The sequence below is a fragment of the Dromaius novaehollandiae genome, chromosome 1 (assembly GCF_036370855.1).
Source record: "Dromaius novaehollandiae isolate bDroNov1 chromosome 1, bDroNov1.hap1, whole genome shotgun sequence".
NCBI lineage: Eukaryota > Metazoa > Chordata > Aves > Casuariiformes > Dromaiidae > Dromaius > Dromaius novaehollandiae.
Window position 1 is genome coordinate 44,567,306 of NC_088098.1, and position 144,179 is coordinate 44,711,484.

At 37.7% G+C, this 144,179-nt stretch overlaps 1 protein-coding gene and 2 long non-coding RNA genes across 5 annotated transcripts in view; 2 read left to right on the top strand and 1 right to left on the bottom strand.

Annotated features, from left to right (window-relative positions):
* Positions 1–1,061: 1,061 nt before the first annotated feature.
* Positions 1,062–8,645, top strand: LOC135328491 (uncharacterized). Its single transcript, XR_010389420.1, has 3 exons — positions 1,062–1,174; positions 2,808–3,017; positions 8,320–8,645. It is a non-coding gene; the product is annotated as an uncharacterized LOC135328491 (long non-coding RNA).
* Positions 8,646–13,959: 5,314 nt separating this feature from the next.
* Positions 13,960–72,144, bottom strand: KITLG (KIT ligand). 3 transcript variants are annotated; one of them, XM_026109546.2, is made up of 10 exons: positions 71,616–72,141; positions 46,433–46,546; positions 36,226–36,288; positions 31,277–31,456; positions 29,157–29,319; positions 28,189–28,284; positions 21,254–21,363; positions 20,672–20,748; positions 19,229–19,312; positions 13,960–17,979 (listed from the first exon to the last, which is right to left on the bottom strand). In XM_026109546.2, the coding sequence occupies exons 1-9, from the start codon at positions 71,628–71,630 to the stop codon at positions 19,273–19,275; spliced, it is 858 nt and encodes a 285-aa protein (XP_025965331.1). In that variant the 5' UTR covers positions 71,631–72,141; the 3' UTR covers positions 13,960–17,979; positions 19,229–19,272. The 3 variants fall into 3 exon arrangements, with proteins under 3 accessions (XP_025965331.1, XP_025965329.1, XP_025965332.1); XM_026109544.2 differs by having other exon boundaries at positions 13,960–17,982; XM_026109547.2 differs by lacking the exon at positions 28,189–28,284 and having other exon boundaries at positions 13,960–17,982; positions 71,616–72,144.
* Positions 72,145–132,582: 60,438 nt separating this feature from the next.
* The window catches only part of LOC135328494 (uncharacterized), a 16,696-nt gene continuing 5,099 nt past the window's right edge, over positions 132,583–144,179 (top strand). Inside the window, exons 1-2 of the long non-coding RNA XR_010389421.1 lie at positions 132,583–132,629; positions 143,792–143,854. This is a non-coding gene — a long non-coding RNA (uncharacterized LOC135328494). The remainder of the gene's footprint in view (positions 132,630–143,791; positions 143,855–144,179) is intronic.

Sequence of the window (144,179 nt, forward strand, 5' to 3'; positions counted from 1 at the left end):
GTGCTTGTTGTGACTTCTAGCAATAGGTGATGTATACATATTTTTTATTTAAACAAAAATTCAGTGATTCCTAGCCCCAAAAGTGCCAGCCCTTAAGTGACATCTAACTTACATAATTACAAATAAATTGAAATATGAATAAAGGGAGTTAAAGTACTCAAAATCTCTAATCCCTGCCTTGTGTGCTTTTAGAAGGTATTGAGAGGAACAGTATTTGTGGTTTTCACTGGGTGTTTATGATGCTCGGTAATTGAGTGTAGCTTTGGACATCTAAAGAAATCTCCAATGTGTTCTTGCAGTCAAGTTTGGCAGTTGGGATGTGAGGAATTTCTCACCCTTTAACCCAGATATGGTCATTTACTGTGTCTGTATCTATAGAGATGCTGTATCTACATAGGTGCTTCTAGATCACTTCAGTACAAAGAAGAACAGGTTAATTAAATCTTTTGTGAGATAACATTGTACCTGAAAATGTTACTGAAATTCCATTCCTCACAACTAGCTAGTGGTCTTTATATATGTTTACATTATTAAAGCCCAAATTTGGGCTCTGCCACTTTCTTTCAATTAGGATGAAGAAATGATTACATGAAACAGCTATGGTTTTAGTAAAATCTTTATTCACAGTATAATATTCACAGTGTCTTTCTCACTGGACCAGAGAAATAAAAACCAGCAAGCAAGCATGTTTTCTTGCTCAGAAATCCTCAGGTATGCCACCTGAGACCTCCTTGCAGAAAAAGCTCTGGCTTCTTTTCTTCCTCTTTCTAAAGTCATGCTTTAACTCACCATCTCCAAAACCTGCAGCTGGTGCTGATATTCTCAACCCTACACTTCCTTATAAATTAGATTTAGGGAAACTTCAAGATTATGTCCTTGAACAGTAGCCCCTTTTGTCTGCAGCTTATTTTATTCTGGGCTAACTGTGCAGTCATGATGGAATACCAAACTAGATAGAGACTTATGAAAATATTCATCTGAACATTAGTGTCTAATATCTCAGTACTTTGGTATTTCCTTCAAAATTAGCTGTGGTTTTACTATCAAAAGTTCTTAGCTGGCCTTTTGTTGAGCCTGGTGATATGTGCCTGGGAAACTCACTGGCTGTATGACTCGTTCATCTTGGCTAAAGACTCATGTCCTTTTGTAGCTGTTTGATCCCTTCTGCAAAGAGGTATGTTGCAAAATAATGTAGATTTAGAAATGCTCTTCTGAATCTTGCTAGCGTAGGAAAACAGATCAGAACATACATTTTGGTATGGGCTACCATGGTAGCTGTCCTAGAGTTGTAGAGTGGCTTTCTATATAGACACTCTCTTCCAGAATATCCTCCAATAGTTTCCACTGAGGAGGCAGGAGAATCACAACTATATGGAATATATGGAATTGCTGTTATATAAAAGATCATTATCTGATGTTTATTCTATGAAAATATCTGATGTTTATTCTACGAAAATTACAGTATATAAGATGTGCATTTTCTCTCTCTCTCTTTTTTTTTTCTTTCATTAAAGATCAGTGAGCTCATACAGTTTGAGTCCATCTTGCTACTTGGAATCAATAAGTTATTTCACTTAGCTTCTCCTTTTTCTTCCATCTCTCCTATCACACAATTTGCTTTCAATTGTCATGTATTCTTTTTTCATTGTTCAGTCACTAAGAGGAATGGAAACCCAGCTCCACAGGAATTAAACTCAAATATTGCATGAATAATATCTGAGTAGTTTTAAATGAGGCAGAACATATATTTTTCTTGGAAAGAAGAAAGGTTAACCTTTTCTATGCTTTCTACACTGAAATGGATCACAAAAGAATGCTTGTGCTCTGAGAAAATTAATGTAATATCTGGAAAAACCGACAGGTTCTCCAGGCTCAGGGTTCTGAATCACGGCATGTCCACTCACTGGTCATAAAAGCAGCAAAACACTTTGCCACAAAGCCACGTTAAGTGACCCTATTAAAAGATTTAAGAACCTTTGTTTTTCAGTCTCCTCAGTAAATCATAAAAAGCTTTTTTATGTCTCAGTGCCTATGCAAAAATAAAAACCCCACAGAAAACTGACCTCAGGGTAGAACAGACTGTGTATTGGCTCTGAGCCTTCCAGCCATTCTTCTGAAAGGTGAAGCCATGGTATTTATATAGTGCATGATATTCCAACATAATTCCTATTTAACTGGTAGAATATAATTGCTGACTGTATTTCAATACCCTACATTTAATGAAGGGTACAAGACCACAAAGTAAGGGGCAGGGAGCAACAGGTTCTGAAGAAATGACAGAATGTGGGTATTGTACCATTCAAAAAGCGTGAGCATTGCTCTCTTATATTTTTCCTACACCTTATTCCATTTCCAAATGCCTTACTGCATTGTGTTTTTCATTTGATCTTCTTTCCATCACATAGAGGTGCTTTCTCCTTATCCTGGCCGTATAACTCAGATGTTAATCCTAACACTGTCACTTTCCACACCAAAAAATATTCTAACCTTCTTTGAAGGATCTAACTTTGACATTAAAGCTGCTAAACGCTGGCTGAGGTGGGACTGGACGACCTCCCAGCATTCTTGCCAACCTAATGTCCTGATCCGGTGGTTTTGCTTCTGATGCTGTGATTTAAGCCTGGAGAAGGGGGCATATACTTGTCACTTGTCCTGCTTTGGTGGCTGAACTGCACCGTTTATGGGTGGGCTGCTGGCTCTACTTTCTTTTTTTTTTTTTAACATGTAGTAACACATGCCTGAGAAAATAGGTGTTCACTTGCATCCCTGCCAATACTTTCTCTTTCTGCTTTCCTAATGTGCTACAGGAAAAAAATCAAAAGCAAAATAACCCACATCCACCAACCATTCTGCAGTGGATCTGCCAACAATGGAGAACTTGTTCCTGAAAACCCCGTCCATGAGACACTCAGCTCTGCTTTTTCTCTCCTTCAGCTGAGAGCGGCCTGTGGTGTCCAGCCATTGCAAGCTGGCATCTGCACAAGAATGTCTCATGGCACTGTGCATGTTCAGAGGAGGTAAGTTCCAGGGCGCTCTGCTGTGCTTGTGTGACTGGGCGCATGCGTGCTGAGGGAGGAGGAGAGGAGCAGGCCACTTGCAAAGGGCAAGCTGGCACTTAACTAACACGTTCTGAATTTTGAACACAGGGAGTTATGCACTATGTGGGTATAGCTTTAAGCTTAAGTTTGATTTCAGCACAGGTTAGCAGCTCACAGACTGCAGATTAATGATGGACACTAATAAGCACCTCCCTCCTTCCTGTGTTGTATATCAACCCTGCATTTGCTTGCCCTGTATCTGCTCTATTGTACAGGAGCTAACAACAGCTTTCCAAAAATCATGGGAGCTTGATTTTTTTCCCCCAGGAAAAAAAGTAAAAAAATAAAGAAGTCAGTAAGGTGTGCACTGAATCAGACTGCAGTCCTAAGAGACTAAAGTTTTTTGCTGCCAAATACTGTCTCATTTGCCTTCAGAACTGTCTGCATTAATGAGTACCTCCAACTGAGGGTTATTTACATAAAGTATTGTTCTCATGTCACCGCTACAGATAGCAGCTCCTTGCTAGGTGAGAGAGGAAAAGCAAAGCGAGAGAGCAGGCTGCAACTGAGTTCAGAGAAAGCTCCATTGAACGCAGTGGTGGGAAGGAGAAAATATTCCTCTGGTGATGCCCGCTCCTGCACATGGGCTAATACAATGTCAGTGGGGATGCTGTTACACAGGTCCAGCACAGTTAGGTCTTCACAGTGAAGGTGTGGACCTGTGCTTTACTAGTTCCCTTCGTCTGATCTGCTTGTTTGTTTCTTGGCCTTTCCTACCATACACGGCCCTATGGGAAGAAGAGGTGATATAAACTCTTGCAGAGAAGTAATAGGAGCGCGGAAACCACAGATCTGCTTCATGCCCAGGCTTGGAAAACATTTCTGCTCACCCTTTCGAGGAGAAGTGCGGTGTCTAGCCCATATGGCTGGCAGTGAAAAACTTCATATGGCTACTGAGGTCACCTGCCTGTCTGCCACATCTGCTATTGCCACACTGCTCCTGCCCCTGTCTTGAACCAGCGTGGGGTGGTGACAGAACCAGTGTTTCAGACTTGCAAGCAGATAAGCAAATACAAAATAATCAGTCTGAAAGCTTATATCCCCCCCCAAACTTAAGTGGTTTTCTGGGAAAAGAAGATCGTTCAAATACACGATGATACTTAGATGTGATTTAAATGCTGCTCAAAAGGAGGTTCTCTTGTGCTTTTGGCTGGTGATAGAGATTGACTAGAGAGATTTTCTTTGAAAAGCAATCCTTAACATATGCAACTATTAGTAATATAAGCTCTATCTTTAAAGATAGTTCTAACATAGCTTGAATAGGCTACTGTTCCAAATTGTGTTTGAATCCGATGCTATCACTGGTATCAAATCAATCTTGGTCTAAACACAAGAGAAACTCAGTGTAAAGCCTTTGAGTATATCTAAAAACAAAGATTTCATTGCAGTTCTCTACTGCTGAAATGCTTACTCAGCTCATTCAAAGATGACTCAGGGAGATCTTTGGTTTTTACCCTAAAATGTAAATTTGATGACTTAAAGTAACTCTAATGACTGGAGACCAAAATTTAATAGCATTTTTACTTAAATGAACAGATATTTAGAGACATAATTATAACATATATATAATTATACATGTAATTATAATAAATATATTTTTATATATTATATATTATATATTATATATTATATTTTATAATTATATATATAACATATAATGTGCATTTATTGAAGATGATGTCATAATAACTACTAATATTTTGAGAAACTCTGGTAATACCTTCAAATTATGTAAATATACTAAAAAGCTGAGTGAATAATTATTTCTTAGACAGCGTACATTTTTCAGCTTTGTGGAACCCATTTGACCAGTGGGTTTTGACACTTTTCCAATGCCAGCATTCACATTGCACCAGAAGTACAGTTGGGCTGGTGGTGACCTGTTTATCTAGGGAAATTAACTTCTGCACAAGCAAGGTTTAAATTAAAGCAGGAAATTATTCCTCATTAACTTGATTATGCAGTTAATTTGTACATAATGTTGGACATCTGAATTGAAAATGAGACTGTTGGTACCAAATGAACTTAATTCCTTTTCAAAATGAGTTAACAAATTTGGAAGTAGATGATATTATTTCAGATAAAGAAGGTCCACTCCTGGATTTTATCAGGAATAGCTAATCTGGAACAACTCCAGAGAGGTAAGCTTTTATATTCCTTCAGAGGCAAAGTTGAAATTTCCATCTTAAGGAAAATGCTGCACTATTTAAAAAGCTACCTAGGGTTTAGAAGTCAGACACAATTACTACTTTTCAGAAAAATCTAAGAAGGAAGAAGTGCTGTGAACATTTTTGTTCAATATGTGTGATGGGTTCTCAACAAAAAAACTCAGTAGCACATCAGATAGTCAGTGTTTGGTGAAGCTGCAGAATGGCTGCTGATGGTCACAGTGTCTTCCCAGCTGGAAAAAAATCTCAAATGGCTGTGTATAATTTTGTCAAAATGCACTCAAAGCAGAGAGCCTCTCAATATATAACATAATTTTATTGATGGTAGCTGCTGCATGCTGCACTTGCTTGTTGACTTAGTTTCAGGATTTTCTCATTTGCAAAGATCTCAGCTTGTTTTCTTCTGGATCACTACTAGCTCTAGGACAGTTATTTCGGTATTTTGGATAATAGTACTTTAAACCATAAAAATAAACAGGAGCATCTACTGCTGTGTATTTCCACAGATGATACAGTGCACAGAAAGAACTCTTGCCCCGAAAGTGCATAAGCAACATAAGATGAGAGCTTACTCATCTCTGTGTTGTATTGGAGAAAAGCGAAATCTTTGGGGGAGTTTGATATAATGCTCAATGCATATTGATTGTCAGGAGAAGTAAGAAGTCCATCCTATTTCAAATAGCAGCCACTCTGAGCATGTACTGCTCATTTATAGACTACTCCTTTAGATGCATGTGAATACGCTGGCGAGTCCAGAGGATAGCGGCAAGTGGACCTTGCTGTAAGCATGGTCTGTGGAGAAAGATTGGAGGAAGTAGGGTTGCTTAGTCTAGAAAAGACTGAAAAGAGGTATGCTCATAGTTTTCAAGGATGTAGGAGGCTTCTGTAGAAAGGAAGGGAATAGTCTGTTCAGGACTTTTTCAGGAAAATAAGTAACACAATGCAGTAAGGGAGCTCTAAGTAAGACATTAAAGGACAGGTTTTTAAGACTAAAGATAGATATTCACTGGAATAGATATAGGGAGACCATGGGATCTGTGTTACTAACAGATTTAAAAAAACTTACTTCAGCACCGATGAAGACACAACTGACTTTGTGCTGGGCAGAAGGATGGACTATTTTTCTAGCTTGTTTTTTTTCTAAGATACTAAAATAAGAAACTGTGTAATTTTAAAGCCTTTCAAACTAGTAGAAATTTCCTATAAAATATTTCAGATAGTACTTCTAGAGACATGGGAGAGGAGATGCTACAGACAGTTATAATTTGACAGAAGAAAACAGGTGATCCCTCACAAGCTGAAATGTCCATCTTTTATTACAACTAATTTTATTCGTCTTTTTTATCTTTGCTATACTACCTACTTAATATAAAGAGGTTTATTTAGACTCATTTTTAGCATGTTAAACCTGAATTCGATCCACATAACATTAAAAACCAGGTCCTTCCAAAAACTAGTTAACAGTTTTGGCTGAAAACTCTTAAGTATCTTTGTAAAGCTTCTATTTGAAAAAAACATTCTGGTTTATTATTCCTAGAGGTGTGCAGAAAGGGTCAAATATGGAGATAAACAAGCAGAAGTCTCATGGCTTACATTTAAGAGAAAAAGATTGCAAAAGATCGTGAGGTTTCAAACTTAAAAAAGAAAAAGCAGAATACAATATTCCTTGGAATAAACAAAGTAGATACTATGTTTGGTTGAACTCTTAATGGGAAATTTGTGCAGATACTAAACAGTTTAGTATACGGTAAAGTAAATACTCCCAATAGCATGATAAAACATAACATTGTTTTCCTAGGGCAAAAAACTTGAGGCTGTGTCCTCAGGGTTACAGTGGTCAGTAAATGCGGTACAGCAGTTTTGCAGCAAATAAACCAACTGACTCCAACTTTTTTCAGGCAGAGGAGCAACTTCTTAGGAAAAAACTTCAAAACCTCTCTTCCATATCTGTTTCCAGCTGCAGCAGCCAGTGAATTTGGTTATATTTGCCCCACTGGTGTTCTAAGGTCTTGGCTGTCATTAAGAAAAGAATGCCTGTAATTACAGAAAAACAAATAGTGCTTGAAATAACTGGAAATTAGGCAAGAAGGGAGGGTTCTATCCTAGCAGTTATCATAAATCTAGTTTCTAGGGAATAACTTCAGAACTGCAGCTTATGCTTTGATGTTTCTGGAGACCATATGGTATGACTAAGTATCAGCTTTTGTGTTGTCTCAGTCAATGTACTTGCTCTTTGGGTAGGTGATCTGCCAGCTCTCCCTGTTGGCGCATTTGCTTGTCTGGTCTTAATAACAGACTGTGGTCAGATGATTGCCACAGGCTATTATGTGCTTTTTCACATATTCAGGTGTCCATCGACAGCCCGTTGCTTGAGGTTGCCTACTTCACTCCTGAGAGGGCAGAACGTATGGTGAGAGAGGTCCTCATCCCTTGTAGTGCTGTATCACCTACCTGAACTTCATTTAATAAATAACAAAATTTTCTAAAGTGTTCAAAGCTGGTCTGGTTGATTTTGCACTGAAATGGATGAGGAATACTCACCGGAGCTGTTCTGCTAGCTCTGCTCTGAGAGCAGCAACCTCAGGCAGAGGCATTGTAATAAACGGTGGGAAACTGTAGTGCTTGTAACCTCTAGAGACTTTTCTGCAGTTATTTTTTTTACTAGAACCATAGCTTTGGTTGATTTCCAGAAGTGCTAAGTTCCAAAACATATGTTGAAACAGAAAGAATATGACTTGTAACAGGACTGGAAATAATTCATGAAGAATCAGTCATAGATGAAGTTCTGTTCAGAAACATATTTGGTAGCTTTAAAAGCAAGTTAAATATCTTACTGTTAAAGCAGAGAAACGTTTAAGGCCAGGAAAAAGGTGGTGATCTGATTAGGTGTTAAATTGTTATACGGGATAGCCTGTGCTCTTTAAAGTAAAGCCTGTGTTTTCTTGTTTTTGCTGCTCCCTCCTCAAACATATTTCTCAGTTTCCAAGAATAAGCAACATCTTATCAAGTAGACGACATGTTCTGATATCTCAAATTCTCTATTTATTTGCCAGAATCACCTGATGGCTGCTTCCATCTCCTGCAGTTGAACTCTGTCCTTATTTGAGCACTGTTATCATTATGTAGAACTGCACGAGAAGAAACTGAAGTCAGAAAATCTTGAAGTGGAACTGAGATTCATTTTTTTAAGTAGTGATAATTAATAATGTTCTGCATAGTAAATTTGCTTTCATTTGTCTTTGTGTTCAGATTAGATGCCTTTTTACAATGAACAACGTCCTTCATAAACTGGCAGATTAAATTCAGGAAACTTTGGATGAAATTCTGTGGCTTACATCATGCAAGAATTTCTTCTAATTAAATAGCTGATGTGAATTAATCCATTGCTACTTTCTTTCCTTCTTTTATGCCTATTTTACCCTTCCAAAGAAGTTACAGAATTCCGGGACCTGGAAATAAATATTATTTAATTACCTCATTCAGAAAACTAGATGCATCTAAAAAAGAAATGACCCAAACCCTCCAAAACCTGGTCTCTTTAGTGCAGAGTTGCTGTATGACATGACTTTCATTGTTTTTTTGATATTGCTTTCTTATATTCATGGGTTGTTTACTGTCACTATCTCCAGAGCTAGATAGAGCTAATAGAATTTAGAAAACTGTAGTTTTTGTGAAGTTTGTCTAGCTTTTCATTGATCTACAGTTTCTCAGTCTTATTTTCTAAAGTGCAGAAAGGTCAAATTTTGCAATTTACTTTTAAGCTGCACGCATGATATTTAGATGTAGCATTTACAAAACCATCACAAAATTTGAAAACAATCTTGGGCTGCATTTCAGTCAGGCTGACTTTCTGTGTTGTCACTTATCCATATAGTTTCTTCAAAAATTATTATTCTTATTATTTTTAATATGCCTCTGCCTGCTCTGGCTACAAATATTCGGAACTGTTTTTTCCTCTTAGGAGCTACAGTGCCCCCCAAATACAGGTTAATTTAGGGGGTCAGTTCAACCACCAAGAGAGGCAGGTGGGTTGAAAGGTTTATAGGGCTCTATACAGCAAGATTCAGGGTGCTGAGGGCCTCCTGCCTCTGCACGTAGGTGGCTGCCGGGAAGCCTCGGCAGGGCGCTGCAAGGCGCTGCGCATTGCGGAGCAGCTGCCTTCATCTGCTCGGGAACCAGAAACCTGCCTTCCCATCCCGATGCAGAAGGGGAATGAGGAAGAGTCCTCCTTTTGGTTAATAGCTTAATCATTAAACCAGCTGCCCAGAAAGGAGGAAATCAGAAGTCGAAGCCCTTCTCAAACCTCCTGCTCACCACACTGGGAGCAAGGCCGTGCTCCTGTTGAATTGGGACTGCCGTGCAAAATAAAGCGCAAGTCTCCTGGGAGACCAGAGTGAAAGAAAACTAAAGCTGCCAACGCCGTACGCCTGCACAGCAGCTTTGCCACTCCGGGAGGCTCAGAGACAGCGGCTGCTGGCTGCCCTCCGAGGCCTCGTGCTTCCCTGTCGGCGTCTGGCATCTCCCAGCTGCTGCATGGCCGCGAGAGGTGCACGCTGTCTGTCCTCAGAGCTGTCTGTCCTCGGTGACAGACACGGAGGTGAGGGGTGAGAAGAGAGAGGCATGGATTGCGGGTGGACAAGGAGAGGCAGGAAGGGAAAACCCAGCAAAACGAGCTCAGGTTATATTTAGCTTGACCACCAGCAAGAAGTTCCCGCTAGGAGAGGTTAAACTTCAGTCAGCTCCTTTAGACAGTTTTGTCAACAAGCAGCACATGAGAACAGATCGCACAGACAAGCAGCTGATTAACTTGACCAGCTATTGCTAGATTAAATCTGAAGGCCAGACATTTTTAGGGTAAAGCAGGGTTGACATATCTGCACAATGTAATTTTTTTTCTCTGGCAAAACACTCACAGCATGTTTGTGTGCTCACAACCCATGGGCATAGAGCAGTGCAGTACGCCATGCAATCAGAGTAACAGCGTCCCAGTCATAGCTGTATCATGTCCAAGATGGATTTGGTCTGGTGATCTCAGCCTTCATTCAACTTACAAATATAACAACTTTGCGATTAAGCCAATTGGGACAATTTCAGAAGTCTGAGCTTTAGCTAAGCAACTTAAAGTGTTTCCTTCCCAAATACTAAATCAAATATTTACTGCCTACATAAAAAACTATTAATGGTGAGGCTGCTAAGCTCAACTGGGCTACACAAGGCTTAATTGCAGAACATGAGTCAACAGGAAAGCAGGAGGAGGCAAGGTGTGGTGGTTGCAGGAGGGATGGGATAGCTGCAGGACATAAAGACATATGAAGAGGTTTGAGGTGCAAGACAGGAGACCTGAGGCTCTGGGGAGCCCTCGCTGTGGTCCAGGCTAGTATGCAAAGAGTCATGCAACCCAGAGCCAGATTTTGAAGCCCAGTGAAAAAAATCTTGGTGGCCTGTATGGAGATACAGACACAGGGTTTGCCTCCAGGGTTTGGTAGTTGCCCATGTGTCTGTCACGGGGAGTCACTGAGCAGGTGAGGTGATGATGCTAAACTGCAGATGGCTGAGGATGACAGCACAGGGTGGGGAGCCAAGTGAACCTTTTGATCAGTGTATGGGACCTGGCAATCTTGAGGATCATTCTTGCCAAGTATGGGAATTTGTGAAGAGATTCAGTCATTCCTTTTGGCTAAATGGCTGAAGTTCACAGCAGTTATCCTTAAAGTCTGCTAAATCCAAATGCCTCCTTAATATTTCTCCCGTGTCCCACACACATGCACACACTACATTAGAGGAACATTAGTATGCTTGTTTGAGCTTTGTTGTGTATCAGCAGTTCTGTTTGAAATGCAGTAAGTACTCAATTATAGCAAGTAATAGCATTATTTATTCACAAAACTGTCTGATGTGAAGGTGTGAAGCACGTAGAACAAAATCAAGAAAACATAGGTCTTTCAGGATTGCCTTCAATTAGATTCTCCTGGAACAATATGAAGAAAGAATTAATAACAAACTGCCAAGCAGTACAGCAATTTCTGTGGTGTACTTTCTACCCAGCTTCTGGCAAAGAAGTAATTGCCCCAAAGAAGTCATTGCGTTATTCTCAGGGATGTGATTCAAGAGATTCAGATGCTATGTCTCTGCCTTCACTGATGCTATTAATTGGTTTAGAGGCACATCCTCACTTTGTCATTTCTAAAGGTGAAGGCTGTTCCGTGTTTTGTTAATGATGACAGCATTGCCGAGAAAAAGAAAGGTCTAAAATATTTAACTTTAAGAACATGACAGATTAAATAACCTGTAGGGTCCTAATAATCATCAATCACAATGTAGGAGATGACAAGGTGAAATTTCTAACATGACATTTTGTCACTTGAGGTAGTCACTTAAACTGACAAAAGCTATACATTCCACTCTGCAGCTTCTTTGCTCTAATTGGGCCAATTTTACTATCATGCTATTATCCTGCACAGAAGAACTGGTGACAAACAAAGGGGCTTTTGTGATCTCAGTGGAATATTTTTCCATGAGCTCAAGAAAATATCTTCTTTGCCAGAAAAGAAAGAAAATTGTCCCTGTATTTTGTGACTGGCCAGAAGCCCAAGTGTCACAACTATCTGGAAAAAGTCTAATTTGTATTTTTAGTTCCTGCTTCCTTATTGTGGGATCTTGCAGCAAGGGCCACAAGTCAGGGGAACTATAATTGTGTTTGGGATTTCTCCTGTTACGTGTTCAAATAACTTTCCTCAGGATATGACAGAGGAAAAAGAGGGCTAAACTTCCATTCCCTGACTCCTTGTATTTTTGGCAGTCTGCTTTAAATTAGCCTATTTTTCTACTATGCAGCAGCAAATAATAATTCCTTTTAAGGATATAGCAACCTGAAACTTGGTTGTTTTAGCACATGCCTCGCTGTAGTTATTGGGCGACTTAACCTCTTTTAGAAAAGTTTGAACTTTGGAAGAACATTTAACACAAACAGCTACATGAAAAAGTCAGAAACTGACTCTATGAGTTGCTAATGTAATGTGAAATCCTGAAACAACCCATCTCATTAAAACCAAAAAAATCTTATGTGTCACCATTCAGAAACTTTGGGCAAAAATACGTTTAGTAATGCACATTTGTTAACATAGAATAAAATTACATTGGAGTCACTGGGCACATATCCAGCTGATTTAAATTACTGTAATTTCACAGAAGTGTGAAGCTGCTCAAACTATTGCTATCAAGAAACAGTAGGTTATAAAAATAAGCATTGTTTTTCTGATTGATGGAAATAGGAAAATGTCATTATCAATGCTCTCCATGTTTCGGACTGAGATTTCTTTTGTTTTCATCCACTGAATAAAGTGTTTTTACTCCTTGTTTTGGAGACACTGAAATTGGAAAACTGAGGGCAAATACTTCTCTCAATTCTTTAACACATTTTAGGCTTCAGAGTTCAGATTAAGTATTTGGCAGGTGGGAAGAGTTACTCAGCATTACTTGAGGCACAAAGTCAAAAACTAAGTTCACAAAAAAATGTTATGATGGTGTCTCTTTAGCTAAGGATTTTGGTCTCTTTTCTCAGTTTTTAACCCTCTTACCCTCTCCCCTCTCTGTGTATGTTACAATTACCATGCTCCTAGCCTTACTGAGAGCTGATTGTGACTGTTTTGCTATCTGAGAGCTCTCACATCCCATTCCCACACACCCTGCTGCTACTTTTGCCTTTCCTAACTTCTAAGTCAACTCTGCTTCCCTGTTCTTACATCAGTTCTGATTTCTGCTGAAGGGTGCTCATTTCCAATCTTTGCAGCTACTTCGTGCTCACTCAGCCCTAGCTGATCCGAGTGCCTGGCTTGCCTCCAGCCCAGCCACTCCGCCAGCGCCGCCTGGGCTCGTGACTCCTGCCTCAGCACCGATGCAGAGCCCGGCTGCCCTTTGCTCACTCCGCGTCTCCTTCAGGCCCACCAGCTTTGGACCTCACGCCTTGTCCATGCCAGCAACTGTGACTCTTCATCTTGTTCATACCATCAGTTCTGTCCTCCCCAAATCCTGTGTCCTTGCCTCCCAGGCTCTCCGCTCCTCATCCATCTGTGCTATTTGCAAAGCCCACTGCGTTTGCTTCCCACAGCTTTGTGGCCCTTTCATCTAGTGCTCTTCACCTTCCTCCCAGGTGGGCTGAAAGCAGGGAAAGCAGGAGCTGCTTCCTGAAAAGTCACAGTAAACTACTGAAACCTGGAAGGCAGGATGCCCTCCTTAACAGATAAACTCTGGTCTCGGCTGAAACCCTATTATTTGGTGCCAGCCAACAACTGGCACCTACTGCAAAAGAAGTGCATCGATAACGTTCAGACTTTTTAGTGGTAAATTAAAATAAGATCCTAGCATTTGGCTGATAGCAAGAATGGGATGAGAAAGAATGACTAAAGCATGGCCCAAACAAGTTTAAGTTCATTAAGGAGCTACAAGAAACTTGTAATTCAGAAGTTGGAATAATTCTTATAATCACAAATACACTTTGGATCAGCACTGGTGTCTGATAATGGAGACATACTTTCATGGCACAAAACTTTAAAATGTATGATTAAGAAATTAAATGTACTATGAGGGAATCTGCATGTAGAAGCATACATTTTGGCAGAAAACTCTTCAAGGAAATGACAGGACTTAAAAAAGGTCATAAACAGGACTAACATAAAGCAACATACTCATTATCGGGCAGTGCATAATATCTTTATTTAGAACAATAAAGTATATGTATATAATGTAAATTCCAAATTTGAACTGGTATAAAAAAGGATCAGGGAAAACATCTATCTTTAAGAGGACACATATATACATACACATCACATTTTATAAACTTTCTTGATTACCTTCAGTCAGAATGTAACTATGTAAGACTGTGCTGACATTTACATCGAAATATATGAATTTGCCCATGATGCAACCAGCAAAAGTCTGTGTCTCTATCACTAAAGAGTCTGAAGTTTCCGCGTTCCATCAATTTGATAACATAATAGTAACATGCCACCATTACTGTAGATCTGTATTTAATAGATAGTTGAATCAAATTCCTGAATTGAAGAATGTTGGTTAATTCTTAAATGTAAATCTAACTCAAAATATCTGTATTTTATATATGGTTAGCTTTTCAATTTAATAGTTGTAGTGTGTGTACTGAACAGTTTCAGCATATTACAAAGAGACAGCAACAGAGAAAACAGAGCTGGCGAAGATAAGAATCCAAAAAAATATGCAGGTTGTACACGTACTCCACAGTATAGCACGTTAGTTGTTTATAAGCTTATTTATAAAATGACCTTGTGATGAAATAAGTACCATTAATTTATTCAAGTAAACACACATCTAAAATAGCACATTGAGTTACTCAGTATATCACTATCTGCTTTTTATTCTCACAAGGCCACTATTAATTGCATGCAAAGTTCAACTACTCCAAAGGAAACTTAAAAATGTTAGTTTCTCACAAAACCACAGATTTCTGAACCCCAAGTATGGTTGGCTTTCATAGAAACAAAATGCCTCACTTGCTTTCCCCAATTTTATTTTAAGAGAAAGGATATTTATTTTCTAACTGAGATGATGCATGGGCTATGTCTCCTCAAACTGCAGATTTAAAAACCAATCATTCTTCAGAAATCAAATAGCTTAAAACTGGATAAAGAAGCAATTAAGGGACTATTCCTGCTACCACTGCTCATACAGAAAAGTAACTTATTCTATTTCCATTGATTCAAAGGTTTCTCACAAGCCAGTAGTCTTTCAAAATTTCACTATGTCTGAAGTAAGGGCCTCCGCAGTGGGTAGACAAACTGGGCACAGAAACCTTTCAAATAATTTCATAATTACATTTCTAAGTGCCGTGCAATCTATTGTATTCAGAAATGTCTAAAAGCGTCCTTCTGCTTTGCAATATTATGTTCAAATCAAAAGGGGGTGGGAACACAGGAAAACCATGAGCTGTCACAACAGTTCTGCTAAGCTGATGATGTGTGGTATTGCTTCATTTGGTGCATATTCAAAATAAGAACAATGTTTGTGATGCGAGGTAAGAACACTTATACATGAATTTTCCTTCTGTTCCCATGTACCCTTAAATTTGCTGGGCTCTGTGGCAGAGATGAAAGTACATGACATTATTTGAAAACGATATAGTCACAGTTTTAGACTGCTGCTCTTGGAACACGAGCATTTTGTGGCAGTCTATCTGTGGTGAGTATATTTCAATTTACAGTATCTTCTCTTTTCTCATCAAACAGTACACTGTATACTAAGGAGTTTAAAACACCATGCATTTCGAATGTCAAAGTATAATTTGAGGCACACCAATGTGCAAGGCTATTGTATATTTGATTTTCTGGAAAATACATATTTAGCAAAACTAACATTCTTATGAACAAAGAATATTAATAAATACTAGATGTTTTGTTTAACTGAATCTATGAAAAATACTGCAAGATTTCAAATGCATAAAACTGATCTGAGAACGTATCATATAGCAAGGTGAAATACTTAATGTTTTTGTAAAATGTGTAAGGATAATTGCTTCCATTTACTGTGGATACACTTCCTCTCTGTCAAAACCTGCAGGCAGTTATTCTCCACATTACCAGTAAGGTGCACATTTCCCATCAAATACTGGATCATGCTGACATTTCTTTCAGGGTAACTCTTAAATAGGGTTGAAACATAAAGTCTGCAGGTCTAGAGAGTAAAGAACTATACATTGTCATATAAGACTGAGCTGCAGATGGAGAATTCTGTTGTTAGATTTTTGCAGAGCTGAAACTTGCAATGCACTTGCTTTTTAGAAGGGCTGAGAATCTTTTCATTTCTCATTAAGCAGTGAGTTCCTCAGCATCTTCTGAATAAAAGTGAAAGCCAAATTATCACACTAAACATCTTTTGATATAGTCTAAGAGAAGCTCCTCAGATGCTGCAAACCCCAGAGCTCTGCTAACATTAATGGAACGTACACTGGCTGAACAGGACTTGAGGACTCTTTATGACACTCCAGCAGTGCAAAATGGCCTTAGTATAAATGAAAATTAGATCCACATGATCAGATCATGGTCTCAGTGAAGTTAAAAAAGTTTTGCTATTGATTTCAGTGGGGCTAAAATTCCAGGCAAAGCGGCTATACTCACACAGAAATTCCACCATCAAACTTAGTAAGGTTTTGAGGAGTTTTCTTTTTGGTAGTGTGAAAGACAGATCAGTTTTACCAGTAATACACATACATATATATGTATGTCATACTCTTTTGACATTTGGTTCCCAGAAAATTTTGTAGATGATTAAAACATCCACAAGAATTCTTAAAAAATTAAGTAATTATATACTTTAAAGATAAATTCAACTTTATGAAAAACATTAAAAGAGTTTTTTTATTTTAAGTTACTTAAATTAAAACTCTTACTGACCTATTTACTGGCTGTTAAGACAGTTTGTCATTTGAGGTGAGCGACCTCTACATTCTGAAGTACAAACCCCTAAGATAGATAAATGATTCATATCTATTATCTGGAAAGAGACAGGACAAAAAGATGCACAAGTGCACTTGCAATTTCTACCATGGTATATCTGGGGTTTACTTGAAAATGCATGTCTGTACATCAGTCCTGTACATATTCCATGTATGCAATAACAGCAATAGATGCAGAAGACAAGTGGGAAATAAAGCCTTTCTCTTACGTTTCAAGAGAATTAACCTTAAGAGTGGAGAATGCCAGGATATTAAAGCTTATTAATCATTCAAAACACAACGCAAACATTAATTATAGCTGATGTAAGTAAAAGCTAAATACACCCTCTGGATCTTTCAAATTTTCTATGCTATATATGTAAAGACAAGATATCAATGGCATGCATCTTCAGAATTTAAAATGCATTTCATGGGTTTGCCTTTATTCTGATGTTTGAACGCAATTCAGACTCTTTACTCTCCCTTCCCTTTCTGTGGCTGGAGATCTCACCAGTGTTCACATATCCAGCAGTTAGTCCTAATTCTTGAAAGCTCCACGCTGTACTACCACCTCCTGTTTACTTTTTCTTCATCCAGTATTGCTTCTCCTGAACAGAGACCATCAACCCTGATGAATTCTTGAAGCTTTTTGGGGTGGGCATACAGCCACCGGGCACCTGACAGAGACCATGTCACCGTACACAAGACCCTTGCCAGACATAAACCCAGTTCCTTATAAGTAAAAGGCTAGTACACTGGTCCATGGCTTGACTTTACTTTCAAGTTGTATGTACAAAATTGAAGAGTATGTTATCTGTATCCATTTCTGCATTTTCTGTCAGTTCAGAGAACTCCATTCGAAGACACCAAGGTAAGGTAGAGGACACAATTTAAATTAAGGATGCAAACATATTTATGACTTTCAATGATTACACATGGAGGCATTTGAAAGATGCTTTTTGTTCAGGACTTTGTCAGAATCATCTGCAAGTATTAATGTAAATAAAAATCCCCAAATGCCACACAAGGTAGATATTCACATAAAATAGAGTCTTGCTCAGTGCACACTTTTCTTAACGTTGTTCAATTCAGTGTTGGTTTCACAGTAACAAACATAAATTGTCCTCATTTCTATATCATGTCTATGGAGTCATGGGCAGCAACAACAGATGCAGACTCAGTCTGTCACTCCAGAAGGAATACGAATGTGCTTAAAGCTGCTTCATTTATGAAGCGAACATGGAACTGTTACCTGCTTGGAGAGAAAGAGGGAAATCATAATTCTGCTGATTAGTTTTCCTCTCTTCATTACTGAACGGTACAGCTTTTAAAAAGACAAAGACATTTTTTTCTTATAATTTTGGAAATAAATATATTCAGTATCACTTGCACAGACATTCCTTTATTCAGAAACAAAAAACATTATTGTGAGACCCCCTTTCAATTTCATGCCACTTCTCAACCCTGGTCTGAAATGCACTTGCCTGCAGAAGCCCACTGATGTCATCTAGCTTATGGTGAAGAGCCTATACTCATGCAGTTTTACCAAACTGTTATATCTGTGCATTTTTGGTACCTGGCAGTCTTTGGCAACAAGCTTCCTTATACAGTCATCTGGACAAGCCAGCAACAAATTTAAGTGAAACTGCTCGTCCAACACAGTGATGACTTCCTTCTTAGTGAGCAGCTGCCTTCTCAGTTAAAATAAAGTATTTGGGAGACACCAAAATGATCACCATAAACACTCTGAAAGACACCTGAAAGTGATCCCTACAGGATAAACTGTAAAACCTAGACTGCCTGTTATACTCTTAAATTTGCTCTTCTGGCTCCGGAGATAAAAGGAAGCATCCAGCACTGCCTGAATCTTCCAGACATTCATCAAAGATTCCCTAGGTGAAATACAGCTTTACTCCTGTTGCAAGAAGTCCCTTGTCAGGGAAGAGCGCCCTTCTGTACAGACTCACTGGGAATGAGAAAGTTCACTCACATTAGTGGCTCACTCGTATATACAAAAGCAAGAATGATGAATCTGATAAGGCTGTGAAGGCTGCAAGCTGTGCTGAGTAAACAACAATTAACAGAAGGTCAGCTCATCCTTTTGTAAATATTGTGGTCCTGTGGGAAGCTTTCTACTTGGCCTGTTCTCCTATACTCACCTGTTATTTTTAGAATCTTTTTTTTAAAGTCATACTGCTTTGAAACAGATATAGGACAACAGCTGAAGAATTCTCAGTATTGGCTGTCACTCCAAAAAGGAGAAGCAAGAGTTGTCCTGCATTTTGGAATATTTCACTTTGTAACATTCAGGTTAAAATTCCAATGCCTAAATTCATGACACAGGATTAATTACATCAGTAGCTAAAGATCTTAGGTGCAATCTAAGTCCACTGACAGCAAGTTTTATTTCTTTTTTCCCAAAATGGACTCCAAATCACTATACATTTCAGCAGACAAAAGTTATGAAGCCTGTGGTAGTACTCTCAAGCATAAGAACTTACCAGTACATGAAACAGTAACAGTGTTGAGGGAGAAAAAGTAACAGCTACACTTGTAGATGGTCTTTTTCTTTTTGCTGCAACATACTGAAATAAAAAAATAAGTATTTTACTACCAGGATGCTAACATTTTGAGGAAATAGAACAGAATGTTTTAGCAGTTAGTTACAATAAAAAAATATAAAGCATTCCTCATATAAAGCAATGTTTTATACTTCCTTTGAAGCTAGAAGGATGATGCCTGTCCAGTTTCATAGGTTTTAAAACTAAAGCAGGATGAGTTATTTGCAATCTTCCTTTTTATGAATTGCACATGAAGAAAATGTATTTTTTGAATGTATTATTCTAGAAAGTTTGAACACAGGAAATTTCAGCCCATACATCCAAAACTGCTAAGCTTGGGAACTTGCCAGTTCAGAACCTAGTCTATTCGTGTCTTCAATAGTGGGCAACATGAGACACTTCACATAAAAATATGACAAGCCTACAGTATAAGGTGTGTATCTCTGACATATGCATTAGACCTTCCCCTAATTCTTCATAGTTAAAAATTGATTAAAGACCCTGAAAAATGAGATTAAATATTACTCCCAAAACATTTTCGCATGAGTTGTTCTAACTTAGAATATTCTTAGTCCTTTTCTGAATTTTGCAAACTTCTTGGTCTAAGTCACGTCCTAATGCAACTTTGAATGTCTTCAACTATTATTTCTGAGGTGTATTTGATCAACTGAGTTATACAGAATTATTTCTGCTTAACATCAGACAAAACAATGTTTAAATACAAAGAAAGCAGCGAATCATTTCAAGATGACCTTATGACATTACTAGGGTTTGACTGTATTCTCATCAGCTTTCTGTGAATATTAAAATAAACTGGAAAGAATAGATCCTTATATGCATATATCCAGGGAAGTGTCAAAAAGTGAAAGAACTTCAAAAATGTTCATGTAAAACAAATTTAAAAGGACTTGGGAGCACAGCCAAGAGGCTTATTTCTGTTTATTCATGTAATATTAACCCAGCTTCGTACCATATGGCAAATGACAAAAATCACTTCTTTTGATTGCTTCTCCTATAGGTCTCAGCAATCCTGGGTTGGCTTCTTTTCTCTGCTGTAAGATACTCCTTTGAAACTACTGCTTTTCAGCACTACTCCTTTCACTGATTTGTGGAAGCGAGGACAGATAAGGAAAAGGTAATGTCCCCTTAATAAAACATTGTATATGGAAATCTCCTCCACACCAACTCTTATATTTAGAATAGGAGCTTCTTTAAGGAACAAGCTGTAAGCACATATTCTGTCTCTATGGCAAAACCCTGCATAATGTGTTTGGGTATTTTCTGTGTTTGTCTTTTTGAAAGCATAAGAGTGAGACTTTCAGAAAGCAACCCTCAAAGATAAACTTACATTTTTATATATGTGTGTAAAGTGAAATAAAATACCTTATCTCATTTTCCTCTCGACAGTCATTACACTGTGTAGTTTCATCACTTTCTGCTCTGGATTTGGGATGTGTTTTCTATGAAGAAAATGAATTAAATATAAATATTCTAAAGCTTTCTTTTTAAAACTCCAAAAACAATTGGTGTATATTTCAGTTTTGTTTCAAATTTTCATTATCAAAATCACCTTGCAAAATATAGGCCAAATCCAGCCCTCTAATACGCATCTCTTGCTGGTATATTTTACAGTTAAAGCCTTTGCACTGTAGACAAAGCCACAATGGGTAAAAGCAACAGAATCTGCTTCTCAAGATATGATAGGAGACCTGGGAAATTAGGGGAATCGTGTGTTTTTAATTTCCAGTTAGCAATTATATAGCTAGCATACTAATAGGACAGGATTTACAGTTTGGTGGTTTCAACAGTATGACAATAGAGATTCACATTTACGTGTCACACAGTTCAGTGAAGGTCAAAAGAGGTGTTGTTTTCAAATGCACAACTTTTCTGTTCTCCCTGCCTCCACAGGTATGAAATTTAGTATGTATCACTATGTAAACAATTAAATGTAGTATTTCTTACCTTCCAGCATATGGCTCCCAAAATAAAGCCAATAAGAAGAGACAGCAGTGATGCCAGTGCTATGCTGATCCCTTGCAGGCTGGAGCTGCCAATGAAGCCAAGTGCTTCTTCTGTAATTACAGATGTTCTCGTTAGTGAAGACAGATTTATGGCAGAAAACTATCTTCAGGGCAGCACTCTTAGCAAGAGCATGTTCATGCACCACCTACATAAGAGCATCTTAAATAGCAGAACAGATATTTCAAAGTGCTGTATACATGAGGTGCACTTCATGACAAAAATCTCACAGGAATTTTTTGGGGGCCTTTGCACCGCAAGGATGTTCTTTGCATTTCTGAATGAACTGGTTTGCATAGTGTCAATACGAATTCTTTGTCATCTGTAGAGCATTTTCTCTTTCCCTCTCTCCAGTGTGTTGCATTTATCGATTTTGAAAGGTCTTATTGTATATAAAAAAGTAGTTCTTCAGAAGAGTATATATCCGTCACTTCTAAGTAGCCACTTCATGTATTTGCTTAAGATCCATAAGGCACATACCACTGATTTTAAATAGATACTTTGCCTTGACACTCAGGCTAATAAACCACCTACACAAGGCCCCTCAAGAGAGGCTAATTTAACAAAATAAGCCTGACTCCACTTCTAACGCCTGCCTGGAAAGGTCCTGCTGACTTCAGTGAGATCAAACCCTTGTAAGTTGAAGTCTGGTTGTGTGTTATTTTGTTGCTACCATTTCTTGATAGCTTTTTACATTTCATACAGAAGGGCCCAAATCCTACTCTTTTATGTACGCAAGCTATTCCATTCCCTTCACAGGGAGCTGTATGCATGCTGAGAGTAAAATTTGGCCTTCCAGTTATTTAATTAAGGGCAGGATGTGAAAAATCCTACGGAGTCACCCTAGGACCCACCTTCTGAAATGCAAAGTGAGCCACGGGAGACTGCTAGTATAGACACCATCCACCTAGTTTCAGTTTGTTTTGAGATTTGGTGACTGCAACTCAAATAGAGGTTGTATTGCCAGATTACAGTAGAAAAACCCTCAAGCTATAAGCATCAGAAAAATGTAGGTGATTGGATACAGAATAAGAAAATGGACTCTGATAGCACTGGAAACTGTTGTGCAAGTGATTCATGCAAAGAGCAAAAAACAAAGCAGGCATGGTATGATAAACTGGGTCAATCAACGTGTGTATAGTATATTATTAAAAAGCCACTAAGAAAAAACTTTTGTTTAAAAAAGAGCTTTCTCATTCTTAACTAGCAACTCATTTTTATCTCTGAGATTATCTGGTTGTCATGCTACCAGCTTACACACAAAAGTTCTTTTTATATCCAAAATTAAGCTGCGTTTCTAGAGTCAGTGTAGGCAGAACTAAAAAAAAAAAAAAAGCTCCGTATTTTAAATAACATACTGTTTACAATTCTAGATTCTGACTATAGTGCCTTGAATTTTATTTGCATCCGGTACACTTCTCAGATTACAAGGAAACATCGGTCAAGCAGAACGGATGCTAGCTTACTGTGAAAGAAACCTGACTGTCTACTGAGTAGGGGAAGACAATAAACAAAGTTTTACAGAGAAGAACATAAACCGAATAGAGGCTATTGATTAGTCTGTTTTTGTCTGCTCTGACATTAAAACCAAAAGCAGAAATGAACTGGAGGGGTGTAACCTTTATCAAACTGCCTGTTTGAAATTAGGCATAGGGAAGGTTTGTTTGAAGAACTGAACTTCAAGAAATCTGAGCCAAACCGAAGTGGTGTAGAACGAGTCTGAACACTTTAAACAAAAAGTGCCTAACATTACTTTATCTGAATCATATTTGCAGTGTATTCCCAGAAGAAAATTTCTATATTGCTTGCTTGTAGTCAAGAAAAATGCAAGACTGCTTTGCCTTAATCACATTAGTCACGTTTCCCAATGCAAGCTTGCTCAGTTATACAGCTGGATTATGTAAGTCCTCTTAACTATAGGGATCATCATATTTTCTGAGTTCTGCCCTGCAAACTTTAGGAAAAAAGGAAAAGTGGAAAAAAAAAAGAGGAAAAACTCTTCAGGTTGCATAGGCCATAAAAATCATTTGATAACATGTTATTGCACAGTGAGCAACCTCAGAAACCCTCAGCCTACTCTGCAGTGCCAGGCAGCATGTAATGGCAAGCACACTGATTTTTATGTGAACTTCTAGAAAAATATCACACAAAGCATTCAGAAAGATCAGTGGAAGTCAGGAACCCTCATTTTTACAATTTCTAACAAACTAAAGAGTCTCAGACAACTGAAGAGCTTCCTTTACAATGAGATATCTAAAAAAATCTGATTTCTGCTATCTTCAACTGTAGATGCTTTCTTTAGCATCTATGGAAATCTGAAAGAAAAACACAGTTATTTCTCCACGTGGGGACCTGGAAACCAGAGACAGAACCTAAATACAGTCAAAAAATGAAAAAAAACCCACCACCCAAAGTTACCTTAGAAAGCAAACAACAATAGATTTTTTTTTTAATCTGATTGTATTTGGGTTAATTTGAAAGTTAATTTGAAAGAAAACCACCAACCCAAAACTATCTTAAAAAGCAAATGACAACATATTATTTAGATTCACTTTCAAGTCCAGAAGTGTCTTGAAAGATCTGGAGAGAATTAAATGAGTCATGGCAGGTTTTATCATGTGCCTTTTATTTATAGTAACATCTAAAACAGAATAGGCTAGAGAATTTTCAGTCTGGAGAACCTCCCAGGGATCTGTGTCCTACCAAAGAAAAGAGAATTAAGAAAAGCAAGCTGGTTGTCAATAGGCTTTTATTTATTCCAGAGGGATTCTGTCCTACACTGGAAACTTTAGAGCTCCACACAGTTTCCTACTCCCAATGATGGTAAAGGCAGAGTAGGAGAAGGACTAGGAGGAATCAGATATATTGGTAAGTTTGTGAACTTCTTGAGCAATGCCACAGGAACTGTTGGCTTTGCAGTTAATGTTATTTATTTGAAATAGAGGTTATCTCATGGTGCGAAAGGGGAGAGAAGCAGGCCAGCACAAAGCTCCCATTTTGCACCTTATGGAAGAATCCCTTAGGAAGTGAGTTCATCTGCAGTAGAATTATCTATAGTCTTCATGGACATGGGGATGTTAAACTGGGAATACAATCTATTCACACTGAAAGCCTCTCAGTTATACAATGAAGTTATTGAGCTGATCTCCACCTTGAACCACGTGTGTAGGTTTAGTAAGCAATTATGATTCAAACCACAGGCTAGATTTTATTGCCGTATATGTCTCAAAGGAATTTTCAGTTTTCCTCACTCAGTTCCAGCACAATTACCACAAGATTTTGTCTATACAAACGCAGAAGAGCTCTCACCTGTTCGTTAGTGTTTTTCATTAACTATAAAAGTGTTACAAAGGCACAGAATGTAACACCAATTGGATTAAGCCATGGCTTAATATTTTCAAATTGCTGTGCAATTACGGAATAAAACTCAGGTATTCTTTGCTAAATTATAAAAGTCAATGTTCTTCCTAAAACACTTACAGAGATCTCTGTTTACAGAACATACACATTCTCGCTCTGTTCAGTACTGAAGAATAAAGCTACATTATCACGAGGAAATTACAGGCAGAAATGGAAGAAAGCAATACTGAACTTTTGATGAAAATATAAATACTACTGCACTAAGGTGAGTGAGAAGTGTTAGTAATGGCTAGCATGTTCAAGTTTTAAACAGGGCAACATGAGATTCATTCATCAGGAAGAAAAAGACTACCATTTATTCAGTTTGGTTCAACCACAGAAAGAAGAGATCGTCACGACTCAACGCCTCTCATCCTGACACTTGTTCTTTACATAGGAACCATCTCATTTGAATTCTCTAGATGAGACATAGCATAAAGATTCCAGAGAAGTACCAACAGGACTTGCACCTAAACAGTTACTTGGAATTTAAATTGGACTAGACTAATGCAGCCCAGAGAAGAAAAAAAAATAACAGACTAAAGAAATTGGGTGGGGGTTGGTGGAGAAATAATTATATAGGTGCAAAGCTGGAGTGTGAACATGCCACAGATCTACAATCAATATTAAAAGGATGAAAACAGCACTGCAGCCATTTCCCCCCTCCAAAAAAAAAAAAAAAAAAGAAAAAAAAAGAAAAAAAAAGAAAGAATGAGATCAGCTGTTTAATTTTACATGCAGTTTGGGAAAGATTTTTGATGTAGATTTTGTCAGAGTTCTGCTCTATTACAGTAATTCAGTTTCATCATTGAGTAATAATGATGCACTGAACTCATGAGATATGGCTGTTGAAATAAATGTAGTTTCAAAAGGAAAAAATTTAATATAGCTAATTTACATGATATACAATTCCTATGATAGCTATTATTTCACAAATGATTTTATTAGATGATACAGTTCAGGTTTTACTAAGTGCAATTTAGCATTAAGAGCAGTTCAAGTCATCTGACTCTACAGAGACTTTATTCATGAATTCAATATTTATTATTCCTCTGGAAGAATGTGGTTGTAAACAGTGAATGCTTCTAAACAGTCTAGAAACCATTAATTTTAAATAGCTTGTTTTAAAACTGCTTACTAGTAAAGACAGTCATATTTTTGAAATAAAATTATTCTAGTAGTTTGTGTGTTGAAAGTTTTTTTTCTGATTTTCAGGTTACCCCTCTTTTCCAAATGTTTTCCTTCTGAAATCTGAATGTAGTGGTGTTGTTCTGAGACCAGTACCGAAGCGGGCCGATAGGGTCCCCCTATGCTGGAGACTCTTCATGCAGAAAGCAATAAGGATGATTCATTGTTGTTCCTTCACAATAAGGCATGGATTAACACCAAAAGAAAACTCTCAGCAATAAAGCCAAGGCAAACCTGCAACCAGTACTGAAGACCATTCTCAGGGAGTAAGAGAGAAATGCCAATAAAGATGTCACATGTCCCATCTCCCAAAACTCCAAATAAACTAGTAAAATGTAACCAGCCAGCATCCAATGTCCAAGTTAATGTATTTTAAGCTGATTATGCGTTCAAACTGTTCCCAGCCCCAGACATTCAGTCCTCATGTCATTTCTACATAAGGCTGTTAACTGGGATCCAATTTTCCAATAAATTGCTTAAGAGAGCGATAATCACTTAAAACACACCTGTACAGCATATGGTCAGACAAGCAATTTCTCTGACTTACTGCATTATTTTAATTAGGCTTTCTTCCTACTTGATTATTAGTTGTAGTTGTAAGACAAGATTAATAAACCTGCTTCTGTCCTCCCATTCCCAGTATACTGGCACAGGTGCCAATTTAGAGGTTGGAGCCCTGGCCTCCGCTGCGCTGCCTGGTGTCCCTCCCGGTTACTATCCTGGGTCAAACTCCCTTCATTTGAACTGCTCTTGTAATCTAGCTATCTTTTTCTTTTGGCTCCTTGCTGCATTCCCATAGCTTCAGCCTGCACTTGAATATTCTTCCTCTAGTAGCTGCAGTAAAAATTATCACACGTTCAGACCTGAGAGAGACAGGCACGCATGCACTCTTTAGCCCCCTCCTGGTGCCTCATAACTGGCTGTGGGCTCATCAGGTTATTCACAGCCAATTCTGTGACCTCTTGGCTAGGAATTCATGCCAGTGAGATTTGTCTTTTGCAGAGAGGAAGGCTGGCAGCCAAGAGTCGAAGATGGATTTCATTCCAGACTTATAGTCAGAGGATTTTGGGGAGCCATGACTTAAAACCTCTTAATTAGAGAGCAATCAGAAAGGGCTTCAGATCTGACAATGGTTGTGAGTAAGCTAACAGGGAGGGTGCATGGTGGTAGAAACACAGAGAATAACTAGTGGATAACAGGTATCACATCCTGCTTTCCCACAGGAAGGAGCAGAAGAAGAAACCTGGTATCTGTCTCACTGTCAGGAGCCTCTGTCATGCCCTTATGTCAGGTACAACAGGCTGCCTCCGTGCCTATGTTTTCCTAAGCAGAAGGAGTACCAACCACACATTTAAATATCACACATTTAGCTAATGTGTGAAAAAAGTACATTGTCATTCTGATGCATCTGGGAAAAAGGAACAAGGAAAGGAACAAGGAAAAGGAACAAGCGAAGCAGTAATATTATAAGCTTTAAGCACCATTTAGCACTAAGGGAAAGCCTCTTTTACTCAGAAGGAAAGCTGCAGTGAATATTTGCCTACAAGACCCAGATACTTTGTTATTCCTCTTCAATCAATCAGATTCCTATGTCCCTTCTGACCTCATGGCAGGTAACACTGTGGCTCTAATAGCAAGAACTCCAGGCTGTCTTATTTGCCAGTGGCCAGTCATGTAATACACTGATCAAGAGAGATGAGAAACATGGAGATGGCCAAGCCAAACAGAAGATTATAGCCTGCCAAAAGGGTAGTAACTACGTCCTAGACCTCAACTGAAAACACACTGACTGAGGAGCTAGCTCTACTGCTACTACAGGGAGCTATAGTCTTCAAGTTTGGAGTCAAACTTGGGATCAAGACTAGTCTCAAAATACAATGTACAGACAACCTATCCACCGATGTGACCATTCTGGGCCCCGTTCAGGATAGCTATAACGTCAGTTTGCAATGGCTTCCCTTCAGAGTTAAAATGAGTGTCTGGGATAGCCAAGTTCTCTGAGATTACTAGGGAGACCTCACGGCAGCAGTGAGGCAGAATGAAGAGATTTGACCTCTCCAAGTTGCAGAGAGCCATCATACCGTTGTAAATATATGGCATCTCTAAATTTTGATTAGATAAGTTCATTACATTTTGGTATAACAGCTGAGAAACACATGGTATACCATAAGGCATAAGTAATTTCCCATTAATTTGCACAATTAAGACATTCTTTTCCTCTTAGCTCTCAAAATAATCAGCTACCAGAACAAAATGGAGACACGTATATTAATTCAATGACTTGTACTTACTGTTACTGCTAGTGTTGCTGCCAATGCTGTCATTCCTAAGGGAGCTGGCAGCAACAGGAGGAAACAAAAATGTTTTTGTGACAGCGACTCTGGAATCTAAATAGAAAATGAGTGTGTCAGCATTATGTAACTTAAAATACAGTTCCCTCTATATAAGATGCTGGGCTATAGGGCTATCCTGATCTGGCTGCAGGGCTGCTTTAAAAGAGGATTAAGCCAAATTGAAAAAAGGCAATCTGATTAATAGACAGATGTGTCACACACTGAGCTGCTACTGAATACCTACTCTGGAAGAGCAATTACTTTACACAAGTTCTTAGGCTATGGCATTGATCTGCTTCTAGTTATTACTGGTGTAACTGAAACTGAATACGTTGCCCTAATTAAAACAGCTAGTAGTTGTCCCTAGAGAGAGTAAAAGAAAGCACAAAACCTCCATTCACTAGAAGGATGAGAATGAACCACAGGAGCCTGACCTGAGCTTGTTAAATTTTTAAAATCAAGTAAACACTGTCCTTTTCAGGAGGAGTGGGACAAATGCAGAGGTGACTTGACGCTGCTGCAATTTACAACTTCTCCTAGTTCCGTACCCTTTAGGTAGTGCAATCTTAGGCTCCTTTACTGCCTTATAAAAATTAAATAAACCATCAACAGAAGATCGGATGAAGAACAAGCACAGTGTTAAAAGACAATCCAGGATATATTTGGGATGAAAAGAACCAGAGCAGAGTATTGTGAAGTTATTTTGGGTTATATTAAGGAATGATGTCACTAGGAATGATGGTACTAGTTTTACTGCCAGATAAAACTCTACTTAGAACAGAAATAAAAGTTTTGGTGTTGGTAGTCATTTTAACTGGCAATAAAAAGGAGATACAGCATTGGATTCTTAGTATCTCTGAAATCAAAGGAAAATCATCCATTTATATCTACTTAGTCTTTGTTCACAAAAACAAAAGCCATCTTACCATTCTCTGGTGTTTCTACTGTTGAAGGCAGAATGCAGTCATTCTGATCCAATGTGTCTGCAAATTCCTTATAGACCTCAATGGTACTATTAAAGTGACTAAAAAAATCCTCAGGAATGAAGCGACCTTCTTTATAAAGATGACCATTTTCTTTTATAAAATCCTAGGGTAAAATACAGAATTCAACTTGAAAGAAGGTCAAGAGAGGTGCTCATTTCAGCATATCAACAGATGATAAAAACATCCAAAGATGACATAAATAAGTTCAAATTTTTAACCTGCAGAAGACCAACTTTACTGTATGCTGTCTTAATAAAACACACAAACACTCTGAGCTGAGGATTTCAAAATAACTTTGCAAATAGAAATGAGTTATTAATCGATCATTGTAAAATTGCCACAGAAATACATAGCTAAGAAATGAAAAGTAGTGTCCCATCCTGTGCTCCCTAATTAAAAAAATTACCTTCATTTCATGCTATTTTGTAAGGTTATCCATGGTCCTTTTGATGTGAACACAGGAACACAACACAATCAGGGCGATTATCATAAGAGTACAGGGAAGAGAATACAATAGCTAGGATATAGTACTACAGAGAAGTGGGCTGAGATCCCTGATAATGTACCTAAAAATAACAGCAGGGCTATAAACAAGGAAGCCCAATCAATCACTGTGAGGTCTAATGGACAGTATGTTACGCCAAACTAAACAGAAAGATTGAGGTCCATGTTAAGATCATTGATGTTTTTTTTCTGTTTCCTTTTTACCTGACTGTGGCATTTCATAATTTCCTTTTTACCTGACTGTGGCTAATGTTTCTTATGCCAGATGTTCAGATTTGGTCCGGCATTACTTTTTACTCCCAGCAAGGAAGACATTGGTAAGCACATGGGTTAAAAGCGTACCAAGAAAACCTTCCTAGAGCTTGGTTCCAAAATTATTTTCTTTTTAATGTTGCAAGTAGTAGATCTAAGTTCATTCTTCTGTGAGGACAAACATAGATAGTTGTTTCTCTGAATTACAGGATATTTCCTTCTTTCTTCATTCTCTGTCTTAAAAATTAAATCTCTCTTTTGCAAAGACAACCCAGTTTAGTATCAGTGCCTTGACTCATCAGGACAAGAATAAAAAAAAGCATATAAACTGAAGATTGAACAGGATTAATTTGAAATGAAAAGCTAGGGAATACCTAATTACAGAATCATATCTCATGCTAATATATACCAAGGTTACTGCTTATGCTACACCAAATGACATTGGATCTTTCTGTGCATTTATTTCATTCTGCATGAAAAAGGGAACAGTTAAAACAGCTCTGTAAACAACCCACAACTGACTGAGCAAAAACAAATGCCTACGGAGGATGAAATCCCAGGTCTATAGAACATGGTGAATTTTCTTTTTTTTTTCAGTGGGACAAAATCTTCAGCTAAAGAACTCGTACTTAATTACTGAGAGATTGGTTATAGCTGGGTAAGGGATTAGAAAGTTAATTTTTTCCATCATATTGTCACACAAGAGAATCAGACATCTCTAGAGTGAGATTTCCGCAATCCTTCCAGCTGCTGCTGGCATTAGGAAACACAAGGAACTGGGGCGAACGACATCTTCTAGTCTATGCTGTGTCTTTGCATACAAAAGTCCATTAAACCATGGTGAAGTTTTCTGAGGCTCACACACAGTGATACATATTAGGGGTATATTAATAGCTTCAACCACATCATATTTAAATTTACATCAGGATCACTAGCAAGATTACTAACTTAAGCTGCATGCACAAGGAAGATTTCTGTTTGTTTGAAACAGGCCAGATTGAATGAATGATTAAGGATGACAGTTACATTTTTGACTACTGAAATAACTCTATACAGGTCATTGGATATACTGTAAATCCTTGTAAGATATTTTCCTTCAAAACAGGAGATACAGAGTAGCTAACATTATCACAGTGTATTCGTGCATCTCTAAACAAAGTAGGATTTCAAAAGCACGGAACAGAAATGGAAAACAGCTGTAATGAAGCCTTGGACGTTTTTAGATTAATACCAACCACTATGCTAGAGAAAGTTGAAAAACAAATATCCAGCTTAAAAGTAGAAACTCTGTATTAGGAGATTACCTTATTTTTATCAAAAGCTAGACATGCCATAAGATCATTAATTATCCTTGTGAGATTATTGATGATTGAATAGTTGCTTAAAACATCAGACATATCTGAAATATCTGAAAATTTCTGGAGAAGATTATGTAGACTCCTTGAAAATTCAGGCACCATCAAATGCAACCAACAGTGATTAGGCTGTCAGGGGATAAAAATAACAGAAAGGTAGATTAAATATCACACTTATGCAAAAACTGGTTAAGCAACTCAATATGCAAAAGTAGATTAGACTGTTCTTTCCAATTTGGATTATCTTGAGTTTGTCTAAATTAAAATTCATCTTCTCCAGTGTGGCCAACTTTCTCTTCAGTCCTTTTGGTATAATCTCTGTTCACTCTGATACTGACATATTTATGTTTGTCTGTTAAACACCATCCCTTCACTAAATTGTTAATGAATGTTAAGCATCAGTCTGTCGAGCACTTGAACCTTGGGATATACTACTATAAACCCTCTTCCACGCTTTCATTAACTCTGTTGGTTTGTTTCTTTTTAAATAATTAGTACTTTAACAATTGTTCTCTAGACTTGCTTTAAACCACTCTCAATTTTCATTTTATTATTACCTTATATAACTCAATTAACCCACAAGATCCTTGATTTAAATCTGTTCTGAAAAATGATTCTGTAAATGTATTGCTGTAGAAATCCACGTGTGCTTTTATCCATCTCTGAGCAAATTAGCTCAGTTAACTGTTTCTCTCCAGTATTTTCACCAAATGCCATTTCTGAACATAGTCTCTACGTCTAAAAGTTCTTCTTTTCATGATTTTTCCCTGATAAAAGGATTCTACACACCATGTCAAGATATCCGCCACATCTGTGCTATTGGAATAGTGTTCAAACCCTTTCATTGACACCTGTACAACTATATTGCAGTTAAAGTTTGTACAGCTGTTCATGGGACTGAAACCTGGTCATTCATTTGCTGCCTTAAGTCATTAACTTACTTTACTTAGATTTACGTAACAGTAGTCAAGTAAATAAAAAGGCCACCAAACCCCACTCTCCCCAGAAAAACTTAACTTATTATGGTAAGCACTACAGGTCGTGTGCTATGCATTTTTTATATACCATTCTAACATGCACACAGAAATCCCTTCCCAATAAATATTGCATTTTTAACAGTAAATGTTACGGGAAAAATGAAGGAGCAAGGAAGATCAGCATTGTAATAGTACATTAAGTGAAACATTAGAATTTATTCCAAATATGAAGCCACTTTTTCAACTGTTTTCAACCGTCTTTGGGATCACTAAAACCTCACATCTTTCAAGATCTTGGCTCAGCAACCCCTGAGGAAGATGCATCCTCAGTGCTTCATAGCATTGAGAATTACAGCATCCATGGAATCCATCAACTTCATATTCCACAGAACACTGGAAATATTTGGAGTTGTATCTGCTTATTGACTTAATCTCATTTTACTCAGTTTATGCAATAAATTCTTTATTCAAAAAAGTTATTCTCTACTATCTATATCATCACCTGGGGATGAATTAGTTTCTCAGTGACACGGCTGCTGTTCTGCCCTGATGTGTAAACCTCTTCGATGAAGAAGAAACATTCACACTTCACAAGACTTTTTGGCTTCCAGGATTAGAGAACTTAATGTAAATACATTGTTTAGCTCCACTTTAACTTTTACTTTTGTGTATAACCCTCTCACACACCCACTAACAAATGGAAATTTAGTATCATCTCCTTTGTTAACTATTTCAATAATAACTTAAAAAAGAATACAACTAAATGTGAAATGGATGACATTTGGCTTGCTTCTCTGCTCCCCTTTTTTTCCTGAAACACAACAACAGGAGGGGACAGGCAGAAGAAAATATATCAGGGAAAGCTTACTGAAATGCACTCCATTCTAGCAACAAATGCTGTACCATGTCACATTGCTCTGATGACAGACAATGAATCTTCTGCTTTGCTGCAGGGACACCAACACAGAGCCTCAGCACTTCTCTGAATTGCAAACCTGGAAACCCTTTTTCTCCAAGGTTTTGAAGGTATGCATTCTACTATGGCGCAGATTAGCAAAAGCTTGCTGTTTCTAGCGTGCAAGAGGAGCATTTGGTGATTCCAGCAGGGATTCTATTTTGCTGCTCCTGCGATTTAGCACGTGTGGGAGTCTCCTCTGACTGAACTGTTCTGACCTACAAAGCTGATCATATTAGCTTTAAGTTTCCTTTTCAGCAAAGTCAAGCTGTGAGCTTTCTTGCTTTCTCAATACCTACCAAACATAGGGATGAAACTGTGTTAAAACTGGCAAATGTGATATTGTTTGCCAAGGAGAAATGAAAGTTTATCTCTGCTCTGTGCACATTTTGGGGAAGTTTTGACTGAGATTTACATCCTCAGGTGCTTACAAACCTGACTTCTCTGTCTTCCCAGGTAATCCTCACCTAACCTTTTCTTTCCATGTCTATCTAAAAGTTTACAGTTTATTTCCCCATTAGAGCGCAGCCTGTGCTGCTGTCATCTTTGCCTTTTAACCTCCAGGTTAACCTACACAGTTCACTCTGAATCTACTTTTAAAGCCACTCAGATGCCTCAAGCTAGTGCATAATGCAACAACCCTTCTGTTTAATGGATTGAATCCGTCTGTTCCTGTTACATATACTACACTGGCTTTCCATCTGCTTGGGATTCACTCTGCCTTCCTACCTTTAGTCACCTTGCCACCTTGGGTACATTTCCCACTTTATGCACACCCTGAAGATTGAAGTCCCTTGAAAAAATCTGCAGAGTACTGTTTTGATCCTTTTAGAACTGAACAAAGGGCATTCGCCTTATGCAAAGCCATAGGTTTCTTAGCTTGCAGGGATTTTTTAGAACCAAGAGCAAAACCTATTTATTCAGCCAGCCTTTGCTGTGATATACATAACACAACCTGAAATCCACAGAGAGGAATTTAGCAAAGTGGGATATGGATACTGCTGGAATACTTCCTCTTGTGAAGGCATGTGGCCAAGAGCTGCACCTTCCATCACCACTACTGAATGTAGTGTACAAGCAAAGCAAATTTGGAAATCCCTGCTCTCAGCTTCTCTTCTTCCTATTTAATTCTTGGCTGCCCATTGTAAATGTAAACTGAATCAAAATTTCTGGATAAGATGCAGCAAGATGGCATGGCATTTAAACTATAGAAAAAGAAACTATACTGGAAGCCAAAACTGAACCGTGGAGCAAGGTAAGAGTTAAGTAGTGGGAACTATCTTGAGTACATTGCTCAGGCAGGCTCCCTGGCCTTCTTTATTTGAAGTGTAAACATTCCCCAAGAGAGCAGCAGAGACATCGGTCCTGACAAAGTCCTACCCTCCCCTGCCAGTGTGCCTCACTGATCGGGAAGGCCGAGGGAGCACGATTCAGGCAACAGCTGTACTCCATGGATGTGATTATCCTTGAGAGAGAAATCACATATGGATTCAAAATCACTGAATTTCAAAAAGCATTGCAGACAGAAGGCAAAGGCAGCCTGTTTTAATTTCTTTTTTGGGGATAATGGCTATTTTTAGAGATTTAAAATTTTCATTAGTTTTATTTATGTTTAGTACAGACTAGAGCACAGATCTAATACAGACTTCCACAGCATTGGTTCTGAGCTTTGCTGCCTAAGGAATCAAGTTTAAACTGGATTCTCTAACTTCCACTAAGTTTTAGTAAAAGCTTCTACCTTCCAAAAAAACTCATAAGAACACAATTAGATTTACTGCAATACTTCGAAACCTCATATTTCAGTACCATTCACTAGCCCACAACTTCCTTTTCCTCCAGCAATCTTCTTACTTCGTGTTCATTCAGGACTGATAGAATGTTGCTTCTGGCATGATTCTCCAATATCAAGAGGGAATATTGCTAGAATTGCTAGAATGTTGTAGGACAGGATGTATTTTTATATGTATACTAACGTAATTTTGATTTTCATAATGACAACTTTATACAGATATAAACATAACTTTTTACATCTACTGGATGATTTCTAACTATTGACATATGTGTACAACGATTCAGTTTATATTCTTAAGCCAGGCACACCACCATTCACTTGTATTGATAAGCCAGTACTTTTTCTTTCCTTAGATCAATGCCAGTATAGTATTCAGCATAATTTCTACTTTCACCTTTTTTCTTCTCTTCTCTTTTTGTTGCAGCATATACAATAACCAAGAAAGCATTTGCAACACATCAGTCTTAAAAACATTTTAAAAAAATTAAAGACAATTTCAAATATACTTAGCAGACTAAGCAATAAGATAATATGAAGAAGTTTTTAATACAAAATGTTAGAAAATTTTAAAGAAAACACAGGGCTTATTTAAAAGCATGACTATGAATGAACTGTGGGATTACACAGAAAAAATAATACAGAGCTTGTTTGAATGAAATAAAACCATATCCCAACTTTCTACCAGTTTGATTAGTTACCGATACTATCGGTTGCTGAACTTGGGTTTCCCTTCATTGGCTTCTGCACATACATTGTCACTTAAAGTCATTTCCACAAGCTTTAACTACAAAGACATTCTACAGTATATCTAAAGTACAATTAGAAAGAAACTACTTGTTCAAGTAAGCAACAATTTTCAGCTGTCGTGATGAAACAATACCATAGTTTGACTTTTTCCAGAGAAAATGATAAAAAATATGAAGAAACTTTTTTCCAAGAATCCTATAAATAACAAGATTTTAAGTGACTGCAGGAATCTCTATATATTTCCATCTTTTAAATTAATTCTTGGAATGCCTATTTCATATAATCATACAAATAATAATCGTAAGAATAAAATAATTATTCTTTAACTGTAAGTTCATAAGCCATAGAACAAGGTACAAAATATTATGACCGCCACTGGCTCCAGTGGGCTGTTTTATCGGAATTAATTTAAAGCGGTTGTACATACCAGGCTATCCATCTTCGGGACATATTTAAGGGTTATCATATAATCATTTGGGAGATTTCCAACCTACAATAAATATATAATAAAAATGGTGTTACTGACTACTCAAATTAAGACTTAATTTCCATCACTGTATTCAACATATAATCTATCAAATATTCAACACAGATTTTAGGTAATCTATCGGTTGCAAAAGCTTATATACTCAATTTCATGTGGAAGTTATAGTGCATCTTATTTGCTCAAAAGTTAAGCATCTTGCTATATCCACTAACATTCCCAGAACCAAGCTGATGTTATTCAAAGCCACCATCTCTCACCAGAACTAAAGTCACTAGAGTGGTGAAAGGGAAGTGATGCTCTGAGGTTATTTATTACTGCAGAATTGTCACTGCATTTCCATCTCTTAATGGAATGTCTTGAAGTGTTTGGAACATTTACATAACAATTTTTATATCACCTGTACCTCTCCAAACAGGCCTACCTCACTAAACATTTTTCCTTCAAATAACTTTTTTAGGTAAGCATTTGAACCTAAATAAATACTTACCTGCCCAGTGCTCACTAATGTACCAGGTCAGAAAAACACTTAAGCACAACTTTAACTTTGAAGCTGTGCTTCAGACTAATGATGAGCAACGTAATTATCTCACAGCCCGAGGCAAAGGAGAGCTACCAAACATGTAAGCTCAGTGTGGCTCTACAGATGTGGGTGAGTATGGGATGAGCTGAAATGAGGACGAGGAGTGGAGGAAGAGGCCTTGCTGAATTATACAATGCAGTCTCCTACAGATGGGATCCAACACTCCAGTGAGATGTGACTGATCACTGGGCAATGTGATGCAAGGGCAGATGAGGACAAGCAGAGAGACCACTACCAAGATCCACAATCTCTTGAAGTACTTTTTTTGAAAGTTTGACTACTACTATGATGCTTCGTGATATAGCAAATCTTTTTTGTGTATCTGTGAACGGAAAGATTCAATTGATATTTCTCATCCTTTTTTGAAACCCATTTTGTTGAAAGATGATAAGAACATACTGTCATGGCCTCGAATCTATACTTTGTTCAACAAAGCATTTCTACTTATTTGGGTTAAGGATCATTTTGTTGTGGGTGCTTTTGATTCTGTTGCTATAGCAACCAGCACAGTGGGGTTTTTTTCTGTGCAGTTTTTAGGTAGTATTTTGTTTGACACAACAGAATGTTTTACTTGTTAATTAAAATTCAGTTTCAATTAAAAATTAAAACAGCAGTTTCAAAATGTTAAGGTTCTAGAACTGTTCAAAGACAATACTTATGCACAATAAGTCACTAGTGAATTCCGAACATTTTTGTATTTACGATGTAGGCTGAGCCATGATCTTTCAGTTCAACAACCTCCAGCTTTCTCCTTACAGCATTAAACAGCAAGTTTTATGTAAGTGATCCTGACAAATCCTGTTCTATAGATCATGTAATTTTCTTTTTTACTTTTGTACCTATACATACCCCAGGCAGAGGTTGCAAAAGTGCCACTAAATCCTCTGTATCAATTTCTATTTGCCTGCACCTGCTTTTGGGGGTTCTGATTCAAGATATTATAAATACTGAAAATTATTGCAATACATTTGTTCTTTCTTTTGAGCATCCTGAAGTTGACTTTTATTTCCTTTTGAAGCTGGCTGATTTATTCTGAACTCCTATATACAGTTTTTCATAAATTTTTCCTTTTTCAAAAAACACCCTGTCATCACAGCACATTAATAGGTAATCCAGTTTCTTTTCCAGCTTCCTTTGCGTGCCTAGCGAGGTAAGATTAGCAGCACTTCAAGTCGCAAAGATAGATAGTGAAGGTGTTACTGCAGGTGCAAAGTTTCCCATACTTACTCTAGAGGGATTCAGTACTTAGCAATGTCAGCAAAAGCACATTTCTTTAAGAAAGGTCACTGGAAGATTAAATTTGTTCCAAATCAATGAACGCTACAAGAATTGAGATGCATTATGTATACAATCTACTTTACTGGCATCAGTGCCTGTCAAGCACTTTTCATGCACAGTTAAAAAAATATAAGTGCCTAAGAGCTCTTACAGCTCTCAAACAAAGCTGGAGATTACAGCTCAGTCTCAGATATTTTTCTCCTTGATAGCCTGCGACTCAGAAAAGATATTATTGAATTTACTATTAAAAATGAAGATCACTGAGGTGGTCAAACCCAAAGTATATGTGCTGCCTCATGAAGAAACAACTTGTTAAAGTTTTATTGATTAAACTCCACATGACAGATGTTCCACTGATGGTAAATGATGCAGCTCAGTCCAAATGATGAAGCTGTACTTGTGTCGCAGCTGGACTTACCAATTCACTGATAGAAAATAGGGTTGAGTCACAGAATCACAAAATTATAAAAAGGCTGAGGTTGGAATGGGCCTCTGAAGATCATCTAGTCCAACCCCCCCGCTCAAGCAGCATCACCTACAGCACGTTGCCCAGGATTGTTTCCAGATGGCTTTTGACTATCTCCAAGGATGGAGATTCCACACCCTCTCTGGATGCTGTCACCTTCACAGTAAAGAAGCTTTTCCTCATATTCAGGTGGAAATTCTTGTGTTTCACTTTGTGCCCATTGCCCCTTGTCTTCTCACTAGGTGCCACTGAAAAGAGCCTACACTCTCCCTTCAGATACTTGTACACATTGGTAAGATTCCCCCCTCAGTCTTCTCCTCTCCAGGCTGAACAGTTGCAGCTTTCTCAGCCTTTCCTCATATGACAGATACTCCCATAATCCCACAATCATCTTAGTAGCCTTTTGCTGGACTTGCTTCAGTAGCTCCATGTCTCTCTTGTATTGAGAAGCCCAGAACTGGACACAGTACTCCAGATGTGGCCTCACCAGGGCTGAGTGGAGGGGGAGGATTACCTACCTCCCTTGACCTGCTAGCAATATTCTTCCTAACTCAGCTCAGGATACCATTGGCCTGCTTTGCCACAAGGGCACATTGCTGACTCATGGTCACCTTGTTGTCCACCAGGACTCTCAGGTCCTTCTCCGCAGAGCTGCTTTCCAGCAGGTCAGCTCCCAGCCTGTACTGGTGCATGGGGTTATTCCTCCCTGGGTGCAGGACTCTGCACTTGCCTTTATTGAACTTCATGAGGTTCCCCTCTGCCCATCTCTTCAGCCTGTCGAGGTCTCTGAGGTACCAGTGAGAAATGTGTTTGTATTAAATCTGTACATTTTGTCTTGCTTGCCCTGGAATGAATCTTGAAATTTTGCTGAAGGTTAACCACCAAGACTACAATCTAAAACTAATCACTTCCTTTTTAATGCTGAATTATCCTCATGGAGTAATGTTAGTGGGGCCAAAAAGAGGGACAAGCATGGCTGTGTTGATTTTTCCAGTTGAGCACAAAGGCAAAGACAGATTCTGTATTAACGGCTTTGTGTGAGGTGGCTGATGACTGCAACTCAAAAAGGAGCTGCAAGAGGCAGAGGACAAGAAAGCTCTGACCTGCCTGAGCAATGGTGGCTTAAAAGTGAACTTTCCTTGAAGACAAGAGTATTCCTCGAGTACAGGAAGGGCTCTTTGATTCTTGTACTCAACTTCATAAGCACAGTGACAAATTTTGGGGCAACAAAACCCCTGGCTGCATGACCTTCCTTACAGAGACCATCAGCTGATGATCTTGGAAAGCAATTTATAGAATGAACCACGCATTGCAATTAAAATGCCATAAAAAGTTATCTGATTTAGTGCATGTGTGTAGTTGTAGAAATCCTAACAGGCTCTGAGAATATCTTATTCTTTCAAGAGGTGAAGAACATGGAATCTAGACTTACGCCTTTAAACTCTTATAAAACCAACATTAATGGCTATATTCCCCATCGTAACGAAATCTAAGACTGTGGAATGCAAGATTCCTTTTGACATAAAGAAGCCTGAATATTTAATATAGTTCTGCTAACATTGCATAACCCAAATATACTTTTTAAAATATGCTCATGATCACATAGATGGGGAGACGAAAAAGGGATGAATTCCCACAGAAACAGTTGTAAGTGATGTAGATTCTACAAACTACCCTTTCATCACAATAGCAGAACAGAACAGACACAACCTATCTCTGCAGTCAAGTGCTTTGATATGAGGGGCTACTCATCTTGGAAATTCTCTTTATTGTGAACTGTTTTACTTTTCTGAAAATTTTAAGGATACAGACATAGATATCAACATTTTTTATACTCGGATCAAAGATAAAGTAAGTCTTTAAAGTAAAAATTAACCGTTTACCATTGTCAGTGATTTCTTTTTTATTCTGAGTTGTATGATGGGAAAAATGTACTTTCCTTTTGGCTACCATTTCTACCTCCTGTTTCTTTCTTCCTCACTCTCTTTTCCTACTCTCGAATGCTTCTACAGCTCCCCTCTTTGCATCTTTGGCTTTTCTGTTCCTGCAGGAAAAGTCCATCATCTCTGCAATCTACTCTATCTCATCTGCTAATGAAGCAGTTAATAAAACCTGCATCATTTGGCTGAAGACAACATGCTAACGAGTTCCGTTCACACTTCTCACAGCCATAGTGGCAGCTTATTCACAGGATAACAACACTGGATCATTTTTTATAACCTCTTCACACATTAGAATTAGACCCATTTAAAAATAAATATCAAAAGTTGTGGAGAGTGTAAAGTACACATTTACAGAAAAGATGCAATGTGAAGGTAAGGCATTTGAAATATGTTCAAATGATTGGCCTAGCTGGTAAATGCTGACTATTGCTTGGACTTCCAATAATCAAAAGAAACATTGTTTTAAAGAAGTAGATCACAGAAGACAGAAGTAAGTACCTTAAATTTTGTTAACAGAATAAACTGAAATATGCAGGTACATTCCATATGTGCTGCATAGCTCAGTGACAATTCTACTTGCTTTCAGGTTTGATACTGATATTTAACAAACATATATACTGTACACTCAAAAAATCTTAATTGTTATGCTAAATTGGAGTCACAATTGTAGCAACGCAGTGCCATAGCCTTCTGTTGACTTACTATGCTGAAAAGAACAATGGGCACAGGCTTTATTGACAGGTGCTGCAATTACAGTTTCATAATATGGAACATTTGTTCATCAAGCAGCATGTTTCCCTCCAGACATCTTCATTAAAAAAAAGAAGCAGGAGTGCAAGTGATTAGCAATGCAGAATGAATACTCTCTAAACACTTTTAAAGTGCTCTTTTAAAGTTCTCCCTATTAAAAGAAAACTGTTTGCTGAATTGTTCTTCTCTTCTTAAAAGCATTTTATATAGGATGCTTTCTTCATGTTGCAAAATTAGATTATAAAGACTTCAAATAAATTTAATCTTAAGGAAAACACTACCAGTCATTTTTGTGTGAACAGATATCAGTCTGTTCTGGTCTTAAGTTGATTAGGGCTCAGTAATCTCACTTTTATTGAATCTGCTCTTTCTGACTCTAGTTTCTGGTAAGAGTCTCTAGACACTAGTGACATTAGTGAAAATCCATATTAACACCACCAAAAACAAGTTACAACATACATCTGTCCTCAGTTTATTACTCAAAGTAACACTGATTAAGCAAATGATCCACATCTTTTGGCATTGCACAGAGTGTCTTATTTATTCTGCACTAGCACAGGCTTAGTAGATATGCCTGGTTTATGTTCACAGAAAACATTGGTTGCAGCATGTCCATCTCAAATTCCTAGAATACGACATAGTTTAACAGCAGCAGCCATGTTCAAGGCATTTTCTATCTGTGAACTATGTGTCTATTTTTTGCAGAACCAACTCTTTTGTTAACTAAATCACTATTATTACTCCTAAATATTTACATTATGTTAGTATTTCTTCAGGACTAGGTCACCTTGTGTTGGGCTCTACACAATCATTAATGGAGTCAATCCTAGCCCTACAAAGCTTACAATAATTAAAATAAAACCCCAGAAACACATAAATGAAGAGTAAGTTGAATCAAGTTACAAACAAAAGAGTTTCGCAGGGAACTGTGGCGCTGTTTTCTCAGCTGTATGTGAAAGGCAGTAGAGGTAGAGAAGAGCAGAGTAAGAAAAGAAAAAAGAGGGACATGAATTTATGCTGTAAAAATCTTAGCATGAGATATAAAGAGGATGAGAATCTGTCTGGAGTTTATCAGGGAGTATCTCTCCTGTAGCACAGGAACAGCATAACAGAAACCAAGGAAATATTTAGGAGAAACTAGGACAAGAAGGCAATGTCAGAATGTCTTAAGACAGTTCAGAGGCAGTGTTATTACAGACTTCGAAGACAAAACCAAGAAGCCTGTCATTGATAAATAGGCAAAGGAGGAGCAGCTTGAAGGAAGTAGGTGGAAGTTCATAGGGTCAGAGCAGTAAAATGAATAAACAGAAGAACAGAATTACAGAAATTGAGGCCAGAAAAACGCATGTCAGTGGACTGGATTTAAACCCACAATGGATTTGGAAGAAAGCTGAATTTGCATGGACAGATAGCTTAAAAAAAAATCCATTTTTCCTGTTACGATAGGAAAAACAAATGGCAAGCTTTTAGAAATGGACCTAATGAGGGTCTGTGAAGTGGCAAGAGCCAAAATGGACACTTTTATTACAGACCTGAATGACTGGGGAGACATGGTGATATTTCTTTACAGTGAGGGCCAGAGAAGAGTAACATTCTGGGCAGAGAAAGATGAAGAGCTCATAATTCTCCTTAGCTGAGGATTCGGGCCATACTGAATCTAATCTGATGTCTGAGCATTTGTGATGAGATATGAGGAAGAGAGGCCAAGATCCCAAACTAAATGATGGAACTCGTGTATTTACTGCTGAACTGGTAAGTTTATCACATTCAGATCCTGAATTATACTGATGGCTGTGTATAAAGTATCTAAAGAACATGCCACTGTGGCCAAGAATAAAGTCTTTAAGACAACTGTCACACAACTCTCAGCAAGTGTGATAAAAGTCTAAAGAAAGCTTTCGTATAACAACATCACAATAACTATGGGCAAGAATATAGCATTAGTGTCTGTGAAAATCTCAGGACTACAATTTATTCTCAATGTGAGAAGGGAGAAGATTTATTAAAGACATTGTGTCCCACTGGCACAAGCTCTTTGGATTGGTGGAGAAATAAGACCTATAAATACCAATAAGACCAATAAGGAAACCAGCTATCTATGGGCTGCAATGACTAATTCTGAAGATTCAAATCTTCAGAATATCATTCCTTATTTCAGTATAATTTGTTTCAAAAAGCAGAAGTGGTATACAAATATTTATAGCAATTTATGAGAGTTTTAGGCTTTGTCTGACCAAAATTTTTAATCAACGTCATGTCAGTCTATATTGTATAACCTTAGGATATACCCTATATATCATGACAAATTATAAATGTAAAACCACTAAAAGTTAAAAGTCTGTTTGCAAATATATTGCTATCTCTCCATTTTGAAAACAATGTTTCCTTTTAATTAATCCAGATATACTGATATGGTAAAATACAATGCTATGAAGAAATTAGATGTTATCTTTGAATGGTATGGTGCAGGTATTAGAAGAAGTACAGACACTTAACTATACCAAAACTAAACAGCTCTGCTGATAATGTCCAGGCAGTACCTGAGCAAGGTCTTTTTTAAGTAGTTCAGGAACCTCTACACCATACTGCATTGGTTTATGCAGGTATTTCCTAAAGACTTATGTGGGCAAGGGGGAAGAAAACTATCACTTATAAATATAGGTAGAAATAGTGACCTATTGCTTTCAGTGGCAAAACTTTCATAATGCACCCATGATCTTACATCAGGAATTTGAAAGCAAATTCCTACTGAATCAATACAGTTTTCACAGCATTGTAAAAAAAACTGTACTTTTTAGTGAAGTAATGTGAACAGTCAGTACTCACAGTGAACTTCTCCCTACTTTTAGGCAAACTGTCACTTAACGATAGTTTGTCTTAAAATTATAGTACTTTAAACTTTACTATCTATAGCTTTTTCATTCTCGGTGTCAAGTTGTCATGGTGTAGCATTTTCAAAAGGGAACGATCAACTTGTAATTCAGTCAGTTTAATTAAAAACAAGAGTTCTTGTACTTTAAGATACTACACTTATTTCCATGTTATCCTTTCTGTTCTCAGGTGAATGAAAAATCTATGCAAATATTAACACACATATACAAAACAGGGAAACAGACTTTCTGCAAAACACTCTCAAATGCACAATCCAAAACAAAGAATCCAAGCGTCTGGTTTTCAGTCTTTGTATTCTGTGCATCTGTGTCACTTCTCTAAATCAAAATATCTTCAAACCTGTTAGCTAATTTCACTCAAATTTTGCATTGGGTGGAGAGATCTGTAAGGTATACTTGTTCCTGTAAGTTTTGCAGCAATTTCCTTCAGGAGAAAGATCACAATAGCATCCTCACTGAAGCAATGACAGGATGAGCTCAGCCCTACCCTGTTCTGCTCAATCTTGGCAGCAGCAGCAGTGCAATGCAAGCTTGCCAGTCAGCAAAGTTTTTCTTTCAGGCTAAGCAGCACACACACCAAACCAGTCACCAAACTCCTTCCTGCCCAGCCAGCAGGCAAGACAAAATGGGATATGAGTCTGGAAGGAAATGAAAACATTGTTCAGGTACGCATCATGCCTAGGGACCATATAAGAGAGCTAGCGATGCTGTACGTGGAACAAGAACCGGGCATGTGGAAGAGGGTAGGGATATGGAGACAGAGGGCTGCAGGTGTATGCACAAGAACTGCAGTTACTGGACCAGACTGGAGGAAGATGTAGGAATGTAGGAACACTACACGGAAATTCATAATCAAATGAAAGACCAATCTGATTTTGTTAATGTTAAGTTTCTTTCATAATTTACCTCAAAAGGAAAGGGTGATTGTTCAAGCTGCATGCAAATTTTTGTCACCAGTATTTATACATTCTTAAGGTTTCAACTGTGTTAAAGAGAAAATTAAAACATTTGTTCTGAGAATACATAATTGATAAAAAGTTAGTGCTGACCTTGTCCCAAATAATCTCACAAACCCTCACAGGAGTTCTGTTATTTTAAAGTCATGCTTTCAACAGTTTTAAATCAAAGCTTAATACTCTTTTAAGAGATGGATGTAATATTATCTTGAATAAACATATCAGTATTTCAGAATTATGCCTAAAGGAACTTATGTGAAGCACTAAGCATTTCAGAAGGACTATAGGAACACCCCTCCCTTTCCAGAGAAATACACTGTGTTCCAATGCATATAAGAATACCCAAAGAAAACAAGTTAAGAACATCTTAAGATGCACTGCCATCAAATGCAACTGACTCCAAATTAAGTGACTGGTAATATTAATTCTGGTCTTGCAACTGTTTCTCCATAACAAAGCCATAATTTTCAGCTGAAGAGAATATGGAGGTATGTTTAAGTGTTCAGTATTTATTATTTGTTAAAACCTTTGGTGTTAGATCCTGCACTACTGAGAGTAAGAATAACCAGACAGTTCAGTGGAGTTAAACACCAAGTGACTTCAAACAATGAGATACAGTTGTTCAAAGGAATGCAATGTTCAGCTCAGTAACACTCAAAATGTACTTGCATTAATTTAGTTCTTATAAAAAGCTGCCAGTCCTTCAGACTAAACTTCTAGGTACAACAAAACAAGTAGAGAGAGAAACACAGAATATTCTATGTAACCCACTCACATCTAAAGACTGTAAGAGCTGTTCAATCATTATAGCCATGATTGCCAACAAACATACCTAATATTAAATTATTTTTATATATGGCATGAATTTCCTGTAAACCCTGGGTAAAGACTTATTGTTCTTTTTAGTTGTGTTTGCCACCGGTCTGCTCCACACACACCAATAACACAAAAATAGTAATTTGTCATCTGGATGGGAAACAGTATTCTGTTCCCAGAGAATGTTTGAGGAAATCAAGACTTTTGACAATTTTCAGGGAAGTCTGGAGGGAGGGAACCACACAACTCCACACACACCACCGTGGTCAAGAAAGTCATCTCTTCCAAGAACTCTCAAAGTTATTCTCCAGTCTCTGCAATAAGGGTTTGATTTTGACATATTTTGATTTTTTTAATATTCTCTTGGTTTTAACATATATTTGCTTACTTTCCTTAAAAATATAAGTGCCATTAACCGCTGATCATTGTTCAGCATAAAAAATATAAGTAAATTTAAAGCTACTTACCAATTTTGCAATGTCATTCACATCATCTGTCACCGGATTCCCGCAGGAACTCTGGGCTTTGACAAGAGGATTAAGTAGGAGTAGTTGAAGACAAAAGCAAGTGATAATCCAAGTCTGTGTTTATAAAAAACAAACAAACAAACAAAAACTAGTAAGCAATCACCCCAAAAGAAGTACAAGAGACTGTAGTAATGTTTTTCATACGTGAAGTCTAGATGTAACAATACTCTTTCATCAGCACGCTTTTACTGCCATAGTATAATCTTCACATCAGGCATCCACGGAAATGCACTCTCTCTGGAAGAAAGCACCTTTAGAGTAATAATGAAGAACCTGGTATTGAGTCATCAGATCATTTGTGCAGAATCTTGCTGCACTTAATTGTCTAAGTACATTTCTTCCAAGTTTAGAGGCACCAAGCAAGAGAAAGAATCAAACTTCACAATATTGTTCATTATCACCACACAGCTAACTAAACACTCACCACTCATCTGGTAAGGTAGCCGATAAATCTCTGTTTCTGATGTTATAATGGATGATAAGGAACAGAGTGATACCAGACCACAGCAAGAGAAAAAGGAGAAAGTTCATAATCACAGCCATTACAGTTGGGTACTTCAACTGTAAGCAGAACCACAACTTTGCCAAAACACTGAGATCTCAAGCATTGATACAGTACATTTTCTCTAAGTGACATGCCTTGGCCTATCAGAAGCAGTAGCTTGGCTTTCACACTTCATTCCCTTCCCAAGTTCAATTATGAACAGCGATGCAACGTACTGACATAGGCTTCTGAGATTCAGCAGAAAAAATGCCAGATAACTCGTTCAGATGCACTTAGGCATCTCCTCCGCTATGCTGCCTGAACTCCCTTGCTCTCTGTCCCCTGAGCCCTGCTACTTTTCCACAGAGCCATGGGCCAAGTTTAAGCTGATATCTTTACTTCCAGAATGCTAAAACATTGAAGCTATGGATAATCAAGAGCTGCATCGGATTCTGAAGCTCCTTGTGCCAGCTGAATGAAGTTATCAGCAAGAGACGATGATGGCGTACATTTACTGCAAGAATGGAATTTGCCTGTGCAGGCTCCTGAGTCTTTGTGAGGGCAGGCCTAGGATTAGGACTTGCTTTTGCAGGAACTAAGATGCATCCCAAGCCTTTCTGTTCTCTGAGGCAAGGAGACAGCTCACTTCTTGGCTTCAAATGGTAAATAGCCCTTCAATTTAAAATCAAACCAAATCAAACAACATACATGAAGCTCTCTAGGAAAGTGGAGGAAGAAAATCACAGATTCAAAAGAAGACCTGTTTATTTATCTAGAGGTGCTAAGAAAGCATGATAATAAAGATCATTTGGGAACTATCTAAACATGACAGAACAGTGACAGGCATTTTTACCTGCTAAAAGATGCCTGAATCTCCTTTTTATATCTTGCATCTCTTGTATTTTATATATATTTTATATTTCAAGCAAAACTAGCCATTTGCTTTTTTTTAGAATATGGCTTCCTGACTGATTTAGGCCAAACTTCAGTGTGGGCTGCTGCTGGAAAAGACCATCTACCCTCTTGCCCCTCACCTCTCTTGCACTGACCTTGGTGAGATGGTTTAGCTAGCTGTAACAGGCAGTCAGTCAATCTACTTTTATTTTTGTTTTTCTGTGCTATTTTTCAAGCAGATGTGCTCTCTGAATTACAAAAACGAAGAAGCACCCATACAGGGAGAGAGGAGAAATAGCCAGTTAAGGATGGCAACAGCCCCTTTTAGTGGAGCTGGCACTTATCTCGGCCTAAACCGTTTACGAAACCACACTTTCAGACCCAAAAGAATCATGACGGTGGACAGACTTATGTGCAAATATGTTGAAAATATTCTAAGCAAAAAAAACATTCAGTATGCAGCATGTCTTTTGAGAATGCCTCTTGCTTCATAACTAGCATCTAGAAATACTTTTAATCTAATGTCTATACAAATAATTCTTGACAAAATATACTTGAAGTAGTGTGAAGTACCTAATGATGAAAACAAACCGTATCTTATGCCATACAAGGTTTTGCAGTTACACATATATAAACATTGCAAGTTCTCAGGAGACGCAATGAGGCCATCAGCCTCAGAGTCACACTGCAGAAAAGAGAGGCAACGGCCCATGGTCTGTTCCCTGCTTTCTTATAGAGATGTTAGTAGGGAGAACAAGAATGTGGGGACCTGAGATCTCTTAATGTATCTCCTGTTGGACAATTTGGCCAACCTCTGTCTGTTTGTACTTTCGCTTCCATGTTTTGTATATAGCAGGGATTGCTGGTCTTCTCTGAAAAGACCCTTGAGAGCTCCTGGTAAAATTAGTGTATGAAAGCTCAAAGCTGGTGTTAAAACTAGCTCTAACTTTTCAGAAAAAAAATCTCCCTCTCTTCACACAAACTGCAGAGTCAAAGAAGAAGCTGAAGGAGACCTCAGTTAAGAAATGGTATTGCCCCACTGGGATGTTTGGAGAGTAGGATTTGGAACAAAATTATTATAAAAAAGGCAGGAAATTCATGACATCCAGCTTAAAAATTGACTAACTATATTGCTTCCCAGTAAAAAAAGATTACAATTTTGCTTTCAGAGTTAAACAACACACTAACCATTACACTTGCTAAGGTTCAGGGCTGTTTCTCCTATGTGTTATTTGGAGAAAGAGGATTTAATTACTGATTTCTTTATTCAACTGCCCAACATCCTGTAACATACAAAGGAAGATGGGGTTTGTTCAGTAACTCGTGTCAGTGTCATAGGACAAAATTTGACCTAAAACATGTCTAATAGTCAAGAAAGTAACAGAACACTTTCACTGGAAAGACTTTCTGCCACATCAATTGAGTAATATCAATAAAAGCAGCAGCATATACTAGATAAAATGAGAATTTTGATGCATCTTGTTCATGCTTCTCAAAGTAATCTAAAAATACTCCGCATAGATTGTTTAAAATCACTACTCATATTATAATTATGCAAATCAATCAGAATACAAGCCTTTTTGTCCTATGTAAATAATAGAATTTGAAAGCATAGTTATTTTAATAATGGCTTTGTAATGCTTTGTAAATTTTGAGATGATTTGAGATTTTTCTTGCCTATTTGTTCCTCATGTCATCCAACAGGAATTGAAAACCCGCAAAATGCTGCTAGTTTCAACATGTCTATTATCCAAAATCTTGCAATTATTTGCACTTTGCAAACAAAAATATTTATATTGCACATGCCTACCAGCACATTGTATTTAAGGACTGTATAGATCAAAGAGCTAAGCTATTTTTGTGCTATTCACTAATGACCAAACCTGCTGTTTGAGCAAAACTTGAATAGACTGAATTAAATCAAGGATGGAATAAAAGGGAAGCTTAAACAACAGCTTTATAAACAGAGGTTCCAGTTTTGCACTTTACTAAGCATAAATGAAAGTTACCCACCCAGCACTCATAACAGATCTCCATATATAATTGCTTTTAAGCTAAAATGGGATTTTCAAAGCTGGCCACAAGATTTAATCACACATCATCTACTAACATTAAATTTAAGATATATGGCAGACAGGAGGCACCTATACAATAAAGGGCCTCTTCCTATTTTTGGCTCAAAAATTAGAACCACTCAATTGTTTTTATATCCTGAAATCTCTTAAATTCTTAATATTTAGGTTGCTTTTGTGAAAAGGGAAAAACTTTAACAATTATACTAAAAAGGATAATTTGTATTAAAGATTTAAATTAATCACTTCTGATCATTTTACAAGTGATTTCTGTTATTGCCTATATGCCACAAACAATCTACTTCAACTAAGAGCTTTCATAGGCTTAGCTACAGATCCAAAGTGCTGAAGGCCATCCTTTTAGCAGCTGTAAATCAAGGGACGTTCATTTATGATTCAGAATGTTGACAAAGGCTGGTGAAAGACTGCTCCAGCATCTTTTTCACAGTGTGATATGAAAGGTACACAGGTATGCTTGTTAATGTTCAGCTAACTCCTTAAGTGGAAAGCAGCAAGGGGAATACCACACTGCTAAATAAACAGTGTTGGAAAGTCTGGACATTTCCAAACCTCTAGTTTGTACTGATAACAACTATAATCATAACCATGGAGAAATCATTAACAATAAATGCAAACAATAAAATCCAAGCACAGGGAGAGATAGTAGCTACACAGATAAACAGTCTCCTCATTATACAATTTCTTGCATTCATATCATGTTAGCCATGGACATTTTAACTACACTTCTTGAGCGTAGTTAACTTTAACTACACAAATAAGTCACAGCTGCAGTAGGGTTAGCTGACAACCTGGAACAGAATTCACCCCGGGCCAGGCATCCCAAGATTATTTTTTATTTCTCCTAATGCTGCAACAGGAATATCTCTCAATATTAGCTCCTCAGGCAATGTCTACATACTACTTTGCTGAGGAACAGCTTGTGAACTTCTGCCATGGATAACATTGGTTGGTCAGCCATGGATAACCAATTTAATTTTCATAATTCTGTAATAAAAGCCCAAGAGAAAATGAAAATAGCAAGAAAAGATCTTTCTTGCCTTTTTTCTACCACTGACTATCATCCAGAAGCATATAAGCACAACAGTTATTTCATGTGCCTACTAAGCTACTTAGTTACAGAAGCTAAGACAGAGATGATTAAAGTCATTGAAGAATTGTCTTTAATCAATTAAGAAATTTACAGTCAGCCTGGAAAAGTCTTGAAGTGAAATGTGAACATTTATATAGCATGTAATCCACTTCCCATTCTCATGGTATTCGGCAATACCTTCCTCCATGCCAATGGGTGATAGCACTAACTTTGGCACTCTAAAGGGGTGTCCCTAAATATTGCTTAAATGCTAAATATTGCTTAAACCCCAAAAGAATGTGGTAGGAGTGAAAAAAAAGTCACTCACCCATGCCTGCCTAGCTCTGGAGGAACTGAATTATTTTGGCAACTACATTTTGAACAGGAAAGTTCCCTACATGTTTTCTGGTACCCAGGAGACAACCTCAGTGTAGTTAGAGGAAACACTGCACGAACTCTGAATAATGCATAGTTGAAGCATTAAGTCCACCGTGCATTCATCACTGCCCTTCAAAAGCATGGTAGTAGTCTTATTCAAAATATTAGCCTACTGCCCAGGCTGCTCACCAACAAGTGACAGACCTAGGCTAAACTTCCTCTCACCAAGGTAATTTCAACTCATAGGAGCTGGGATCTGTTCCTACGGTAATTATCTCACAATTACACTAGGAGGTAATTCCCCACCCATGTCAGCTTCCCAGTCAGAAAGGGTAAAATGGCAGCATTCCTGCTTCTTATTCTAAAGAATACATTTGCATTTTATACTGGTAATCTATTACTAGAAAAAAGAAACGTTCATTACACAGGCATCAGAACGGTTATGTGTATGCTAGTCTTGCACATGCTTCTCCATCTGGGTACCCTAACTTTTGGGAAGCTCACCAGACGACATGTGGGTTTTCTTGAACAACCTTTTGGCAGTCCATTGACCAAAAAAAGAGTCTAACTTCAGCTAAATGAACCATCCTGCTGGGGTGAAATACCTAAGCATCCCTCGATCACACCCTAAATGCTTTGTTAGGATTACAAAAAACAGATGCATGTTTTCCTAGTGACCGATATTATTTTTGATTTTTTTAACAATGATGTGTAGTAGGGAAAATGATGATAAAAGTAATCGCAATTCATCAGGATGCAGTGTGCTTTTTTTGGATTCTGATTTAAACACAGAGACTACAGAAATACTGGTTACTCTTTTCAGTTTAAGTCTTGGAGTGTCTTAGGCATGAAATATTTAAACAGGTATTTAGTTATTTATAAAATGCAGAATACACTTTTATCTAATTCTGTATACAATATCTAAAACACATAACAACAACATATTCATAGGGTAAACGGGAAAGAATTTAATGGGTTATTGTTACAAACATAAGCAGGAAAAGGTACCATTGTGCCCTACATTCAAATATGAGTTTAATAGGCTACCTGCTTTCATAGCTGTTTTAGCTTTATGTAACACACTTCCTTTGATTTTCCATAAATTTGTCAACCATAAAACCTCTTCACCCTGACCTTTCCATGCTCACTTATATTCCAGTGGATGGTTTCTGGAATGCCTAATGGCAACTGACAGAACAGTATTTTTCAGGTAATTATCCATTTGGTGGCAGAAGCTGCAGTGGAGCTTGCTGGAGCCCACTCGCTACATGTAATAGGGAAAAGAACATTGCTGTATCCTGATGGTTACAGACCTTGTTCCTCTACACTGTTAATAAATCAGAAATAACTACTGAAGTCAGTGGATAAAAACAGTCCCAAACCTGTTGAACGTTAATAAAGAACTACTTTTTTCACTGGGTAGTACCTTCAGCTGGAAGGAAAGACCATTCTCTAGGTCTGCAAAGTTATGCCCATCTTCTTCTTGAGACAGATGTATTTAAGATACATGGTCTCACTGTGCTGGGAAAAAAATGAATTGCACTATTCTTCCCCGCTGCCCGCATCTTAGGAAAACTATGAAGCTCATTAGACTTCATGCCAACTTCATTTCATGCCCTCTCAGTGGAATTGCCATGCTTTTCCCTCCTTTCCAGTTCTCCCTGACAGATGCAGAAGCAGCCAGTTGCTCCAGCCAATATGTTATTGCTGCACTTAGCAAGGCACTGTCCTGCTGTGGTCTGTTTGTGTGTCTCAAGTGCAACTAAGATGGATGCCATAAGCAGGAGGAAGTGTAGCTTGATATAGAAATTGCCTTGCAAATCAAGACAAACCAGGTATTTTATAATTACATTCAGTAGACTACAAAACAGTGTTTTTAATGTGTAAATTAATGTATTTATTTGCCATCCCTGCAAAGATACTAATGTAAAAGATTTGGCTGCCCTCTTTAAAAAATATTACTTGTTCCGTAACAAATTTTGTCCACTCTTCAATCTTGCCTGACGGTCATGGATTCAGGCAGTTTCCTTCTCTCCTCAATTCATCCTGGATGACAGCCAGTTAGTTTAGTTCCCAAACACTAGCAAGTGAAATTACCAAGAGACAGGTAATTATAGAGGGATGTTGTCTCTGGAGCCTATGTTAACAGCGCCCACTTAAATATTTACTGATGTTCATCCATCAGATGGCATTCTAGTTCTGCCAAGAACTAAGATTTCTATGGAGAAGAAAAGTTTAAACTGGAAGAAAGGCTAAAGATAAAAACATATTTTGAAAGAAATCTTCCTGTTAAGTCATAAGAGCTACAGAATCCTTCAGAGGTCCAGCAGCTAACACAGCCTTTCTAGGCTATAGGTATTGGCAAGAGGGCTTTTTTTTTTTTAGACTTTCTGAAGTTCCATTACAATCATCTAGGAATTGATTTTACATTTTTCTATCCCACTGAAATGTGATAAAGACCATCATTTATTTGTTTAATTAAGGGAGACACTGAGATCCAAAATACCTACAAAATCTAAATAGGAACAGACAGAAGACCAGACTTCAGCTGACTCAACAAAACCTCCCACAAACTCCAAAGGGGAAGGTTTTTTTTTTTCTTTTTTCCCCTGGGAACTTAAAAAAGACTCTTCTAGCATTAAGCCAAAGGCACTTTTAAGTAATCTAAAAAGGAAGGCAAAGCAATATACAAGATTAGCTTAACAGGGAAGACAAGATTCTCACACTACATGGAAGCAGACGATTTGACTTCCTCAGGGAATGAAAGACATTATCTTAAGTATGATTTGTAGTAAAAGATTTCATATGTTTGTGCTTGTTTGCCAAGTTTGTGCAAAAAATCCACCATCTTCAACATTGTTTTGAATTATGATTTTTTCCATCTTTGAAAATATATTCAGAGCCATCTTTTCTAATCTTAGACCTTCAGGCACCAGTAAAGCAAATGGAAGAAAAGTTCTTACAGAAATTCAGTATTAGATCTTTAATTCTTACCATGTGCTAGAAAGTAGATGGAATATGTGTTGGGAGAACCATTGCACTGACAAAATAAAAAAATTAAGATCAGCAGAAACATTAACTATTTTGATGCTTGGCATACAGTAAAACTTACATAAATGATGATATATCTCTCTCCTCCCTAGTATTACCTTAGTAGTATGAAGCAAAAGAGCTTAAGTATATTCTTAATCTTTTTCATGTCTTACATAAATTTTGTGAGATATAAATTGTACTATAAATCTGAACAGTTTTCAGATCGTGGTTGAGCTTGTGGTAAGAGAACAGCAGGAAGAAGAATATTGTTACAAAATCACAAGGTTGTACACTTTGTTTCTCTTTTTTTCATTCCTTTTATATTTTCTTGTATAAGTAGAGGATGATTTTTGATATATAAATCACAGACCTGTCATCAGCCTGGCCTTAAACCAAAGACATGTCCTCAGAAAGACACCACTGTTTCTGAACTCGGATTTTCTTCTATTCCATCCCTGATAGGTCCTATATCTTTGTAGGGATATACATTCCCAACTGATTTCTCTGACATGCTCAATAAGAAATTTAGGCAGACACCTCATTACCAAAGTGTAACTGCTCAACACAGACTAAAACTGTGAGCCAATGCAGTCACGTAACTAAACTGTATTACATCTTTACAATTACAGATGTATATATATGTGATTATAGATGTATCGTAGGTGTGATTAAAGAACGCGGTTTGGATCTCTCAAATCTGCCAACACCAAGATAAGCTTTGAAAACACCAAAAAATGAAATTCTGTCACATCAACGTTGTACTGTGTATACAGGATCATGAGACCAGTAGTTTCCTGAGTGACTGGCAGTTTTCACAGCTACTGTCTACATTAGTGGTCTTCAAGGTGAGAGACAGTGATTGCATAAATGATGAGATTTGCATCATGCTAAATATCATGGAGTTGAGCTCCAGCAGCTTTCTTTTCAGGCCCTCTGCCCTAGTGATGATCTCATGAGCAACATCAGGCAAAACGGACAATCTGTGGTGCAACCAGAAAGGCTCTGCTATCATCTACTGCCATGGCAAATGATATTTATTAGTAACCTGAATTCCAACTTTAAAAAACAGGAATAGGTCTAGGCAGTCCTCCTCAACAGGCAATCAAGAAACTCGTGCTCCTAGAGCATAAGTCTCTTGACCTACTTTATTTGCCCAACCCCACTGCAAGTGGGCTTCACTGTGGGCTTCAGGTAATTCCTGAGTTAGGTTAGCTCCAGGCACATTGCTGCTGTATCCCACTCCTTTCGCACTACAGGCAGCTTATCTCTGTAACAGGACTAGATAACCAAATAAAAAGACTGGAGGAGCGAAGCAGAAGTGGAGGGGCTAATAAAACTGTCTTGGGAAGTTATTCTACATTTTCACTGTTCTGATGGTTAAAAGCCTTCTTATAGTGTCCTGTGTAAGTGTATCAATGACAATTTATACCATCTTGTTCTCATGCCAGCACTGCTCTTCTCCTTACATTGTTCAATTCCATTTTTTGGGTCCGTTCCTTTCATGTATTTATGGAGATCAATCCTCCTACCTCTGAGTCTTCATTATGCCTAACAAGCCCGTATGACTTCCAGTACTACCTGACAAAAGAAGCAATATAAAAAACAAAGACTCAAGGAAAATAAACGAATCATTCCCTTCCTCATACCTTCCCCCAGATTACAAACTTTATTTATTTACTCTCTATAGTATCTTAGTTTCACAGGCTCTCCTCCAGTGAATGTGAATAGAGGATTACCCCATCTTTTACCAAGTATTGTTGCTGCTATTTCAATGGATGCAGTATGCAACCAGGTGGTTGTTTATGAAGCGAAGAGGAGCTAACAACTTAAAACCAACTCTTTATGTCATGCAACTTTTAAATGAGATTATTCCTCACTAGTCAGAACAGTTTCTCCCATTGATAAATAACAGCTGACATAAAAGGCATTCACAATTTACTTACACAAAAGCTGGCTTTTTGGATGTATTCCAGATAGTAGCACCTGCATCAACTTAAAAAGGCTTGAGACAGGAAATTTCTATGCACCAGAACCAAGAAGTTTTCACTTTGATCCCCCAAAGCCTCAGTTGATAACTTTTCAGATTGTTATGTAACATCCATTCTTCTCTTGTAAAATGCTAGTGATAAAACTGATCTTGCATTTAGAAAACGTTAAAAAAAAAAATCAGATGTTTGACCAAAGATGCAGCCAAAGCTTTCAACAGCAAGTGTAACACGGATAAAAGGAGGTTGTTCTGCTCTTCATGCATTTTAAAGCTTGGCTCTTTGGAGGAATACTTAAGGGATATTTTAAGTTCCCTCCTATTATCAGTGGTGACACCTAAAATTTTAAACATGAGTAAGTAATAAAAGCCTCAACATATCCCTTCAGAATTCAAAAGATGTTTCTTAAAAACACAATTCTAAACCTACATGATTACCTTGGAGCATTACCTTGGGCTGCAAAGTATTCTTCAGACAATATTCCACTGTAGGACAAGAGAGCATCTTTACAAAACTCAGTAACAGGAACTGGGCGAGGTCATGTTATTCTATAGTGAAAATTTAGTTCCTGCTACTTCTGTCTTTCACTTCACCAAGGAATTTACTATGTTGGACATAATGCCTTTTTATGATGTTCTTGTACTGCTCACAATTTAGAAATGTGAGTTTTACAGAATTAATATAGTATTTTACAACCACCTTGCTTACAAAACAGTATGCTAAGTTAACAGAATATCTACTGTTTGCCATATATGAATACGAAAAGGAAAATTCAGTGTTACAATGCCTAGTTTGTTAGAATCAGTTTGAGTTTCAAAACACATAAATAACCTCTTCCACCCCATGCTCTATCACTTGTTGCCCAGCAATGAGTTAGCTATCAAACCCTGTAAACAGCCACTGCAGACATCTTAACCATAATTTATAGTCAATTTCTACAAAAATTGCAATAGGTTTTTGGAAGGTAAGTTTTCAGAGGAAAAGTTTCAGACCACCTACAGCAAAGGCATTTAAAACCCAGCACTCTAAAAAGCAACAGAAGTGAAAAACGAAAGCTAAACCACCTGGCTTTGGTGCTTGCGTTGAAAACTCTCAGAAGATGCAGGAAATACTCTGAGGCCTTTGAGCACATTGACATCACAATAAAAATCTTGTCGTATGTTCATCTGGAGATTTAGTAGCTAGCTAAATCAGAAGGTCTGTCAGGATATTACCTTGGGAAATGTATGAATTTGCTTACCATCCAAAAACTTGGGGCATATGATCCCACAGTCATCAAAAATCAAATGAAGCCCACAAGCAATGACACTGTCAGGTTTACATTCTCCTAAACCTGTTTAAAACCATTCACTTTCAATACTTCAGTAGGCTTGGATTTTGTACTTCTTCCTATCACCGTAACTGACAGCTTAAGCTGTATGTATTAGCTCTGCACCAAGAAATATTTGTATGATTCATGTACGTTTATCTCAGCTGTTCCCAAATAAAACAGAGTAAAGCAAAATCATATTTGAAATCATTATTTGGTGGGAAAAGCCTCTTTTAATTTCACATTTTTATTTCAACTCAGTTCCCATTTATTTGTATTTGAAAGCTACCTAGTAAATAATTCTACTTCAAAAAAAATCTAAGTTCTTAGACAGCATTTTACTTCCTGCATAATTTAAACCAGACACATTCCTACACATAGTCAAAACCTAGTGAACGGTTCAGCTCTAAGGTAAGGATCTGTGAAAGAACAACACAATCTTACAATCACACTGCTACTAGAATATAAATACATTAAGAGCAAATATGTATTTGATCAAATGCTTGCCTTTAATAAGTACAAAAAGAATTTTTATCTGAAGTGATACAGTGATTCATGAGATTAATGTCAGATGCCTTGAAGTTACAATTTCTGTGACTTCTGTGAAGATAAATCCAGATACTGACACTTCAAATTAGAAACTAATCTTCAAAACATTTAAGTATGCTCATAAAATAAGTGCTGGAGAGGCAATAAGCCATTTACCTTGGCTAGCTGGAATTACCAATACATTATGCCTTGTCTTAAAGCAATTAATTTGGTATATTAGTAAGAAAAAAATTACTTTTTTCAAGTTCTCAATCTAAATTGAAAGCACTTCCACATGTCAAAAATATCTAAGTGATTGTTATTCCAGTTGCATATCTTTTCACCACAGAAAATGAAGACCAGCTTCTTTTTTGAAGTAGTTTACTAAAATGTATCATACTATTGCTAATTTTAATCATTCTTTCTGAAATTACTTTCTTGAGACATACTGATTATTTATTTTTAAAGAAAGCAAATCGCCAGAACAGTCATTTCAGGAATCTGCAGCACTGCATAAAGTCTAGAACAATGTAAGTTGAAGATGACAAAAGGTAATGGAGGGGAGATGACAAAATGTTTCCTGCAATATAAAAAGCCACTTACGGCATTACCTCATCAAAAACATATATATTTTGAATTCTTATGCATTCCTAAAAGAGGAGGACACTTTTAATTGCTTTTTCCAGCTAATGTTGAAGTGCCGTATACAAGTGTCTTTCAAGGATGTGGTTCCATGGAAACTCCACTATCTTTGAATAGATAGAGCTATGCAGCATGTCAGCATTTCATAAAATGTGGGGAGTTCTAACCATTCATACTCCATTTTAAAAGAAAGATCTTTCAGTATAAATGTCTCGCTTGTCATGACTTTAATATGTAATTGGAGTTCAACCACAATACATTTCAAAGGCTTTTCCTTTTCTCAATATTAAATACTGAATTGTTACAGATGGTAATTCTGGGCAGATGGTTATATATGATACTGAGTTTATAATTAGGCCAAATCCGACTTGTGCAATTAAGGCAATGAAGATTTGGAAAGCAAAAAGTGCCAGACCCATACAAGATCAGTTTGGTGGACACAAAAAAATGAAAGAAAACTGATCTTTCACAGTTACCAAATACATTGCCTACATGAGAAATTTATTTCTAATTGTATGAATTAAAAGAAAGGCAAGCTTTCATGGTCAGAGTGCAAACTAAAGTAACTATAGCTTTTCATCTACGTATAATCCTTTTTTCTTCTTTTGAGGTTAATGAGATGGTTTGAACCAATCTAACAGCCCAGTGCTGCTGAGAGAGGGATCTCCATGCCTCCTCTGCAGCTTCCTGTGCTCTGGTATTTATCTGACCCCCTTGCAAGTCAGTAAATTCACAGACAGCGACAAGCCAATTCAATTCAGAAAAAGCAAACTAATCCCTGAGGAATGAGAGGAGGAGAAGAGATATACAAGGATGAGAAGACTGGGACTACCCCTCTTGGTGGCAGCAACCTTTTCGACTGCCTCTGCCATTTATCAAGCCGCATTTGAAGGTGTGTTATATTTAGTGTCAAAAGGGTTTCCAGACTGATCACTGTGTTTGGAGGTAGCATTGCCTGCTTCTGCATCTTCTGAATTTCAATCGTGTCAAATATTTCTTTTCTCTTGTATTGAGAAAAGATCAGTGATGTCCAGTAACCATTCTCTCTACTACTTTTTGTATATCTCTCTTCCTACACCTCTCAGTAGTTTCTTGCCCCCAGTTTTCAGTCCCTCTTCTTAAGCTCATTGTTTTTTTATAATGTTGTTCCTTATCTCAGGACTACTATTTTTGTTATGTTCTTTTTCAGATGAGGCAACAAGACCTTTGTTCAAGATGGCTCACTATCACCATCATAAAGCATTTCACTTTTCAACGATTTTCTTTCCGTTCCTGCTGCATTTCAATATGTTGGCGGATTTGTCCTATTGGAGGTACAACACAGAGATTTTTCAGCCATTTTCCTTGAATTCGTATAGTTACATTAAAAAAGAGCTTGCAAGGAGTTTTTACTAATAATGACAACTACTGTTATTGATGTAGATACAATTAGTTCAAAATATTTCTTCCAAAATGCATCTCCTTGCACTTCAATATAACGAACTTCACTTGCCATCATGCCATCTGTTCCCTTATCTTCACTAAACCTTTACAAAGTTCCTCAGAATCTCTTTTAGTTTCAATTAACCTGAGTAATTTATGTAGCCTGCACATGTTGCCATCAATCTGTGAACCCTCTTTCCAGATTGAACTACATGAGGTTGCTGACACTTAGAGCACATTACCTCTTAGGTTTTTGCCACATTATAAATTAACCACTTATTCCTATGAATTGCTTTCTGTCCCTAAGAATTTTTTCCTCAAACTGTTATGATATGGGAGATACAGTAGGGGACTTAGTTTTCTTAGACCTTTTCCTTGGAAAATCTAAATGAGTAGTTTCAATGGTTTCTCTTATTCACCCATTTTGACACACACAGAATTTTAGTACATTAAAAGCATCATTTCTTTTACAGGGTTTTTTTTATTCATTTCATTGAACTATATTGTAGAGTTCTCACTTTCCTTCTGTTGACTGACTTATATACACCAAGCTGTATTTCCAAGAAAACAATAAAGACAAGGTGTTAGGAAAAATTCTTTTTTAAACTCTGGACATATCTAGAAATTTGGAGTAAATGAGAAAAGAGTTATTATATGTTTAAGAAAATATATAAGGGAACACACTGATCAGCTATTTCCACCATCCTATAAACACCTTGTTTTTACTGCAAAACTAGCCTGAGTTATACTTTATATCTTGCACCAAACTCTAGACCTGTCCATAAAAACTGTAACTCTAATATCCTGGTCTTTTTTATTTATTTTTTTCTTTTTTTTTTTGATTAGGCGTTGTATGGGCTATGCTAACTGGAGGGAACTGCAAAACTTCAACCTGCAGCTGCACTTTCAGCTCTCCTCAAAATTGCAAAAGTTGTGGGGTAAACATACTGAATTAAAAGGTTGAGTCACTTGATTTGCAGCTTGATATGGTTGTGAAAATGCAGATACAACATAAAGAAAAAAAAATCTGAGGAAAACCCCTCACTATGCCTGTATCACTTTGGAGAAAGATAAATGTCCATGAAATATAGATGTCTGTAAAATATAATTTTAAAGACACCAGCAATACAGTACTTTGAATTTCATAAGTAACTGATAACAGAAGTTAGGTATCCTCATATATTTGCAATGATAAAACAAAACAACCCTTTGAAAAACAGCTATTTATTTTTAATGGTGGTTTTCACAGGGCCTACTTATAAAAAACACATTTGTAAATTGTGTGTACTGAGTTTACTTCTCATAGAGCATTTGGTCAAAAGTACTCATGACAATAGGAAAGAATCATAGTTTTCAGTACTGAAACTATTCCTCTGATACATGTACCTTACCATGCTGTAACAAGCATCCTTGTTAGAGATGTGCTGATATGAAAACTCATTATGGAAATACCTACATGATATAATATGACTTCCTAGATGACTTATGCACGTAGTTCTCATAAGTTTCCTAGAACTGCTCTTATTAAAGATGACATTTGAAGTTGCCTGGCCTATCATGAAATTTCCTTGGCTTCCATAATTAGTCTTAAGGAAAATGCACCCAACCATAGAGAAGATCAGCACAAACCTCCTCAGAGTATACAGTTTTCAAGGCATATACTGTAGAATTCCAACAGAATTAGGTATTTTCATGAGTGACACAGTTTCTTAGCAAGTTTACTAAAGCGGTATTTGTCAAATCATAAAAAAAATCCTTCTAATTTTAAATGTATGAATTGTGCTATTTACTCTGAAATAAGAAATGGACTTGCTGCTTTGGGAGTGCGTATGTCAAGAGGGGGAATCTATCACAGTGAAACAAGCCAAAAAGCACATCATAGTTTAATAATTAGCACTTCATAGCAGGTAGAAATCCTACAGTAACCAAAATAATGTTCTTGGATGCAAAGCAAGAAGGAGGTATTTCAATAGAAATAAACCAGTAAGTTACAATCGGATTAACTTTACATACGTCTTAGGCCATTTGTAAATGTCAACATTATTGTGTCATGGTGTGAAATGACCAAAAGTATTGTAGACAATCTGGCTATTAATGGCTAATATCCAATAGATCACTAGAACCTGCTCGAGAGGAGATTTCAGAAAATGTGCTGAGGAGAAAGAGATGAAAGCAAGCTTTATAAAGACAAGAAATTCACTCCAATAGATTTAAAGACTAAACGAAAACACTGAATCAGATATTTGTAAAATGGTCATGTAATAAACCTAAGGGATCTAGCACAAAGCAGTAACAACTAATGCTAAAAGAACTTCCTTTGATCTCAGCAAGTAGCTGACTCTTCAAAATTAACAAGAAAATTCTTCAGTAATTATTATTGAGGGAAAAGTATTGTCACTTCTAGAAATGGCAGACCAGTATTTCAGTGGGCACTTCACAACGGTCAGAAAAAATAAGTTACTAGCATGAGTGTGATCACAGAAATAAAAATATTGCACAAAATGGTGGATTCATTCTAACTGTGAGATTTTAATTTTTATGCACAAGACAAAATACTGTAAATAGATTTTATTCAGAGGATTCATATTTGAAGTGGGCCTCAAGAATGCTATGTGAAATAAAAACAATCACTGGACAGATTACTACAAAACCTGTAGAAAACCTTAAACAGAAGTAAAGCTTAGAATTTAAGTATTTAAGAATATAAGTATTCTGGATGCCAGAAATCCAGATGTCTTGCTGCCGAAGGTGAGGATCCAGACCTAAATGCAACAGATGCCTGGAAAGGTGCACAGGGAAATGAAGGTGCTATTGTTGCAACACAAGTAATGACTTTTCTGTCTGAATGAGGAGAGAAAAAAACTAGAAAAAAATGAACAATTATCTTCAGATGTGTCTTTGGATGAGAAGATAGAAAAAAAAAATCCAGAAATTTTGGTCACATATATGGGAGAAAAAAGTCTTCCTCCATCTCTGTCAGAAAAAAAGAACTGAGGAAGGATTACAGACACCAGCCTGCTTGTGAATGGAAAGTCTAGCCTTACTCTAGTTTTAAAAAATAGCAAGAATCTCACTTATTTTAGTAGCATGAGAAGAAGGCTTTCAGTGTCCAGCTTTACACTGTTAAAGGAATAAGTACTGAAGAAATTCATCAAAAAAGATTGGGACAGACTATGATCATGGCCAGAATTTTTAAAGGACACAGTTTTAGTGATTGGAAGGTAAAATCTAGGGCACATTCTTTGTCAGGGATTATAATACACAAGATCAAAGCAGCTTCAGTGACAGTATCAAAACTTACTGCTTAAAAATAAGGTTTGTGTTTCCTTGAAAATAAGAATACACTACACATCAGAAGCATTTAAACTTGTCTCAAATACAGTAGTGAGAGTTTTTGCTATTAGAATAGAAATGCAATCTACACATTGCAGAACCACATTTATTTGAAAAAGAGAGCAACTATGAATATTGGAGATATTTTTTCCTTTTTAAAATAATCGCCAGAAAGTTCTGTTTATTCAGGAACATATTTTTTAATGCAAATGAAAGAGCGTGCCAGGCAGCATTATACGAGCTTCCTAAATTCATTTGGCTGACTAGTGTTCCTATTCCTGTATGACTCAAAGTAATAAAAAAAAACCAAAAAATGAAAAAGCCAACATGATTAACTTCAAGCAAGAACTGACATCCAGATCTATAGCCATTTAAAGACATAATACACAACACTGTCTGGTTGTCATTTAATGCAAAACACACAAATTTTGCTGAGTTCACTTAACAACTAGCAAATGGAGGCTGAAGATTATAAGGCTGGAACTTAGAACTTCTTTACAATAAACCATTAGCATGTTTAAATTTCAACCTGCCTAAATTTCTAAGCACTTCATTTAGTGAATTATTTGGAATTTATGTAACACATCATTAATTTAAATGCACCATGTCTGATTCCTCACTGCCTTACTTCAGTCCATTCTGGCAGTTAGACCATAAAAGTAAGTATCTTGATATCCTACTCCCATTTTATACACAATTAACAAATCTCCATAAACAGAGAAGATTTTTTTGGAGCAACGTAAAATGGAGGAACAAATATCCATGCCTCCTTACACACCCTAAAATCTCCACACTTACAGGCACTTCTCAAAATCACATTTTATAACAACAAACATTGTATGTCAGTGCATTACTATGAGTTTTCGGTAGGTGTTGCACACATCAAATTCATTCTTTTGTGGGGGAGGAACTGTTACATAGTAAATTGTTGCATGATTTGCACAGGATTCATCTTCTGTTTTAAAGTGAAACAGACTGTCAGGACATGCACAGTTTAGTTTTATAGTTTGACTTACAATTGCCAGAGTAACATTTCTTTTAAGTAGTTAGAGATCACGTGTTACTAAATAATCCTAAGAATCCACCCAGAGATGATGTACTCTAATCAGAATGAAAGGCATATGTTGGTTGCTGCTACAAAGCAACCACCACATAGAAAAGAAAATATTATACTGTTTCTCATACTTCTGTATTCAAATAGAATCAATTAACCTTTCAGGTATCAACACATAGCTCCTTTCAAAAAAAAAAAAAAAAAAAAAAAAAAAAAAAAAGGCCAAGTATTATTAAGCTCTTCCTCAGAAAATAAGAAATTAAATTCACTTGTCACTGAATTTTCCAGTTTCACAATAAAGAACAAAAATACCCAAAGAAAAGCTAAAGATCAAGTCAACAGAAATAGTTTAAGATTATCCTGTATTGGACTCAAATATAGCTTTATACTGATGAAGTTCTACTGTGCTAAAATACTCATTTACCCTTTGCCTTACTTCTTTCATGATAAAGCATGATGTAAATTCTCACACAGATTATGCCTCTACCAAGAAGGAAATATATGCAGTTGGCACATACTTCTCAGCACGTGTTCTTCTAGGTTCAACCAGGACATTCCCACAGCTCAGCTGTGCCCTCATTACATACAGATTTTCAAATCTCTGCAGCAGAAAGCTTGCAGACCATGCTTAGGATCTTCATTGCATGTAGGTTTGGGCACAAACATAGGCTGACATCCAGATAAATGCTTCATACGGACAGCTATTTCTGCACAAAGCGTGTTCCTCTATACATATCGCAAGACCGGGCTTGGATACTTGGATTCCTTCCCAACTTTCATTACTTGCAAGGAAAAAAGTGTTACTCATTTAGGAGGAAAGCGACTGGAGGACTATAGCTGCACATGCAACTCTGCCTGTATCAGGTAGACAGATTCCAGTCAAAGCAAATACACAATTTGGGTCCTACCACACATTAAACAGGCTGCTCATACTTAAGGTACTTCTAAAGCCATACTGAAGGTACTTCTAAAACCTTCTTAAGCTACTTCTAGAGGTGGTAGAGAGGACCGTGCTAAGCTTATACTTGGCATTAGCAGTCAGTGAGCTGATGTCTCTGGAGCTGATAGCAGCAGAACGAAGGACAGGCAGCAGCTGAACAGGTCACTAGATGAAAGTGTGAAACAGTTAAAGCTATTGTACTGAAGTTAGCTTCAGTCACATGGAATGGCCACACTCTGAAATATCAAGTTACACAAACAGATGGGACTGGCAGACTGATGTGTCCAAACTTTGAGTTGCAGCTTCCTAAATCTTTCTGAAGGGAGGTTCAGAGGTTGGCACAATTCACAAACTGTGAATTATGATTTGTGGCTGGTAAGTAATCCTCCTTCATTCCTTCATGTGTCAACCACCCTTAAGACTCAACAAATAAGCCCAGCCACTCAGTTAATTCAAGCTTTAAGTATGACAACCCGAAACAGTTAAAATCTCAACTTTTGTCGACCCAGTGCAGATTTGACTCTTTAGACTCAAAGTTTGGGCTGATTTTTTTTCCTTTGTCACAATGAATAATTACGTACACAAAGCAGAACAGCTTCAGCAAAACAGACTGGAGTGTTTTAACCACTAGGCACCCAGGCTCAGGTGAATTCTTAGAGATTAGCCTTTTCTAGATGGATTGAATCAATGTGGCTTGCAAGCCCAGAGATAATCACTGTAAACCATAGGCCTTCCTTCTTGTGACAGCCTACCCTAAACCCACAAGCTCTGGAGAACATCAGTCTGGGATGCAGTCTGCAATGCAGTCCTGCCCCAGTCCAAAGCTGCCGGCACACACCCCTCTCTGACTTTCTGCCTCTGCTGCGCAAAATTACTGAGAAGCCAAGAAAGGCAGGGGGAATACCAAGATACCCAGCCTGATTAGAAACTTTTCACTGTAATATTAGAGAAAACATGTTAATGGCTATAACACAGGCTCCACATCACAGAGGGGAGAAGTGGTAGCTCAGGAGACTTGGGCTAAATGGTTGTGACCTTGAGGATCATTCCTGAACCTCATCTTCTCTAGCCAATAGGTTTTGCAACAAAAGTGGTGCTAAAGAAAAATAACCAAATCCTGCAGTTCCTGCATACTCACAAGTGCTCTTTAACAGCAGTGAAGGGCTAGTACGGATGAAAGCTGGGTCTACAGTGGACCTGCTTGTGAGATCTTTCCAGGAGCTCCCCAAACCCCTGACCATTCTCCATGGGTAGTACTGGCCCAGCGGGAGGAAGCCTGCACACAGCCCGCCCAGCCTGCACCACCTTGCCTCACTTCTGCTGTTGCTTCAAGTGATGATGGAATAGCTGGAGGCTCAAGACTTACCCACTTTGCAAAACAGTGTGCTCCAAAGTGTGGTGTAAGCAGTGAGAACCGCAAGGGCCTCCTTTAGGGATTACTTGCAGCGATATCTTTGACCTGATGCCAGAGACACTTAGAAAAAGGCAATATTGCTATTTTAGCCTTTTGTCTAACCTGCAGTCTGCTCCACAAAGTAAAGATAGCACCGAAAATATATATAAAGCAGAAAATTGCTAATCAGATTTAAAATGGTTATCCCGTCTATCTGCCTTGTATAATTTAAATATTGTTTAAACAAAAAGCAATCAGTCAGTCACCCGGTGGTTATTCAATAACAATAGGAAATTAGAAGATAAATTATTTCCTGCGTTATTGTGATCTAACGTGTTCATTAATCTGAACTCCTAAACTGGCATTTATTTAGACATATAGTAAGAATAATATCTTCATTAACGTATCTACTTTCATTAACCTCAGATACTATGCACGCTACCGGTTTTAATCAAATAAAATACTTAACGCTATTTTTGTTTTTCTCTGGGCAGTTTCTAACTGTAACGTATTTTCAGTTTTCACTGTCACACTAATAAATGTCCAATACTATTTACATTTGGCAATAATTAAAATCATTCGGAAAAAAATTACATTTTATGTGCTCCCAGCAGTCAGCTATTTCAGCATCGATAATATCTGGTAACGTCAATTTTGCAGGTTTATATAGGATTCAGTACACAGTCCATATAACTGCCATTCAACAAAAATAAAGAGGAACACTTCCCTTCACCACTCACCTTACATTGGTCCATCTCCTTCCTCCACAAGCACACAGGAAAAAAACCTGGTTTTGCCGTGTGTTTAAAAGGCTGACTAACATCGGGTTTGGTATACCAAAGACCGGGGAGAGAACAAACGCTTTCGTTTTCATCTGTCAGCTCCCACACCACTCAAATGGAATTGCGTAGAGAGATTTTTCCTGCCTTGCTTCAAATAAATGGGTGTTGTGTTTACATACTGCATACTGAGCATTGCCCACCCTAAGCCAAGGGCTGCGTCTTGCCAACTCTTAACTTTTGTACAATATGGCGATTGCATGAGCCAGCATACCATTAAGTCGCATAACAAAACTTGGAGAATGGCACTGTTAGCTTGCAGAACTGCGTGCACCTTAACAACTGAAATGCTTTGCACAAAAGGGGAGCTCACGTCTCAGTTTGATGGCTGAACCAGGTCAGCACCAGATCGGGCAGAGGCCTCAGTCTACATTACAAGGTCAACTGCCATAGATCACAGACATAAAAGCCTACAGACACGCGGTACAAGCAGGCAAAAAAAAAAAAATCCTCAAACACACCATACGAAAAACCTCCCCACTCCCCCAAGAGTCTTCTAGATTATCTGCTGTTTATTTTTCACGCTACACTTTCTTCCAAGATATTCTTTCCAGTTGCAGCACTCACAAACCGGTCTCCCATAAGCAGAATCAAAACCAGAGAAAAAAGGAAAAAGACCTTAGTCCATTACTCAGTGTATACAGCACGGTATCTTTCTGTCTCCTACAGATTCTCTTTTTCTATCTGATGAGCAGCAAATCTATACGTACCATGAACTTCAAATGTCTTCTAGTGCCAGTGGTCTTTCTGTTACAGAATTGGGCAAGAGAGATTAGAGATCAGAGCTTACTATTTCCCTTAAAATAATGTCCCACAAGCTCACACAAATGTATCAGATGTACGTTTTACACTCCTGTTTTGGCCTGTCAAAATGAGACGGGAACTGGCAGTTTTTGCCCTCTTCAATTCTTTTTCACAACTACTATATCCATAATAATTTACACAGAGGCTCCCATTTCAGTCACACAAATGTACTATGGATAGGACTACCTAAAAAGGTCAGTTAGCTACTAGCAATGAATATACACATTCAAGGGTAAAAAGCTGAGCTCAGATCTAAGACCTTTCTAACACTGAAGTTTCTAAGAGACTGTACATATAACTCATCGCTAAAGACGAAGTGCCTGAACCACGTATCCGACAGTCTATGCCATCGGCAGTCTTCTGAGTCAGCTCCACGTGTGAATTCTCCTTGCAGCATATTTCTTAGTAACTTAATCCTATTTAGATTGCCTTCAAATCGAACAAGAACAAGGAAATTAGAGACCTGCTACGTGCTTTTGCAAGGTATATCACACTACCATCACTCATCATATTTTCTTCAAAATGTAAAAGACTGTGCAGACATCAGCGATATTTTATTGTTGTCATATTAGCATGCGAAAGAATATAACCCCACTTCCAGTAATAGTTTTAATTACTAAGTATATAAGCCTGCAAATCCTCTCATACAAGTAATCCTTCAATAAGATTAATGGAAATAGTCCCACTGAAGAAGGATTTGTAAGACCGGACCCTAAATGTTTAATCACGATTTAAAAGGCATTACTGCTTAAAGAAATAGATGTTGGCACATTTAAAATAGGGGTTTGCATGTTTATCAAACTGCACAGTTTCAGAAATAATCCTTCTAGGACTGACACAGTTGGGGAACATTTCTGCAGTTCCCCCAGTCTGTCAGGTTAAGACTGATGTAAATAAACTGACCACCCTTTTCACTCCTAGTCTACTATTCAGCACGACTCTGCCTTCTCTTTCAGCACTTTAGTTGCACTGAAGTATGACTCAGCTACTCCTTCAGCTGCACTAATTATATATTTTCCTCATGTAACACTACCTTAAACATCAATACCCCTGATTGTTTAAGGTATTAAGGATTAAGGTGTTATTAAATACTTTCAAGGCTTATCAAGGTAGTGGTTCTCGCTTCCTATATATCCTATATGCAGGATTCTTAATAAGAAATGCTCACTTCTTTCCTAGCTTTACAATCCTATTCTTTTCTCTGGGCCAGTTATTGGTCTAGACAATGCAAAAAGTAGCTACAGGGGAACACAAAGATTAAAATTCACTTCAATGCACCGAGCACCACAATATGCTTATGTTCCCCTTCTTGCACCCCCGTCACTTGCTCTCTTCACGCAAAGGTCTTCACGGTTTTAGTGGAAAGTCTTCCCTGATGTATCTTCCGCTCTGTTCTCCTTGGAATGATTAACAGTTTGGTATCACATTTGTTTGCTAATCCTTAAAATGAAGGGAAAATGCTTTGGGCAGCTAGGAGTCTGTCTCTGTCTTCCCAAAGCAGGAAGCATAACTGCTTCAAGGCTGACAGATGCTTCACCATCATGACAAGAAGCTGCTCCACAGGCTACAGTTTGCGATCCCCTGAGTCAAGCCATATGGTACTGAGTGCCAGGACTGCCTGTCTTTCCCGGTGTATTGGGAGAGAGGGATTATTCCTGCTTTGCTCTGAATTTGGAAAAGTTCTCTGTGGGTTTTAAAAGTTTACAGTTCACATGAAATGAAATGAAATGCCTGACCACTTGCACTTGTAAACCCATATTTGCCTGTTGTACTGCTTTTTTCTTGTCAGGAAGCAGCCTGACATGCATGCTGCCATGGGCTAGGATAACATCATACTACTTTTAACCACCCCAATTTTAAGTGAATGTATAAACTTTAACCGACTACACAGATACGGCTCTTAGCATTCAAGTGACTCTTCCCAATTAATAATCTATTTAGCACGTGTGGCCAAGTCTGCGTATAAGGTCCAAAACAACAGTTTCGAGGTGCAAGGCATCTTTATCATGTCAAGTGACTGACAGGAAGGAATTTATGCTGTTAGACTTCAGAACTGTTCATTTAAGATTATCCCTCACTGCATGTCAGCACCAGAAAAATTAACGTCAAGCAAGTTTTAACTCTTGAACACAGCTATGTTCTCCAGTGCACTGGCCACCCGCATTTTAAATACCTCAGAAAGCAAGTATTTCTAATTCCCCTTTTCTCTCCAAAGACTATTTAATTTTCCAATAGATTTCAGTAAGTTGTTTCCCTTTTTAAACACACCTGGCACCCGCCAAGAGGCGAGGGAAGGCAAAAAAGCCTGTTTTGCTTGTGAACAACAAGGAGAGGGGAAGGCAAAAGCCCCCGGAGCAGGGGGGACCCTCGGTGCGCTGCTGCTGCGCTGGAGCTCAGGCTCCGGCACTGCGGCCCGGCAGGACGGCGGGTGCCGGCACCTCGCAAAGCCAAGCCTTAAACTTTTTCTCTTTTTACGGGATGGTTCTTCCACTCCCTGTGCCCGCTCCCATCCTTCTTTTTTTATATATTTTTGGGAATACGCGCAGGACAGCAGCTGCAACCTCTGGGGTCGGCGGGGGGCAAGGGCAGGCGGCGCGAAGGAGGCCGCGGGAAGGTGCGGGGGGGGGGGGGGGACCGGCGGCGTGGTGCCAAGCACAAGACCTGACGGATTTTTAATTTTTTTATTATTATTATTATTATTACTATGTTTTTTCTCTCATTCCCTCTCCAAATCGCTAACACTCCGTCGGAACAGCGGCGGCGGCGGCGCCCACCCGCAGAGCCGCTGCCCCCGCAGCGCCCCCCGGCCCCGCCGCTGCCCTGCCCAGGCCAGGGCAGCGCCCCGCGAGCAGCTGGGTCGCGGCGCTCCGCACCCCGCGCAGGTGTCCGCCCCCCCCTCCCCCCGGGGGTGCCCCCTACTCACTTGTGCCTTCTTCATAAGGAACGGCAGCGCTGCAGTCCAGCCCAGCCAGCCGTGTGCAAACTCCCTTCAGCGGAACCGTAGCTCCAGCATAATGCAGCAGCCGATAGTCCACGCATTGGGGTTGCCCACGGCGAGCCCCGCTGCCTGCCGCGCTCGCGCCGCCGCCGCCGCCGCCGCCGCCCCTCTCCCCACGGCCCGAGCGCAGGCACTGACTGGAGGCGCCGCCGCCGCCCGGCCAGGTCTTTTATACCTCCGATCTGCCTCCCGCAGCAGCGGCGGCAACGGCTGCAGCGGCGGCAGCAGCCCGGCAGGACACGCCTCTCCCCGCCTCCCTCCGTCTCCTCCTCGAGCGCTCGGGAGCCGCGGCAGAGCCCGCAGGGAGGGGGGACCCGACCAAACTTCGGCGAAGTAAAACGCGAGAGGGAGCCAAGCCCGCCCGCTCCCACCGCGGCAGGGCAGCGCGCCCGCCGGGCCAGCGCGGCCGGGCAGCGCCGCGCCGCGGCAGTGCCGGGCCGCCCGCCGGGGCCGCCCCGCGGCGCCCCCTGACGGCGGGGGGGCGGCGCCTCCTTCCCGCCCTGGGCGCGCGGTGACGGCGGCACCAACGGTCCGCGCCGGCGTCCCCGCCCCGCTGGCCGCCGCGGCCGTCGGCGCTGCTGGGAGGGCCGGGGCCGCGCTGCTGGGCTTTCCCGTGGTGGCGTGGCGGTGCCCCGTGGCGACACCTCGCCTGTCATGGCACTGGAAGTCAGTTTGGGTGCCGGCATCGGGCGGTATATTCAGAGTGGCACTAGGCTGCCGCAGTGGCATGAAGCGCTCAGTGGAAAGCTTCTGACTTGTGATTTCCATGTCAGTGCTGCCTTTCTGTAACTAGCTAATGAAAGCAGGCACTGTAGTGAGTGTCTTAATGAAAGCTTAAAAACTTTTTTTACCTGCTCCAGCCGCAGAGAAATTGTGGAGCAGTGCCTCCTAAAGCCTGTGTAAAGGTGCTCCTGCAGGTGTTTTAACATCCTGTTAAAATCTGTGTACTGTTGAAATACAGTAACGTTCGGCTTGGAAAGCGACACTATTGCTTCTGACAGTGCGGGGTCCTGCTGGCACTTTTGCCCCCGCCGTTGGGACAGAGTTCGGGTCTTCGTCTGAGAGGATGGCTGCCAGGCTAATGCAGGCCGACTCTCGAGCATGCATTAAATGGAAAGAAGAGCAGTTTACGGAACTAGCGTTTCCTGAGACAGCAGTCTTTACTGATGATTAAAGATCCCATTAGCACTGGGTGAAGAAAGAACAGTCTGCCCAAGTCAGTGGTCATTTCCTGTGAGACACAATAAGATACTTCATCAGAAAAGTTGCCTAGTTTTAACCTAGACTTGCTAGTTTCAAAGACTTGCAAATTTTCACAAGATTAGGGTTCTGGCCAAAGCAAAGATGAGCTGTTCAAGCACTGAAATGGATTTTATGAATTGTTGAACCAATCCCCAACTCCACTATATATCTGGGTTTTGATTTAGGACAGATCATCTAATCACTTTGTGCCTCTGTATCAAATCCCGAAAAATGGGTTAATAATTTTCTTTTAGGGCATCAGACAGCTGATGAATTTGTTACAGTTTTTGCATTTCTCAGTTATTACCATGCTGAATTGCCCTGGAGTTCTTGTGTTACCTTCTGAGGTTCACCAGACTATATATATAATAATAGTCTCTGCCTTAAACGGTTATCATTTAAACAGATAAAGTAGACAGACAATGAAAGGGAGGAAGTCTGTAACAAAAAAATGATTGCACTCACTGAAAGGGTATTTTGTGTATCACCTAGTGGTGATCAACCCACACTGCTTCCCCAGTATATGCATTTAACAAATAGGGCCAGGAAATTAAAATGTTATGGCACACTTCCTCCTCAGAACAGATGACAGGTTTAGTCTCCTAAGGAGAAGCAGTGGAAAGTGTGAAAGAGCCGTCTGTCAAAGTAGTTACCCACCTTATGGAAAATGCTGCTGGTCTGACTGCATTTTGAGCTTCAGCACAGTCTGCCATATTGGATCATCAGTGGAAGGAAAAAAAGAGAGGGTAGAAGTGAGCCTTCTAAACAATTTTTGAGCATGTGCAGCAGATTCAACAAGTTTTAGATTAAAGTCATCTTGGTGAGAGACAGAGCCATGGGAAACACTCATCAGAGGCCCTGTGCAATCAGCTTCCTTTCTCCAACTAATTTATCTTCTCTCTTTACTGCAAAAGGACTTGGAGAATATGACTGTTTCAAGATAAGTTATGTGGGCTTCATTAGTTGTGTCAGGAAAGTGTAGGTGAATGCCCTGTATCCAGTCACTTTACAGATAACCATGTCATGCAGAGAAATATGACTCTTAAGCCTCATTAGGTCTCTTTACCATCCTGGCATCATACACCTTTTTTGTCTGTCCCTGATTTGAGTTCTTGAACCTGTCCTTCTGTTTAACCGAGTCTACCTATAGTGGAATAGTGCCCTTTTCATCTCTTCCTTTTGGCTGGCATTTTGCAAGCATATTACTGTTGTCACTGGCCTCGGTGCAGTTTGGGAAGTCTTTTCTCTGAAATTCCGAGTTTAATAGTTTAAACACATTAATTACTTATGTCCATAACACATGTTACAATACATGTTTTTATTAGCTTTGGCCATTTCCAACATAGTGCTGACTGTTGACTCACCAAGTAAGAGAACTGGTTAGCCATGGACCGTTAGCGTGTCCAAAGCACAACTGCAAACCACATTCAGTCTTTTATGGTCGACCTCGTTTGCATTTTGAAGCGCTTGAGGGTGAACACAGGCTCCTCACACAGCTCTGTGAAGACCTATTTCTTCACAGAGAAGCCACAGAAACAGTGCTGCTGCTCATCCTCATAGGATTTGATTCCACCCACTGAGCAGAACTGTCCTTCACCAGGAGTACTACTGTGCATATATGGAAATAGCAACAGTTGAAGCATGAATGAAGTCTCTCCAGTTTGCTGTGACTGTAAGAGTCTCACCATCTTCTGCAGTTGAGAAATGGCTGCTAAATGCTATTCGTTCTAGAGTTTAATGGATTATTTGCTATGCCCTATAAAGTTCCAGCTGCAGGAAAGAAGAGCTCGCTTAGTGTGTCAATGGCTTAGTTTCTGTCTGGAACAGCCAGAATTCAGGAATATATAGAATCAGATCTGTCTTCCGCAACAGGCACTGCAGAGCTAAAAGACCCTCTAGACGTGTTTGGAAAAGATGAAAAATTTCTCCTATGAAAATGTCTAAATCGTGAGGGCATAAAACAGTTTGTACATATTGGATATGTACCACATTATTCCCATTCACAACTCTGTTATACTGATAAACAAGCTGAGTGCACAGAGGCCTTGGCTGGCACAGGGCCTCAGTCTGTACTGAGTTAGTTCAGTTAACTCCTCCCTGCAGCCCTTCTTAGAGACACAGTAATAGATAAAAGCTTTATTAACCTATTTCACACTAGATAGAAATAAAACATAAGAGTTAAAATGGAGGTATATAGAGCCAAGAAACACAAAAAATGCCCTCAAACATCTTTAGGTTTTATCTACAGAAGTATTTAATTGTAGAGGAATAACTTTTCTAAGGAAAAACACCCTTAAGAACATGAAAGATTTGCAGAAGTTACATGAATTACATTGATATTGAGGAAATATGTTGAGATAACTAACTTCTTAAGAAATCTTCCCTATCTTTTGGTACCACAGGTTGCTTTACGTGTTATTCTGCGATTAAGAAGTCATATATTTTGATGTCAGCGCACAACCACAACTGACTATTAATACTTTAATATTGGATCAAAGTACTCATTTTGAATTTCTAATTGAACTTTCTTATGCTTAAGAATTACCAAGGTGACTGTCGGTTTCTTTTAAGCACCATAAATCCTTTGTGCTTTATACAAATGACAGGGAGAAGTTTCATGATTATTCAGTATTACTAATTAGCAAGTAAGGGAATGACTCAGTCAAGACTTAGATCCATGGGGACATCTACCGAGAAGCCCCTTTTATTTCAATGAGCATCATAAGAACACAGGATCCACCTGCATTTTTTCATTCATGCAATCTAGTTCTAAAAATTAATTTGAGAAAAGCAGTTTCCTTGTAACTAGTTGATTCTCCATAATATATTAGTACAGACTGGTATTTTAGAGATAACGACATTATTATAAGGTAAACTCACTAATTGGCCAGTTTGGTTGGCAGCCTGACTGGGGGTAAATGCAGTGTTCTGGATGAAAAGAGATGTCTCCAAATTTAAAAAAAAAAAAAAAAAAAAAAAAAAAAAAAAAGAGTTAATACAATCATTTCTTGAAATGGCAGCATGAGAAGTTTGGTACTTCATTATGATGCTTCTTTAAAATAATGCACTCTGAAATCTAGATGCAGGAAAAAGCAGCAGTGAGTCATGCAGCGTAAGAATGGAATCAGGTAGCTTTAGAGTATCTGAAATCTGCTAAAAACACCAGTGAAGGAGGCTAGAGTTGTGCAGTTGTGTGTGAGATTATTTTGTCCAGCAGAAGCTATGAAGATAAGCAGGTAGACTGAGCTAGTAGACATTGCTTTCACTGAAAAAAAAAAAGTAGGTTTTGTACATCTGACTAGCATCCTATTCTAAAATCCTGTTGGAGACAAGGAATGACAGATTTTTACCACAAGCCTAAAACTGCTTCTGTCTATTGGTGCCTTTGCAGTAAAATGACATAGCTATTTCCATTAGGACTTTACAGCAGGATAATTAGTGTACGATAGATATGCTGTGCTGCTAAGAAACTTTTTTGGCACTTAAGACAAGGCCAAAATAGGAAGTTGCACTGCAACTGTTAAAACTCTGTCAAAGCCAGTAAAAATATGGTTGCAGCTGCTAAAAAATAAATGGCTATTTCCTGACTTATGTGAAAGCTTCTTTCTACTATTCATTCAATACACAGAGGTTTTAAAGCAGTCTCAGATGAGCATCTGAAGATCTCACTGGCATGAGAGAATTCTCAGTTGGTGCAAGGAGGACGTACTTGGGGAAAGATGCTGCAGACAGAGTTCCACGAACTTTGGCATCATCCAGTTGGCTTCTGATGGCCTTCAGGATGTTAGTAGAAGTTAATAGAAATCAGAGGCGCCTTAAGAGTGTTGTAAACTTTTGCAACCACTGAGATTCCAAGAAGATCAGAGAACAGAAGCAATGCAAAGGCTTTTTCTTAGTCACAAGTCCCTTATTTTTTCACATCTGTGCCAAGAGGTGTCTGATTCATCTGTGAGAGCAAGCAAAAACACTACATCTGCTTTTGAGGAATTAGTTACATGTGTGATCTTGAAAGCTGTCCAGTTGTCCAGATCAGGGAGACCAGCTGGAGTACACTGTGACTCCTCTTTTTGCGTGCCTGGGTTTTCCTTCTATGGTGAGGGAAATTGCAGGGATAAATGGTATTCATCCATCTCTAATCTTGGCGTTCAGTCAGAAAGAGGCCAGAGTATGCATCTGGAGTGACAAACCGGCAGTTCCCCAAGCCTGGAGTGATAGTTGCTGTGCATAGTTGATTGTGGGTATGTGTTCAACACTGTTTGGCAAGGCTCAATTTAGCAGAGTCCAAACATCTTTGTCCTGTTTCTGAAACAATGGAGTACCCAACCTGCAAGGACAATTTACTCTTTATTTGCAGAGGTTTAGTTGGAGAATTGGAGAGCAGTGCTCAAATTTCTGTTCAGCGGATGCTGTTAGTAGTCCTAATTCTGAAAATACTGTCTTTCTGAAGAGACTGCTGCTTGCCAGCCATCTACCATGAAAAGCCGACTGACATAGCGGATGAAAAATGCAGGTTTTTAGTAGTTATTTTTCCAACAGATACTGATTCTTAAAGATGTTGTAGTTTTTATGATTCTTAGTGGTGAAGTTCTGTCCCCACATTTCTAGTGGGGGACATTTCAGCATCTGTGGGCCTCCAGTTACAGAGGAACATATGCAGGAATACAAGAGGCACTAGCATGGCTATTGAAAAGTACTGGAGCTTATGCTTCTAAAGAGCGTATTCATAGACAGTACAGTCTATACTGCCTACAACATCACAAAGCACTATAGTCCGTGTATTAAATAATAATTCTTTCTGCAATATGCATTTTTTTTTTTACTTCCCTCACATTTTTCTCTGTTTTCCACTTTGGGAGAAAAAGAAAACAATTATGCACTACAACGACCAAGCTAGGCAATGTTTGAGGTAGGCAGACTCAAGCTGATACATCATCTTGGAGATCTACAGTTCAACTAGATGGTTATTACAGGACAAGACAACCACTCCTTATTATGTCTAAAATCCAGTTGTTTGCCTGTCATGAGATCAGTCTGTGTAGCCTAATGTATTAATTATAGTTATACAATCTCCAAAAAACATGTTATTTTGCTTGTACAATTCTGTTTCCAAACAAAGCAAAATAATATAGTTTATTATTTGTACTATGCTTAAGTAGTTCCTTGTTATATTCATATATTGATTCCAGTAATTTAAAGGTGATAATGTGTGAGAAATAAATATATCCGTTCCCAAATTTGTTTCCTACTTCTCTCGATTTGCATTAGTCTATGTCATTATATTCACAGTAATTACAGCCCTAGAGAGTTTTATGGTAAAATGGATTCATTTTAAAACAAAAAGCTATGTAAGTGGGACTGGATATAAATATTCACTGTTTACAGGGAAAACTGAGTGAGATTATTCTTGTTCAATGAAATATTATGAAATCAAACTTTTTGTATAGTGTATTTAGTCTGAGGAGACAGATGTAAAGTATCAGGTACAGTGACTTCGAAGCCATATTATGTCATCACTTTTTGTTTGATGAAGTCATATTGCATTAGGAATGTAGGAAGTAGGACCAAAAGGACTTCCTAGATGGCGTCTAGTCCCCTGTCATCAAGAGAAAAGCTATCATTTAATCCTTTTCGTGGTTTTTAGCCATTTCCAGTGTGAAATGAGATACTAATCTACTATTCTATGTGTGAAATACTATTCTGTGGGAACGCTGTTTTCGAATTTGACTCATCTCATGGTTGGAAACCTTTTAATTTGAAGCTTAGCATATTCATGATTAGTTTATACATGTTTGTTCTTTGGCCAAAGTTATTCTTTACCAGAAATAGATCTTTCCTCTCCTTACTAGTTTTTGATCCTCCTGCCCAACCTCCTGGCAATATGTACACTAATAAAGAAAACAGAGATGAAACATGGGCTCAAGTACTGGCATGCATTTGTCTGCACTGCTTAATTTTTTAGCACTCCATTTGGCACAGTTTTGGTTCAGCCAGCTAGCGTTTTCCAAGACAGTGCCTGAGCTCCGTCTGAGGAATAGTGCAAGCCAGGCACTGTTCCCAGCAGGCAATAGGGGTGACACCCTGTTCTGGGAAAGATACAGAGTTTAGCTGCATGGATGAGAGCCATCCTGTGCCACTTACCCTATGACAAGACAATGAGTCCAGGCCTAAAGCTGTGGTTTGAATTACCTCTTGTAAGGCACTCACTGAAAGTGGTATTTGCAAATTATACTAAAAAAAGAGCTTTGTAGAACAGGTGTTCAGGAAATACCTAACTGCAGCACCCATGCAGTAAAAATCAACCTTAATTCTAGAATTTGCTCTCTTTTGAGGTTTGGAATTATCATTAAAGCATTCTATTAATGTGAAAAAAAGAAAAGAAAAAAAACTGCAGAAATTACCTCATGTTGAAGTGTTTTCTTCTTGACTAGAAGGTCATCTGCTATTGGAGCTCATGGAGAGAGTGAGACTTCACTGTGTTGAGAGGTATGGTCCATTGGCAAATTGTCCGCTCTTATGCCTGCGTATTCCTGCAAGGAAGCACTCAGCTAAAGCTTTTAAACTGCTGTAGAAAAGACAACAGGAGGATCAGGCAGTGAGTCCAGACTCTTTGCAAGAGACCATGAATTTGCTTTACATATCCTTTTAAAGATCATATTTAGAGAATGGAAAGGAAGGTTAGTGGAATTTTCACTGTTTAAGAGGACTCAGTGTGAATGGGGTGTTTTCAGTACAGCGGTAGAGAGAGAGGCCATATCAGAACTGGATATTCCAATTAGAATGATGAGAAATGTTTGGATTTAGTTTTGTGCAATAGTTTAAATCCCCCAAATTGACTGTTTACTTGACTATAAGAAAATACAGAATTAGACTGACTGATTGGCTTTGGTTTTCAGTTTCATTAAGATGGCAGTACTGATCTCATAGGCTCTGAGTTTTGACAGGATGGATAGATAATCAAGAGCTGTGAAGATGAGGTTTCTTTTTTCCCACACAGTTTTGGAAATAATCCAAAATGCAGAACAGTGACATATATGTAAGTATGAGTCATTCCTCAATCCGGTTTCATGTGGGATTAACAACTAGATTGTTCTTCTACTGGACATGAAAATATTGCCACCTGGATAGTGAAAGGATGATGTATTTTCCTGCTCTTTTTTTTTTCTTAAGATTTTGTAAACAGTAGCAATTTTCATCTAATGTATTCAGTCTATTAAGTCATTCACTAATTGTAGTACTTGAAGTAATACGAATTTAAAGTATTGTTTTTAAAAAGACAAGTTTGTTTGGCATCTACTCCCCCAGAGTTTCCAGCTGTTGCATACTGTGCTTAATGATTTTCCTTTTCTTTCTTTCTCACTGCATCATGCTACACTGCCTAACAGTCATCATTATCAGCTATTTCAGATGGATGATTTGCCATATTTTTTCCCTCAGTCCTAGGATTAGTGAATGGGTTATTTCAGAAAACCTTAGAAAAGAGAATGTGGGGAGATGAAAATGTAATGTGGACATTTTTTCTATTAGTTTAATTCTAGTCTTTTTAAGTGTTCTTAAGTTGCTATGCTGTATTGGGACAAATTCCATGAGCTAACTATGTATCTTGTAAAATATAATTACTTTTTTTACATTAGACAAGCTGTCTTACAATATCATTTAGTTACTTTGTGCTCTTGAATTATTACAGAGTTTAAATAAGAGCACTTAATTTTTTTTGGTGCTACATTATTTGTCATACAACAGATTTCTGCTTATTTTTTTCTCTAAACTAAGAAGTCTAACCTTTTTTATACTTTCTTTTGTGGAAATCGTATCATGACTGAAAAATTCCATTCTCTATCTTTTATCATAGCTTGATGATAAGCCCTGTTAAAAAGAGGCTGAAAAAGGAATATGCATTCTGAGAAACAGGAATTGAACTTATACAGAGGGGAGGACAGAACACTTCAGGCCTGTACTGGAAGCAATTTGGTTAAATCTGACAGGAGCCAGCTGCTAAAAATTGCCATCAACAAGTTCTGCTCCCCATAATGGTATTTTTTCCCCAGGAGCTTTTGCTCTCTGTACTTGTTTGGCCTTTCTTCCTCCTCACTGAGAGATGGAGAAGTCTCCCTTTCGCTGTATGTACGTTTGTATGTACAGGAGAAGGCTTAGGAGCATATCCTTGCCAAGTTCTTGCCTTCTGGCCCTGCCCCTAAAATAGGTTGCTGTTTCTTTTGGCAGGATGATCCTGGAACACTACAACTGTATGCTGAAACTAGGGATAAATAGGCAGCTTCAAGCTGCCTACTTCATCTTTTGTAAAACATTTACTTTCTCAACACATTCACTCTCCTTGCAATCTAAAATATTACATTTACCTTTAAAAGACAGAAATCACATATCTGGAAAACAATGGTCATCTTTACTGTTTGAAATAATGCTTTTTCAGTGAAAGGCAGCTTTGTAAATAAAATAAAGCAAGATCATCTGTATTTTTGTATTTCAGAGACGCCTGTAGTTGTAGCTGTGGAAAAGGCAGATATGGTCCACCATACATCCCATAGCAATAGAGAATTGGGGCATGAGGCCCTGGTAAGATCTCACCTTCAATAATGAATGAAGACTTCTGTTAATTCTTGATTAGAGAATGGTATTCAATTTGGAACATGAATAAAACCAAACCCTAAAATATTTTCTCCTTCTATAGAAGTTAAGGAAATAAACAGAAAAAGCAGAAGCAGTAAGATAATGATATTTACACCAGAATATGTAGATATAAATTGGCCAATAATTGGCTTAGGCTATAAACAAGCAAACTACACAGGACTGAAATTCTGGAAGAGCCTTCTAAAAATACCAATGGGAAAAAAATCATACTGAAATAGAGTTTGATCCATATATGAATGGCATGATATTTTGTGCTTGTAGAAGAGAATGTCAGGAGACAAGAGCTGGTGGCCAAGGATGTCTCTTGCTGTCCTACTAGAAGGAGAATAATGGAAGGAACCCCATTATCCTAACTTTTTGATGAATGCAAGTGCATTTTAACTCATAGGATTCTTTAATTTCTGTATTTCCTAACAAATGAACATCCAAGTATGCCCCTGTGGACAGGTACGTGATGCCTTTCTTCAATAATAAAACCCACCTTTCCAGCATTGTCATGAATCTCCTTTATAATCTCCTGTTTTTCCTTTCAACAATATAACTGGCTGACATGATTTTTATATGAGAAGTAGTGGGTGATACAATGGGCATAACAGCAAAGAGTGTTTTCCCTAGCCCATGCAAGTTGGTGGCACATCTCTTCATTAGTGTAAGAGTCAGTAGGTAAATCGTAAAGCATGTTGCCATTCCGTGGATCAGGAAAAAAAAAAAAAAAAAAAAAAAAAGATCCTTACATAGTAAAGATAAGGTACGAATTGCATAAATTGTATTGTAAACAGTCAGGAAAGCCTTAAAGCAGTCTTTAATGAGAAAATAATGCCTGGAACAAGCGATCTTTCAAGATCTGTGTGAACGGGTGTCCATACATTATAACGGAAACCGGTCCTTTGCTGGTGCTGGGAAGTAAGCCAGACCCTCAGCACTGTGAAATCCTTTCTCTCTGTGCTTTCCTTCTGTCTTGTGAAGAAATGGCATGTTTCAGGCTTTGGATGCTTCAGACACACGTGCAAATATCCCCAAAGAGTTCTGCCCATTTCAGTGCATTAAGTGGGTGGGAAGGTACTAGAAACAGAAGAACTAAGAATGCTATTGGAGGCTGATCACATCTCTGACCCAGGAGAAAATATTATAGGACAGATTTTGTAATGGGTCTCATCTCTGTTCATTTTACAAAACCTGCACTAATTGTAGTTGCAAAGCATGGGATTAAAACAGTCTATACTCAGATTTTTGGAAGTCTGTTTTCACAATTGTCAGTTTTCCTGAGGTAAATGGAATGGTGAAAAAAAGGCTGCAAAAGAAGGTTTGAAAGCAAAATATATTCTTCCTAATAAAAAATTCTTTTAGCAAGCTGAATTCTTATGTCAAGTAGCTTAGGCTCCATATTGGATTTTCTTGTATGATAAAGTAATGGAAAAATTCCATTGAATTCTTACTCTTTTGCAGCTTTTTAAAAGAAATCTAACCATACAAAGATACAGTATTATTATTATATTATGTGTATATGCATCTGTGTATTTATTTATAATCACTATTTCCGTAGGTGCCACACTAAGCAATAAATTCTGTCTTTGACCAAATATCTAGCAATTTCATTTTACTCAATGGAAATATTCTTGATTTATATAGATAATCACATGATCAGAATTTGACCTTCTGTTTAGTTTTTTGTTATGCTCTGTGTAGAATAACAATATAATGAAGTTGTGCTATTTCAATAGCTGTGCTGACATTAACAGATGGTTCTGGAACACAGCAAAGATTCTTCAGCAAGATAAGATACTATAAATTTAGCTACTACAGCATTGCAAGTGACAATGCTGAGGTCTGATTTTTAAACAACATAGCTGTGTTAATCCAATCTCCATTCAATGCACAAAGAAAGAATTCATGGTAATTAGGAGAGACAAATGCAGCATTCACTTGTGGAATTCTGGGCCCACATAAGCCTCTAGTAACCACTTTAGGTCTTTAGGTTTCTTACTCGTCAGAAAAGGAATTATATACAAGGGGAACTTGCATACTAGAAGGAGGCTCCACTCTGTCTCCAGACATACAGAACATCTACAGGATGAGTGGAAACAGGTTTATAATAATTATACAGGGAGCTGGAAACAGCCTGGTTGCCTAATACATTCCATTTTCATTTTGCATTTTTCTTACTTATATCTGTATTAAATGTTCTAATACCTCCTCTAAGGCTGTTACAAATCAACAGTTTAGGCTAGAAAAATGTGTTTTCCCTTTTCTCATGAAACTCTTCAAATTTGGCTAGAATAGAAACTGCTAAAAATGCAGCTTCTTCTCTGTGGCTTAAATTCCTCAGGAAAACTTCATCACTTTTCTAAAATATTAATTGAACATGAACAACCTGAGAGTAAATCTGTTCTGCTCTGTAGATGCACGTGGAGAACTGTGAATGCCCTAATGTTTCCAGAGCCCTGATAGTGGAAATGGAAAATGAAAGAGACAGATGGGCATGTTCTGTCTGCTCTCGAGTCTCAGAGAAGCACCAGATTCTAAACCACGTAAAAGAAAAGGAAACAGGATGGACTTGGCTTTCTGGAATGGTGGTGGTGGTGGTGGTGGTTCATTTTCTACTATGGAGTAGAAGCTGGCCTTAGCTGCTAGCTATTCAAATGAGACCTGCAGCTCAAGCTCAAGTCTGTGTGTATGACAGAGAATTGAGTTGAGGGGTTTTCCTTGGACATGTCATTTAATTTACAAATCAGAAAATCTCTCCTTTTATTAACAAAAGCTAGAAAATTCTCTATAGAAAGTCATGAACTATTAGGCCACTGGACCATATTGTATGAATGCTCCAGAATTGAAAACAATGGTACATATACCGTGTCTGGTGAAAACACATTTATGTGTCTTTGGCAAATTAATTGTATAGACTGTCTAATTTCATATCCATCTACTGTTTCCCTTGTCATTTAATGTGAAGGATAGATGCGTAAAGAGATAAAATGTCATGAATAACTAATGCACAACTAACCATTAATTTGGCATTTCCTCAGATTCTTAGTGCTTGCTTTTGCATCCTAAAAATATTTTAATAAAAGCAGGATAGTATTGGTTTTAGTATTTCACAGGCTGGAAAATGCATGTCAGAGCAGGTCTAATCTCTGCAAATAGTTTGAAAAGATAACTTAACCTTTGTAATTCTAGAGGTTCCTTATATAGTGCCACTTTATAAGTGGTTCCTGGGGGAGCAGAGATAATAAAGATACTTTGCCCAGAACATAGCCTCCCTCCCTGTGTGTGTATTTATAATACTTAATCCAATATCTAAGTATGTATCACTCACTACAAACAAAAGTAAAAGCCTGTTAATTATCACACAGATTTATTATTGTTTTTAAACAGAGTAAAAACAGCAGAAGAGGGGAATAGCCAGAATGAGGTTTCTCAGGAAGCCAGGTTAACCCCTCCCATTTTATAAGTTTTGAAACAAGCAGTATTTTTATCACACTGCATGTCACAGAGTAGGACATGATAATGTAAATGCACTGAAAGGGATAAATAGCCTTGCATGGTTAATGTTTTTGAAATACCTCCCGAACACAAAAAGAGTTCTATACATTCTTTGAAAAAGGTCATAAAAACAGTGCGTTTTAAGTCTCGATTGTATGCTGATATTTGTATACACCTTTATGTCTGAAGCCTATGTTTTGATCATGGTGTAGAAATGGCTTGAATTTAAAAAATACAAAATAATAAAATGTGGTGTTTTTAAGAATTCTGTTAAGGGCTTATATTTAGGTAGCCTATATTCCAACACAGTCCCTGTGTCTAATGCTTCAGAATACCTACTTAGAAGAAAAGATTACTTATATATGGGGTACAGACTATCTTAATTTTTGGCCCTGCTTGCAGTTAAATTTTGTATTATAAATGTCTTAGACAACCAGATGTGTAATTCAGGCCTTTATCCTTATACTCTTCAACTTTTATTCAGGGAGGAGGAATTCTTATATAACTATGCTTCAGTTACAGTAGTCACATAAGTGTTTACTGTGTTGGATCCTTGAATTGTGTTTACAAGTCAATTCTAGTGTAGAAGTAAGTTAAAAGCAATCTACTTTTAGTGCAACCTAGCTATTAATTGAATGCACCGAAATAGGAAATTAAAGGTGAAGAAAAACGTGTTTCATGTGACTTAACCTCACAATACCTGACCTTCTGAGAAGGATCATGTCTTTTCAGAAATTCACTCTGAAAAATAATCAGCCTAACATACCAGTTGCCCATATTTAGAAAAGGAAGTGTTCTCACATGAATATGCTTTTCAAGCTCTGCAGTGATTACAGCACAAGAGTAGAGAAGAGGCAGACTCAGAAAATCCTTCTCCTAGATCTCTTAGATCTCTGTCTTCTTGTGAAGTACTGGGAGAATGATTAAGAGACTGATTTTAATAGCAAAAAATGTTAATAAGGTGCTACTCATTTTGTTCATACTAAGTCTTTCAAGATGCTTTATTCATGAGGAACTTTAAGTTAAATAGCACCTACTGAAATCACCAAAAAGTTATTCAGTGAAGGACTAACCAATACCCTAAGTGTTGGATACTTTTTCCATTGAAATTTGACTTCCATGGAAGCAGAATTAAGCTGATAACACTGATTTTGTTTCCTCATGTAATTGGGTGTATATTTCATTGATTTGACTGACCTTTGGATCAGGTCTTAAGCACCTTTCAGATCTGTAACTGCTGCAGATCTGGATGGAGAGATCCAAAATATTGCTCTGCTCTTTTTCATCATGGTTGCCTATCACAAGAATTAGCAAAAAGAAATTTCAGAGGTGAATTATAACTATTTAAGAACCTCACAAACCTCCTCTCTGACATCCAAGAAGAAACATTCTGTACATGTTTATGATGAAAGCAGTGTAAGTTAGTGTGGTATTCTGAAGTCAGCTTTAGAAAATTGTTCTGATTAAGTTCCTGAGAACTCAGAGCTGCTGACTTGCTCCTTTTTCTGTCCACAGGACACCAATAGGACTTCTAAAATCATTTGAGAGCAGTCAGAAGCATGAGTGATTTTTTTCTAGTGATCGCTAAATTAGGACTTTTATTGGAATGAACGGAATAGCACCCTAAACCTGTGGTGCTCTTTTTGCCTCAGTAGAGAGCTTCTACCCAGATTCATGCACAGCCTGGCTTTCTATTGCAAACCTAAAGAAACAGAGCACCTATCATCACAAGAACTGGACTTTAACTGCCTGTTTTCATTGTCTTGATTTATGGTACTTATGAGGTCATTCCTTCTGGCAGAGACTAACAAGGAAATCTGCTTCTCCTCTTTCAAGATACATTTCTTTAAAAACGCTGTAATCTTTTTCCCCTTCTGGAATTTTACAAAACTGAGGGCCGTACCTCAGCCAGTGAAAACTGGCCTGCTAAACTGGCTATGATAGAACTCTGCTAATTTACGTTAGCTGATTATCTGGCCTACGTTTGTTAACTTTCAAAAATGCAAAGAGCTTTTCCAGGGACCAAAAAAGCTATGCTTGACCTTTAAATTACTTACACCCAAGGAGACGAGAAATGCCTGAGTTTGTTCTTGATCCCTTACTGCTTTAAAATTTAAACAAGTGCTTTAAAAATAGTTTAGGCCAATGTTAAGCGCTTTGACAGGATTAACAGCATTCTCACTATGTTTTTCAGTGCCCTTCTCCAGTTTCATTTTAGCCAAGGTTAGGTTTTAGGTGCTATGCTAATTTTGAATTGAAAGTAGACGAAGTAAAATACTGTGTACAAAATTTGCAAGTTTGTCTTATAACTGGCTAAGTAAATCAATGAGTAAGAAACATTAGGACAGCTGATATGCAAAGCAGATAAGTTGTAAGTTTATCTATAATTTCACCCAACCTGAGAAGCAAAGTGCTCTACAGCCATGCTGGCTTTCTTTCCCCTGGTTTTCATTCCATCTTCCTCTCAGTCGCAATCGTTTCTTTGCACAGCTGGCCTTTATCGCCCACCTCCATCTCCCTTGGCCATGCCAGTGATACGTGTGTGACAGTCGTAATAGTGTGTAACAGGACAGCAAAGAATGGGGAGCTCCAGCAGTAGGATACATGAAAGGCTTCGTGGTTCCTGGTCAGAGCCCCCCATCCCTTTCGCCTCCCCTTTGGGGCAACTGCGTTGCAGCCACATTGGTCCTTCCACTAGGGCTTTGCCTCTGCATGCCAGAGGCATGTCCACGGCTCATACGAAGTCAGATTTTGCTGCTTTGAAGATGAGGGTAGAATTCGGTTTTGCTTGCACAGCCCAAATCATCAGTGATGTTTTTACCAACAGAAATGTTAGTTTATTCACAGTCAGACGGAAAGGCCATCGCCACTTTTGTATTGGATGTATGCTTTGTGTGCACGATTGTGTTGATTCAGTGCAATAGTGCAGTTTTGAAGCTAAGCCCTCAGTCACCCCCAGTTATGGCACACCAGTTTGATTTCTAGAGCAGGTTTTGTACATGCTTACTAGTTTCTACCTGAGGCAAACTAAACCAGAAGCTTTGCTCCAGGTATTTGCAGAATGTGCTCTAACCACTCCAAACCACTGACTACCTTTGGGCAGCTTTGAATCACATTCATGATGGGGTTGTTCAATTCAAGGCATCACACTAGATCTCATCTGAAGAAAGATCCCTGAAACACGTATAATGTGGACGTAGGGGCACTGGCAGCTTCATTCAGGCACTATGCTTTTATTTGCTGAATTACTTGTTAATGTGGATGTAGCCTTAGCTGACTGAAGGGATATTTTATAGGCTCTTAAGACTTTCCATGGAACTAGCCTGGAGCTAGATGGAGGAAAGGCTGAGTAGTCTGTGGTAAAATGACTATGGGAACACCTAGAGCCTTATATTTTATACAGGTGTTTAGTGGGAATGCAGTCTTGGTGCTATCATTTCCTGGGAAGCAAAAAGTACTCCACAAAACAGAGAAGTTTCTTAGATACTCTTCCTTCATTGGACTAATCAGTTTTTGAACTCACCAGTGGGCATAAGAAACTCAGAGGCAGACACATTATGTACCTTTTAAATATTGTTTGTTGGTTGAGCTCAGAGTGATGAAAGTGAAGAAATCAATTTCTGAGAATATAAAAGACAGGGATTTCCAAGACAGTACTTTTACTGACTTGGGTAATCAGGCTCTGCTGTATGGTTCCTGAATAGTGCTGGTGCTTCACACCTGAATGGATATAGGAATAATGCTATTTTTCTACCCTTCTATAGAAAAAAAAAATTATATTTAATGTTATAGAACTGTTACACATATGTAGAACAAAGAAATGTATTTCTTTTTCCTTATCTAATTTCTGTAATACTGTAACTATTTTATAGACAGGAAAAAGAAATCCAGACAGGACTTACTCTTAACTTTTTCACTTTTTTATTTTTCTTGTTTGTTTTGATTTTCTGTTGTATCCAGTGAATGAATTCCAGATGTCATCACAGTCTTCCCACTTATTTCCCATACTGTGTTATGTATTTAAGTAGGCTGTTTGCTGTATTTGAAAGTTTTTCTCCTATGGGGTTATTTTATCTTTTCAGCGTTAGCATAATTTTCATCCTTATAATATACCCACAGATGAGAAGAGAATCACATACTGTAATCTCGTTTATCACATGTGGCATAAAATTTCAACTGGTGACATGCATATGGTCCAGCAAATTGTGTTTCTTCTATAACAGATCTTTTAAATAACAACTAGTGTTGATTTAAAAATAATAATAATAAAAAAAATCAGAAGTCTTTAGCAATCTATTTCTATGAAAAAAATTGCATTATGTTCCCAGGTGTTATTTTGTTAACATGTTCTTTGAGCCATTGGATCTCATTATTATTATTGTCAATTATTAGTTACAAATTAATTCCGTGAAGCTCAGTCTGTGACAAGTTGATTCATGTTCAAGTTTATTTTCCCCTATCTTTTCCTTGAACTATGATAGTACCTTACAGTCAGATTGAGTTAAATTTGAGGATGAATGTCCAAACCTATTTGTCAGTGTCCCCAAGTGGCATTGTATAATGCATGTTATCTGCCATTAGAAGTTATCCTAAAAATCAGGTGTGTTTTATTTTGTTTTAAGCTCATATTTACTGTCAGGATACAATACATTTTTGGACCAAAATATTTCAATCTGTTTTTATGAAGTGGTAATAGTGGAAGGAGAGTGTTGAATGTGGAGAGTAAGTCAGTCAGCCATTTGGGGTAAAGAGATATTGCTCTTCCATGCTTTTCATAATCTTAGATTTAGCACCTTCAGTTTTCTATAAAATGTGATTTTTGTATTTTTTTCAAAATATTTATATTCTATTTCTTTTTTCCACAAGTATGCTTAATATACAGGTTTTATATGTAACTGCACATAATAACGTTCCCTATGCTTCAGACCACCTGCTTTTTTGCTCATTTGATTTGAAAGAGGAAATTATTCTATTCTTGAGGGGGAATATGTCAAAGGTGAAATATTTTTTGACTTGTCTGCACTATATGAGCTTCTAAATATGTGTCATGTAAAAGTCACACATCTTTTTCCATGGGAGTTCAAACTATTCCATCAGTGTAATATACTTTAATACTATTGAATATTTATTTCCTTCAGTCAAAATATTACATAGCCCTTCAATAAATATTGCAAACACATTAATTAACTATTAAAAATAAGAAAACATGAATGCTATGAAAACCTAACTCACTGGAAACAAGAGAGATTTATTCCAGTGAAATATCACTTTCTCTGTTATGAACATTAAATGAGCCGATTTATCCAAAATAATATAATTTTTCAGTTTATGAAGAAGCTGATGAATTCACTGGTAACCTTCTCAGTCACTTAACCAGTGCAGGAGTGAAGTACAAACTCCTTACAAACAAGAGTTCATTTTAGGTTGTGATGAATGCTTTCACTTCCTTTTGAGTTCAGCAGACGTTATGACGTGTACCGTAGTCAGAGTGGTTCCAGTATCCCCCAAAACTAAATATACAGTCATTAGAGTTGTAAGTGCTGGAGTCCTACCTGTTTCACACTATCATTCTTGACAGAGTTCTAGCTGAAAGTTGAGACAGTTCTTTTTCAATTTTGAAATTATTGCTGGTCAAATGGAAAGATTATAGAGAAATTACATTCTAGAAAAACCATTTTACAGCTTTGCTTTTAAAATGTAAGTAGAATAGCTTAATACTATATCCAAAATTCTTTTGTGCAGAACTTTTTCACAGGAACTCAGTTTTGATAGATTTCTTGAAGGCTTCTTTGAAAAAAATAACAATCATTTACGCATTGTAATTAATCCTAATTAGCATAGAGAAATAGGAGAAATAACTACAAACTTGGGATCTAAATGTTAACCAAAGTTTTTGATAAGAAACTGAATCCTGCATTTTTAAATATCCTTCAAGAGCTTAAAATGACAAAGAAAAGAGTGCTATGTTTGTGTGATGCTGGCAAGACCAAAAGTTTCTACATTTCATAAACAAACGTATCACAGTTGTTTACAATACTATATATTTTACATTTAAGTGAGAGGTGTAAGGCAAGTTAATGACTTTACATATTATGTTAATGCTCTGCACTTTGAAACATTTTAATAGCTAGTTTCATACATATCAAGGAGGTACTCGAGATTTCAGCAAATACTAAGCTTACACAGAACCAATCCTTGAATTTCTTGCTGCTTTGTCTTTTAGCATTCCTGCTAACTCCTTTCTGTTCTCATCCAACTCCCTTCACATGTTACTTCTCAATGTCTTAACAGTAGTATTTGATTTATCCCTGTATGCTTCTGCTGTTCCTTTATATTGATTATTCATCAAGTGCCTTTTCTCATGTTCAACTTTTTATATGATTCTTTGCTACTTAAACTGCACTTTATAATGCTAAATCCATTGTTCCTTCTTTTTTTTTTTTTCTTTTTTCCCCTCTCTCAGGCTAATTGTGTGTTTGATAAGGTTTCTTTTGGTAACTATCTGCTTTGCTACTTTTCCCCTTCCCAAGAGACCAAAACTACACATTCGCTGAGTTAAATTTTATAACAAAGTTCATTGTCATTATTTTATTGCTTTCACTCCTTCCCTTCCTTCCTCTTTTTAGAGGTACTCTGTTATTTTCTGATTACTTGCATAGAAATGAGCTTCCATTTTCATATACTCAACCAGTTCCTCTGTTAGTCTCCTCTAAAGCAATAGCCCCATAATAGTCCCCTCTACCTTCTAAAATAAAAAGTTATCCTTAGCATATTGCAATATCTTACTAGACAGTTTGGGAAAAAGAAAAACCTTCTGTCTAAGTAGTCTGTAGTAGTCTCACACCATTACATTATGCCTGTTCCTTTTTCTCTTTTACTTTCATTTACAGACATTTTTCCATTCAGCAACTGAGCTTTCCCTGAATGTCAGAGAATATATTTTATACATCTCTCTATATATCATACAGTCTTCATTTACAGTAGAGTGCCTTCTCCCATTCCCTGTTCTCCCTGAGCACATCACATTTTCTTCAGCAAGATGTCAATTCTCTGACTGGCTTCTAAAATGCCAATTAAACTACAATTTTCGTTGCTTCTTAAGAACTCAAGTCTTCCTGTTTATTCTTCTACTGCCCAAAGCATTATAGAATATATTTTTTAAAATCTTTTAGTCTGTTAGACAAAGAATCAGTGTATTTTATGGTGAGGCTTTAAAGGCAATTGTATCTGTTCACACATTTGTGTATCATCCAGAACAGTGGAGCCTTGTTCCCTAATTGGGATTTCTAGAAAATCTGTTCTATAACAAATAATAATAATGGGATCAAAATGTTTTGAATATGTCATTCCGGTGTTCGCGCTACATTGTTAGAAGATATTGAGTTTCTCTTAAAGGGTTCAGACTACGTTTGAATCGATACCTTATGTCAAGACTTCAATAATTTTTCATTCTGAAAGCATGCAAGTAAAACTCAGCCAGTTTTATTTCCTGAAACTTCAAATACAAGAGACATTTGGCTTCATTCAGTTTGCAGAGCTGGTGAACTGTTAAATGAGCTTGAGTCTGACCTTGAGTTTCTAACAGCGTGTTCTAACATAAACATGTATAAGAAGATGAGAATGGGTACGCTGGATTGGACAAAAGCACAGCTAGCCTAGTGTCCTGTCTCCACCATCCTGTCACCAAAGCCTAATGAATCACAGAATCACAAAATGATTCAGATTGAAAGGGACCTTAGGATATCTCTAGTCCAACCTCCATGTTCTCAGTAGCCTCTTCTTAGTTATTGGAAGGCTACTATTAGGTCCCCCCTAAGCCTTTTCTTCTTCAGGCTAACAAATAAAGAAGTAGAGAGAGTCTATAGTATTACTTCTCCAAAATACTTTCCTGACTTTCAATAATTTGTGACTTTGAGAATAAATTTCTGAGTCAGGAATGATTTTTTTTAATAATCCGTAATCAATTTATTTTTCCTTAACGCTTCAAAAATTTTGTGGCAAGTAGTTCCATAGCTTAGCTATATCACCTTTTGCTTTGAGTGAGCCAACCACTAGTTTTATTTGGTGAGTCCTACTTCTTCTATTGGAAGAAAGAGTATACAGTCTATCACTGCCTACACTTTCACGGTATTTGTGATTTGGTAGATTTAAAACTTAAATCCCTCAGAGGTCTTTCTTAGGCTGAAGTACCATACCTAGTCATTCCCATACAGAATTCCATTACAGATCTCTGATCATCTTTCTTGCCTTTCTCTGAACCTATACCAGTTCTATTTTACTATTTATGAGATAGAGAGATGAGAAATGCCCAAAATAATCAAGATGTGGGACCACTGTGGATTTATTCAGTGGCAAATGATGCTCTTTGTTTTGTCCTCTATTCATTTCTTAATGCTTTTTAACATTCTGTTCGCTTTTTGATAGCTACTCAGTACTGAGCATAGAAACATCTATTATAATCCCTAGAATTCATTCCTGCGGGATACTGGTCAGGGTCCATTAGCACTTTACATTTACCTTCATTGAAACTTACCTGCCATTTTAGCATCCAATCACTATGTCTCGTGATTTCCTTCTATGCATCATAGCTGATGCTCATCTTTACTATCCTTCAGTAATGCAATAATAGCAGAAAACTCTATTACCTCACTGTTTTCTAAAATTCTGCACTGCACCATCCCAGCAAGGATACCTATAGATCTTCCATTGATCAAATTTACTCCTATCCAATGTTTTTAAACAATTCTTTAATTCATGGGAAAATCTTCTTTCTTATTCTAAGTCCCTACAAGACTTTTGGTGAAGAACTTCATTGAATGCTTTTTGAAAATGCAAGTAGACTGCAGCAACTTTATCTCCACTATGAACAAGCTTGCTGCCTCCTTGAAAGATTTCCAGGAGGCCTGCAAGTCAGAACTTCCCCTTCCAGTAACTGTGTTGAACTCCTCCCTAGGATGTCATATTTGTCAACACGCCCACTCATTCTGTTCTTTATTATTGCCACCAATTTATCAAGTACAGACGATGGGCTTGCTAGCCTGTAACTCACTGGATCTGTCCCGGAACCCTTTTTAAAAACTGGCATCACACCTGCCCCCTTCCAGTCCTCAGGCATCAAGGCATCTGTAAATCAGAGGTTACCCATCACAGTTAGTAGGTGAGCTATTTTATCTTTAAGTTTCTTTAGAACTCTTGGATGACTGCTGTCTGGTCCTGGCTGTTTGGTATGGTTCATTTTATCTACTTCTTCCACAGTCTCTTCTACCAATACTTAAATTTGAAACAGCTCCTCTAATGATTTCCCAGTACAGAAGTTTTCTGGCCTGAGCACCTTCTCACATGCATCCACAGTGAACACAAAAGTAGAGGATTCATTTTGTTTCTTTGCGATGGCCTTATCTTCTTTGAGCGCTCCTTGTAACTCTGAATATCTCTTGGCTCTTTGGACTCCCTGACAGGCTTCCTGTGCCTGATAAGTTTGAAAAAATATTTATTGTTATTTTTATGTCTTTTGCAAACTTTCTTCAAGTGGTCATCTGGCTTGTCTTAATGTGTTTTTATATTTAACCTGCCAAAGTAAGATCCTCTCTGTTTTCCATATTTGGACACCACTTCAACATTTTCAAACATGCCTTCTTGCCTTTAATAATCTTTCTTACAGTGTTGTTTAGCCATGCTGGCTTCCTTTCGCTTTTCTCAAATCTTTCATGACAGGAAGTATGCATATCCTTTGTACCTTCAGTTTAGTCTCTTTAAAATGTGCTCATGCTGCTGGCAGAGATTTAACTCTTTTAGTCATCCCTTTTAGCATCTTTTAGCCATCCTTTTAGAATATTTTTAACAGGCTTCATTATTCTTAGATAATTCTTTTTGTATTTGAGGACAATTGTAATTACTTTTTTATGCTTTTTGTTGTTGTTGTCATTGCTGCTGCCAGGATGTTTAAGCATATTGCGGTCACTTTTACAGAGTTGTTCTTTAACAGTAAATCATGAAGAAGACAACTGAGCTGAATTAAAATAGAACATATTCCCAGAGGAAAAAAACACACAAAATTTCTGTCCAGTTTCTAAAGTACCACTATTTACCCTGAAAGTTTTCCTAGAATTCTTTATTTTAGACTCAAGCTTCCCTCTAAAGTCCATGCTGGAGAGAAGCTAAGTGATGCTGCATAGTGAAATCTACAGCATCTGTCTGTTTAAGAGTGTGAGTGAAGCATGCAGGCAATTATTTTAAAAATGTTTTAGTATAGCTGGTTAGACTCTGTTGCAGATGCATACTGCCTATGTCTTGGCACCGTCATGTGCTAATAAATGTCAGAAGAGCAGAATAAGGCAGGCTGCTTGGTCCCTAAGGATTCATCTAATCCAGAGGATTCTTCATGTGACTCTTCAAAACAGAATTATATCCCTTTTGCCTCGCTGCATTCAATCTGACTAATCATTTTATTTTGATATAATTGGTAAGGTATGTTCGAGATAAATGAAGCAGGTTATGCATTTCCTTATGGATTAATTAGATCCACCTTTGTCCCCTCTTCTTAATTCTTCTCTTCTATCCCATAATTGAGTTGGTGAAGTAACATGCTGTATTCACTCTAAGAAGCCCTGTGACACCCACCAAAATAGCAATTTTCACTGTGGGTTCTAATTAACCAGAGAATAATTGTGTTAATAGTGATGACTACCCTGACTTATTTTTATTAATATGGGATGTGATTCATTGGTGGCTGAACTCAGGGTACATGAGCTTGATTTATTTGATGTTTCTTATAGAATTAATAATCTCCATTATTTTTCCTTAAAAGGTAAACTGTCCAGCTCCATCTTTTTCACAAATATGTTCCGAGAGCATAACACAACAAAAATAAATCTATGTAGGCATGTTAATACTTTCCTGACCATCTTGCTCTAAAGTTTCTTCTTCCGCTAATCAAAATATGACTGAACATTTTTAACATGCCTTCTTCAGCCCAGCTGGAGCCCTTGCTTAGATATCAATATATAGTCTCAGAAATAGAAAGGAATAGAATGTTTAGTCTAATTTAAGGTGTTTTATACATTTCATTCAGAGGACTTGCAGCAGAAGCATAAGGTTGCGACATCACTTTTACGCTAATCTATATTGGCATTGCTGGGGTCCTACCATTTGTCCTCTCCAGCTATGTACTCTGCACCCCTTATGTCAGCACTTGCACTCATCTGACTCTGAAAAAGAGTCAGTTTAAAAACCTAAGCTGATGAAACAACATTTCCCTTTTTTGTTTTTTTGATAGAGTTAGTTTTCTGCTGGACTGGTTCTCAGATCACCCTGGGGTCATAAAAGAATGGGAAGGTGTGGTAAGGGCAGAGAAGGAAAAAACAAAAGCAGAAGTTTCTGTAGCTATATCAGATATATATAGACTAGGACTCCACCATTACCTACATCTTTGTGACAATGGACATTAGTACAAACTTTGAGACTGCTTACCACCATCTTCCAAGGCACCATCTACCCATTCTTGATGGTAATTGCTATAAAGAAAGAGATCCCAAAATAGCAAAAAATAACCGGTATGAGTAGGAAAAATGTTTTACTGCAGTGACTGTAGTAGAAAATTGTATTTTAATGAGTGAATAAAGAAAGAGCTGTCCTCCAAAAAGAGGAGAGGAATAAACAAATTTTTTCAAAAGTATCTTGCCTTCAGTTATGGTTTTCCCTACCTGCTTAATAAAATTAGAATTTTCCCCAATTCCCACATTTATGCACAGCCTTGCTAGAACTGATATATTCACTGAGGCATCAGAGTTACTTTCCCTGTTGCTGCAGCTGGCTGGAGACATTTTTAGATAAATCTGTGTGAAGGGGTTGGCACTACAGTGGTTTATATTGCATATTATATTTTTAGGAGTGAAAAAATAAAAACATTTTCTTTCAATGAAATGGCAAGCTATGAGAAAACCACCAGAAGTTGTGCAATTCTGGTGATTGCAAAATTTTTACATTTTTACCCAGGATATATCTAGCATGCCAAGTTTGGAGCCAATGTCTTTTTGTAGGCTAAAACCCTATTTACCGGAGAGAATATCCCAGAACTTACTTCAGAAAATGGAGCCAAAACAGGACTCTGTGGTCTAGAAATCCTGTTAGATGAGATGGGACACTCTGATATTTACTAGCTAATAAATATCAAATCTCTGTTATCTCCCTTTATGTACTATCATTATAATTACAAATGACAAGTCTTTGAGTTTTATTTTAACTTATTGCCTGTTGAATCTGTCCCTCCTCTTTTAAGAAAAAAAAAACTGATTAAATTCTTCATGTTCCCACTTTTAGTGGTGGGACCACATTGGATTAGAGTCTACTGCAGCTGCAGCTACTCGCTGACAACAGAACAGTGTTTGAGGGAAGAGTTTATCAAAACTTCCTTCTTACCACTATTCCCTCATGAGGGTCAACACATAAGGAGCAGTATTGCCTGCTTCCCCCATTCTCAATGGACAGTTCCTTTGTGAAGGTGGCTTCAGCCAAAGAACATTGCAAGTGACTGAAGAAAAGGACATAACCTGATTACATTCAAAATACTGTTGGCTCTACAGAGTCAGTAGGTGCTGTTTTTGTACGTAGCAATTACATATGTAGCAGTTACATAATGTATGTAGCAGTTACATAATGAGCCTATGTACAATCTCATTAACCACTGGTTTGCACGTGTATCTGCATGACTGCCATTTGATTTTGGCTGCTTCCACTCCCAAACAATTTAGATTATATCTTTGCATGTGGGGAATACATATTCTTTGCTTCAGTAGTATATTACTTCTCTCTCTTCTTCTTTCTGTGTAATAAGAACAGCTTGGTTTAGCCTCTCATTTTTAGGATTTAAAATTCACAGAAGAGACCAGTTTGTTGTCAAGATGTCTGTGAGAAACATTTAAAACATTTTAAATTGATTAGCTTGATTGCTTACCCCAAATGTATTGTAATGTTCTGCAACTTTAGTTTGCAATGTGGTGCCAAAAATGAAACAATTTTAGTTTTCAGCTAGCAGTTCTTTTTGATATTTATTTAACAACTGCAATGCAAGGAGTTTGGGGGTGTTACATGAAGAAAGTTAATGGAGAGATGCATTAAAAAATGTCAAAGCCCTTAATATGATTTGATTCAGTTTCATCTTAGAAATGGGGCAAGACTGACAAAAAAGAACAATCTTTATTTGGAGGATGCAATAGGCTGTCCCTCAGCTCCCCAGCCTGTCAGCAAGGGATGGAGATGGCTGCTGTCCTCAGTGGTCTGCTAAGAAGACCCTGTCTTCTGCTGCTGGGAGTTAGCTGTACACTGGTTTCAGAGACTTACTGGACAAATCTCTCCTGGAGGTAAGGACAAGAGAAGACCTTCGCAGCTAAGGGGAGTGAGATTTGTGTGGCAGGCAGGAGGAATTTGGGAGGCAGACTGCTGATTTCACAGAATCACAGAATGGTTGAGGTTGGAAGGGATCTCTGGAGATTGCCTAGTCCAACCTCACTACTCAAGCAAGGTCACCTAGGTCAGGTTGGCCAGGACCCTATCTAGACAGCTTTTAAAAATAGGATGCAGGCTCTACAACCTCTCTGGGCAACCTGTTCCAGTGCTCAGTCACCTCCACAGTAAAGAAGCTTTTCCTCATGTTCAGATGGAGCTTCCTGTGTTTCAGTTTGTGCCCATTGCCTATCACAAGGGACCACTAAAAAGAGCCTGGCCCCATCCTCCTTACACCCTCTCTTCAGATACTTGTACACATTGATAAGATTCCCCCCTCAGTCTTCTCCTCTCCAGGCTGAACAGTTGCAGCTTTCTCAGCCTTTCCTCATATGACAGATACTCCCATAATCCCACAATCATTTTAGTAGCCTTTTGCTGGACTTGCTTCAGTAGCTCCATGTCTCTCTTGTATTGAGAAGCCCAGAACTGGACACAGTACTCCAGATGTGGCCTCACCAGGGCTGAGTAGAGGAGGAGGATTACCTACCTTGACCTGCTAGCAATGTTCTTCCTAACTCAGCCCAGGATATCATTGGCCTTGTTGGCCACAAGGGCACATTGCTGGCTCATGGTCACCTTGTTGTCCACCAGGACTCTCAGGTCCTTCTCCGCAGAGCTTCTTTCCAGCAGGTCAGCTCCCAGCCTGTACTGGTGCATGGGGTTATTCCTCCCTAGGTGCAGGACTCTGCACTTTCCTTCATTGAACTTCATGAGGCTCCTCTCCATCCAACTCTCCAGCCTGCTGAGGTCCCTCACCTGTGGTGTTTCAGCCACTCCTCCCAGTTTTGTATCATCAGCAAACTTGCTGAAGGTGTACTCTGTTCCATCATCCAGGTCATTGATGACTAAGTTGAACAGGATTGGACCCAGTAGTGGCCCCTGTGGGTACACTGCTGGCTACAGACCTCCAACTAGACTTTGCACCACTGATCACAACCTTCTAAGCTCTGCCATCCAGCCAATTTTCCATTCACTTCACTGTCTGCTCATCTAGCCCATAGTTCATCAGCTTGCCTATGAGGATATTATAGTAGAGTGTCAAAAGCCTTACTGAAATCAAGGTAGACAACATCCACTGCTCTCCGCTCATCTACCCAGCCAGTCATTCCACCACAGAAGGCTATCAGGTTGGTTAAGCATGATTTCCCCTTTGTGAATTCATGCTGGCTACTCCTGATCACCTTCCTACCCTTCATATGCTTGGAGATGGAGTCCAGGATGAGCTGCTCCATCACCTTTCCAGAGATCAAGGTGAAGCTGACTGGCCTGTAGTTTTCTGGGTCCTCCTTCTTGCCCTTTTCGAAGACTGGAGTGACTTTTTTTTCTTCCAGTCCTCAGGCACCTCTTCAGGCCCCATCTCTGCATACTCCAACAACATCCCTATATTCCCCCCAGGTTAGCTGTCACTGCTGCCACCTTCTGTGTACTTCCTTCTTCTGTTTGAGGTTTACCAGGAGCTCCTTGTTCAGCCATGCAGGTCTCCTGCACCCTTTGCTTGACTGCTTGCTCATTGGGATGCACCATTCTTGAGCTTGGAGAAGGTGATCCTTGAATATTAACCAGCTTTCTTGGACTCCTATTCCTTCTAGGGCCCTATCCCATGGGATTATTCCAAGCAGGTCTCTGAAGAGGCCAAAGTCTTCTCTCCTGAAGTCCAGGGGATTTATCCTGCTTTTTTCCCTGCTCCCTCCTCACAGGATCCTGAACTCCACCATCTCATGATCACTGCGGTCAAGGTTGCCCCAACCTTCACATCTCCAACCAGCCCTTCCTTGTTCATAAGTATGAGGTCCAACAGAGCACCTCTCCTTGTTGGCTCCTCTATCACCTGTATCAGCAAGTTGTCAGCTATGCTTTCCAGGAACCTGTTGGATTGCTTGTACCTTGCTGTGTTGTTCCTCCAGCAGATATCAGGGTGGCTAAAGTGCCCCATGAGGACCAGAGCTTATGAATGTGAGGCTACTTACAGCTGTCTGTAGAAGGAAATAGAGAGGCCTGGAGACTAGTGTTGGAGGGATTTATAAGCAGTATTTGACTGTAAAAGTGCATCTGATCTCTGGATATTGGGAATTAATATTCACTTTACTGTCAGAGACACTTTTTTCCATGTTTCTATAGCTATTGCAGTGCAAAATAAGCACCTGATTTCTAAGTTCAGCAATGGAAATTCAAAGATAAAATCATGTAATATATTAGTATTTTGTCATTCCCTCTGTCCTTCACATATCATTTTCCTAATGTTGTAAGCATATCTACACAGAGGTTATGGGTTTGATTACACCACAGACTGCAGTGCTGTGTGAGGACAACCAAGACAGCTCTAAAGAACACCAGCAGCAGCCTAGCATGGCACTCAGGATAGTTAACTCTCTGACATGTGACAACTTACTGAGACCTAAGTGTAACCTAAGGAGATAGACACACCCATGTGCACACACACACATACATATATTAAATATTTATCTTGTGCATCATGGAACAAAATTGAAGTTCATATTCCACTGAGAAATTCTAGGATTGTTTAAATTTGTGAACCCCACTGACAACAGTGGGAGCTGGATGTAAATCTTATCATTGGAATCTTTAGGTCTGGTCTTAAGCCTGTTGAATATATTCCATAGATATATTTCCACTAACTTCAAATTGTCTCTGAGTTAGTTCTTTGGCATACACATGAGAAAGCACACAGTGTGACTTCTAGCTCTCAGAATGAATTTGTAACGCTGGCACTATTACAAGAACATTTATTATGCGTAAACTGAACAAATACAAGACAAAAAATTAGAAGGCTAATGCCAGTTCCACAATTTATTTTTTAAGGACAAAGACACAATTTAAAGACTAACGATCCATCTTTCTAAATAGACTTAGATAGGAAGAAAATTGTTCTTTCCTTTCAGATATGTGACAATACCTGAGGTGAATTTTAACAGCTGCTGTGCTTAACTTTCTTTTAGGGAAGGGAGACTAAGATTCCTGATGTTGTCAGTGTAGGGAATTACTTCAGTTCCTTCCTCCTAAGAGAATAATGACAAAAATAGTATATATAACATCCAGATATCAGAGGAGGAGGAAGTTACACATATTAGTAGTGTGAAGAATAACATAATCATCCTTGGCTTTTCCTCCCTGGAAATGACTTCAGGGGTAGAAAACTGTAAAAGTACTTATGACTCTGTGGATCTCTCCTTTGACCACCTATAAGATTAAAACAGTGTATAGTTCTACCTCTGTTACTATGCTGCTTATATAAAGCCATGCATTTTATAGCAATACTAGAGGGCATCTTTAAGACACATACTAGCATTTATAGACTAGCCACCAGGGCTGTGCTGCTAGAACTGAACCGAGATTCAAGCCACTTCATTATGAGATTTTTTTTTAACCCTCGCCAAGAGTATGGTGAAGCAGATTGTGCAGCATTCTGTTTTTAGGGTTTCTGTATAAACAAATTAAATAGATTTTTAATAGGGATACTTCATGATACAGTCATTTATTAATAACAAACAGAGAATTTATGCATCTGTTTTGTTGGTGACTTTTAGAAATTCTGATCATGAGAAAGTTTCAGGATTAATTCTAAACATTGTAATTCTAAACATTACCAGATTAAGTCAAGCAAGACTCAGGACATGTCAGCTCCAGTTCAGGCATTAAGGAGAAATGTCTCTTGTGAATATGAATTGTTCTGCCAGTTCTTCCAAAGCATGGTTTCATTTTTCTTGTGTTCTCTAACTTTAGTTGAAAATCATTCCTATTTCTTTCCCACCCTTGATTTCTCTTCCCAGTCCCATTTTTTGTGACACAGACAATTCCATTTCCTTCTTTTGGTTTTCCAAAAGGAAATTCCATTTCCTTTCTTTTGGTTCTCTCCTTTCTTTGGTTTTCTTCTCATCTATATGTCTCCTCCTTACAACTGCCTGCCATGCGTAGTCTTTCTCCCTGGACTCCACATTCATCCTTATCAACCCATCTTAGATGACATTTCTTGCCTAGTCAGCCCCAGGTCTTGCTTTGTCCCTACTGCCTTGACACAGTTGTGTCTCTTATTTTCAGGGTCTCAGACCTTCCCCCCTCTCTGTACTACACTCCTCCAATTGCAGTTGTAGATCTCAACCGGTCCCGGTGCCAAACTTCCACCACTTCCTAGGTCCTGCTCCTAGTTTTCCCTTTTTGTTAGTCACCTAGCAGGTTCACCAAAATGTGGGTACTTGTCCTAGTACTCTTCCAGTAGGCACCATAACCAGCATCAGCTGCTGCTTAAAAGTTTGGATACTTGCACATTTTGCATGCTTACATTTCCCCTTGTGTGCTTATATTCCCCTGAATGAAATTCCCCAATGCCCATCATTTAGTATTGCCACAGTGCTGGATGGAGTAGCTGGGTTCCTAAGGTCACCTGAGATCATCAGTCAGAGTGTCCGTGTTTCTTCCCTGCTGAGTCCAGCTCATTTTGCATTTCCAGAACACACCTCTTCAATTTAGCCCTCTGCACATTGGCACCTCCTCCATTTTTTTATTCAAGAGCAGAGTAGTTCAATTGTCTTCCAGGGTGTGGGATGCCCAAATTCAACTCCCACCTCTTCCTATGCTCCCCTCTCTGTAGAGTGTTCTCCAGTAAGGCTCCGCTGAGATCCACCCTGATTTCATTAGACTTGCTCAAGCATGGTTCAAGTTATGCACCATATAACCAGAGCCAGTTCACCTTATGTGTGTTTCTTCTGTCTGCTGAGCCAGTTGGCTGTCTCCAGTCCTGAGCCAACTCCAGTTTGATCCAATGCATGAACAGTGTGAACGGTGGGAGAATTTGGACACATATGTGAGCTGGAAGCTAACATGACAGCATAGATGTACCCTTTCAGTCTCTCCTGTTGCATCTGTTCTATTTGGTATGGAATAATTATGCATTGCATGGGCAGAGGGAAGAAAGTGAGTGAAAAAGAGAATGTCTTCCAAACTTGAGAGGCTGCCAACTGGAATGGCAGCATATCAAAAAGAACATAATATATATGCAACACAGTATAAATGATTAAATTAAAATGACTGCCTTTCTATTTTCTTTTAAAGTGCGCTCCTTTTAGTATATGTCAGGGTATAATTTGTTCCAAACTAGTGCTGCAGCAGAACACTTCTTACAGATATCGCACTGTCTAATGAGGTTTTAAAATATTTTCATTGTGGTTTTCTAAAGGATGATCATCTGTTATTGTTTGTATAAATGTCAAAATAATAATTCCAGAGACCACAAAAACTGTGATGTTTATATATTGCAATACAAAAATGTGTATAAAAGTAAGAAAAACTTATTCAAAAATACATCAGAACCTTCAAATCTTCTAACTGAGACATTTCATTTGATCCTAAAAGTTTGAAATAGGACAAGAAAAAGCCATGATCATACTGGTGAAAGTCTTCATTTGTGTCATTGTGTTACACCTTATAATGTATATTTACATTTTCTTGGTTGTAGTGGTCTCTATTGTTCCAAAAGCCAGTAACTCCATCAGTTCTTTTGGGAGACTTCCCTAAAATGTAGTAGTTCTTTACATTTCTTTTCATGATATTCTACTAAAATTTTCCTGCTGCATCCTCATATGAGCTTAAATTTTGCTTCTTTTCTTAAGGCCTTATCCTCCACTAATATGAATCATCAAAGCTACTCTGTTCTCAATTAAACCACACAGATTTATACCAGCTGATGATCTGTTTCCTGGCATTAGCATATAAATAATAATTGTGAATAATAGTCTTTTTTTCTAACTGTATCTTAATAAAGAAAAAAAAAACCCTCCATTAATTTTATTGTAAGTCTTCCTCCTTAAGCCTTTTAGTAGTATTAGTGGTTCTCTGAACTCTTTCCAATTTGTCCATACTTTTATTTTTCTGACATACATTTTATTCCACGTGTAGTGTCACCACAGTAATGGAGAGAGTAACTTTTACTTCCCTGCAGTGTGACTTGATTCCTCTCTGTGTGAAACCTACATTGTGCTAACGTGTTTGCTGCCAAATCTCTCACATTTAATTTGTTGAATAAGGCATTTTTCAGAGATACTGCACCTCTCAACAAGTATATTTTCTTTAGATTTTCCTCTCCAAAATTTATTGTAGCTACTTGCATTTGGATCAGATTCTGACATTCCCAATCAAGCTGGAAGAATTGGTACCTTTATTTCAGCAAGATTATTAGTAGCATAAGATGCTACCATGTCAATGTAGCATTCGTCAATGTCAATAAGTCTAACAGTCAGTTTTTTTTATTATAGTCTATCCATATTTCTTACCTACTCAGGTCTTTATAGCAATTAACTATTCTCAAATGTATTAGAAGTGAATATAAGCTGTGACTTTCATGCATATGCTAGCAATTTGTACTTTACTTGTATTCCAGTATATAATGGCCAGTATATAATGTAGCAGAGAGCTCAAAGGTCTGAGAAGGATGTAGTATTCAAAAGCTAGAGAATACAGAAAAATTAATATATGTATGATTACATATAATCTGTATATGTACTGTATGTTTTTATCTGTACTGTTTACATATACATGACAAAATAACAATATGACTGACCACTTCTGAGATATCCACATTCTTAAAGATATCATAAGGAATCATAAGGAAAACTTTAAAGAATTCTTTAAAAATATTTGGCATTTCTAATGAATTTAAAAAAGAATTCCCTTTTATAAGTAAAACTGTAGAAGACAGAAAGACATCTATAATCAAATGTTGCAATCCTAGAAGAGCAGGAGAGATCTTAAGGTATGGCTAAATAACTTTCAGGATGGTAGATTAGTAGAGAGGAATAAACCTTAGATGTTAAGAAGCAACTTGAATTTTATTTAACAGAGAATTCAGAACAAGCATAGCAAGATCAGAATGGTAGAAAAAAATATATATGCCTGTGTTAAGAACAGACTGAGCAGGGTAGGTGTCAGAAAATGCAGAAGGAAAGGACACTGAGTAAACAAGCTGAGATGGAGTTTTAAACAAATTTCTGTGCATTCAAGAAGAAAAAAAATTGCCTAAGGCAATTGAAGCCCTTGTGTAATAAAAGAACAAGCTTTTTTTAATAGAGACCAGTGGTTTCAGTTGGACTAATAATTAATTATTGTTAAAATTGTATTTTAAGAAAAGTTGAGATGACAAAGTGCTCAGAAGCTATGAAATGATAGATGCAAGATTTCCTGTGAAATTTATTTCACCTTTCTCTCCCCTTGTGACTGCTCATTATACATAATATCCATTTGTAGAAGAGCATGCCTTTTTTTCCATCTGATGTTTATCAGCTAGATGAAGGATTTATGAAATTGAGGTGAGGCAGAAAATAATCCTTTACCAAGGGAGTAAAAACTAAAGTAGTTTTATGTCTCTAAAATTTCCTGGAAGAGTGTGAAAGACTGTAAACTGTGTTTCAAAAATAGTTGAGGAAAAAGGATATTGAAGAGTATCAGTGACTGACAGTGTATGGACTTTGTGTGGGTGACTGGGAACTAAGGGCTGTGACTAGCTGGCCTCTCATCACTGATTTTGATTATTGCTGAATAGTGGGAGATAATGAACTGTGAACAACAAGGGAGCTTTGGGAAGGAGTGTGAAGAAAAGTCTGCAGAGATGAAAAAAGCAAAACTACATGACTGGAGAGAGTCAAAGCATCACAGCCAGTGATGACAAAGGTATTTTATAACTTGACTGCAGTATCCTTACAAAGATCCTGAATGCTTCCTGCTCCTCTCTGCCCATGCATTCCTAATCCTAGCATTCAGTCAGCTTTTGGACACTACAACCAAAGGTTTCTATCAGTGAAAGCCAGGAATGGGAACCATAAAACATGCTTTCTACTCAAGTCTCTCAGGAACCAGGGGGTAAATGCCAATAGCATTAGTTAGATTGGAAAGCATTCAAGAATATGTGACATAATCAACAATGTGTATGTGATGACAAAACAGTAATAAGGATAAGTAGCTAGAGAGGAGCACTGCAGCACAACCTCAGCAGATGAACCAGCTTCTTGACAGGAGGGAACAGTTACTAGTCACCATTTACTAGTCACTGTCTATAGCGACAAATGATAAAGGCTAAGGAACAGGCAGCCACAACCTACAGAATGAAAGTATGGCTTCTTAGATCTTGGTACTGCGAAAGGTTTTGGTTTCCTCAATAAGTGAAGTTCTAAAAAAAAGGAACAGAGATAGAGGTCATATCATGAAAAAGAGGAAAAACACCTTTGAACATGCGTTAGCTGAACTTGTGAGGAGGGCTTTAAACTAAGATTAATGGTAGCTGCTAACAGTACATCAATGAATATTAACCACAAAAGCTTGGAAATGATTAAGAAGTAGGGGAGGTGTGGATGCTCATAACAAGATCATAGGAGACACAAATAGGAAAAAAGTAATCTGAGATGTCCTCTAGCTAGTTCAAGCAGCACAGAGAGTAAATTGGAGATCTTAGTACATTAGCCATTTTATTATTTAATTGGCAAAAAAAGACACTTGGAATGATTGGTATGACTACAATAATACACATGATTATGACAGTTTTAAAAAGTATAGCTTGTTTAAGGAAGCCCTTTAAGGAAGAGAGAGATATGTCACTGATGAACATTTTTTTTCTGAAGGCGTAGAGTCCACTAAGAAATATACTGTTGAAAATGTCTGGATATTGATCAATGGAGTGAAAAACAAGCGCATATATCCTCAGAACATGGACTTCACAACTCTAAATCAAGAAGGTCTTTTTTCCTGTGTGTGCCTGCGTATAGCAAACATGAGGCTTGGTGTTAATGTAAAACTTTAAGAAGCTTGCTGTGAAAGGCATACTTCCTGGACGTTCTGCCTATGTCAATATTAGTAAATTAAACAGTGCCAGGAATGTTCTGGGATGCAGGAACTCAGTCCACTGCTCTGTGAAATTATTCAGATGGTCCTAGGCAGAGTTTTGGCCCAGAGAGTGGCTAGAAGTGCTCTTGATGGCCATTGGAGCGGCAGCTATGTCGTGACATAAGCCATCCCTGTACCCAACCACGTAACACACTGTGGTGGAGTGAGGCCAGGACGACGGGTGAACATTTCCTGAGAGTGAATAGGTGAGTGATAAGAGAAGGAAGGTAAAGGAGGCTGTCTCATGTTCGAGTCAACCGCTTGCAGTTGTGAGAAAAGGGAGAGAGAGAAACACATGAGGAGCATGCAGGGGAAGGGTTATGGTTACAATCACTGGGGTGTAATATAGTCATAATAAATGGCAACTCAGTCAAGACTGCAGTTTTAGAGAATGCATACCTCTTGCGGGGATGGTGTGGCCCACGATTGACTGGCAGCAGCTCAGGATGTGGCATGTTTTGCTGCAAGGAGGAAGGGCCAGTTAGTCCCTGCGTGCCGGCCCCTCTCAGCCAGGCTGGAATTTCCCCTTTGGTGCTAGAGGGGAGAAGGGAGTGGCGAGGAGAGGCAGAGGGGAGCGAGGTATATCCAAAAGCTTTCTCCCTCTGCTAGGGTGCTGCTGCTTTTCATTTTCTAGCTGCCAGACTTGTTCACTGATTCACTTAGTGGGTGTCCCTGAAGCACAGCTTATATGCCATCATCTTTTTCAGCTGTCCTAATGTCCTTTGTCCCAGTAACATGAGTACTTACCCTCAACGCCCTCACCAAAACTTGCTTTGCAGGAATCCGCTGTGTCTGTGTTGTCTTACTTAACCTGAACTCATTCTTGAGGAGAAAGAGGTAAGTGAAGGGCTCCATCCTGGGCCTGTGCTGATCCCTGGCTGCAGGTGGTGAGGAAGGCCCATCCTTGGTGTCCTCAGCTCATTCTTGTGTCAGGTTCACAGGTTTTACTGTGGAGTGGATGGGGAGATGTCAAATTAGTTTTTTGTCAAGCTGGGGCAGATGTGTTGGGCTGCCCCTGTGCAAGCAGAGTTGCAGATGCAGCTAAATGGAGTTTATGTATGTCTTTTATTTTTTTTGAAACAGTAGCAATATTCCCTGTTCCACCTGCAATTCCACTGCGAAAAGATCTACCTATCCTTGCTCTGTCCCAGAGTCCAGCTGGTAGTTGAGAAGTATTAAAGAGCAGCAAATTAGGCATTAGGAAAATTTATTAGCTGTTAGAAATAGCAAAAAGCTAGAATAGATTACTAGGGAAGGTAGAATTTATGTATGTCATTGACAGTTCTCAAAACCAGGTTAGAAGAATATATGTGAAGAATGTTTTAAGTATTGTTGATTCTGCCTCAGGACAGTAGACTGAACTAGATGATACTTCAAGGTTTCTTGCTCTTGTTTCTACGAGATATATTGTCCTACTCTAAATATAAATAGAAAGTATGCAAAAAATAATTGTTTCTCACTTTCTTTTAGCATTATTTCATTTACACAGCCCCCAAAATTACTAGCAAGGAGCAGCTGAAAACACTAATTTCTTACAGAAAGAACATATCCTGGAATGACAGTGACATGAAAGGAAGCAAAAGATAATAAAATCATTTAGTAGAGAATCACAAAACAAACTGCAAAAAATAATTTGAGAAGCAGTTACTATTTGCTGTCAATAATAACCTAAAGGAAAATATTATGAAACAAAGCTCAGTGTTTTGTTTGGATAACCAAAGCTGGCTGCTATGTTCAGGATTATTAAATAAGCAAAAGCTTTAAAGTATATAATACCAACACCCTTTTTAAACAAGTTCTTGCAGAACCTTTGATAAAGAAGTCAATAAGCCTGCAAAAGCCTCTGGATATCTACAATTAGCTAAACTGAAGAAGATTAAATAATTAATGAGGGACAAAACATTGCAAGGGTTTTTTTATGTGTTTGAAAGTAAACTCAGTTTATTTAGCATATACTTTTGATGCTAGATTGTTACTGTTATCAGATATCTAAAATGTATCCAAGAAGAAAGCATTGAAACACAACAGCCTTTATTAGCCTCTGTATGTAGTATCTGGAGCAAGTAGCACATAACTAATAGACATTTTTATCTTAAAAAAATTTTTTTTCAAAATTCCATGGCTTTAATAACTATAGACGTATAAGATCTATAACGTAAGTTTCACACAAGTATGATATGAACAGGCACAGCTAAAGCTTCGTCTGACTTCTTTAATACAACACAGTCTCTATCCTGACCTCCAGCAACCCTGCTTTCGTGTTTACCCAGTTTTTGCTTACTTGAAGAGAAAAAGCCCGTCATTAAAATCCAGAATATAGTTTTGTGCATCAGACAGAGATGATGTAAACCAAGACCAGAGTCTCATTCTTGATACTGAATAAAGACAGAGCTGGTTTTCAGCTGGTAAGCTCAATCATCAGCACCGTGAACCTCAGAACTGGAGCCTGCAAGGCTCTTCCTTACAGAGATTTTGCAAAGTATGGCTGTGTGGGACATGAGGGCATTTCTCAGCCTATAGCTAGCAGCTAGCATATGGTAAATCATATTTAATTTTCTTCATAACGATGAGAAATGTAATAAAACAAGAATGCCAGAAATGAAAAAAAGTCTTGTATTTATGTAGCTTGTGGAACTCTGTAGAAAGAGACATGTTTATATTCTAAAAAAGAACTGGATTTCAATTAAAAAATATTTTCTAGATGTAAGTCTTAACAGGGTTTACAAAGAGATACTTTAAAAATGACCCTCAAATATAAATGTTAATGCACTAAACTAATGTGTTGCCAACTATTCTGCCAAGGAATATTATCACGATGGAAAGTAGATGGCCCTCCTTCTGCCAGGAGTGGGCTAAATCACAACACTAAGAGGTACATTGCAACAGAATGACCTTCAAACACCTATACGGGCTGCTATTTTCTCATGTAACATTAGGCACTGTAGAGCAATGATACTGGTCTGAAGTGCTGTTCTCTTCATCTTCCTCTGGACGTCTGGACTACAGTAATCTCCCCAAAGCAGGGACTGCAATACCTGGACTAGATAAAGTCAGGTAAAGCTTCAACACACACTTTCTTCATTTGCTTTACATGGAAATTAGCCTCCTACTTTAGGCATCAACACTTACTTAAAGGTTAGCAATATGAATAACTTCAGTATAAGTTGTTGTAAAAAGAAAGCACAAATAGACCCATAATATTAGATTTTTTTCATGCTTGTGACTAAGTATATGCAATTTGTAATCCCTGTCCACTTGGTTCCAAATGTGTTAAATGAGCTTCTGGTTAAAATGTAAAAAGTAAAAAGTAAATGTAAATGTAAAGCAAATGTAAAATGTAAAAAGTAAAGAACACTGGCATTGTCCTTAAGCAAGACATTTCTGAAGTGCAAAGTCCTAGCTTATGCTTTAATGCTAAATTCAACCCAGGTTTCGTACAAGGCTGAGTCCAGTAAATAACCTGCTCTCCTATCAAAGGTGATAAATAGAGGAGAATGAGGAAGAAGGGTTGCCCATCTTGAAATACTTTTTTCTTCAAAACTATTCATGCTGATACACTCCCTGCCTTTTCTCATACAGAATCACTTTTTCTATTTAAATGATTTGATCTAAGAGAAGAACAGCAGATGTTCAGTGAATTATGTTTTCTGTCTATTGATAATTTGATTTCAAAAAGGAAACAGGAAATATATTCTTTTATTTAAAAGAAAAACACTGGTTCAGTCCCTTCCCCCGTTACATTTATTCAAATGCTACCTATTAGAACTCTTTCTCCACAGAAAACATCTAAAAAAATCTAATCCGTGTTTTCATTTAATTTCTTCTTCTCCCCTTTCATACTAGGCCAGTTGTCTGTTATATATTTAAAGATTTAAAAAAATTCCTCAGAAAAGAAAATGCTAAGATTAATCATTAAATAATTCATTAAAGGTTTTGTCATAGAATGAAATGAAAGGAATTGCAGGAGGAATCTGGAAAGCATCTCCTTATTGTTTTTATAAAATAAGATTTCCCATTCACTTTAATGGTTTCCTCTGACTAAATGCTTAGTCTTATATTCCAGTGCTTTTAAACAGAGAGATCAAAAGACTTAGCCAATTTTAAAATACATTAGTGTCTGCCAGACTCTCATCCCTGTAGGAAGCGATGTTTCTGTGTAGTTACAAAGGAAATCTAAGTACACTGGCAAGTTTATATCAGGGAACAGCTCAAACCTACAGAAGAAATTAAGAATGTAGGACATAGCGCCAGACTGGCCTGGATTCATGAAGGGAGCCTAGCTAAATGTAGGCTTAAAATATAAATAGGTAATAAAAATCACTACAAACGTAAATGTAGCACACTATTAAACAGTAACTTTTAAAAGATTTTCATCATAATCACTTAAAAACATTTACTTGTGCTCATAACTGATATGGTATGAAAAAGTAATTAATTTGCTTTATAGCAAGTGGTATTATACTGAAAATCCAACTATGCTGGAATTATGCTAAATTAATCCTAGATGCTCGGCTGCAGATTTAGGTACAGAAAGACTACAATATGTCTCAACTTGCTATGTTTAGTGTGATTTTAATGCTGCAGCTCAAAAATATTTTTACAGAAAAATTAAATGAAAATATTTTTGGTATTTGATTAGTACAGTTTGCATAGCTGTCTTACATATTTCAACTTAATAAAACTGTAAGTCTTGAGTACAAAACAATCTAAGCAGTAAAGGATCTGTCATCAATCTTCCCAGTAAAAATAATGAGTTAAAACACATGAACTGATAGCTGAATCCACCTTCTGGGCAATTATAACATGCTCTCTGTGAAGTAGGAGGCCAAAGGCGGAGGTATTAGTCACTTTGTAGGATGTCTGGAAGCTTCTTTTTCACCTTTGACGGAATGTTAAGTGTGCTGGAAAGTTTAATAACCATGTAGATGAAAGGCTTAATAACTTTGGAGAGGCGATAGTATGTATGATGATACAAGTAGCTTGGAGTCAATATTAATATTTTGTGGCTTTATCTAATCCTTCATCCTCCTCAGAGAGTCATAATGCCTGTTCCACATTTACCCACCAGACCTTTTGGTGAAACCATAAAAGCTTTGGTTAAAGAAGGTTGAGGTTCTGACATTTTTCAGGTGTGGAACGGGAAACTGGACAAAAGCTGACAACTCACTTTCACACAGGCTTTTGGTGCTACTTGTGCATTCACCAAAAATGTCTTTCAATTCTCCAATCATCTCACAGTTTAGTCTTTGTGGAATCCTTTTCTTGCTGTAGTCATATCTAAAGATTATTGCCAGCTATTTTGACCATACTGATATTTCCTTTGTGTACATCTTTTAGCTTCCTTCTCCTATATTGTATTGGTGACTTCCAAAGCTCTGCATGGATTACCTTCCCTTTGTCGATAGTGTTTCATTTAGTCCTGAAAAGGTGGTTCTTCCCTCTGATCAGTTTATGCTGCCAGCCTCCATTTCAAAGCTGCTCAATTTTTAAAGAAGCACTTTTGTTTTTCTTGGCTAGTCACACAAAGAGGTTGCTCCTCCTAAATTTCTGAAAATCAAACTAATTCTTCCTCTTCACAGACATCCTCCAAAGTCTCTTTTGCCATGTGCAAGAAAGCACAAACATTCCGAGATGAGTTCCCATGGATCCCATGGATTAGCTATCCCCCTGATATCTCAGTCTAGAAGCCATATAAATAAAGCAATAATGAGTTGAGGAAGAAAATATTTTTACAGCATAGTTGTGCCCCATAATGGAATATGATATTCAATGTTGTACTTTTTAAAAAACATTTTAAAATGCTTTAAAAATTGGAGAAGGTACAGCAACAAAACACAAAAATTATTCTAATATTAGAAAATGTGTTACATTGAGAAGCTCAGTCTGTTCAGTTTATTAAACATGAGATCAAGCAATGACTTAATAAGACTTACCTTGCCTGGAAGAGAATGGCTCACATTTTGCCTGTTACTGAAATTTGAACTGATATGTTTTCTATGTAAGAATAGGGCTCATGTATTTAAAGGTTAGTGTAATGAACTGTTAAAAATCCATCCAGCTCTTAGAGTTTCATTATCAAAACTAAATGCCTTTTTTGATTATATTCTGGATAAATATCAATTACTATACCTATAATGGAGTGACTAGATTAGGTTCTACAGTCTGTATTATATAGAAGGTAGGACTAAATGATCTAATTAGATTGTCTCATCTTGCTTTAAAAGTCTGTAAATAAAATAAATATTATCTGTAGGAAATGTACAATGATCACAAGTAGTTATAGCTAATCACTGCAGTTTTCTGTGTATTACAATCATTTCCACGTGACACAATGGTCAAAAGATCATTCTTTCAAAAGGCAAACAGGAATGCCTCTGCCATGAGGGTGTTTTTCCACATTGTTCTATCCTGTGAAAAATATCTATGATAGTTTGATTGTAAGAATATGGATGGGCAATTTTTTTCAAGTTATAATTTACAGTTCAGTTTTTCCACAGAAGCTGTCTGAATATTCTCACTCTGTAGAAACATGAGAAAGCATATCCCTTCAGAGAGAGAGGAATAACCTCCCTAGGACTTACCAACATGTGCCTCAGGGTAAGAACATTGCATAGGGGTAGTTCCTGAAGAGACACTGATGTCCCATAGATTCAAACATTGGTGTACTTTGGAATAACTTGTTTGTCTGATCAAGTCTTTAATTTTCTAATTTCAGGAATGTTTTCTAGTGCCTTTGTTCACAAGTAATATGATGGCTACTACACTTAGGTGAATTTGAAGAGGTTACTTCTCACAAAATGAAAGAATGCTTAGTACATTTTGATGAGTTGATATTAACTAACCTAATTTAAGACTGCAACTTTTTTTGTAAAACAAATGAAAAAAGAAAGCAGCTTTCTCCTCATTCCCATGTATACCTCATAAGATCAATGCAAAAGTAAGCGTGAGAGCAAGAGTTGCTCTTTATTCTCCTGTTCCTTCCATGGTATTCCTGGTAAATAGAAACATCTTCAATTCTACTTGAGAATAAAAATTTTTTGCTAATATAATATCTTCCAATGATTCACTGTTATGCAGTTAGTAATCTGCTGTTCACTGTGAGATCAGAGTTGTGTAAAATTCCTTGCTTTTTTGTTTTTAAAATACATCCACTTTGGTTAGCTGGAGTATTCAATTCTGTATACTTCATCTGTCTGCCAAATTAACTCCTTTTGATTTGTGATTTTTGGAGCTGGAGTGCCTTACATCCTTCTGTTAGTGCTAAGCAATTTCCTTCAGGCTTTTTTCCCTTTTAACAGAATTGTGTACTGCAGATTCAGGATGTTAAGCTAATCTTTATTTTAAAAGGGTGGCTGATATTTGTTCACAATTGTGCTTTTATTTATCATTAAGATCTGCACTGAAGTTACTTATTCATTTCAATGTTTTCTGTTAATTAGTGTCCAAGAGATATCCTTTCCAGTCTAGTCTGCTGTAGAATTTTTATCTATAAAATTATGACCTGTACTGTAGCTTCACTTGGTAAGAGACTTATGGCTTAGGGTTTTCAGGCACTTAAGTAGATAATATAATTTAGAAAAACTAATTTTCTAAAACGGATTCTAAAATATCACAGTGATTACACAGTAATCAGTATTATTGTTGTTATTCCTAATACCAAGGAAACTTCAATAGTGTTAGGAAAGAGTACAGCAAAAGTCTAGGTTGGAATAGTATCTTTCTGTGAAATGCCTTCAGGTTTTTGGTTTAATAATGCCCTTCCCAACCAAAAAAAATACGAGCAACACACAAACATAAGAAAACAACTGCAGAAAAAAAGTTCCTTGGAAAATGCTACAAAAGGGGCAAGAGTTGAGAGCCCAGGGAGTTGTTTGGTTTAATGGACTTGGTTTGTAAAGAGGTAGAGGAAGAAATTCACTAGTTCAATAGTTCGAGGGAAGCAGTAATATAAAGAATCTCTCTCATAGGCCACAGGTGTTCCTGTCAAGGCTCCACTGCACACATTTGGAAATGCAGTTTTACAATGCTGTTTTGCTTTAATATTTGTGTGACTGTATATTGTGTAAGAAATATCTAATCGTTACTTTTTTAATAGTTTGGTGTTTGGTAGTGTGTTCCATTGGGGTTTGAATAGCTGTTTATGGGCAAGGATTGAGTGAAGTTAGATTGTGATTTTAGAGATTGTCTCAAATCAGCAGGAAAGCTTGTCTTTAAGAGCTGCTGAGAATATTTTTCAGTGAGCTGCAAGGGAACACCTGGTTTATGAAGGCCACCAAAGCCTAGCTTTTCTCTTTAAGGAGAAAAAATGTCTTAATTTAACTTCTATGGACTATTTTAGAAATACTATTGCTGAAAATGATTTCTAGCTATGTAGTCCAAGAGTTTCCTTTCCAAAGTGGATATTGTCTATTTTTTATTTTTATTTTACTTTTTACATTCAGTTAACAGTTTTATTTTCAGATGTAGACCTTTTAGTGTTCATTGTTTAAATGTCTGAAAGGATATAAGCTTCTTTTATATGTCAGAATGCAAGTGGTTTATATCTAAATGCAAATAATCTAATCCTTACTGCTACCTTTGCTGTGTAAGCAGTATGTTTGATAATATAGCAGCTTGAAATCAACTGACCTTTAGATATATATCCAGGGGAGTATAACAGCTGAACAGGGAAAGCATCTTGTTTAAGAGTGACGCTTGTGAGTCTGAAATGCCAAATCTCTCCCCCCATGATTGAGATGAGTCACTAAAACTACTTGTGTAAAACGTTTTTCTTCTTGTCAGTAGGGAAGAAATGCCTGGATTGGAGAGACTTGAGGAAAGAACTGAAGAGAAATGTTGCCATTTTGGAGAATTTGCCACTTTAAAGGAGGTGCACTAGTTTTGGCCTGGATGTGAAGTCAGAAAGGGAGTTGAAAGCTTTTGCAAAAGGATTGAGCTGCTTAGGTCTAATGAGATGGGTGTGGGAAAGGTACTGGTGCCGTAGGAGGGTTCATCTTCCTGTCCCATCCAGGAAAAAAAAAACTAGACTTCAGTCCAGTTTTCAAGGGAAGAGCAAATAGTTCCTCTTATCAGTCCCCATCAACTCATTCATTTCCTGCAGGGGCAGGAAAAGCACTAGTATCTGCCAAAACTTTTGGGGCATCCTGGAGAGAATATTAGCTCTCCAGGGCAAACATGCAAAATCGCAGACTGTTTCAACCAAATTAAGAGTGCAGACTGGCGAAGTAATGAGCAGTTGCCTATGATTATGGATAACAAGGCAATCTATTTTGTAGCACAGGGAATTCTCACCCCACATCTTTGTTACACTTTAGCTTTATTAGTATTTTAAATTCAGAATTTATTTAATTGTTTTGCTTTTTCATTTTGATCAAAGGGCATTAAAATACTTCTCTTAGCCAATAGTCCTCTGTCTGCATTCCCACGCATACCAAAAGCGCAGTCATTACATTCCCATCCAGGAATGCCTTATTTGTGTTCTTATTTACCTTAGACTCTATGTCTTGCCATGCATTTCGCGGTCTTCACAAACAAGCACCAGAAAGCATTTTTCAAACTTCTGTCCTTAAAAGCTTTTTCTGCTGTGCCCATAATAATAATTTTGCCCCATCTACTCAAATAGGTATCCCATCCTCAGCCCTAATATGGGTGCTCTTGCTGCTAACAACTGCAAATGTGAGCAGGTACAAATGCGAGTTTACACATCTGTGAAATGAATACCAAAAAAAAACCTTAAAAGCTAGTGCATACCTTTTGAAAATTTAATAAACAAGCTAATGTATCTACCTAGGTGGTATCTCATATTGGTTTTTTTGAAATGTTTGTTTATGTAGACATGGAAAGGATAAAATACTTGCATAAGGTTAAAAACTTAAATTAGTGTAGTTTGATACACCAAAGGTAACTTAGAAGGAATTTTGCTGTATTTCGGTATCAAGAACTTCATGAAACATTTTCTAGATTATTATTGCATTGATACAAGTTTTTCTGTTAAGTAGATCCAAAGCAAATGTAGTTGTACCATTTTGATCTGATAAGGAAAATGGGGTAGCACCTAAGCCTAATACATAGCAGGAGAAAACAAAAATGTGATAGGAAACCTATATGTGGAGAACATATTTTTCTGTGCTAAACAGTCTTTTTCATTTCAAAATTGATATCATCTAAAAAAGAAAAACATCATTAAAATGGTTTATTAAGGAGCAGGAAAAAAAGCTTTTAAAAGTAAAACAGTTTATCTTAGACAAAAAAATAATGAGATCAATCAGAAATTAAACTTTTCGGTATTTTTGATTTGTCAGACCTTCTCTCCTTATGTTTCCCTTTTAGTTCAATCTGAACAGGCCATTGCTTTCCTATTTATTATTCTGTGGTCTCTGTTTTTATCAACTTTAATGCTGATTTCTTCTCTTGTCTAATGTCCTCATGGTCAATTTAAAAGAAAGATACCCAAAGGTAGCTGATTATATTCTTTTGTAAATCTTTTTTCAGTTCTCATTTTTCTTTGTAGTTGTTCGCAATACTTTTATTCTTGGATTCACACATATCCATAGTTAATGTATTGTCTTTGTTTTTGTACAGAACTAGGTATCTAAACTGTATAGAAAACTTACTGACTTTTTCAATAATTTATTTACAGTATCTAATTTTACCTGTCTGACTAACCATCTGACTTTTATATCGATCCTTATGCACTGTTGTCATCAGTGTAGCTGCCTCTCAGCCTTATATAAAGCTATTCAAACTACTGCTAATGCAGTATATAATACTGGTAACATTGCTATTTTCAAGACCTACGGTTTTCACCTTGTAAATACTTCCACGAGTGACATCATCACCTCATCATTTTTTACAACAGCAGGAATAAACTTACCGTTCTTATTTTGAGTACCCTTCAGAATGTTGATCCTGATTACTTAATACATCTTACATCTTATCCGGTTTCCTAGCCCTACTGTTCTACAAGTGGTATTACTTTGACTCTTTGTTATTCATTTTTTTCCAATTTCTTTATACTTTCTTTACTGCCCTCTATAATCATATACCTCCCCAAGCTTTCTTAAAAAGTTATAATGTTGCCCTGCTTCACAACAGAAAATATCCACTTCTTTAATATTATATGCTTGTCTATATCTTAAAAACATTATGACAAATCTGTAAAACTAAGCATATGCAACTATTACTATTATTAGGGCTTTCTATTGAAAGTGGTATTGATAGGAATTTACTTTTAACAAAAAAAAATCCACAAAGCATATGTTACTTTTCCTAGAAAACTCCAATTTTCCATCAAGAAATGGAACTCTTCCAAATCCCCTGAAATTTGAGATGATTTTTTTTAGAATTCAAATATCCACTCATGGCTGTCTAAGTAGCCTCTCTACACTGAATGAGACACATAGGGCTCCCAAGCCAGACATGAAATGGGATCAATTTGACTGGGTCTATTTGCGTTTCCTGTTCTCCTTGGACACTGGGCTAAGAAAAAGAGTCCCCGGCCTTCATAATCTTCTTGACCTTTGGAGATGGCTGCCAGTTTTTAAGACCAAGCTTCAGAGGAAGATAGCTGAGAAACATTTTGTGTTGGAGTTTGATTAAGACAGTGCAAAACAGTCTTTGACTGACCACAGTATGTCTAAGAGAAAGAAAGGGGAAACACCAGAAGCAGAAAACTGGATACACAAGTGAGACAAGTTCAGAATTCATGAGCTACAGGGGCAGAGATCAAAAACACCATAGGGGACTCTAATCTGAGATCAAAGAAGTGTTTCAGACTGTTGAGGAAACTGAGATACGGGAAAGCATGGAGGTGTTTTGTCTAGATTTGTATACTTCTCCTAAAGCAGAAGGTGTAGAGCTTTGCAATCCTTATAGAGTCTGCCTAGCTGGTTGCTTTAACTGTCATTTGCCCTGAAGTGGAGAAGTACCCCCTCTTGAGTTTTCTCTTATTTCTCATACAGTCAATACTAGTTTGGTGACTGTAGTGCTGTGAGATTGTGTGGTCTTTGCTCTGTGAAGAGTAGCAGATGAAGACTGTGTTTCAGAAGTATCTCCCAGAGGCCGTGGAAACAACTAGGTGCCATTGGACCTTGCGTGGTGGAAGGGCTTTGAGACTTTAGTGTGGCAGCACCTAAACAGGGCAGTCTGATGTATATGCATTTCAGGCAGCAATATCAAAGCTCATTTAACTCAGTATGTTTGTGGGAGTGCTTTATACACAGGTCCTGGTCTAGCTGTCTCCTACCCTGAGTCTTACTGCTATATTTTTTCTGACAACAAAATGAAACATTAAAGCCCCTGCCAAACCTAGGCATTTTGCTGGTCAACTTTAATTTCTCTGACGTATTACTGAAGTAGTATCCCAGAAAGTCCAAGGAGTGATGCAATGCTTTTATTTCCTCTTTTAAAAGAGTATTAAATTAGATCGTTCATTCATCAGTGCCTATATGTAAAAACAGCATTTTCATTATCTTTAACGACAAACATAAACTCTTCCCTCCATCTCATTTAAAAAAACGCATTTCAAAAAAAAAAAAAAAATTACATAGAGTTTCTAACTATCCTTTCTATTTTTAAGAGAGATTTACTAGCTCTGGGGATTTCAACACTCATTTCAGCAGCTGGTAGATACGAAAGTGTAAGAAACTTGTCAGAACCGGTGACATAAGGATGAAATTCCCTAAATCTGTTTTAACCTGTGGAATCACCTTTTGCTTGATCTCTCTGAGATTTAGAGAGAGGTTATAGCTTGTAGTAGTTTGAGCCCCTATCTGGGAACCACAATCTTCTGAGTTCTACCCAAGCTGTAGAAGTGATTTGCTGTAAACTCCTATTTAAGCCATGTCTAGGTGTGTATATATGTATATATATATGTGTGTGTATATTATATGTATGTATATAAAAAACACACACACGCACACATATATATATTTATACATGTCCCACTCATGGACCTTCATCCTGATCAGCCAGAGAGGGGGAACAGGACGAGGCCACTGGTGCTGTTTGTGTTTGTGCAAGTGCTGAGTGTGTCTGTCCATGCTGATCCGTGTGCTAGCCGTGCGTATGCACATACTTGTGTGGTGTATATGCACGCCTGTCTGCGCACCTACTGGGACTACGTGCTCAGACTCCCTGCTGGTTGGACCCGAGGGCATGGAACTGTGGCAACTGGATTCGGCAACTCCCTTAAAGAAACTACAAATTTTACAGTCATACCTGCTTAGTAGTATTCCATCACAAGCCAAATTTATGAATGAATTTATTTAAGCCATGTACATACATCCTTCCAATAACTACAATGAATACAAAAACAATAGAAGGTACAAACTTTTAATTTACATTTTTCTAACTATTTAATAACTTCATTTTTTCAGCCTTTCTGCAAGACACTTATGGTCAATTAAAAAGGGTGAGTTCAGCTTCTAAAGTTTTTTACTATTACTTAACCAACAGCAGAACTTGGTGAGGTGAGTCAGAGGTTAAAACAAACACAACCGCAGTAAAGCAAAAATATTTCTTTTTGCATTTCTCCAAATGGACCAGGGAAACCATGGAGGCTGGTGAGATGTGGATGTTCTCTAAGCTCTTAGTTCTCACCAGTGGTGGGAATAGAATAACTAAATAGCTAACGTAGGGACATCAGTATTGTCTAAATCTGTGTTCAGAACTGACATACAGCAACAGATAGAGAACATACTGAAAGCTGTAGACAAATCTAGGAATATGATCTCCCTGGCAGTTTATTACCTTAAGAAAAAAAACTAAAAATATCAGAACAGACAATGCTGAGAGCCATTTACTATGCATTAAGAAACTAGTGATAGGAATCCTGTCGTCGTAAAAACTCTCCAGATGAAACAGAAATCATTAACCTACTCTCATTTTCTTCTTCTTTTCTTTTCCTAGGGTCTCAGTGCCAACTTTTAGTGGCTTAATGTGGACCAGAGGAAGTGTTGTATGAAGGCAATGCAAATAGAAGTGTGATAAATTTCTTCCTTTTGTTTTATAAAAAGATCTAATTTTATCTCCACATTGCATTTTCACAAGAAAAAAAGGAAGGTAGTATGCATTCGGGAACATTCAGTAGGTGAGCAGAAGACTATGTTTAAGAAATTAAAATATCTATTAACTGAAATTTGCTTAGCAGAAAGGGGAAGAGATTTTTATTCAGCTCCGTGAAATTGTTTGATTCAGAAGATCAGCTATGCCAAGTTTGCCCTCAGTGTATTTAAGAAAATAATAGAGAAAGGCTGGTTATCAAGACCACATTTCTGCTGCACTGAATCACTGATGTCCAAAGGTGTAACAGTTCAGTCCTTACAGTAAAGCAGCTTAGAAATTACATTTAATTACATTGACTACTGCCATCCAGATTGCTTTGGCTACTGCAGACTGCTGATGTTGCCAAAGTTGCAAGAATTTAATGTCAGCTTTTACAATGATCTTCACAGGTGGAAGTGGTTTCTTCATCTTCTGACACGACTAATCAAACTAATCTTCTCACCCTTTCAGGCATTTTTCTATCATCTACTCTGTGATGCTCCACATGTTCAAAGCAATAAATCCAATCCTTTTGTTTTGATTTTGCTTACAGCCTGTTTAAACAGAAGTCTCAGAAACAAATGATCCATGTAAGAGTTTTCTCTGCTTCTGCTCCTTTAGTTAAGGCTTGCAAAACTCCCAGCTACCTTCTCTGAGACAAATAGATATCTAATAAAAAACAGGGGAACTGGCTTGAAAATGGATAGATGAAAAGGAAGAAAAAGGACTCTCCTTTGTTCAAAAAGAATCTTTCAGACTTTTTAATATAAATAAATATATAAGTAATACATTTTAAAAAAGATAAAAAACACAAAGCTATTCTAGTTCATACTAATAATGGCCTACATAACAATTCTTGACTATGAAGCTGTCTCGACTTGATCATGACCTCACTTCTTAAGTACTCCTTTTTAAAAACGTTTCCCCCTGTTTTTTTGAAATTGGGGATCATGTCACACTAGCAACATTACCTACCTCGCTAGCTCCCCACCTCCCTGCCTGCCTATGAAATCCACATGCTAATAGTAAAAGGGACCCTGAGAGGCCAGAAGCCCTTACCTAAGTCACCCTGATGTTTGCCTAACCTATTCTCACATACTTATGAGAAGGAAGATTTTACACTCCCCAAGCATTTCACTCTTCTTAGGGAGAAGATGTTTTTTTTCCCCTAGACTCTAACCAGCTTTTTCTTGCTGCTTCTTAAGCCCATTAATTCTTCTTCTACCCACCACGAACACAGAGAACCGATGGCGTTGTCTCCCCTGCAGTATCATTCTAGTGTTACTGCCCTCACTGCCATGAGTGTAAACACGTGAACAGCAAATTTTGCTTTCACTTTTTTGTGTGCAGCAGTAGCAAAAGAAAGTGCTCCTAATTTTGATTTTTTCTCCCACCGTTTGGTATTGGAAAAGGAAATTTACCCTGAATGAGATTTTTCAAAACCACCTAACACAACGAGAAGTGCCAGAATCTGACTTTTACTGATACTCTATGTATATCAGTGATGCTCAGAAACTTGGAAAATCCCACTCCTGGCACTACTGTAAATTGTGCTTGAGTTGCTGCACACTTTCTTGAGTACAACGGTTCAAGTTACTATTGCTATACTACCACCACAATATAGTAAGATATAGGAGCTATGGTGACATAGGAACAGGCCCTTAGCGTACTAGGCATTTCATAAACTTAAAATGGCCCCTGTTGCAGGACATTTTATAAAGTAGACATAAGATACAATGAATGGATACAACAGGTGCAGGAGTGCAAGGTCATATGATATTAGTAAGTATAATTGTGTTTTTACTGCTGCCAGCTGTTGAAGCCATCATGGCAAATTAGAATTATAAGGAAAAACAGTAACAAGAACAATTAACTGACCTGGGGATTTTTCAGGGAGCTACACCTGGGAAAAACCACAAACATTCTTGTTTAAACCTAGTAAATGGAAGAAAAAGATGTGGTGTTGGCTTGACTGGACATGCCAGTTGCTCTTTTGCTATTAATGAAAGCTGAAAAATGGGATTAAGTCGACAATGGTTTTGAAAGTGAAAACAATATTTTGTTTTGGTGAAAAGGAGAAGCAAGAATGGGTGTCAGGGTACAAAACAATGTGTGACATGGATGAGATGTAATCTTCATAGTAGCACTCAGTAGATGCAAGCAAGATTTGTGTATGCATACAGATATGTATTAGGCAATGTCAGAGAAAGGATGTTGTAATAAATCAGATGCAAAATTATAAATTTCTGGCCATGTAACTAAGCAGGAAAAGTCTTATATGAAAAACATTCAATTCAAAAACTTATGAACAAAAGATAAAAACAGTAGAACGAATGCAGAGAAAACCTAAGAATAATAGAGGACTCAGCCTTCGGCCTCTTACAGCAAAATTCCCAAAGGCCAGCTGCAAGATCCTGCCCACATTTTCTGATTTGGCAGAGTAACCCATTTTCACTCAAATCACTACCAAGCAGATCTAACAAAATCTTTTTTTTCCCCCTTTTTGATTCCACATTACAGGATCCAGCACACCAGAAAATTCTGTAGACAAATATGTGAAAAAAGAAGATAAAGATTTAAAAAGTCATTTTATCTTATCCATATATTCTCCATTTATTTGTGACTCATACATGAGTAGTAACTTTTTCCTAAACAGAGGAATGAGTGGTAATATTTTCCCATGTAACAGTTACCTGAACATGAGCAGAGCGCCTTCTTAACCTCACCAGATGCATATCTTCCTAACTGGAAGGATACGCTTGTCCGGCTCTTTGATTCAGAATAATTAGCACCAGGCTTCCTGAATGAGAACATGTCCTGTGGAAATAGAGGGTGGACCCACAACATTACTTAAACTGTTTGGCCTTTTGGGATTCTGAAAGTTCATCTGCAGAAAGTTTCTGAGATGATTTCTGTGTTCTTCTAAAATTCTTTAAAAGACACCTCCAGAGTGGCTCTTGAAACTAGAATGTGCTCTCCAGCAAAAGGTGAATAGAATATGTTCCAGTAAAATTACAATACCTTACTGTCCATATTTTTCCTTAATTAATAAAAAGATTTTTTCACTGGATAACATTTTAGAATTTTGATTTCATAATGCAACTGATCAGTGTCTTTTCCAATTAGTAAAAGACATGAAGGCACAAGGGACTCAAATGTTTGCATTATTTAAATGTGGCATTTTTTTAGCGGGTCACAAATTACTTAAATGAAACTATTGTATTCCTTTCACACTACATGGATCAAGTTCAAAAGTTATTGGATGTCAATATCAGAAAAATATGCGTACTCCAAGAAGTAACTGGAAAGGCCAAGTAATGTAGTATACATGTGAATTGTTAGAAGGGTGTTTTGGGGAGAATGCATACTTCTCTGTAAATATCTACATACTGTTTGTGATACTTTATTTGCAGTGAGGATAACTTCTCTAATGCAACCATATATGTGTAATTTGTGCTCAGTTTCTCCAGGCAATGCCCAGGGAAAAATCAAGTGTTCCAGACTGATGGCTATAACAAGCGTATGCTCAGCAAGGAGAGGACTTTAGAAAATCTGAAGCTCATGGGTGTGCTTCAAACCTTCTCTTTCTCCAGAATGAGTACTATTAGAAAGCAAAGGATCATAGGATAATTCATGTTGGAAGAGACACGTCTGCTTCTCCAATCAGTAGGCAGAAAAATTTTCATAATTTTCAGATCAGAAGGATATGAACACTTTGACACTAACCCAGGCTAATCTTAGTTGCCAGACCCCCAGAGCAGAACTCACATCCTAGGCGCTCAAAGTTTATACTTGCACAATATAGCGACAGCATTCAAAAGCTAGCGTGCTGCTCAGCAAATGCACAGACAGGCCTGAACCTTGAGCTAAATAAGAGCCATGTGGCCGTGTTAAAAAGACCCTGAGGATAGGCAGCACACTCCAGGTTGCAGCAGGGCTGATTACATTTGGTGGTCCAGCTAGTAACACAGCCACTTGGCTTTGCTTCCTTTGGAAGGTGAGCTTGCATCTCTGGAAGAGGCTGTGGTAAGTATGCCCTTCAAAATAAAAGCAAAGGGTTGGTTGCTTCAGGAGCCATGAAAACCACCATGCTCAGTGGAGAGCTCCCTGAGGTATGTTTTTGGTGCTCCAGGATTTTTTAGCGCCTGAGGCAGATTTCTAGGATATCAGGCTTTGGCACCTAAGCCGTAAATATATCAAGTTTTAGATCTTTAAGTTCTTTTCTGGAAGACAGTCTAGAAGTAGTCCCATTTATTGTAATGAAGCACACACCGAAAAAATGGAGTGGCCACTTTTAGAGAGATCAGGCATCCTACACACTGAAGGAGGCAGGAAATATGGAAAAATGCTGCTTAAGGAGCTAATTAAAGACTATACTGTATGATTCATATTCATAGAGGGGGAAGGGAATATGAATTAAATTTGGACTAGCTATCTGAATCTGGTATTTCCCAATATCTCGCTATAATAAAGATACCGTAGGAATAGGAAGAGAACTTGTAGCTGAGAAGCTGCTCTGGTACAGACCCCCTCGTGCATGCATGCATACCCCCCCCCCCCACACACACACACACACGCAGACTGGTCTCTAAGTTGACTCCCCCAGACCCCACAGTCTCTTCAGCATTCGACTGGGACTCCTTGGTCCCTCTGGTGGCCAAGTCCTTGGTGGTTCATGGCCCCGACTGGTTGCTGGGGTCCCCCCGCTGGCCGTCATCCCACTGTGCTCCTTCGGGTCGGTAGAGATGAGCTTTTTATCACATAACCTAAGTTTCATAACTGTTTCTCTGTTTGTGGGTACACCCATTAGCTGAGAAGACTAAGTACAATGGAATTCAACTGTCTTTAATAATCATTTGACCCACAGTGGTTTTGATAAGAGTAGAATTGGGAAAGCCAGATTTTCCCATCCCTAATTTAGGAGTTTGGAAAAGTAGATTGCTGAACCTGGTGGAAGAAAGCAACGTAGTGGCACATAAACTAGGGAGATCTTTACTGACACATGTAAGTAACTGAGGACAAAGTACAGAAAGGCATCCAACTTCCCCAGCGTTGGGAGCAGGAAGCTATGGGAGAGGGCTGTCAAGACAGTTCCCTTCCTGAACCCCAGAAAAGCAATTCCTTATCATGTAATATATGATTTAATGGTTTGCTTTAAAATGTGACATTCTAAGTGTAAATATGATCTAGATATATAAAGAACATACATATATAAGGATATGAAGACTCCTGGGTAAATAAAGAAGGTAACCTAACCGAGTAACCATACTCATTTCATTAAGATGAGTTAACTTTAATCTCTTCACTTTAATATTACTTTTTCAAATACTAAGAATTAGTCTATTAGAATGAATTGCTGAAGCAAACTGTTATGCTAGGACAAATATTTTGGTTATTTCTGGTTTGTTATATTCATTTACACTTTGGACATAGGAGTAACAAAATGCTGTGCAACTAATGAGCAACAGAACTGGCCTCATCATAACCTTAAACTCAGATATGCAACTTAGACTAGTGGATGCTGCAGTGTTTGGTTAATACTACATGATTTGTTTGATTAATACTACATTACTTTTATCTTGTATGAGGCAGTGGAATCCCTACTGGTATGTATTCTGTGTAAGGGTCATGTGTGGGTATGAACCCTGATCAAAATATAACAGTATAGTTAAAATTCTAAGCCTGGTATTTTATTTAAAAGTTACTAAGCCTGCACAGCACAACATTAAATCTGAATGGCTTCTAGTCCAGGCACTTTTTTCCAATGCCTTTGATTGAAATGGATTGGATACCTCGAGGCTGCTCCAGTGAAAATAACAACTTGGGATAAAGCACCAGTGCTATGGTCATAGAGCAGAGCTGGCATCTTGACTAAAAGCAGCAGCTACCTGAAGCCATGCTGCAAAGGTGGTGTGTCTGGTAGCTGGCATTTTCCCATGGGAAGGAACATGACTAGTTGCACCCTGCTCTTCTGGGACTTGGCCACAGTTAACATGCTTTGAATGTGGTGCATTAGAAAAATGACAAATGTTCAAAGAAACAGCTGTCAACTGGACATTCATTCCCGAAGGTAGGATATCACATACAGTGAATTTTAGCCCAAGACAGCACAATTTTGTTTGTAAAAGGACAGACACATGGCAAATTTGCTGTTGTGTCTTCCCAAATTAATGCTACTTTATTCTCCCCTCTTAGTAAAGTTGGTTTTGTTTGTCCAGAGATGTAATGCTTTTAAGAGAGGATTCATTGTTTGATAAGTTATTCCAAAGAAAGGTAATTGCTTTCCCAGATTTCCAGGTAGGGCTTGAGCCACTGTTTTTTGTTAATTTTACTCCAACATTAGATATTTAAACCCAGCCTTTTTTACCTCCATCAGTATCTGGCAAGAGAATCACAGTTATGTATTTATAAAAATGAGGGAGCAAATGAATATTAAACCTCTAAAGGCAATTATTACATGTTCTCAAGGATGATGGCAAGAAGAACAACAAGTTCAGTGAGGCTTTGTTGTAGTCATAGCTTTATATTTATTTATTTCATAATACTTTAGAAATTAAACATGTTGGCACTTTCCCTTTTATTCAGCTAATCATAATCTGTAAAAAATCAATTTTATTATGCAACAGACTGTTGAGCCATTCATCAAGGCTTCTCTTAGGAACAATTTATTGTTTTACCTGTGGCAATACTGTAAAATGCCAAAATTATTTTGAAAAGAACCTTGATCTTTGTAAACTGTTTTTGATCCCATTATTAGCTTGTCAGCTGTAAACAGAAACTGCGGCTGAGCTGCTCTGTGTATGGCTCTAGCTCTCTAGCTGGTATTGACTCAACATGAGTCAGATGCATTTCCATACCTATGGGTTGGTTTGTATTTACAAGAACTGTTTGCTTGTTTAGAAATTATAAAATTGGGTATCATGTATTCTAAGACATTTATGTCAGGCTGATATGTATGGGCAATGTAGATTTTCTTCCAGGAAATAGATAATAATCAAATGTCCATACTGATGTTTTATAAAATCTGCTGCTGATCTGATCATGACCATTATGATGCACCTGAAGACCTTGGCACAAGCAAACAGAACAATTCTTCATTCTTGTCCTTACATGAAATCTCAGCTGACAGCCTCTCCTCAGAGAGGCCTCAGGTACGGGTTCCAGTTTTCCTCTTCAGCAGATATGAAGGTTATTAGAGGAGTTATTAGGAGGCAAAGGATATGATACTACCATGCAGTCCTATGTCAGGGGCTAGGATATTGCAACAAAGCACTGCGGTCACTATCAATGTGAGCTTGAGGCACGGCAGGGAACAACTTGGCTGAAACTTGGGCCAAGACTGAGACTGTGATAGTGGAAAGAGATGCAGAAAAAAAGGGGGCAGAGCATGACTGAGAACAGACATCTGCTATGACTTGACAGAATTCATGCAAATGGGAATTTAAGACACTTTTAGGCTTCCCAACTTTTGTTTGGCCATCCTATTACATCAGCTGTTTTTCTATTATTTTGCTACTTTGAAATTAGGCTATGCATCAGGCTGCTAGACCAGCCAGAGGCTGAAGCTGGCACCAAATGCAGCAGTCAACATATTGAGCCATCAAACTGTGGGAGGGAGGCCTCTCATCCTCTGAGATCTGCACTATTTGCTTAATTGCTTCCAGAAGCTGTTTAGGATGTTATAAATCATGTAGGCTTCCCAAATGTTGCATTACCCAATGTCGTATTACGACACCTGCTGCCAGCGGACAACTCAAGACTGATTTCTTTGCACTCTCCCCTCCCTTTCTCCTTCCCTTTTCCCTTCTCTCCATATGCATACACATTATCAGAGGCGCTCTCTATGAATGCTGCAGAACTGTAAACATTACCTCCAGCACCACCCGAGTCTAAAATTGCTTGAACATAATAATCTTCAGTTCCAGGTTGCAACAGATAAGATGGCAGAAAAAAAGGTGTTGGAAACGTTGCATCCCAAGAAGATGAGAGTCTGGCTGAGTTTCCAGTTAAGTGAGGCTTTATCGTTGCTGTTATTTTATATAATGTGTGATTAATAGTTAGGCTACTTAGAACTTCAGATAGGTACATATCATTATTTATATTAAATAAATGGATGTTAAATTCTAGTTAAATTGGCAATGCGTTATGCCATTCATCCTTAAGTATTTCCCTTGAGCTGTAGTCCCTGTGGACTGAATACTAATAGCTTAAGGATAAAATAATCTTAAATGTAAGTTTCATAGCTTGTACTGAATTTTAATGTTAGCTATATACTACTTCTGAAAAATAAAAAATGCACAGAGTATTTTGTAACTTTATATAAAACTACAGATTGGGATGAATTTCCGTAGTTGATTGTACTAGGCAAAAGGACTATATCATTGCATATGAAGCAAACAGCGTATACAATAAGAATAATTTACTGTGTTTCTTCAACAGAAAATGTTTTTATGGACCTTGGAAGTATTTAATGGTAGAAGAGAGAATATTTCCAAAACAGCAAGCAATTATGTTTAGTGACAAGTACAGCATAATACACACATCCAAAAGCAGGACCCTGGCACTAGACAACATTTTAAATGTTTATTCTTTCTAAGATGAATACATAACCACATTAATATAACATGCCTTTACTATTGTTTGATGCTAAATATTATAATTTTATATTTCATAACTACATTAAATGAGCAATGAAGTTTGCAAATACAAAAAGTTAATGTTGCTTCTTGAACGTTAACTTACTTTCCTATGTCAAAGTTAGTTTATCTGTAGAACGAAGATGGTAAAATTTGGAGTGGAATGCATCTCGCCTAATGTTAGCCCTAAAAATTCATGAGCTACCCTAAGTCAGTGGTCTAGGCTTCCTCTACAGTTAATGGAAAGTGATGAGCAATTTCAGCATGTTTATTTGAGACACACATTTAACAGTTAAAATTAAGTAAGAGAAATTTAACATATTTATGGCTGAAAAAGCTTTATATGTGAAAAAATATGTTATTACTGCAATATGGCAGAATTTTTGTGATGGGATAGCTACCTAATTGAGGAAATAAATAGTTTTGGATTTAGTTCGATTTGGGTTGTATTCAATTCTGTCAAAAATGTATGGACTCCTTTGGTGAGGTCTTGCTTTGGCATTTTGATTGTTCAGCTGTCCTTACAAGATTCCCACTAGTGGTCTCAATGTGATTGGAAGGGGTAGAGTTTGAAAGCCCTGATTTTAAAGCCCTTATTTGTTGTTTGCTTTGTATTTATTCTTTATGAAAAATAACCAGTGAAAGATATCATTTGTATTTACAGGAAAGATTACATGAATGAACAGTTCTATAAATTTTCCTTGCCATAAAATGGTTTTTTTTAAGTGTCATACTGGAAATGAACATCGTAACAGTTCCAGCTGCCACTGGATACAGCATGAGGGATATAGGTGTATAAAAAAGCAAAGGCTATGATGGTTTGCCTTTTGTGAGCTGAAATTGTGTAAATTATTTTCTTCCAGTTCTTATTTTGGTGTGATTCAATACTAAGACCCTAGGTGCTGTAGCTCAGGTGTAAAAATGCATGACAATGGTAAGACAAAATAAAAATGCATGATAATGGCAAGACAAAACTACTTCTTAGGAATTACAGGTGGATGCCCATGATCAAATATTGCAAATACACAGGAGTGAGGAAACTTTCCGAGGTTTAGATATTTTAAAAATAGAAGAATGTAATTAGAATTATGTGATAAGGAACAATAAGCATATATCATTTCCTCGGTCTCATTTAGCGTGGATAGTAAAAGGGCTGCAGAATACTGAAGGTATAACATTAAACTAATTTTCCACAACTGACAGCTGCTTCTAAAGGACACTGTGTGCATATTCTATTTTAACAGTGATGGAAACATGGTATAATGATCCAAACATATTTTACATGATTTCAGAGTTTTGAAGAACATACACATAAAAAATGGAATACTTACCTGCAGTTAGTACCACACCTTCTCTATGACATCTTTTCCTAGCATAGGAAGCATATAAGTACATACTATTTTGAGACCTAATTATGAAATGCCGTAGTAGCCTGAGTACAGGAAATGTCTAAATAATGATTGATGGTAATTATTAATAGGAGAGTGTGTTCTGCTCCTGACTCTGTGACGTAAAATTCTCTTTTATGGACTTGTTTAAAAAATTATGGCACAGAAAGAATTTAATTCTTAACAGGGCATTAGAAACCTCACAGACCCAGACTAAATTCATAGTTTCAGACACCACCAAATATGATGACCCAGATACAAAATTTCAAATATGTCTACAAATTATGCAGCTATGATCTGTCTTCAACTGTTTAGCTATATAACAAATTTATTATGTAGGGAAATACTTTTTTTTCTTTTTTTTTTTTTTTTGAAATTACACCATTAGAACAGCTTTCCGAATACATTTCCAACTATGGGGTTTTTTGTTACAGAAACATGCATTTTGATATATGTATTGCTGACTATACTTCAAAGGCAAATGGTAACGGCTGATTTGTTATTTTGACCGTAAAATTAATTTTGAACTTTAAAAAGATACAGTTGAGAGTTGGGTAAGTACTTATGCTTAAAACTCAGACTGTGGCATGGGAAAATATTTTTTTCAATATAACAGATGCCTTTCAATGTCTTCAGGGGAAGTTAAATGATTTTACTGACATCAAAAGAATGTAATTAAACACCTCTGATGGCTAAACAAAATAATAGCAAGTAGAGGCTTCTTCACATTGCATTAGGTAACTATACTCTCACAAACGGGTTGGGCATTTCCTCTGACAGCTCATATATGAAGTTGGATTTGAATTAATTAAAATTTGTGGTGAAAATAGCGTGTACATTTATTCCACATCAGAAAAATGAAAATAATTAACCAATTATCTCTAAGTGTGGTCTTGCTACTTTGAGCAGCTTTCTAGTATAAAAGGTGTTACCTGTCTACTAAGAAGTGTTCTGTAATTGAAAACATAAATAAAAATACATAATGTCACATGGCTAACCACTACAAAAGCCTGCTAGACAAGAATCCTCACTGCAGAATTTAACTAGAGAAGACTTTAGGAGCCAAAATTGCTTTACCTAAAATATTGGGACCTGAAATTTTGAACCTCCAACTAATAGTAGGTATATTTACTATCTTTAACCTAAGGTATTTGTTCCTCTAATAACCATGTTCTGTATTTCTTTTAATTTCTAGTTTGTCTCTAAATGTACCCCCATGCAGAAATCTACTCTGTGGGTACCTAATGTGGGATATGAGATGCATCGGCTTCCTCCTGTGACTGCCTCACTGCTTATAGAGAGAGGCTAGGTATAAGACACCTTGTTTAGATGCTTTTTGATCGCTGAAGTTACGTAAGAGTAGCATTATTTTAATATGACTGGAAAATGTACATCTTGACCACAATAACCCGGTTATCTAGAAATCGCCACAGGTTAACAGAGATCTCTCTTTTTCGGTGTGAGCATGATCTCTTCATGGGAGGTAAGAGAATTTCATCCAGGACATGAAGTTATTTTCCCAAACCACTTTTTTGATTTTCCATTCTTGAAAGCTTGGATATTATTCCCTTATTTAGGCCCCAAGATACCAAAATAGAAGAGTTTCCCAATCTTCTGCTTCTGACAGTGGCCAGCAGAAGGTATTTAGAGAGTAAGAATATGGAACAGCTAGACGCAAGTTCTTCTGCAGCTCTTCCTCCCCTCCTCGCTTTCCAAAGCATCCATCAGCAAGTAGTTCATGCATTTCCATTTGACTGATCAGAGGGTTTTGTATTACATAGTGCATCATGTTACGTAGTACTGTTTGATTACATTCAGAATGAAAGCAATTCCTTGGGTTTGAATGATTTAAAAACAATGCAGATCTGTTATCTACTGTATACTAAAGACAAGGTACTTCATATTTCCTGCAAATGAAAACAGTGGTTTAGATATTTTTCCATGAAAAGAGGCAAAGATATAAAGGGATGGTGGAAAAGACACTCCGCGTCATGGAACAGTGGGAGATAACATTAACCGAGAAATTCATGTGCATTTAGAAAGCTCTGCAGGGTGTGCTTTTGTGCATGCTGTGACAGACAAAGGCATGCTTTCTTGCCTGCTTCTTACGTCACAATGTAAGATTTCAGCTATACTTTACATCAGCATCCTCTCAGCTTAGTCCTAAGGTACTCGCAAACAACATATACAAAGTGCAGACTTTGAATAGCAACTCCCAAAACTGTAGAATTAAGGACTACTATAATACTGCATTGTGGATAAAATCCTGCAAAATCACAGACTAAGCCCTGCCAGATGTCTCTGTTTCAGATGGCAGACCATGTAACAGGAAAAGTTATTTGCTTTAATTGTATGTAGCAAGTTCTATCTGGATTATGATAATAGGTAAGCTCCAGTCTATTCCAATTTTAATACGAACTTGAAAATGAGATCGCTGGTATGATTGGTTGTATGGGATGATTCACAGACCTGCAGGCACATTGCTGAGGTTGCTTATGGCAAGGAACCAGGAATTCTGACAGGAAGGCAAAGGGATCCTCGCTGGCATGAATATTTAAAGTCACTTTAAAATGTCACCATTAACATTACATTGAAAAGGTCAGTATTATGGGGATAACCATCTTTAAGGTGTGAACTTCTGATTTTATCAAAAGGTGTTTCTGGTCAGACATTTCTCTGACAGATAAAAAGAAGACAATGAGTAGAACTGCTCTAAGCAAAAGTTACCTTTTGGGGATGAGGCAATTTTTTGGTTTTTTTTTCAATCATTCTATACTCTGTAAATCCGGGGGGGGGAAGTAGCTTAGAGAAGTGAATCTAGAACTTTTTGGCCTTCATCATGTGAGCTGGAAGAATTCATGTCTGTACCATTCAATGCAAGAAAACATTGTATATGCTATGTTCAATATAGCCCAGACTCTGGCTTATGTGACACAGAGAAGACAGTTTAGTTAAGTGAAATAAGCCTAGAAGAATAGTCTTGTGATTGGGAAACCAAGCAATTTGTGTCAACAGAATATTCCTTATCCTACATCACCTTAGCTCCTTTCACAAGACACTATCAGAACTGATGAATAGTACTTTATGATCGTATCACAGTCTGCTATTGGCAATTTTTACAGTTTTAAAGTTTTTAAATGATTGGTTGTCAAGGGCTCCTGCACGTTCAATGGCTATTTTATAACACAGAGAATACCTAGCGGTACCTGCTATACAAAGCAAGCAGACAAACAACAAAAGGAAAGGCTGAAAAAGTATTCACATGTTTATTTACAATGTCACTCAGAAAGACAAGAACTGGAGGTCTCACACGATTCATTCTAAAGCATCCTCAAAATTTCTAAACATGTTTGTTTTCTAAAAATCTAAATCTAAACCAATGTCTTAACCAGCCTAGTGGGATGCTAACATAAGCCTTATTTTGACAGATGAAAGGGAATTTAAAACAATTAAAAATAAATAATGGCAGAGATACACGTGATTTTATCACAGAATCATTCAGGTTGAATCTTGAGTCCAACCTTCTGCTCAAAGTGGGGCCAGCTCTGAGGTCAGACAAGGTTGCACAGGGTTTTGTCCAGTCAGGCAAATCTCCAAGGACAAAGATCACCCAGCCTCTCTGGGCAACCTATTCCAATGCTTGGTTATCGATGCAGTGGATTTTTTTTCCTTATGTAAAGCTGGCATCACAATTTTCCTTGTTCTCCTGTCATGTACCTCCATACCTCAGTCTGGCTCTGTCTCCTTGATAACCTCCACTTAGGTACAGGAAAACTGCTATTAAGTCCCTGGAAGCCTTCTCCTCTCTGGGCCAAGCAAACTGTTCCCTCAGTCTGCTCCTACGCTCCAGTGAATCACATTTACAATGTGAATATAGAATAGAACACACAAAAGCAAAATATACATGTAATGCTTTAAAGACACCATATAATAAAGCTGAAAATTTTTAGCTAAATCAGGTAGTAGAAAGAATTTAGAAAGATTTGAAAGATAGTTGGGTACCACTTAAAAGCATTTCCTAGACACTGTCAAGCTTACTGTCCTACCATGAAAGAAGACTATTCTGATCAAAAGCAAACAAAGAAATGAAACTGAACAAAAGCCCTAACCATTTAGAGAGGAAATGAAGAAATGAGCAAAAATACACCTAAGAAGTGGAAGATGGGAGAAGCTGATGCTAATGAACAAAGTCATGGTTTCTAGCCAGAAGCTAGGAACAGCGGGAAACTGATGGAGGTAAAAGGAACGAAGAGAAACCTAGGGCAGGAAGTGTGAAGACAAAAAAGTTTTGAATGCATATTTGGAAGGAAGGGATTCATAATAAGTTATCATTCGTTTTCTTAGTAAATAGGTAATTGCCAGTAAAACATTGAAGAGGTTGGTTTGCTCAATAACTAATGAAGAGGTAAAGCAAATGATCTGGGCAATTACAGGCCTACCGATCCAACGGTGATTCAAGGCAAGACAAAGAGTGCTTAATATGAGCCATTATTAATTAAATGCTGAAAGGGAGTAACCTAATTAATGCCAGTCATCATTGGTTTATAAAAATGACACTCTCATAATTAACTTGATATATTTTCCTTGTGAGGTTCAAATACAATATAACAATTTAGATCACTTCACAAACTGGGTGCAATCAAAGTCTATGTATCTGGAATACAATCAAGTCTAAGTTTGCACTTCTAGGGAATAAAGAACACCTGCCAGATGTACTAGGTGAGGGTATTCTGTCCTAGGAAGCAGAGGCTTAAAATGATTCGGGGTCACACTGGATAACCAACTGAAAGCATGTGCTCAGTATAGTGAAAAGAGCTGAAGCAGCTGCTGGATGAAAAATGGTAGAATATTTTGTAAGGAGAAGCAAGGCTGTTTTATCTCTGTGTTTTTGGCATTGCTTTACTGGAACACTGCAGTCAGTGAGGGAATTTATAGTTCAGAAAGGAAGTGGAAAACTGAGACGTTGAGAAAAGCCATGATGATTCTAAACTAAAATCAGTTCTATGTACTGGTTTTATGTGAGAGAAGACAGAAAGACGATTTGATAGTATAGCCTTTCTGGAAGACAGTATCTTCATGTGGAATAATAAATCTGTTCATGTTCTTCATTCTAACAGACAAAACAATACGAAATAAAATAATAGGTAAATGTTAGTAGCGAAGATAATTTGTCTCTGGAGAAATTTAGAAGATTTTTTCATCACTGGAAGCTTTTCAGTTGAAGTCACATGTGCTTCAAAGGGAGTTTCATATAGATTTGGTTCATCCATAGCTTTTGGACTGGATGCAGTTACTCACTCAGCTAAGTTTCACAACCTGTCTTATGAAACAGGCTTAAGATGAACATAATAGTCTTTCATAGTCTTAGAAACAATTATGTATGGTAATGCAAGGTGACAGTTCCATATGGTCAGTTCATTAAGATGGAGATGTCAATTTGAAAGCACAACTTCCTCCATTCGTATTGTTTGCAGAAAGCCCTCTTTACTGTGCCATTTGCAATTCAAGTAGCTTTCCAGCACAAGTTTTGGTTGGGGTTGCTAAATACTAGCATAAGCTTAGCAAATAACTCGGCGCACTGTGCCTGTGATTGCCTATCACTAAACTCAGGGTGTCTTCCCTTTGTTACTGATACCTGCTTGCTGTATCCAGCAGGCTGATATGTGAATAGCTGACGTCTTTTTTCGTGGGGGGGGGAGGTAAGATTTGGCACATACGGATATGATTACTCAAAACAGTCCTCTGGACAGATTAAGCACCGCGATTTTGCTGCAAATGTTTGGAAGAATGAATGATGCAAACTTTTGAAATTTTCCATAAAATAAATTTTTGAAATGAAGAACATTTACATTTGCCTGCTTGTTCGATTTTGAAAGACTCCATCACCTTTTCTTGTAATTATTCTTTGTAACTGAAATTTATTCTCCACCAAAGGCTAATTAATTATGTTTTGTAAAGTGAGTTCTTCAAAATGTTTGCTTTGAAGGTAGCTGCTGCCCGGGTAAGCTTCTCTTCAAGGAAGATGGGTCTAATACATAAAAGTATTCTTCTGTGTATTAAGTTTGAGTGAATGTAAAAAGACATGTGAATGAAGATGTAAAATAGGATATGAGAAAGAGTAACATAGGTGCCGAGAGTCGGAGTGCAGAAAACACTGTTCACAGTGGTCAAACAGCGCTGTAGTAGTTGCTTTTTCCGACAAAAGTAAGTTAAAAAAGTAAAAGGGAACACTGATGAAGATTATTTACAGGCATTAGTGCACTCTTGGATTAAATGTTACAATGTTACAATGTGGATTTTTTAGAACAAAATGACCAGTTTTTCTGTAAGCAATACACTTGTTAAATAGGGATTTGTTTAAGAAGACCTAAATGTTAATATTTGGATATAATCAAATAATACACTTCTGTGCTACAGACATTTTCACTTCCTATTAAATCAGGTCAAAGTTGGGCTTATCTTTTCTAAGGCAGACTTTGTGCTTTATTAAATATAGCGTATCAAGCATTCTGGGCAATAGATAGCAAATGTAGTCTATAGCCTCAATCCATTTTACTTTTTCTTAGATTCTCTTTATGGCTGCATTACCGTAGTTCATAAAAACTAAGCTTTAGCGAAGGAATGATGTATGATTTTGGACTATTGCCAATCATATGAAGCAGAATATTAAAGTGGAATAAAATTCAAAGCATCAGGAGAACTGGTTAAAAAGAGGAAAAGAAAACAATATAGGGCATAAGGATTTGGATTACAAATAATAACAGCCCAGAGGAGTATCATTAAATGAAAGTTAGTTTAGTGAAATAATGTGTTATCTGGAAAATGATTTGACTTGCATATGTGATTAAGTGTTCCTAGATGAGTGTCCAGTTATTTCAGGGGATGGCAGGCACCTAAGCACAGACTAACGAGACTCAATGTTTTTGGCCTGATTTAAATCACCCTTGGAAAGGATGCTGCACTGTGCAGATATACAGACAAGGCAATTTCAAAGTTTGTCGTTTGCTGCTTCATGGCTCGTGCATGAACCCAATGTGCGATGTTAAGAATGGCTGGCACTTGATTGTGTGCTTGATGTGTGGATAAACAGCCCGCTAAGAATGGCATGAACATGTGAAAGGCAGCAGTAGCCACCAGAAGAATGCGTAACACAATATCATAGGAATAGCACAGTATTTGTCAGGGGAAGCTGCATGTTTTATCTTTGTATTCTGGTTGCTGCATGAGTCAGACACCACATTTTACTGTTTGATAACTTGTACCAGTGTTATGCTTGCTACCTCTCATATACGCCCATTAAGAAACCTGAGTGTTGAATCAAGGCTTGTAGCTAGGCAAGCCTTAACAAGCAGGATCTACAGAAGCACAATTAGAAACAGCCTCGCTGGCAGTAAATCACTGCCTGCGCCTTGGAGCACCCGAAGGCCGCGGGAGATCCCTGCTTGCCTGGACGGGCCGCGTCACCACGTGTGGCAGCCCCTGCCCCGGGAGAGCTCAGCACACCGGCTACCTGCCCTCCGCCGGGGCTGGTCAACATTCCCCAGGTCTTCATTTGGAGGGAAGAGCTTTATTAGAAGAGCATTTTTAAAACACACTGATTATACACTGATACACTTTGCTTAGTTGCCTGAAACACATTGGAAAATTATGCATCTGCATGTGCTGGCCTTGAAAGAGAATCTAAAATTTATCTCCCTGCTCCAGTGTGATGCAGTGAAAGCACTTCAGATTGGTATTATATCCTTTGCACATTTGAGTCAGGAGTATTTTTGTATTTACTTTCTAAAATTTCAGTGACCCTTCTGCAGCTCTAGTCCTCTTTTAGCTGGACAAATACTCCTCTTGAAGGTAAAAGTGCCTCAGGGATTGTAAACTTTTACTATTAGTATAACTTTCTGCTTACCAAGTAAGCTCTGAATCAAAATGGCTATCAACGTAAGATTTTTTTAAAGCCAACGTAACTTACCCAGGCTGGGCAGAGGAAAGTGCCAGTGTCCAATTAAAAAATATTATCATATGAGCTTCTACCTACATTGTATGTGACCTGGCAGCAAACATTTTCTTTATAAAAGCTCTCATCAGAAGTGCACTTGGTGTATCAAAGGAGATATCAGACACATTTTATCATCTTTCACCAAAGAATATTTACCCTTCACCAAAATCTGCGTGAGGAAAAGTATTGGCACAACACTTTTCAAAGCACTACCTCAGTTTTCCAGTTCTTAGGTATTCACAACTCAGGAGAGCTCTGATTTGTGCAATCCCACTCTGCAAAATCCCCACATAATTTCACAAAAGCTGTATTTGGATGCCTATGTTTAGATTAGCTTTTCATTATTTTGTTTTTAAATTCCTACACACTTGAAAAATAGTAATCCAAACAGTTATAAATCTTCTAGACCATTATGACTAACACTAAGAACATTGCCAGTAATTTGTCTTAATAAAGTCTGTTGAAATGACACTGTTCTTTTTGGGAGAGCATCACAGCTGTGTCTGATACATATTCTTGTTAAAACATACTTTTTCTCCAACTTTGGTAAATTGTCACAATTGCCAAAATCCCTATAACCAGCCTCTGAGAAGCTAAGCAAATTATTTCAGGTACTATACAATATATTTTTTTGAGTTTACAAACTTAATCTCTCTAAATTTGCATCTTCACTCGATTGTTTTAGAACGTATCACCTATGGTCTTTTACAAGCTGTCAGTGTGCTCTGTGGTTGCATATACAGAAGTTTTGGTGCATCATATGAATTATGAAATTCATTAAGCAGCAACAAGCCATTCATCTAGTTATTTGCATACAAAATATGAATGTAAGCATCCGCCCTTGTGTAAGTATGCATTTTCACGAACTTTTGAATCCAATTTTAAATTGATATGTATGTGAACCAGTGCAATGCATAGCCAGTAATGACTAGAAAATGCCTAGCTATTTGTGCATATTACTCCTATACCTACTTAGTTACCATAAATGGTGTGCTTCTGTTAGACTTTGGTTTCAGTAGTAATTTCTGTGAAAAGCCATCTTAAGTATTTTCCAAGTGAAATGGAAAAAGTAAAAACACATAACTTCTTTTCATCATCTGAAACTCAGTCCCTGAAATGGATTAATGTGCCTTCTTCCTTGCCTTCTTTGCTTTATTTTTGCCTCCTGATTTCAGTGGATGCCATGAGTATTTGTTTCAGTGGGATTTTCATACTGAAATGTCCTTCAGTAACAGTAGCTTGAACTGTACTATTCAAAACTATTGCAGCTGGAAAACAGCACAAAACAACAGTATATTCAGAATATTCAAAACAGCTCAAATCATAGATAGGGTCACTTAATAAATATATTTTTACATTCACAGGACTCACACTAGTACTTAATCATTTATTACTTTCAAAATATAATCTGCACTATATTTTCAAAGATTTTAATTATGTTAAATGTCTTTTTGAAAAAAAATGGCTCATTTGGTGATGATGCTGAGAATGGATTTGTGTTCTCAATGGGAAATATTAAATTGTCTCAGTTAAATGTTTCTTTGATAACATTTCACAGCATCCCAATGGAGCCAGAAGCAATGTAAGAAGTGATGGCTAGAAACTTGATATGGTTGGCTTAATCTGTTTTCACTGAGGCCATTATTAATTAAATTTTACTAATACTTTTGAGAGTTAAAGAAATGACCTTAGGAAATTTATGGTAATCCCCTACACTAGAACAGTTCTACTTTTCCCTTACAACAAAATAAAATGGAGGACAAAATGAAAAAAAAATCACCATTTTGCTTTACAAATAATATATATATTCATAAGCAGATTCAACCTTTCCATTTTTGTTTATAGGCATATGTCTCATTTAAGGTTTTTTTTTCTATTTGGTCACAATAACAAATGCATGAAAAGTATGACTTGCCCTCTTTGCTTCTACATTAAACTATATTTAGTTCACAGGAACTGCATTTCGTATAATATTAGGACTTGGCTTCTGGAAACAAAAGTAAATGTCCACGTGATGCTTATAAATGCACAATGCATTATGAAATAAATCTCTTTGTATTTTTTTTTACTCATCAGAAATACTTTCTAGAACAATTACTGATTTATTTATTCATTAAATGTTTTACACCTCTTTTTTCCCCCTCTTTCTTTTCATTAGTTATATCTTCTGAACACGCTCTTCTTAATGTGCTGGAGTGTCTATTACAGGATCAGAGTAGCTGCTGCATGCTTTTGCTCATATTACCTGAAGAAACTCAGAAGTGACCCCTTTCAGTAAAGAGCCATATTAACTACTTCACTGACAGAGATTGTGGTAAATAAAACATATAAAATATCACTACAACTAAGTGATATAATTATCACTTCTCAAGAGGAACTGGAAACACTTCCCTGAAATTCGTCTTGCTTTCCACTTGCATATGTCAGTGCAAAAACCCCAAAACTTGTGAGAGGAAGACAAATATTATCAGATCCAAAATGTGGTTTAGAATTAAAGCCCCAAATGAGTTCAATGAACTTTGGTGAAGAAGGATCTCTGAATTCCCACTGTGGAAAAGTGGTGTTGTATGAAAGGATGCATGGTTGTGCCAGATAGAGATAAGCCTTCATACCTAAATTGACTTATGCTGGAAAACAGTATTTGTAATTTTAAAGTAGAGAGATGCGGGTTATTGGGCAACTGAATTTTGTAAATATGATTACAGAAAGATTTGAGAAAAAAAAGAATTGATCACCAAGAAACGATAAAGGAAACCTAGCAAGTCACACCATCAGAAACAAAAGAGCCAGGCAGCACTCTTCATGGCTAGAAGTTGATGTGATTATAAGCAGGTTATGGCTATCCGAGAGAAAACTAAGAGAAATTCTCCACAGAAAATATTCCATTTTTATCAGACCCTCTGCATGAAACAGAAGAAAATATACATGAGGATTCCTATCATGCAGAATAGAGAGATGAAGCATATGTACACTTGGTTGCTCATCCCAACCCGAAACAATCACAAGAGACATCTTAAAATTTCAAAATGATGTGAAAACAGAAATTCTTTATTTATAAAGTTACAGGTGGTACAATAATGTGGAGAAGAGTAAAAAATGAGAAAGCTGTCTGGATTTGGACACAATCAGACAATTTATGTTTTAAGGAAAAACATGAAGCAACAAGGACTGCTAGGCTAAGTTACACATCGGGGGACAAAGCATATGAGGCAGAAGAGGGCCACAGCTGTTACTCAGCTGGACAAGAACTTAACGTCATGTTGTCATCACAAGGGTTAACATCATCTGTGGATGCCAGGGAACAAAGGAACCAAGGGCTTTGATTTTTTTGACTTTTACTAGAAAAATGCACCAGATCTTGTCCCTTCAGTGCTAAAGGATGTAATTAAATTAACCATGTCCAAGAAAGTCCATGCAAAAATGGATGAAAAAATATCCCCTGATGGGGAAATCAAAGCCAAATCTATTTAGTTTATTACAAAGAATGTGAAGATTTGACCATGAAAAATCAGTAACAAAGGCCTCTTCAATTTAGTAAGCAAAGCTATAACAATGACTACAGGCTAACACTGGACAAACAGAGTTTAGAAATAACATATATGCCTTTAACCACTACAGTGATCAGTTGAAGAAAGGGTCCAATAACTTCTTCATTACTGATCATTTTAAATTAATTTTGAAAAATATTTAGAGATATTTTCCAAATTCTCTCAGGTGATCTAGTTCAATACTAAATTCACTTGGGACATGGTATGGCCACGTTATGCAAATCAGACAACAAAGTCCATTTTCTGTTTTTTCAGTCAATAGATCTATATAGTTCAACCTTAAAATCCATGTTATTTCAAACAAGAATCTTAGTCAAATCATTGATACTGTTTGAAGTGGACAAAGATTGATACTGTTTTATGTGAACAGACTGAATACAACACAGAACATGCAACTAATTCAGTAGCTATGGATCACTACCTTCCCCTAAGTAAGTGGTGCTGAGGACAATGAGAACTCAGATTTCTTCCGAAAAGAATGCAGTATTTTTAATATGAGGCAGAAATCATTATTAATGAGAAAATACAGCATGAAACCATAGTGTTATAAAAGACTACTAAGCCTTTATTTGTGATGGTGGTTAAAACCTTCCCCTGATATTCCTGGGGATCCTGTAGGTGTCATAGGTTCAAAAAAGATGGTAAATGTTAAAGTCTTCTGAAGTGCACAGATAACACGCTCAGCAATGTATCACAATAAAAGTATCACTAGCGATCTCTTTCCTACTTTTTTTTTTAGAGGCAACAGGGTGACTTGTGGCTTTATTGCAAAGAAATTCAAAGCATTTCTCTTCAGAGGCAGGTAAGCTGGCGTAAGTACTGCATGAATACAGATAATAGAGATAATTGAAATAGAGATAATGGAAATAAGTTTCAAACCTTCCATTCATATATAGGTACGTTATCATCTCAAAGAATCAGAAGCTTATTTGGAAAAGGATAAGAGAAAGATTATACTTTGCTTAAAAAGAGGTCAGATGCACTTCAAATATCAAGGAATGATGAGTAGGACTTGGAAATCTGCACTAAGAAAAAAAAACATTGAAATGAAACTGAAAGGGATTGATAATTCTTGAGGTAAACTTCTGCCCAGTGTACTTACAGCACTATCCAGACGACTTGTTCGT

Bases quoted from the DNA above. Each gene is read 5' to 3' on its own strand.
- KITLG (XM_026109546.2), bottom strand. The intron at 21,364-28,188 runs GTAAGTACAAGT...CTGTAATTACAG, and splicing joins CAGCAACACTAGCAGTAACA to AAGAAGCACTTGGCTTCATT. The intron at 20,749-21,253 runs GTAAGAAATACT...TTTTCTTCATAG, and splicing joins TGGGAGCCATATGCTGGAAG to AAAACACATCCCAAATCCAG.